At 37.5% G+C, this 144,179-nt stretch overlaps 3 protein-coding genes and 1 pseudogene across 5 annotated transcripts; 1 reads left to right on the top strand and 3 right to left on the bottom strand.

Moving 5' to 3' along the window:
- Positions 1 to 40,702: 40,702 nt before the first annotated feature.
- LOC143572232 (uncharacterized) lies at positions 40,703 to 95,786 on the bottom strand (annotated as a pseudogene). Its single transcript, XR_013142228.1, has 10 exons — positions 95,203 to 95,786; positions 93,952 to 95,060; positions 93,564 to 93,857; positions 92,605 to 93,479; positions 91,743 to 92,494; positions 87,172 to 87,673; positions 85,345 to 85,433; positions 41,842 to 42,854; positions 41,453 to 41,746; positions 40,703 to 41,368 (listed from the first exon to the last, which is right to left on the bottom strand). The product of XR_013142228.1 is annotated as an uncharacterized LOC143572232 (transcript).
- On the bottom strand, positions 85,633 to 87,090 carry LOC143572227 (uncharacterized). The gene is made up of 2 exons (XM_077057444.1): positions 86,716 to 87,090; positions 85,633 to 86,631 (listed from the first exon to the last, which is right to left on the bottom strand). The coding sequence occupies exons 1-2, from the start codon at positions 87,088 to 87,090 to the stop codon at positions 85,633 to 85,635; spliced, it is 1,374 nt and encodes a 457-aa protein (XP_076913559.1).
- A 1,452-nt stretch (positions 95,787 to 97,238) lies between the features above and the next one.
- On the bottom strand, positions 97,239 to 102,264 carry LOC143572226 (haloacid dehalogenase-like hydrolase domain-containing protein Sgpp). The gene is made up of 5 exons (XM_077057443.1): positions 102,125 to 102,264; positions 101,156 to 101,270; positions 100,924 to 101,078; positions 97,677 to 97,938; positions 97,239 to 97,583 (listed from the first exon to the last, which is right to left on the bottom strand). Exons 1-5 carry the CDS (start codon positions 102,247 to 102,249, stop codon positions 97,404 to 97,406), a joined length of 837 nt encoding a protein of 278 aa, XP_076913558.1. The 5' UTR covers positions 102,250 to 102,264; the 3' UTR covers positions 97,239 to 97,403.
- A 25,533-nt stretch (positions 102,265 to 127,797) lies between these two features.
- Positions 127,798 to 131,877, top strand: LOC143572224 (UMP-CMP kinase 3-like). 2 transcript variants are annotated; one of them, XM_077057441.1, is made up of 10 exons: positions 127,798 to 127,937; positions 129,201 to 129,258; positions 129,965 to 130,019; positions 130,124 to 130,241; positions 130,336 to 130,492; positions 131,004 to 131,084; positions 131,180 to 131,287; positions 131,376 to 131,447; positions 131,523 to 131,574; positions 131,662 to 131,877. In XM_077057441.1, exons 2-9 carry the CDS (start codon positions 129,232 to 129,234, stop codon positions 131,532 to 131,534), a joined length of 630 nt encoding a protein of 209 aa, XP_076913556.1. In that variant the 5' UTR covers positions 127,798 to 127,937; positions 129,201 to 129,231; the 3' UTR covers positions 131,535 to 131,574; positions 131,662 to 131,877. The 2 variants fall into 2 exon arrangements, with proteins under 2 accessions (XP_076913556.1, XP_076913557.1); XM_077057442.1 differs by lacking the exon at positions 127,798 to 127,937 and adding an exon at positions 128,915 to 129,141.
- Positions 131,878 to 144,179: the final 12,302 nt, after the last annotated feature.

The following is a 144,179-nucleotide window of genomic DNA, read 5'->3' as shown; positions in this document are numbered from 1 at the left end:
CTCCACCTGCACCTTTCGATGCATTGGGATCATCGTCTCGATCGTTGCTCTTTTTTGTCCTCAGCTCGTCACCCTTACAGCTCATCTCCCCCTGAGATGCCAAGAACTGTTTCAAGGCATCAATTATTTTACCACGCTCGATCAGGAGGGACGACTGAATCTGATTCTCCGCAACTAGGCGCTGAATAGCATGAGTCTGGATAAGATTTACTCTTGATTGTTCTGGCACGACCCTTTCAAGCGCTGCTATTCTTTCCGAGTCGGATAAGGTTGCATCGAAATCAAACCTCAGATGTGATATGTATTGAGCGTACGGAGGAGGGATTCTCAATGTAACCGGCACCTCAGAAACAGGTGGAAACGTAACCGCAGGTGGTATCGTAACCGACAACCCTGCAGTAGCAACAACTGTCGACTCAACAAACCTTGCTACGACCTCCGATGGAGTAAGAGTTGGAGGTGGCAAGGACACAATCTCCGGAGCCGAGAGCTGGAATGTAGTGGGTGGTATGCCAAACGAAGATGAGGTAGTCACCACGGGAACATCCGTGGCACTTGGCCCTGTAACTGGCAATGGTGTAGGGACTATAGTCATACCAGACAGTGCGGGTGGAGTGAAACGAACCACCCTTGAGCTCTCACCAGCTCCCGAACCTGCACCTGCCCTTTCCCTTCTCGATCTACGGACCAACTGATGTAAATCTTCCTCAAAGTCCGAATCACTGTCATCATTGTCTCTCTTCCTCTTCCCATGAATCCTTTCTTGTGTAACTAAAATTTGTCTAGCTTCAGCCACATCATCATCTGAAGAATCAGAATCAGCCTCCGTCGTAGCTGCCATAGCAACATTCACACTAGTAACCCGGGCTACCGAGACCTGTACCTCCTCCTCAGGGTCAACACGATCCATATCAAAAAATCCTTGACCGCCAAACGCAGCTTCAAGGTCTACATTTTCCTCCGGTGCCACAACAGGAGCAGCAGGTAAAGGTTGTTGTACCTCAGGTGGTGGTTGAGGTGCTCCAGCCAGTTGTGGTGCCGGATCTCGAAACTCATCCCCACGAGCTGGAACATACTCTGGGTTGATCAAGTACCCAAATAATGGAGTATGTCGAGGACGGAGCTCAGGCTTGCTTCTTGCACTCGAGGATCTACACTGAGCGAAGATTCGCTTGCTTACACTCTCCACATATCTAATCGGGCGGCGCTGAGGTAACGTGGGAGCAACATGATTCAAGATCATTTGAAGGAATCTTGGATACATCAGAAATCTCTCACGCGCCACCGCTCGTCTTTGACGGTCTATCTCGTAGAACACCATCTGACTAAAGCTATAAAGCTTATTGTAAGTCAGTGATGTCATTTCCGACTGCATGGTCGCACCCATTGCATCTGTACCAGCCTTTCTCCCTGACATACACACGATCATCACGTGCATAAGAAATCGCCATTGGTCTAACAAGAATCCCTTTCGTCTTTGAGTATCTCCCAATGGACCAGAATATCCCATTCTCAGAAAGGCACCATCTCTGAATGGAGCCACGAAGTCTGTAGGATCGTCCATCGTTTCATCCCCAAACTGCAAAGCCACCCTGATCTGTTCAGACGAGAACTGTATTATCTGATTGTTAACCGTTGCACGCATAACCGGGGGCTCGACTCGACAGTCATATTCCACTGTCTGCCAGAAATCTTCTATGTTTGGCAAAGAGATAGGCAGTGTTGTAGTAATAGCGTGTAAGATACGCGAGCGGATAAGAAACGTGATGATTTCGCGGAAATCATCAACACCGCTCGCATCCGGGTCCAGAGTAATGTACATGTTATGCCCCGAGAAAAACTGCCGATTGTTCTCTCCTCCTTCGTCACCTCCAGCATCACCTGCTCCAGCTACAGCTGCCATTTCTGCAACAAAAACAGTCTAAGTTAGAGAATCGTCAAGTCAAATCACAAGTTCGCCTACTACCATGAGCGAAGTTATGATTTATCCAGTAAAGGCGAAGTTAGGGGTGGGGCGAAGTTGGGAACAACTTCGCTTTAACTTTAAGTTCACCTGATAACAGTTAATATAAAAAATTAAAAGGGCCAGGCGAAGTTAATGATAACTTCGCCTAACCACAACTTCGCCTCATATACTGTTACATAATTAAATATCAGGCGAAGTTAAATCTTAGGCGAAGTTAAGGATAACTTCGCCTAAACTGTAACTTCGTCTGAATATGAATCGGCAACAGTTTAGACGTTCAAACGAAGTGATTTTGGTCAATTTGGAGATTGCGGACTCAACCAAACATGTTTTGATGGAGATCAACACAATCAAGTTGAATACGACTATGTTAAAACAAGTTTGAAAAGCGGGTGTTGGATGTTTGAAAGAACGGGGTCACGAATCGGGTCGAAACGACCTTTGATTAACGCCATTGTCAGTGATTATACGATTTGATGACACTACACACCTTTAAATCGGATTAGAAACTGAGAAAAACAACAAGATGTGATCGAGATATAACTTCGCTTAGGGTTAACTGATAATAAGTTCGCCGGGTTTTGAAAAATAATACTGAGCTTTGACCAAAAATTTCTTTATATAGGGTCAAGGTTATACAGGCGAAGTTAGGGTTAACTTCGCCTGTCCCATAACTTCGCCTCTTTTCTCAACTTCGCTCAATATGAAACTTTACCAAACAGACCCTTATAAATTGAGCATTATGCCATTAACTTTTAAAACTTCCTTTAAAGAGTTAACTGATCCGATAAAGAACCAAGTAACCAGGTATAAAATCATACAACTACATAAGTAGAATAAATTTTAAAAATAAAGTACACGGGATCAAATTTCAGTCTAGTCGGGGACCAACATGTTTTAGAAAAGTTCCGAACAGGAATCATACTAATTAAGTGACTGTCATATAGATCCATGTTCAGCTGTATTATGACATGAATAAACAGGTTGTAAGCAGGTAAATAACTTAAAATGGTTTTCATCGCTTCTGTGATACGGGTTAGGTTCAATTTAGCTCAAAATATAAATGGGCAACACATCAGAGATTATGATGTCTCCTATCTATTCTCAAAGCGTATTTGGCTTTCCCCAAGTCACCCCGAGTTGACCTCGACCCGTAGTGTCTAATTAAATTGTAAGTACACGTCGATCTGTAGAGTCTTCTTCCCGTTCTCTTTCTTGCATCTTGATTAAGAAGTATTAACATTATAAGCTCTAGAATGTCTTAGTAACACATAATAATTTTTTTTTTTTTAATAATAAGATTTACACAGCTTCAAGTAAACTACTACAAGTCCCGAATTTGGATCACTACAGTTTCTTGACACACCATCTTCTCGGGAATCAGAACACTCACGGGCTCGTGTATGACTGGGTAATCGCTTTTCTGCCTATCATTCGGAAAGATATATATGGAGACATGCACAACTCTTAAGGAGTTTCCACGTAAAATCGAGGAGATTTAGTTAGTATCACTTCTACTTTTACGCACTAAAAAGCTACCATGACATACAATGACTGTTCTAAAGTCTTTTAAGCCTAATAACTTCACTAGTTAAGCACACAGAATCAGTTTGTCTATCACTTTCCAGGGTTGGATCAATTTTCTTTTAAACATAGTAAAGAAACTTCTTACGAAGTAGTAGACTTGAAAAATTATTTCATCTACCTAAAAAAAAATTTCAACTTCTATCGTCCCGATCAAGTCGAAGTCTTCAGGTAAACGGGTATCCTGAAGATCCAATGGATCAGCTGGACCGACCACATACGAGTATGTGTCCTTCTAACTAAGTATGAACGACTAATTTTCAGCGAAAGAATAAAAACACATAATAAACCGCCCCGGTCACTTTCAGTCATCTGGTTAATGGCTATCCTCATACTCTACAGGTAGAAATAAGGACCAAACATATCCGAAGATATGTCATTCAAACTGAAGCAACCGACATAATTCTAAGCGATAGTGACGGTTTTTTTTTTTTTACAAGTAAAAAACGAAAAACACGGTTACTCGGGATTGATCATCCCATTTAGCTCAACAAGGTTTTGAAAACGAGTTTTGTCAAACGCTTTAGTAAACAAATCAGCGAAATTATCTAACGAATCAACCTTTTCGAGCACAATCAATTTCTTCTCAGCACAATCCCGTATAAAATGATGACGGATGTCAATGTGTTTAGTTTTGCTATGCTTTACGGGATTGTTAGTTACTGAGATAGCAGCAGTGTTATCTATGCAAATAGGAGTATGAGTGAAATTCAGACCGTAATCGCGCAATTGCTGTTGTATCCAAAGAACCTGGGAGCAGCAGTTCGATGCTGCCATGTATTCTGCTTCACAGGTAGAAATGGTGACTGAGGTCTGCTTCTTGCACTGCCAGGACACTAATCTGCCTCCAAGAAACTGACATCCACCTGTTGTTGACTTCCGATTCTGATTGCATCCTCCATAATCAGAATCCGTGTAGGCGACTAACTCCAAGTCTCCTCCTTTCGTGTACCACAACCCTAGCTTAGGCTTGCCTTTGAGATATCGCAATATCCTCTTCACACCCTTCATGTGAGATTCCTTTGGGTTTGCCTGAAAGCGAGCACAAAGACAAACTGCAAACATATTATCAGGTCTAGATGCAGTTAAGTACATTAAAGAACCTATGATTGCCCGATATTGGGTGGGGTCCACGTCTGCATCACTGTCTGAATCAGCACCCAGTTTATGGTTGACGCAAACTGGAGTATCAAATGGAGTGCTGTCCTCCATCTTGTTCCGTGACTCCTCATCTCTCTTTCTAGCCAAACATTTATTGTATCAAATCACACAGATTCGTTCTTGAATCACACAAATTCGTTAGCACCACGACAACATTAACCTTGTCAGGACACAAATCCCCTTCTTTTCTTCATTTTTTCTTCATTTGCTTTACAACTTCATATCTCACTCACACAGGTGAGAATTCTTCTCGATTCACCCAGAACCATTTTCAGGCTTTGATTTTGCCTCCTCTTCATAGTCAAGTTCTTCCTCAATCACACAGATATTTTTTTATATGGATATGCCGATACTATCACGCCTTGATCACACATATATCTTTTGCCTTACTAAATCACATGTCTTCTTCTTCGCTCGAACTTGCTAACATTGATCACGTAGATCTTCTTCCTTACTTTTTTGTAACTGAACCACACAGGTACAACATCAGTCTTCACCACCTAGATTTCTTTTTTAATTACACATACACTTCCCTTTTTTTTTCTCTTCTCAATTGATTCACATAGAACCTTTGCATGTATCATACAAAACTCTTTCTTGTTGATCGACTTCACACCGATCATTGAATCACAGAGATTCTTTCTTCTTTTGTTCACTTAGAACTTGTTCACACAAAACATATCTTCCCTTGATATCCTTTTCTCAATCATTCACATAGCACATGTTCACTAAGAACTCTTCTTCGTACAGCTCACACAGAACCCTTACGCAATCACTCCAATCGTCTTCTTTCTTGTCACTTCCGGTTCACTCAGAACCGTGTTCGGTTCACACGGAAGTTCTCTTTTCTCGTCTTTGTCTCTATCAGGATCATTCTATGATCACACTGATCATTTGTTTCTTCCTCTATGGTTCACACAGAACCTTATCTTCGTTCTTTATGTTGACAGTAATCACCGCCACAAAAACCCACTTCTCTTCTGCCGAGTACTACTTTATCTTCTCTTTCTTTCTACTATTCAACAATGATCTCTATTTCTGTTTGCAACCTTGCAGTTCATAAGGACTGCTCCCTCTTCTTCAAAAGTTGACTCTCAAACCAGCCCTAGTTTCTCAACAATGCGCTTTGATACCAAATGTTGGTTCAAGCCACAAATACACACTATCAGATAACACGGAATATCTTATACCAATTGTAGGTTCAGTCAATGAGCTCTGATACCAATTGTAGGTTCCCGGCCGGATCTACACGGAATATCTCATTCTACGTAGGTGCGGAATCCCTACGTAAGACGATACGAGCGTAGAAGACGATACACGTTAAACACAATCAAACACACGTTACAATAAACAAAGAACACGTTGTATTGCAACTAGAAACACGTGATACACCGATCACTGATTACACGAATTCTAAACAACTTATGCAAACAAGCCGTAACCTATCCGTATTTATCATACGACAACTTCGCCTAACATGTTTAGGCGAAGTTGTCACTAACTTCGCTTGTTCAACAAGTTCGCCCATATCAGGCGAACTTGTGAGACAGCTTCGCTTAAATCCAAATACAAAACATACTAACTCGATTACAGACACTATATACTGAACTACTGACATCATGTACCAACACAATTTCTCTTCAATTATTGCAGCGTTTGCATACCTGGGATTAGGTTTCCGCACTCGACCAGATTTGAGGGTTTCTAGATGCTGCTGTTCAGATTTGGTTTCAGCTCCGGACTCGATTACCGGATCTAGTTCGACTGTTTCATCTGTTTCATCTTCGGTATGTTCAAACATATTTAATTTGACTCGGTTAGCTTCAAGTTCTTCCTTTATCAAATCAGTATCCGGAAGAGATTCTTGATTTATAGACCACCAAGAGGATCTTTTATCGAACACTACGTGTCGTGAAACATAACATCTACCGTTGTTCAGGTCACAACATTTCCAACCCTTTCGCTGCGAGTCGTATCCAACAAATATGCAGCGTACAGCTTTTTTCTCGATTTTATATCTTAAATGACCTGTCACGAAGACATAACAAACACATCCAAAAGTTTTAAAATAACTTACACTTGGTTTAGCTTTAAACAGTAGCTCATAAGGCGTCACATAATCCAACCCTTGTTGCGGTAGTCGGTTAATTATGTAAGCTGCTGTTTGAGGGCCACAGGATCGATTATAATAATACGTAAATAACAATAGTTATAATAAACGAATCTTGTATTATTGATTTGTATTGAAAACGGATGATTACAATGATGGTGGCCGGAGGTATTTATACCCACCGACGGTTATCCCGGCAAAGGTCGCGACGGTTCGTACATATGACGCAACCTTTCGTTTATTTTCTAACTAATTACAATAATATACATCAACTATTAACTAATTACACTTCGTACCCTAACTATGGTAACTAAACATTCTAACAGAGTTTATCTATTACTTAATAAACTAACGAAATACTTAACAAAACTTTAACGAGATCGATGATTAACCAACAATCACCCCCTTAATCTCGATCTTCAACACGGCTTGCTTTGTCTTCATAGTAGTGTAGTTAAACTATGTATGAGATGAGCTTCCGGATCTTCTTTTTCTTTGTTTTTCCACTTTGGGCATTCATATGCGAAGTGACCATATTCATTACATTCATAGCACTTGAGATCACTTTTGTCTTTGTATCCGCGACTCGCATTTCCACGTCTTCTTTCTTCTTTGAAAGGTTCTTTTCCTTGATCTTTGTCTTGGCTTCTATTACCACGACCTTTTCCATGACGCCAATTCTTAGGATGATTACTAGCCATCAAAAGCTTTCTTTCGTTATCGTCTTCTGGTTCATCTTGACTTTTAAGGCGTTCTTCAAAAGCTATTATTCTTCCTACTGCTTCTTCAAATGGCATTTTGTCAATTTCCAAATATTGCTCGATAGATGCCACGTTTGGTAGAAATTTCTTTGGAACTGAATTGAGCAATTTCCTTACAATTATCTTATCCTTGAGATTGGAACCAAAACTTTTAAATTTGGCTCTAATGCTTCCCAATTTTCCAGAGAAATTACTCACGGTTTCATTTTCTCTCATCTTTAACTTTTCTAACTCGCTCCTTAATGTTTGTAGACGTGCTTTCTGAACTAGATCCGCTCTTAGGTGTCGAACTTTTATCGCCTCCCACACTTCTTTTGTTGTCGGGTGTTGTGCCACTTGCATCAAAATATCTTCTGGCAACGTTTGTAGGATTATTGTCTTGGTCGTATATTCCTTCTTTTCATCAACTTCTTCTTCTGAGCTTACCTCTTAGACCATAAGCCTTCAAGATTGTCTCCATCAATAATGCCCATATCGTATAGTTTGACTCAGTCAATTTTGGACATTGAAGAGATATATTCCCTTGCTCACGAGTTTTTGTTGATCCGCTTGATGAATCTTCTTTGCTAGACATATTTTCTTACTTCTTACTCGACTAACCACACAGGTTTTTACTCTTACCACACAGGATTTGTACCACACAGGATTTATTTGCCACACGGGTCTTATTGCCACACAGGACTTCGATTGCCACACAGGTCTTACTCTTGCTCTACGAATCACGAAGGTTCGGAGCCCACTTGTTCTCAACGAATCACGAAGGTTCGAAGTCTTGCTATTCGAATGACACAGGTTCGAATTGTTTATTCAAGTTTTTTTTTTATTTTCCAAAATCAAATTCTTGAATTTATTTACTTCCAAATATAATTGATTTTTAAAACAATTACTTTTTTTTTGCTTTCAAAATTATTATTAAAATAAAGACCTTGTTTATAATTATTATAACAAACAATTATGGTCAATATGACACCGTCTCCAAAAACCAACTTCCCAGCCGTTCCTTTTTCCGACTAACTCCAACACGCTACGTTTCGATTTAATCGGTTTTTCCTTGTAATCGGAACTTCGCCAATCGATTCTTCCAATCTGCAGGTATGTTCTTTCTCTTTTGTTCTTACCACCGATTAGGGTTCCGAATTTTGGGGGTTTTCTTAGAGCCTCGCTCTGATACCAATTGAGGGCCACGGGATCGAATAATCGAACAATAATACGTAAATAACAATAATTATAATAAACGAATCTTTTATTATTGATTTGTATTGAAAAACAGATGATTACAATGATGGTGGCCTGAGGTATTTATACCCACCGACGGTTATTCCGGCAAAGGTCGCGACGGTTCGTACATACGACGCAACCTTTCGTTTATTTTCTAACTAATTACAATAATATACATCAACTATTAACTGATTACACTTTGTACCCTAACTATACTAACCAAACATTCTAACAGAGTTTATCTATTCCTTAGTAAACTAACGAAATATTTAACGAAACTTTAACGAGATCGATGATTAACCAACACCGTTGCCATTGACTCGGCCTAAAACCGACCCGGTACATTCTTGTCGTGAGACATACTTCTACACACTTCAGCCAAATGACGATTTTTACGCTCCGACACGCCGTTCTGTTGCGGGGTTTCTGAACACGTTAATTGCCGACCTATGTTGCAGTCTTTGAGATACTTATCGAACTCGTTCGAAGTATATTCAACCCCGTTATCGGACCGCAACATCTTGATTTTTAACTCGGTAACTATTTCGGCTTGTTTTTTGAATTCTTTAAATTTAATTAAAGCTTCATCTTTAGTCTTCATAAACGCCACCCACACATACCGTGAGTAGTCATCAATAAAGGTAATCATAAACACCATCCCGCCTAACGACTTTTGTTTTACCGGTCCAAAGACGTCCGTGTGGACTAACTGGCGAAGATGCCAAAGGTCAGAGTAGATTACGGGTTTTGTGAACATACGCGGCTTCAGCAGACAACACATAAGCCGTATCCTTCCTCTTACCTTGAAGAATCGGGACCCATTTTGTTTCAAACTTTTCGAATACCTTAACATCGTTCGGTCCGAATAAAACGTATTTTCCCGTCTCGGTTAACTGGGGAACCGACATGAGATTTTTCTTCATCCCGGGAACATGATAAACACTTTCGAGAGTCATCCCATCTTCTCTTCCACCGGCCGGAAACACGACGTTTCCTAAGCTCGAAATTTTGTGTTTAGAGTTATCAGCTAGCACCCCAACTCGGTTGCCATTATACTCCCGTGTACCCGATAGCTTTGTTTTGTCACCGGCTAGGTGATTTGAGCAGCCCGAGTCCACAATCCAGTCATCCAATCTATTCGCCTTTGTTTCTATTGAAACAGTAAGTGCTTGTACTTCATTTTGGACACTTTCTTCTTCATGGACAACATGCGCCTCGACATCGCATGTTGTTTCTTCCGTCTCTACAGAATTTCCTTCGTCTTGTTTTGGTGCTCGGCAATCTTTCGCCATGTGCCCTTTTCGGTTGCAATTGTGGCACGGATATGGGAACTTTTTGAACCCTTTATTCGGCCATTATAGTCCGAATTCCCTTCTTTGTCGTGATTCTTTTTCTTCTCCCATTTACCTTGTTTGCTTTTATCCTTACTCCACTTGCTATTGTTTTGCTTGAAGCGGTTTTGTCGAGGTTTCTCTTTTGACTTCTCGACATACAAAGCATTGGTATCGCTCTTGATTGACGTTCCCGCCAGTTGCTTGGCCAAAGCCTCTTGTCCAGCCAACAAGTTTTCGAACTCGATCAGAGTAGGTTGGTTTTCCCAACCTTGTATGGCAGCTACGAAACTTCTATACTCCGGTCGAAGACCGTGTATTATTATTCGTTTCATTCGACCCTCGTTGATTCTTGATTGGGCATCAAGATCTCCGATCTCCCGACATAGATTCTTAATCTTTCGAAAGTACTGGGCTATTGGTAAATCTCCTTGAGGCGTTGACATCAATTCCCCTTCAAGGAGTTGGAGACGTACATCATTCTTCTTTGAGAATAAGGCCGTAAGAGTATCCCACGCTTGTTTCGGCGAATCGAGATCTTGAATGTGATCAAGGATCTATTCTTCAACAGAGGTTTTGATATAAAACATGGCGCGTCCGGCCTTTACCTGCCACTTTCCGACTGCGCCGTTTATATCATTCGCCGGTTACCTTGTCTCGATACCATTCACGACTTGCCATAGATCCTGGCCTTGTAAATATGACTTGATACAAGTTACCCAGGTCTTGTAGTTCGTTTGGTTCAACTTCTTGATCCCACCGATGACTTGAAACTCAGCCATGTTGTCTGGTTCTTTGTCTTTAAACTGCTGATCGGATTCTGGCTTCCTTCGATCACGCACTATTCACTTCCCCAAGAATCGTTCGATGCTTTGATACCAGTTATTAACCTGGATATCACGAGACACACCGAAACACACGATCTTTGAACGTGACTCGTTCAACTCTTTCTTATTAATTAGATTAAAAAAACAGCACATAAACAAAAGGAAAATAAACCCTATTATAGGAATCTTGCCATGCAAGGCATTCTAAACTTATTCTATTGCGGAAAACAAATTTGAACTAAAAACAAACTCAAACATAAATTAATCTGGTTAACCAAATTTTCCTTTTAGCCCTCAATCTTTATAGCCTTTAATGATCTCCTCCTAAACCACCCCTTGAGACCAAACCGTACCACCCTCGAGTTCTATAACTTAGTCGGATTCATAGTCGGTGTTGGATATATTTTCACACACACCACTTTCTATCTAAGCGTGATGACATTATAGAACTCTCCACCTTTAATTCCCGGTCAAATTCCATTGGTCTTCCTATTCTCAAAGAGATTATTATCTTTGCAATGTCGCATATGACCCAGAAGCTAAAGATTGAATTCTCGGGTGCTAGGCGAACAAGACGTGGTGGATTTGATTCATCGTAGTTTAGATCCCGTCATCTCGAGCACCTCTTTTTGAGCATTGACTTTGAACTCAACGTAAGTCCTCATTTGATATGGGAATTTCCAGCGCTGACCACTTTGAGTGTTACCCATACTACATTCACATTGAATGCTCCTTATGATGAGGCTAATAAGTCTATTGATTTGTTTTCCCAGTTTCCAAATTTGAAAACTCTTACCTTGGATGATTGTTACTTATGTAATATTGATGCCTTCATCATTAAGTCAACTGAGTTAGAGACTCTTTCTTTAATAAATGTTCATAACATTAGTTGTAAGTTTGTGGTCACAACACCCAAGCTCTCATCTTTCACCTACAATGGCATGCCCGAGTTCTCATTATCTGCAAAAGATCTTGTTTCAATAAAATCAGTGAATTCTCAGACAGTCTATTATCATAGACATGTTCGAGACAAACCAGAGTTTACTGAGATGATGATCGAAACCTTTGAGCAACTCTCCAAGGCAAAGTCTCTTACTTCAAACTTAGACACCTTGAAGGTTCTTTCTTTGTTCCCAGATGTGCGTGAAAGACAAAATTGCCCTTTTATGAGTCTGCAGAGTTTAACTTTGCTTTCACGCCAGTTACCTCTATCAATTATTTCAAGTGCAGCTCTCCAGAGTTAAAGCTTCGTATTGAATTTCATCATTTATCTGCAGCATGAAGAAATCATTGTGTTCTTACTGGTAAGCTGATCAGTCTATATGTATTTACTTATTCTGGTTAAATATTTTTTGAGCTATTATTAAACTTACAAATGCTATTGTCACCTGCTATGAGTAAGCATCTTTTATCGTTTGTGAAGATTTTTGTCGTATGTCTTCTCCTAGAGTTAGTTCTCGAATACCTTCAGAGGTGAGGTTAGCTTAAAGTATTGGAGACTATAGTATTATAGTATTTAAGGTTTATTAGTATCGGGCCCATGAGCCTGATTAATCTCTATATATTGTCATTTCTATTTACAAGTTGAAATATTTTGATATGGCATCCTATACTTTTTTGTATATGTTTTCTAAAATGCACACAATGCCACATATTAGAGTTTTAGTGAATTTTATTCAAAATATTTCCCTTGGAAGTATACTGATTTCTTCACTATTAAATTAGATGCCTTTGGTTTATTTCATAGGCATTTTGTTTGAGGGTGCACAAGCAGTTGGAATGGGACAGGGGAGGCTTACAAGGTGCTTGCTGTTGCAGAATTGTACAACAAGGCAAATGAAATTTTAGGATTGGCACAATAATATTTTTGGTTAATAATATGGTTATATGAATATATTTCGCATCAAGTAATGAAATATTTGTAGGTTTGTGAGGATTTTCATATCGTGGCATATCGAAAATTATTCAAAGGGAGTTTTTGTTAGTGATGCAAATCAGTTTCATTTGTTCAAGAATGGATCTTGTAGCTGTGGTGAAGAAGTTGAATTGTAGCCACTGCTGACATACACACAAAAGATCAATGGTGTGATCTCTGTCATAGAATTTGTTTGTTAGTTATTTACTAAACAAATAAACAGGGTTCTGTTTGATTAATTTGTATCTCTGCATTCATGACTGATTATTTTGATTCTTTTTACTCAGAGCTATATTATTCGTTATTTACATAGATTTTTTTGCCGTTACATCGCTTGATTCCTTTTAATAGCTAATTACATTGGAGGTGTATACACAATTGAATTTTTTCTTTCTTCTTCATTTGATTAAAAACTTGACTTCACTGTGATCTTACCTCTCTGAAATTTGATCTTCTGTCCATTACATCATAATCATTCACAGGAGTTCTGAGTTTTAGTTCAAGGAGTTATGAGTACAATAATACTTGCAGATTTAGTCAAGTAAAAACTAACGATCCTCGTATATTTAATGATGTATTGACCGCTTAGTGGCGTATTGAGTATCGACCGAATAGAACATTTCCGACGGTATCCGTATTTGTCCAAGTTCAATGAACCTAGAGCTACAAGCGCAAGCATATAAACCGCTAATCGTCAATACAAAGCCCCAAAATCACAACACTAGGGCTTATACAGATTTGGGGCTCCAATTCAATTCCTTTATCCAACACAAAGGTACACACACTCCAAATCGCTTCCTTTCAATTCCTTTATCGCCACTTCTTTTGGTGAACAAAGAATTCCGTTAGGATCCGTCCACTTGTCCCTAACAATGGATTTTCCAGCTCTAACCACTTTGAACATAAACCATGCTAACTTCATATTGAATGGCGATAGTAAGTCTAATGATTTTTGTTCCCAGTTTCCCAATCTAAAAACTCTTGCCTTGGATGGTTGTTGGTTATTTTTTGACACTTTCATCATCAAGTCTAGTAAGTTAGAGACTCTGTCCTTTATAAATCTTCATCATATATCATGTAAGTTTGTGGTCTCAGCACCAAAGCTCTTATAAAATATATACACCATTTAACTGAATGACTATAATGAAAGTTGTAGTTTGGGCTTTGTGAAATGGGCACCTAACTGAATGTGGAAAAGCATTGGTAATTTAGAGAAGGTCACCTCAATATGAATATAAAAGAAGAGATTAAAAATCAAACTGGGTAAAGGCGATAAAACACAGTTTTGGTTGGACTCGTGGGCTTGTGAGCAACCTTAAAAATTGTCGTTCCCGACTTTACTCTCTTTAGAAACCAAAAAAGATGTGCTAATCTGTGACATGTATATTCAGTCGAACGAGGAGATATTTTGGGCGTGGGTATGGAAAAGTCAACCAAGGGTCAGTCGCGAGGTTCGGGAACTGCATAATTGTGTGGATTTGAGATGGGAGATCGATAATAACAATAACGAGAATTCGGTGGTTAATTTTCAATATTGGCAGAGATGGTTTTGCAGGTTAAGGTGAATTGTTTTATTTGGAAGCTAATGTTGGATCGTATGCCTACAAAAATGGTGCTACTTGTAAGAGGTATGATGTTGGAGATATCAGGTGTGTGGTATGCGGGTATTCCTGGGAAGCTCACAGCATTTGATGGTGAATTGTGAACGAGCTAAATTGGTTTGGACTTTGGTCTGTGCGTGGGTTAAACAACCTTGCAATGTAAGCTTTAATCCATTACAATATATTTTGGAGTTTCTGGTTAGGCAAAAAATTATCAAGAAGAAGAGTGAAGCTGTTCAGGCAATTATGGGGGTGTGATGTTGGTTGATTTGGAAGATGAATAACGGTATTTCAATAGCGATTTGAAGCTCCAACGGATGAAACGGGTTCCAGTGATTATAACCCCATGGGATTTTCTTGTTAGAATTCTCGCAAAAACCATGTGACTTTATTCCACCTATTTTGGTTCGATTACATTTGTATTTCAACTAATATCGTATCTAGGTTTAATTAGGTGATTTTGCTAACTTCTTCGTGTGATTTGGATTGTGATACATGCGTTCTGGAATATATGTTCCATTGTGAAGATCGGATGGTCAGTTTTAAGTGAGTTGGATCCGAATATCATTTCTATTGTATTTGTATATTATTTCTGCCATGTTTTGAACATTATTTGAATATCATCATGTCCAGGGCTGTCCCCGAGAACCCTAAAAATATGTCAGGGCTGGGACGAGTAGTAAAATGGGCCTCTTTTATTTCTTATATCAATAAGTCCTTTACTTGTGATATCAACAACAATAAAAAAACAAGGAAACGTTTTAAAACTGGATCATTTTTCAACACTTAACATCTTCATACGATGACAAATGTTGCTATAAACATGTCTAGAAAATGATATAAAAAATATATAAAGTGATAATCGCAAGTATTAAATATAGGGCTTAATTTTCATTCTACTGTAAACAAGGAATAAACATCAAAATTCATTATACAATAAAATAAATGAAAAAAAACAATCAATAAAAAAACATATTAGTAAAGTGTATAAAGGCTACTACATTTTGTGATTCAGTTTTTAGACAAAATGCGGTAAATTGGAAATAACATAAAATTAGTTTGACATATTAAGCCAAATTATTAAAATAAGCCCGTAGTATCTCTAGTTATTTAACTTTATCTTCTTCCTTAGATCTAGGAAGAGCACGCCGACCAAGAGCACGCCGACCAAGAGCACAAGGTAAGAGTTGATGGCTAAAACTCTATTACTATTGCTTCTTCTCGCCTCTTGACTCTAATAACTCTTTACAATGATATTATATATGAACAAACTCTTATATATATATATATTTATATATATACACACTATATTAAAATGCATATATTAAGGACATATTGGTGATTTAACAGAAAAACTCTTAAATTTAAGAGATACAACTTATTTAAGCATGATGTACAAGTGTTTTTAGCACCTTTAGCTTTTAAAGTTAAAACACGCTAACTCTAATCCACATTCAAAATTCAAATATGAATCTCACGCCTACATACAAACGTGAGAGCTCTCAGAAACCCTAAATAGCATTTGGCCCTAAAATCGACGTTTAGGTACCAGCAATGCACTTGGCTTAGAATCGTTAGCCTAGGGTTCTGATTAGACTTCCTTCTAGAAATATGTTTTTGGGTTCTGATCAGACTTCCTTCTAGAAATATGTTTTTGGGTTTTTTTTTTGTTTCGATTTTAATGTACAATTATTATTCTTTTGAGTGCCAATTGATGGTTAACAGCCTCAAATGATTCAATCTCCTGACACAATTTCGTATTTAAATCAAGTAGACGCTGAAGCTACTGATGTTGATAAGATTCTCATTGCCTCTTGGATATAGTGTTGACCAGCTTTCCATGGGTAGTTCTAAATCACATCACTGTTAGGGTTTTAAATTTCTTATCTGAATTTTTGGCCAACTATGTCATCAGTTTCATCTATAAAGAAAGTACACAAAATTGATTATTTGTTAGATATACAATATGTACAACATGTTCTTTAGTAAATTATAAAACCACATATGCACTTAGTAAAACCATCCGTAGTGGTGTCTAGTTTTCGCCGGGGAACACCCCAGCGTTATGGGTTGGCTTTGTTGGTTGGCCGTTTTGTACAAAATGTTTAATGAGCACAAACTTTTAAACACTCTCACCATTTGAATTTGACCGTTTAAAAACGGTCATATTACCGTTTTTTAAACCAATTTTTTTATATATAATAATCATCTTCATCCTCAATCAAAACTTACCAAATTTATAAACATTTCTTTCTTAAACTCTATATTTCCTCACACCAAATTCCTTATAAAACATAATCAATGAATTCTTCCACTTCTATGTATAACCAATTTTTTGGGCCCGACAGACAAGCCGAAGACGACGTGGAGGAAGAGGCGGTTACGAGTGCGATTGTGCTCGCGAAACTTATATGAATTCTATTAGCTCTCCTCCACCCTCTTGTCAAAAAGAACATATATCGAACGAGGCCGTATCGAAGCCAATGGCGGTTGATGGCGGATTCAACGACTCGCCGAGATACAAGAACCCGAAGACTTTTAGGTGTCGCTTTCGGATGTCGAAAAATTTGTTTATGCGCATCACCAATGATTTGGAGCGTGAGCTTGATTACTTTAAGAATGACGTTAGGATTCACAGCTATTCAGGAGGTTACGTCATCCATACGCGTGCTCGCCTACGGAAACATGTCCGACCTCAACGTCGAGTATTTAAAGATGGCCGATAAAACAACTCGGGACACCTTGGAGTATTTTGGTGAAACAAGTTTATAACGTTACCAACTTGTTGCAGATTAACTACCAGATTTTTAGCCGAGTTTTCACCACTTTTAGACCAATTCCTTTTAGACCAATTCCAACCTTGTTTCTCATTAAAAATAACATCTCGAGAAACATGAATTTGATGTCTAACTGGATCGTACATCCGGTATGCCTTTGTCGTAGGTTCGGTACCGAGATAAACCATAGGAGTACTTCGGTCGTCAAGCTTTTTAACCGAAGTAGTTGGAGGTGATTTCACATAACCAACACACCCGAAAACACGTAAATGATCAAGATTGGGTTTTACACCTTTATAGGCTTCATAGGGAGTCTTCTCCGGTAGTGATTTCGTCGGTACTCGGTTAAGAATATAAATAGCATGTCTCGCCGCTTCTCCCCAAAACCGTTTTGGAACTTTTGTGACGTGGAGCATGCTTCTAATTGTGTCAATCACGGTTCGATTTCTCCGCTCCACCACACCATTTTGTTGGATTTGTATGGGGCGGAATAATGTCATGTGATTCCTTCACTTATGCAAAATTTTGAGAACTCACAAGACGTGAATTCACCTCTGTTGTCAGTTCGAAAAATTCCAATTTTGTACCCACTTTCACCTTCAACCAAACTTTTATATTTTTTGAAATAATCAAAAGCTTCGTCTTTTGATTTTAACAAAAATCCCCATATGAAACTCGTATGATCATCAACAATAAGAAAAATAAATTTCTTATTCGACGGTGTACTCGGTGAAATTGGACCACATAAATCGCCATGAATCAAATCAAGTGGTTTCTTGGCTCGAAAACGTGTTTGATCGGGAAACGGTTTCCGAGTTTGCTTACCTACTAAACAACTATCACACGGATTAGTATAAGCAATAAACGAAGGAACACCACGTACCATATCCTTGGTTGTTAGAAGTTTCATTAACTCGAAATTCAAATGGCCTAAATTCATGTGCCATAACCAATCTTCAATGTTTGATAATAAACATACCGGTGTTCCAACCCGAAGCCGCAACTTATACAACCGATTCCTTGATCTAACCGACTTCATTATTACCTTTCTCGATTTATCAAGCACTAAAAGTTGGTCATCTTCCATAATCACCTTGCACCCGTTTTCGGTTGCTTGTCCCAAGCTTCAAATATTGCTCGTTAAACTTAGGATAAAATAAACATTAGCGATTACCCTTTCAACACTATCATCACAAATAGTGGTTATCGAGCATTTCCCCTTTATGTCCACACACGAACTATCACCGAAACGAACCTGTCCAGCAACCGTTTCATCTAGATCAGAAAAGTAAGATTTTGTACCCGTCATATGATTGCACGCCCCATTATCGAGGTACCAAACACCATCCTCCTTCGGTTCTGACTCTTACCGCTTCATATGCACGTTTTCTTCGTTCAAGAAAACTTCTTCATTAATACTTATCTTCATTAAAACTTCCTTCGTTGTTTGTCCGTTTGCTTCGGTTAGGTTTAATTCGGGTCGTTTTGCTCCGACTCGTTTTCCTCTTCGTTCCAGGCATACCGAAGTGAAGAGACCCATCTCGTCACACCGAAAACATTGAACGGCAGAATAATCCCTTTTCATACCCGAATCACCTTCTTTGTTCCGGTTGTATTTGCCTTTCGATTTGTCATGGGATTGCTCTTGATGTAGTTTTCCTTTCCCTTTTCCCACCCTTGGAGTTGCTCGGAGAGGAAGATTTATTAAACAAGAGCTTACCATGTTTATCATCCATATCATCGACACTTTTCACATGGTCCTCATAGGCTTTTAATCTACCAACCGCTTCTTCATACTTTATGGTTTTCAAGTCAATAACTTGTTCTAATGAGGCAACAACGTTTATAAAGCGCTTAGGCATGCTTGTAAAAAACTTTCTTACTAGCCTTTGTTCATCGAGTGCAGAACTGAGTGAAGCGAACTTTGAGGCTATACCGGATAGTCTCCCGGAAAAGTCATCAATAGTATGGTGTCCTTCATCCTCATGGTTTCAAATTCAGTAATTAAGGTATGTAGGCGAGCCTCCTTAACCCTCTCTTCGCCAACATAACGGGTCTTGATCGCATTCCAAATTTCCCAAGCGGTTTCGTATTGGCCAACTTGTTGGATTTGTTCTTCCGGAATGGATTGAAACAAATATGCAATGGCAGCACTGTTCTTCTTTTCATCTACTTCAGCTACTGATCTCGGCTCAACAACATCCCACAAATCCTGGCTTCGAAACACAGCTTTGATTCGACACGTGGTGTAGTTGTTCTTCGTGAGCATCGGATACAGCAAAGGAATTGAAGAACCACTCGTACGGTTTGAAGAATCACCCATAGCTCCTCTTCTTCTCTGGCGGATATAGGTTTTTAGGGTTCTTGAATCGATCTTAGAAACAAAAGAATCGACGAAGAAACTTGAAGGTTGCGCTAGTTTTTTTAAAAGCAAAGAAGAAGCTACGATGATGATTTAAAAAGAAAACCTTTGATGGGATGGAGACTCTGGTCTTGAAACAGAACAACAATTGTTGTTTTATAATAAGTCTTCCAACCAACTAAGAAAACAATCGTTGGGTCTTCAACAACAAAAACAATTCCTTTAATAAATTAGAAAGTAGTTATCCATAATACTAAATTATTGTTTTTGACTTTGTGTTTAAATCAACCACCGCCACTAAATTGTTGCGTCAGGTCTCCAACAACAAAAGAATATTTGATGTTTTAATAAGAGGAGTCTTCAACCAGCAAAATTAAAGAAACGAACTCATGTTTTAAACCAAGCTCTGATACCAATTAAAGTTTGGTAACCAGAATCGAAAACACCAAACGAAATTAGATCATAAGCTCGATCCTTGAAACTTTCATTAGCTCGTAAAATTACAATAAATAATGATATAACCTATGAGCTCGGGTATATATACTAGTTTAAACATGAAAACTCAATTAGACTAGAATACAAATTTCTTATCATACTTAAATACTAATTAGTAAAAACATATTTAAACAATTAATTAAATTACTTGTAGCCCAAGTAATGTGCTCGACTTGGTCTCTAAGATACCGATCCACCATAGGCTCGATGGACCGGACCAAACCAAATTATGGCTAACACTATGTTTTTTAGTCAAATGTTATGATGTTTACAAAGTAAGCATTTCAACTAGGGGTGGAGTCTAAACTAATAGAACGATTTCATAGAACAATTGCTTATGTTCTTATATCTGACTAATGTATAAATTTTATTTTCCAGGTCTCTTAATATTTTGACACCAGACATGAAGCCGTACTGTGGACAAGAACTCAAGAAGATAGTGATGTTCCCATGCTTTGGAATATTATTCATGGATTCTTAGCTTGCTTAACTTTATTACAGTATGTTATTTTCTTTTAACACAGTGAATTCTATCTTTCTTTGTTGTTTTGTCTATCTTATCTTGTTTTTGTTTTAGAAAATGCTACGTTTGTTACTTGTGGAAGGTTTTTTTTGCTTTGTTATTATTATTATCTACAAATATTTTTTTTTTCAGAAACGCTATGTTTTTTAATCGTGTAAGAGTTTCTGCCACCGTCGTTAAATTTTTAAGAGTAAACTGCGGTTTTTGTCATTGTGATTTGTCCAAATCTATGGTTTTATTCTAGTAGTTTCAAATCTGTGATTTCATTTCACTTGCAGTTAAACCCAACCTCGCTAACTCTGATCATTAAACTCATCAGCGTGCCCTTCACGTGAGGGAAATTTTGTCCTTTTCTTACCCAAATACACCTCATCCCCTCACGCGAGGGGGCTTGCGAATTAGAGTTGTGGTTTATTTGGGTAGACAAAGGAAAAAACTGCCACTCATGTGAGGGGCACGCTGGTGAGTTTAACAACCATACTTGAACGAGTTAGTGCGGTCGGTGTTTAATTGCAAACTACATGGACGAAAACCGTAGGTTTAAAACTATTGGACTAAAACCATAGATTTTTACAAAACTACATGGACGAAAACCGCAGTTTACTCAATTTTTAATACAACTACACTACTACACATGACATTATTAGCGACAAAAAAATACATTAAGTGAATTTGCCAAGATTCAGTAGGAACGGTTTTGTGAACCACGTACATAGACTCGTATACGAAAAAACAACCCAACCCCCTCCCCTATCTTATGAAACATATTCCAGTAAGTCCATCCTCGCAATCAAGAACCGAACACCATCACGACCTTTTGTCTCCGTAAATCTACAAAAACTCATTACGTACTTATTACATGGCATTCCCTCGTTGGTCCATTTCTCTTAATAATTATAGAGGTAGGGTACCAAAAAGACCCAAATACCCTTAAGTACCACCCGCGGGTCATTAAGGAACCTCTCATGTATCACCCGCGGGACATTCGGATCACCCGCATATCCTGGGAAAGGAAGAACATCCTCGAAACACGTGCGGAAGCATCCTGGCACCCTCAGAGATCATCCGCAGGACGGGACATCTGTCCGCCAAAATGATCAGAAGGCAATGCCAACATGACAGCTGTCAACAACTAACTACACTCTAGAAGAACGTTCACGAGTATTTCTTGAGGAGTACGTGACTTGCCCACCAATGGAAGAAGGACACCTGGCTAGTTTGTTATAACCGTGCACATGGCCATAGTGCAATTCGTCCTATCATTAGGTGACGCGTGTCCAGGCTGTTATACCCATGCACATGGGACGTATAGCTCAACCTATCATAAGAGGACACGCGTCCAGACAGTTATCAAGATCTTCTAGAAGAGGACAGCTGGCCGGTCACCTTCCTACATCCTTCGGCTATAAATACCTTGTCAACCTGCATGAGGTATTCATTCACTCACCGGTATTCTAACTCACATATACTCTGACTACTCTTAGTCTGTTTACTTCAGTACTTCTCTCTTTACGAATGTTACTGATTGTCACGGCGGAGGGTGGTTACAGGAAGACCCCATCTTGTCCTTCATGTGACGAGACTCACGGTGTCTGTTTTTCAGGTTCTAGTCATTGGACTTTGGGAAGTTGTGCTCATACTGTGCTTGTAGTTATCGTATTTTACCCTGTAGACTCATTGGATCCAGGACCCATACCAGGGGAGTGGATCCGTGTTTCTTCATTGGCGCCATCCGTTTTGGTGTTAGAACTGCACAATTTTTTCTTCGTTGGTTTTTTGGTTCATTTAAAGTATGAGTAAACTTCCTGAGGGGCCGACGGGAACTCTTGTACAAACACCACGTGTTGATAATACTAAAATACCTGAAGGTTTTGCTTCCAGTATTTTTGCACGTGGCTTAGCTTCGGGTTCACGTGCCACCGGTGCAACGCCAGAAGGTCGTACCCTTGAACGTATTGTTGCACCAGCCGGACCAACTCCCACCGATTTGGGACGTGTTACGGGTCCGGAGGGTTCCAATTTGGCAGGTCAAGGACAAATTACGAGAGAGACTCGCCGTACTAGATCCGTTCTGGATCTAGAAGATGATTCCGGAGATTTTGAACTAGCGAGATCTCATCGTCATGAGTCCAGATCTTGAGGACTGTTGTCTCCGGACGAATGGCTCCGCGTGCAATAAGAAAGTTTGGTGGCTGAATATGAACACAGGGTACGTAATGAACTTTATCATTCCCATGCTTTGACTTACGAAGAGTCTCCTCAGAGATCTCTTTCTCCTCCTCCAATGGTGAGAGAAAGTCAAATTCGTTATAGCCAACAAACTGACCAAGAGTTCATTGAACCACGAAGGCTACGCCCTCGTCCTCGCATAGACATGCGGATGCCTTCCTATTTGTACGGATATGACAGTTATGACTCAACCTATCGCCCGGAAGATAGCTTCTATACGGGTAATAGCAGGATGAGTTTAAGGGCAAGAAGCAGTCATCCGCGTGATGTCGTTCGTCATACCGAGTATCACAGCGATGCTGAGGAAGACTTCACCAAGCCATACCGTCCGCCAGCCTTTGCCAAGAAATCGAAATTTATAGCTAGCATTGCGACAGCACCCTTTTCTGTCAATGCTAAAATACCTACAACGGTGGGTAGATACAATGGCATACTAATCCTAGTGATCATCTGCAGAACTTTGTGGCGGTAGGCGGAGTGAGTGGATGGACGTTCCCTTATTGGTGATATATGTTCGCATTAACACTAACAGGGGCAGCGAGGGAATGGTTCGAAAAACTCCCTGATGGTCAAATTTCTAGTTGGGATGATGTGGTGAAGAAGTTCTCACAACAGTTCAGCCAATAGAAGAAGCATACGCGTGACCAATCAGAAAAATTCTGGATGTTATCCGCCGGGATAATGAGTCCATAGAAGATTTCATCACCAGGTTCAATGACGAAAGCCTGAACATTGGCGGGATAAGCAGCGACATGCTCCGCAGTGCTTTTTGCAAAAACGTCAAGTGTGACGAATTGATCCGCACACTCACTGGCCGGGATGGAATGCCAAAAGAGTGGGATGATCTTATGACCGCAGCAAAGTTATTTTCCAATACTGAAAAAACATTGGGGAACAACAGTTCAAGACAAAAATTCAAAGTTGAGTTTCAAACTTCACGACCTAATAAACAGGCAAAGGGGCCAATCTGGTCAAGACTTCAGCCAAATACAGAGGCATCAAAGACATTATATGCAAAAATGAAAAAAAGTACCATAAAGATTATAACTTTAAAAGGCATCATGTATTATCTTAACGTGACAGAAAAATAGGTCTGAATTTGTTAAACGGGTCATACAGGATTGACAGAACTCAGAAGTATTAAACACCAACATGTGCGATTAATTAAATGTCTCATTTCCTCAAACGCAAACATGGACATGCTTATAAACGTGTTACACAACACGGCCCTTTTAGCACGATTAATATTAAATTAGACTTGACTAAAAACAAATATTTATGACCGTTGGTTGTAATTTACGGTTAATATATCTGTTAAATTCCAACATGAAACTTAATAAGGTTTTACTGAAAGTAATAAGTTTTAATTCAAATAAATTACTTAGTTTCATTGCACTTAAACATCAGCATTAAATATGGAAGGCAAACATGCAACATATTGTGCCGCTACGTGGATCATAAACGGGTTACGGGACCTATCTCTTTAACTTGGGTTTACTTTTCAAAGCCATAATAAGGTCACGAAGCCCACAAGAAACACTCAAACATTATCCTCAAAATTAAGTACAAATAATCCAAGCAATATAATTTCCACGAAACCTACAATCAGCCACTAGGATCATAAATGGGACCCATCTCTTTAACTTGGGTATACTTTTCAAAGCCATAACATGGTCACGAAACCTACAGGCAACAACTTCGATCCTTGATGGACCATCTTTCTTTGATTATTTTGGGATTACTTTTCAAAGTCTTCTACATAAATTTTGTATCTCATTAACAAACAAAAATCAACGAAACTAAATCTAGCACAAAACTAACACTTAAACAATTAATATTGAATTCATGAGGCATATATGGCATATATTTTATCAGGGCCTTATCACGGTCGGCTCAACCATTTTGGAGAGCAAAGTACATATTGTTGGGTTCCAACGGTGGTCCGAGACAAAAAACGTTAAACTATTTGAACCCGTTTTAGTTAATAATTTTGTTTCGATAATTATTAATCAATATTAATATATATGTATAAACGAACAATAAAACGCAGCGGATATTAACGAGTATACGAACCAAAAACGGAAACCCGAACCCGGATCCGATTACAACAATACGAGTACTAATAAACGAGCTAATAAATCAACCATAGATAAAGGTATTCGATATACCTCGGTTACAAGAACCGGGAAGACTCCGAAGGTTAACGAGAAAAGCTAGAACGACACAATCAACAACCGATGATAAATCCGGCGGCGGCGGCGTTGTGCGGCGGCGGCGGCGGATAATAATCTTCAGATCCGGCAACTTTAATGGACAGCAGAAGGCAGCAAATAACAACAGCAAGCAGCAGCAGCTTTAGTTCACCGAAAGGAGCTCGCCGGAAAAACGAGGCTCGCCGGAGAAGACGAACCAGGTCGCCGGAAAAACGAGTTGGGGGTTTTCGACAGCACCGGAGCTTGTTTAGGACTATGGTGGTGTTCGAGGTGACCAAAGGATGCTTGATGGTGGCTGTGTGATGTTTTGTGGTGGCCGGAATGTTCCCCGGAAAATCGGGAGTCACCGGAAAAACGTGAATGGCTTGCGGTGAGGTACTGGACGTCGCCGGAAGTTCGTATAGTGTAGTGGTGGTGTTTCCGGTGGCCGATGAGTAGAGGGAGGGTGTTTGTGACTGGCGGCGGTTTTCCGGTGGCCGGAAAACGGCGCCGGAAAATATGATAATGGAGGCTAGGGTTTTTTCTTGTTAGGATTAGGATAGATTATTATGTGTATATAGTATACTATATATAGATAATACTTTAGGGTTTAATCCATTAATCCATTTGGGCTTAAAGCCCAATTACAAGTTTAAAGCCTAATCCATTGTCCAATCCATCTATATAAATGTGTCGGGCCCAATTAACATTTAAGTAGGCCTTTTGTCTCGTTACCCCCGATGTAACTCAGTCTGGGTCAAATTCGGGTCGGTCGCGTTGACTTGACCCGAAACGTCCATAAAATCCAACAGTCTCCCACTTGGACGTATTTGGGTCAAGTATCACAACGATGACAGCCAGAGGTGTTCTAGAACATTCCCAACCAATGCCGGATGGCAGTTACGCAACAGCGGTTGACATGATCAAAGAATATCCCTCGGTAAACGAAAGTTCTAATATGTATCTCAGGTCTAAGGATACTAAATGAGAATACTATTATCAAAACATCTTATGATCAAGATCCATGAAGATGATTTGATGCGAGTTACATCCAACGTCATTCATAATGAGGTCTGTGAGTTTGGAAGTCAACTACTTGAGTCCAAAGTCAGAATAGTCTTAATTCAGAATCGCTCCCACGAGTTTGACCGACTACGGATAATTTAGAATACAATGTTCATGGATTAAACGTATTAAAATGAACACAGTTGTATCATTCAACGTTTGCATATAACCATTAAATCAAAAGTGAACAGAAAAGTACAACTGATAAAACGTTCATACATCCAAATACTAAATCAAAATAAATCACTAGCAAGTCTAAGCCCGATAGCATCTCTATGCAGATCATGCTTGTCCTGAGTCATTGGCTTAGTGAACGGGTCGGCTAGATTTTGATCTGTGTCTACTTTGCTTATCACGATGTCACCTCGTTCCAATATTTCCCGAATAAGATGGAACTTCCTTAGAATGTGCTTGGTTCTGTGATGAGACCTTGGCTCTTTGGCTTGAGCAATAGCACCTGTGTTATCACAGAATATCTCGATTGGTTTGTGAATACTCGGAACCACATCGAGATCGGTGATGAACTTCTTCATCCAAGCAGCCTCCTTAGCAGCATCAGATGCGGCTATATATTCGGATTCGGTGGTAGAATCCGCTACTACACTCTGCTTGGAGTTCTTCCAATAAATAGCTCCTCCATTGAGAGTGAAAACGAAACCCGACTGTGAGCGAGAATCATCTCGGTCAGTCTGGAAGCTAGCATCAGTGTAAAACTTTACAGTGAGCTCCTCTTCCACTCCCTCAAACACCAAGAACATGTCTTTGGTCCTATTCAAGTACCTTAGAATGTTCTTCACAGCAGTCTAATGGGCAATGCTAGGACTCTGTTGAAAATGACTGGTCATGCTTAAGGCATACGAGACGTCAGGTCTAGTACATAACATAGCATACATGATAGAGCCAACCGCAGAAGCATATGGAATTGCTTGCATACGTTTAGATTCAATGTCCGTTGCCGGAGATTGCGATTTGCTCAACATGGTTCCCTTAGTCATTGGAACAGCTTCTTTCTTGGAGTTTTCCATTGAGAAGCGTGCCATTACTTTGTCTATGTAAGTGCTTTGACTAAGCCCTAGAATCCGCTTAGATCTATCTCTATAGATCTTTATTCCCAGAATATAAGCGGCTTCTCCAAGATCTTTCATTGCAAAACAAGATTCCAACCATAGCTTAACTTGTTTAAGCATAGGAATGTCGTTTCCAATGATCAGTATATCATCCACATACAAGATGAGGAATGATATAGTGCTCCCACTAGCCTTTCTGTAAACACAAGGTTCATCTTCGTTTTTGACAAAACCAAACTCTTTGATTTTCTCGTTAAAGTGAAGATTCCAGCTTCGAGATGCCTGCTTAAGTCCATAAATGGACTTGTTCAATTTGCAAACCTTATTAGGATATTTTGGATCGACAAAACCTTCAGGCTGAACCATATAGACATCTTCAGAAAGATGTCCATTAAGGAAAGCGGTTTTGACATCCATTTGCCATATCTCATAATCATAGTATGCAGCAATGGCAAGCAATATCCTAATTGACTTAGTCATAGCAACGGGTGAAAAAGTTTCATCATAGTCAACACCTTGAGTTTGAGTTAAACCTTTCGCGACTAGCCGTGCTTTGTAGGTTTGCACATTTCCATGCATGTCGGTTTTCTTCTTGAAAATCCATTTGCTCCCTACTGCCCGACAATCGCGGGTAGCTCAACCAAGTTCCAAACTTGGTTATCATGCATGGACTGCATCTCAGTATTCATGGCATCTTGCCATTTCTTGGATTCCGGATCCAAGATAGCAGACTTGTAGTTAGTAGGCTCGTCCCCAGACTCGGCTACTAATAAGACTTCGGCACCATCTAGATGACATAAGTATCTAGAATTTGGTATGGGAGTTCTACTACTTCTGCGAACGCTTGTGTTCACGTCTGATGTATCAGCAACAGCAACCTGTTGATCAGACTCTCCAACTACCTCAGCGGTTGATTGTGGTTCTTGAATTTCTTCAAGATCGACAATGTCACTTCTAATTCCTTGACTAAGAAATTCTTCTTCAAGGAAGTAGCCTTTCCTCCTGACATAAATCGTATTTGTATCAGGATGAAAGAAGTAATAACCGCTCTTGTAATAGTATCCGACGAAAATAACCTTTTCGCCGCGGGGATCAAGCTTGTCATCGGACTCACTTGTGATATAAGCATCACGTCCCCATACTCTAAGATAAGACAATTTGGGTTTCTTTCCCTTATGCCATATCTCATATGGTGTTTTGTCTATCTTCTTAGTTGGAGCTAGATTGACAATGCGGGCGGCGGTCATAAGGGCGTAACCCCAAAAGGAGTGAGGCAAGTTAGTTCTACACATCATCGATCGAACCATGTTTAGCAAAGTTCGATTTCTCCTCTCGCTCACGCCATTAATTTGGGGTGTGCCAGGTGGAGTGAGCTGTGAAACAATTCCATGCTCTTTTAGATGAGTGATGAACTCTGTACTGAGATACTCTCCACCTCGATCTGATCGAAGTATCTTAATGGTTTTATCAAGTTGTTTTTCCACTTCGCTTTGAAACTCTTTGAACTTTTCAAAAGTTTCGTGCTTGTGTTTCATAAGATACACATAAGCGTATCGAATATAATCGTCGATAAAAGAAACGAAGTATCTTTCATGGTTTCTAGTCATGGTTCTGAAAGGTCCACATACATCAGTATGTATGAGTCCTAACAGATCACTTGCTCGTTCACTTTTATTAGTGAAGGAGTCTTTGGCGAGTTTGCCAGCTAAGCAAGATTCACAAGTGTTAAAAGAGTTCGGTCCTGTGTATTCAAGAATACCTTCGGATTGGAGCCTTTTAACTCTTGTCTTGCTTATGTGGCCAAGTCGGCAATGCCATAGAAAAGTATCATTGACACTAGTCTTGATACGTTTTGAAAGATGATATACGTTATTGTCAGGTTGAACATCAATCTCATAAATACCATTTCGAGGTTTAGCCTCAAAATAAAAGATATCATTTAAGTAAGCAGAAATAGCCATGCCATTAAGAACATACTTAAATCCTTGCTCAAATAACAACGAAACTGAAATGATGTTTCTGGTCAAGCCAGGAGCATACAAACAATTATTTAAAGGAAAAACTAGGCCAGATGGACAAGTAAAATGAAATACTCCAGTTGCCAGAATTGGTACTCTCTTCCCATCTCCAACGATGAGTTCCATGCTGCCTTTATTCAGTTTCCTCCACTTCTCAGGCTCCTGCAAGACATTAACGATGTGGTAACCACATCCGGTATCAAATACCCATGTGTTGCTAGAGACAGTGAAAAGTTCAATAACGTATATGGAAATACCTCCAGAAGAGCCTTCACCATTGGCTCTCTTCTTTCTGATCTCAGCAAGTTGCTCGGGGCAGTTTCTCATCCAGTGCCCCATTTGGTTGCATTTGAAGCACTTGCGCTCCTCAAAGGGTGGCGGCTTTTTCTTTGCAACCACCTTGTTAGTGTTGGTGGCAACCTGGGCAGCAACAGTAGCTTTCTTCTTGCCTTTTCCCTTAAAACCCCGATTCTTTGGTTTTGGCTTATTGACACCAACAGATCGAATCATCAGAACTTGATTGGTCCTAGAAGGAATGTTCATCTCAGCCGTCTTGAGCATGTTATGAAGCTCCGGCACTGTCTTCACCCAACCATTCATGTTGAAATTCATTACGAACTGGTCGTATGAGTTGGGAAGAGAGTTGAGAATGAAATCCGATGCCATCTCATCGGGCATGGGATAATCAAGTTTCTTGAGCTGATCGATGTGCCCCTTCATCTTTAGAACATGAGCACTGTCGGGAGACCCCTCTACCATCTTGCAACTGATGAGTTGTTTCATGGTGTCGAAACGTTCTTGATGGGCATGTTCCATGCCCTTGAGTTGCTCAAGCATCTCATAGGCACCAAAGTCTTCCAAGCCTTTAGCAAGCTCAGAAGTCATGGTGGCTAGCATAATACAGGAGACCTCAGCCGAGTCATCCTTATGCTTGTCAAGAACTTTTCGTGCAGCGGCTGTGTTGTTTTCAGGCTCGGTTGGAACAGGTCCATCGAGAACATACAGGCGCTTTGCCATGGTTAGAACAAGTCTTAAGTTGCGGTGCCATTCGATGAAGTTGGTACCATTCAGTTTATCCTTCTCAAGGATAGTCTTAAGGGCGTAGGGTGAAATTTCGTTTGACGACATCTGATTAATTAAGCAAAAGTAAATTTAATTAGTATTTTCGACGTTGTAGTCCTATTATTAATGACCCAATAACATTAATTAATTAGGAGTATGAGAATCTGGCTTCCAGTTATTAAAGGCAGCAGTAGCACACAACATTAATAAGTGGTTAGGCAGACTGACAACAATTACCAATTGTGAATAGAGCACAACTCTCGGTTATGAGGCCTATAGAGACAACGATTGTCTGTATAGATACGTTTAGCCTCATCTTTGCCCATTTTAAGTCTCCAGACAGCTTTAGCACGTAACAGGAGAGTAAAATAATAGTTGTCCTAGTATCGTGACGTGTGAAAGGGCCGGATGTGTCAACGAAGCGTTTTCACCTTGATGGGATAGGCTAGAAAACAAGTGCGGTGCTGTAGCTCCAAACACTCGAAATTTCGCAGTATGCCTCAAGTGTGACTTGTAGTAGGATTGGCATAAACTATTGGTTTTAAATTGGGATTAATTTTAAAATTTACCAAATAGAGTAAAAGTCAAATTTTACTGTATTTATTATCGGGACAAATAGATGAACCCTTTCATCTCTCAGGACACTTAGTTTTAGATAACCTATTAAAAACTAAGTTTGTCGCGATATGACTAACCAATTTTAAGTTAAAATAACTTATTAGTTTTGGAAATCAAAACGATTTTAATTTGCAAAACAAAATCGGTTAAAAAATGTTTATTTTCCAATTTATTTGGTATTAGGTCGGTGATATTATAATCCTATTATAAACAATCCAAGCAACCACAAATAGCACATAACAATAATATGTAAATCCTTATGGCCAAAAGGTGATCGGTCTCGCTAGAGCCAATTAGGGAGACCGATCGGGACAAGGGGTTCACAACACAAACAACCACAAGGATGGACTTCTCCGTGCATCCCGTCGTCTTGTCCGAACTCCCACTAACTCCAAGATGTCCATGAGCTCGTCCTCGGTTATCTTCGCGTCTTCTTAATTACAAATTTATAAACTAACAATAATATGTCATATTACAAATTTGAACCATCTTTATGGCCAAAAAGAAAACCGAAAATTAAATAATAACCTTTTTACAACTTTTGAACCAACCGTATGGCCAAAACAAGCTCAAACACCAAACACAACCAATCAATCACATAGGTCGGGGCCGGATTTACATATTCACAATAAACGAATTTCGGGTCGTTTTGACTTGGTCAAATAAAATAAACAAAACTTTGACCAATCCAAAATCACCCGAAAATAATTCTAGATCTATAAACTTTAAACGATTTAAAGTTTAAGATGTAGATCCGGTTTTAAACGAACCGGGATCGACTCGTACGTTGTAACCGCGGCTCTGATACCACTGTTGGGTTCCAACGGTGGTCCGAGACAAAAAACGGTTAAACTATTTGAACCCGTTTTAGTTAATAATTTCGTTTCGATAATTATTAATCAATATTAATATATATGTATAAACGAACAATAAAACGCAGCGGATATTAACGAGTATACGAACCATAAACGGAAACCCAAACCCGGATCCGATTACAACAATACGAGTACTAATAAACGAGCTAATAAATCAACCATAGATAAAGGTATTCGATATACCTCGGTTACAAGAACCGGGAAGACACCGAAGGTTAACGAGAAAAGCTAGAACGACACAATCAACAGAAGCTTTAGTTCACCGAAAGGAGCTGGGGGTTTTCGACAGCACCGGAGCTTGTTTAGGACTATGGTGGTGTTCGAGGTGACCAAAGGATGCTTGATGGTGGCTGTGTGATGTTTTGTGGTGGCCGGAATGTTCGCCGGAAAATCGGGAGTCACCGGAAAAACGTGAATGGCTTGCGGTGAGGTACTGGACGTCGCCGGAAGTTCGTATAGTGTAGTGGTGGTGTTTCCGGTGGCCGATGAGTAGAGGGAGGGTGTTTGTGACTGGCGGCGGTTTTCCGGTGGCCGGAAAACGGCGCCGGAAAATATGATAATGGAGGCTAGGGTTTTTTCTTGTTAGGATTAGGATAGATTATTATGTATATATAGTATACTATATATAGATAATACTTTAAGGTTTAATCCATTAATCCATTTGGGCTTAAAGCCCAATTACAAGTTTAAAGCCTAATCCATTGTCCAATCCATCTATATAAATGCGTCGGGCCCAATTAACATTTAAGTAGGCCTTTTGTCTCGTTACCCCCGGTGTAACTCAGTCCGGGTCAAATTCGGGTCGGTCGCGTTGACTTGACCCGAAACGTCCATAAAATCCAACACATATCCAGCCCCTTTTCCAATTTTATTGGTTCGTGCTTTTGATTTCTTGTGAAGGATCTAACTTGTTGCAAAATTACTTATAAGCAAATTGGCATTAGCTATCGGCTTTATATGTTATTTTTTTGTTACAGCCGTAGGGGCTTCTTAAAACATCAAGATATTGATCACAGATCCCTTATTCAAATGAGCAGATTTGTTGCAGCTCAAACAAACTGTTTACAGTTTACAAAAATAAATCGTTTTGTTTACAAAATGCACGAAGATGTTCAAGCCGAAAAAACCATTCTGGTGACTTGGGTTAAAGTTGTATTGTTTTGTTAAAGATGTTTGTAATTCGTACGTTAGAGACTAAATAATATTTTTCTAATTTTCTTATTTATTTAAGAATCTAATTATATTATCCAATATACTTAAAAATATTTGTATTTAATAAAATGTGCATGTATAAGAAAATATATATTTTTTTCATTATGATCACCAGAGAAATCAAGTTATCACAACTAAACTAACTAAATATGATCTCATTTTCCACAATTAGATGTATAATCTTTTTTTAAAAAGTAGATATATATTAGTGAAAAATCAAATGGGATGTAGCCCATCAATATCAAGGTGTTGAAAACTTGAAATAGTCTCTTTCAAGTTTTGAGAGTTCTAGTTCTGTTGTGAGAAAACTGTATAGATCTAGTAGTAGATTTAAGGGTGTATTTTGCCGTTTAAATAAATATATATATTAGTTAAAAGTAGTTTATATATATAAACTATCATTATTTAAATAAATGTAATGTGTTGCCTAAGTTAATTAGTTCAAATAATGTATTGTTTGAGAAGATTTGGTGTGAGAGCCGGTTGGTCCTAAACGAGAGCTGTCTAGAGCATATTGGGTCTTATTAGACTAGATTGTGTACGGGTGACAGGGTGTGTAAGATTTATAGATTTTGGATATGGGTTCTCTTATTTACTCTATTTTATTTCCTATAGTTAAAGAGTGAGTTTTGATTCTGTTTAGTTTCCCCTGGATAGTAAATACCGAGTTTATGGTATTGCGTTGTTTATACGTTAAAGGGTCTTTATGTTTTCTTGGGATAGTAAATAAAGTTTGGTCTATTTTAAAAGCTAGTTTTGTGGTAGTGCATTTTTTATAAATCTAAAAAACGGATTTGGTTATTCATGTTTCCTTCATCATCTTCCACCCTATAATATACAAAAAAATCATATTTTTTAAACATATCTCTCATTTTTTTGAATTGAAATAAAAAGTCCCGCATCCCATCCACCATACCCGCCCCCTCTCTCTCTAACTTTTTTTTTTATTATTGTTCTCGTTTTTTTGTTTTTTGTTTCTTTTTTGTTCGGTTTCATTTTTTTTAGTTTCGTTTTGATTGATTTTTTTGATTTCGATTGATTTGGTTCGGTTTTGGCTTTCCGTTTCATTTTCGTCGATTTTTTGGTTCCGGTTCGATTTCTCAGAGGTTTTTTGTAAATGGAACGAAGACAACAGATAAAACATTTTAGTCTTTATACTTTTTTTTGTTTATGATTTATATTTTGAATTATAAATTTTTTTATTATTATTTTTGAATATATTTTTGAGGGTTTTTGATCATATATAACACAATAGCCTCGGAAAAAAAGTCAAACAAAATAATAAAAAATCATAACTCAAATATAAATTAAAAACAAAAAATTTAAAATGACTAAAATGTTTACGCCGTTGTCCTCGTTCCATAAAAAAACCCGAAACCCGGGCCCGAACCAAACCAAACCAAACCAAAACAATCATTTTTTTAATTGACCCAACCCAACTCATTTACCACCTCTCGTAATAACCTTAAGTCTTAACAGGTGACCGATGATGTCACAGTTTCCCAATTTCCCGAACCAAAGAACCAACTCGTTGTAAATTTGACGGTACCACTCTTTCCGCATATACATTACTTGTGATCTCCAGCCAACGACATCTTAAATAATAATTAGCATCCCGTCAAGGTCTGCAATCAAATCAAACATTTTTCTTACTTTAAACTAGCATAACCAATAACCTTTCTGATATGTCAGTGTCGTACCATACAGCATGGTTATTAAGCACCTCCATTGTTTCTTCGTATTTGTGAGACTAAAAACTGCCATTGCATATAAATTATATGCATGACACAAATACCTGCTATTTCAACTATTCAATTTACCGTCCACACTCATATATAAGTAATAAAAGATCTAGAAGCAACCCACGCAACACACATTAACTTGCACATGAAAACACGTATTGAAACGGTTTGCTGTTTTGAGAGATGATTGAATTGAGTACATACCTCAAATGCAAACGTGTGATTTAGGGAAATTTTATGTGCATTTAGAGCCTCTAGGTATTCTTCAGCTTTATGTGTATTCATAATATCTCTTTATGTTCTCATGTAATTATCCATATACAATAAAGTTACACATAATAATATCAGTTTCAAAATTTAAAAAACAAGAGTAAGACAACTATAAGGTGGAAGAAGGGTATTTTGGTCGTACGGAATTTGATTAATAACACTGAAGAACTTATAAAATGAGCCAATAAGAAAAGAAAACCCAAATTGACTTAGGGCTAACACTAGTCAACTTTAATGTGAAAGTTCTTATGCTTCACTTTAGAAATGAAATAATTGAATTGCTTTATATTATTATTATTATTCTTCTGCAGTTGTGCTGTAATGGAATTTAACAAAGACAATAGCAATGTATGTAGATGTTGTTTGCTTTAGACACACGCACAAGCAACTTAGTTTATATGAAGCAATAGTGTAACTTTTATCGTATGTATAAGTACAGCAGCACTGCACTCAAATCACACAATAGTATTACATCAGTAGTTGATATCTGAGTTAATTTAAAGCGTTATGAGATCAGCAACATCAGAAGCACAAACAACATGTTACATATTCGTCTGTTTACATAAAAAAATTTAAAACCCGTCCCCCCTGCACTAGTAAGAAAATTTAGATAACTTTGATTAATTAGTAGAGTACTTGTATCCATTGTGTTAATTTCAATTCATGATGACCGTCAAAGTCAAAATTCCGTTAACTAATGTTTGACTATTTTTTAATCATAGTTTACTTTTTCCCATATTTGACCAATTTTCAATCAGCTTTGACATTTGGAAGAACTTGTTTTTCATTATCATTCGGCCTGGAAATACAGCCGGCAGCACCATGCTCTTAGGACTGCTATTTACTTGGTACATAATAATACTGCAACTGGGAAATTTTTGAAATTCATGGTTTGGTTGAATTTTTTGCTAAGAGTAGCACCTTAATGAAGCCATTGCATTAATGGAAGACTAAGTATCTAAAAGATCATGGTAAGTCAGAACCATTTGAAAGGTTTTTGACAAAAGGGGTATTTTGGTCATTATGGAACAGATGAAAAAGAGAAGAAAGCTGGTGATACAAACCCGTCTTAAGCTGAAGGGTCCAAGGAAGATAAATGGTTGAGGACAATGAACGGTCTACGTAACAACAATATTTATTAATAAAATTGTGTCTATATAAGCGTTCAGGTTTTAATTTATGGATATCGATGTTTATTTTTATGAATTTACTTGGTTAAAATCCTCGAATGGAGATCTAATCCTTCTCAAATTGGATTAATTGGAGAATAGCCCATCTCGAATCTGGCCAACTATCCTGTAATTGATCAGTAATTGTGGGTTGAGTGAAACACGAAGGATATATAGGGTCAGGGGAGCACTGCTATTTAGTAGTTCCAGTCCAGTGGGAAAAAATGGTAATTAAATAAAATAGATACGGGTTAATCGGATGCCTTTGTACTCGGTTATGTGGGCCGAGACTAAGAAGTAAGAACTATTGTGATCATAGGGCCTGGAGCTACAATTCTGAGAGTGGTAGTACATATTTTGGTCAGGTCCGGATTGATTCATGGCATTTTGACACTAGTGGGGCTCAACAGGGGTGCATCACTTATCGTCTTATTGGTTTTTCTGCACTTAGGCCTTATACATGCAGTTAAATGGATACGTAAGTGTTGTTGCCAAATTTTTTTGGATTTTAGAGTTGTGATTTTGATTAGTAATGAAAATAGTCATAAAACGTATGTCATTAGGTTTGGTTTCTTCGAACATCTTGTTTAGTTTCTTTTTGTTGTTAGTTGGCGCTTTACTTGGGGAAATGTCCCATGAAAGTTTCTAACCTTTACTCTTTGACTCATTGTAATTGTTTTTAAAATTTATAAAATCTTTACCAGGCTCTGTTCTCCTTTAATTATCAAAAATAATAAATAATCAAATTTCAGGTATTCTGATTTAATCGAATTGACTTATTGAAAAATCATTGAATTGTTTCATGGCACCTGCTGAAGCTTCTGCAGATGGCAAAGTAGCTTGTTTATTATTGCTTGTTTGTTTCCAATGTGTTATATTATTCAACAAGTGTTTGTATTTCAGGCGCATTTCGTCCTAAAAGAACTCGCGGGGAAGTCAACTGGAGAAACCGAGGTCTAACTCTTTCACTATTATTAAGTACTTTATTAGTACTGAATTTGTAAGTAGCATTAAATTATAATAAAAACAGGAATGAAGGCGGTTTCCTACTATGCAAACCACTCTGCCCGCTGGTTGCTGCGGGTGAAGCATTGGAAACGTTTCGTGACGAGAGTAAAAAGACAGTTGTTAGATTAGTAGAAATGGGGCACACTCCTTAACCTGAAGACTCACCTGGTCCAGACCCATTAGTTGACCGATATGCAGAAGCATATTTTAGAAGGATCAGGTCAATCTGTCATCTTCCAAAATTTGAAATTCAGTACCAAAATATAGAACAGAACAGCTTCAAGAATGAACAAATCGTTCTTTTCTTCTCTGTAGCCTATCGTTGTGGTTTAATTATTTATTTAAGTTCAGTCTATACTAACTCAAATACAGAGTTAGGATTAAAGATTCTTGGAGTCTTCAATCTGAGTTGGTGTTGGACACGTTTAACAGTGCATACCTGACCAAACCAAAAGGAGGCTGAAAAATTGGAACTAGAGTGCAATCGGGTTTCCGTTGATTAGCTGGTTAGAATCAGTGAGCATTTAGCTCAGAATCTTTAAGTCTTTTTAAGTTACTTTTTTAGTTTAGTTTTCTAGAAAGCAAGCGAATAATGGTCAAAATGTTTAAACATGTGTAAGTTGGAAAGCTGTAAGTTAACTTATAACGTGTTCACAAGTTTAAAATGGAACAGAATTAGTATGTATATATAAAAAGGAGGTGATTCTGATCTCGTTAGTCCCTGGAGATTTTAGAGAGTGTATGGACATGATCGGCACACTTAGAAAACACAGAACGTGTTCATGTGTCGACAGTTGACCTTTGGTCAAACTATTGAATTCTTGATCGAAGAGTTCACATGTAGTAACAGTCACTACATCCATCATGTATATGAGCAACTTAACAGCAACACATCACCAGTTTATTACATCAATCCAAAGAACGGATTGACATCATTGACCAGCAGTTGATAAGTGATCACTGATCAGGACACACCAGACGCACCAGTTGAAATAGGAATATAAAGATAATGTGCTCAATTCAATATTTGTTGACTTTCAAAGTCAACATTTTGTGTATTAATAAATAATTATTGCACCAGCTATATTTGTGTTCATAATATATTTTTTGTTCTCTAACGAACTTTGAATAATTTACCAACCAGCCCCTGAATTTTATTAACTACATTAAACAAGATGTTTAACACGGAGTTAACCTTTGCATCATATCCAAAAACAGGTTTGCTTAACATGATGAATAAAATGCATACTAACAAATTAAGTATCTTCTTAAATTCATCAGGCCACTTTATATCAAACTCAATTCAGTCAAATAACACATTTGATCAGTTACGTACTGTTTAATCATAATTACTCATAACAATTTTGACAACAGCTACATGTGCAATCGGTTTTCGGTTGGTGCATGACCAATTTTGAGTTTTTAGTCAAGTTTGAATTTTTTGTCAAAGTTGACTTTCTTAGGGTCAGATCTGAGTATTTAAAATATTTGACTATTTTTTTCCACATTTGACCAATTCTGAATCAGCTTTGACTTTAGGAAAAACTTGTTTTTCATTATCATTCTGGCCCGGAAATACAGCTGGCAGCACCATGCTCTTAGGACTGCTATTTACTTGATACATGATACTGCAGTTGAGTAGCTGAGTGGTACTAATCCTCATAGTCACCTTATTGAAGTCATTGCATTAATGGAAGTATCTACAAGATCATGAGGTGATTTATGATGGCAAAAGCTATTTAGGTGGAGTTCCAAACTTCTATTGACTTTATTTTGTATTATAGGATGGTTTATGGTAAGTTCAGATGCCTCTGAAAGGTTTTTGTCAAAAAGGGTATTTTGGTCATTATGGATCAGATGAAAAAGAGAAGAAAGCTGGTCAAAACTGGCACTCCTATTTGGTTTGACTTTTTGGGGTGAACTGTGACTTCTGAAGGTAATACGAAAGTCAACAGAACGTGCATATCGGAATTGGTCAACAGGACTGCTATTTGCTTGGTACATGATACTGCAGCTGGGAAATGTTTGAAGTTCATGTGATATGCTTTGGAGTTACAATTCTAAGTGGGCCTAAAGTGGTCCAGACCTGTTAGTTAACTGAAGTGGACAAAATGGGGCCCATTCCTTCACCTCAAGACCGCAGAAACCCACCTGTTAGTTGACCGCATAAGCACCTGCTCCAGACCCGTTATTTGACCGATATGCAGAAGCACATTTTAGAAGGATTGGGTCAAACATGTCATCTTATATTTTGTATGGTATCGGATACACTTAGGAGCATGAATGCTTGATTCCCAAAGCGGTTGTTTATTGTTAAGTTGCTTCTACACGCAAATAGTAAGGAGGGAAGTAACTGTAGTCAAAGTCAATTAAACTTGCAATGTTTGACTAATGAAGTCAACTAATTCTAATGTGTAAAACTTTATAAGTAAACATTATTATACATTAAGTTATTTATTCAAACAAAAAAGAAAATACAATGTTTCATTCATCTATACAAAAAAACATATATCAACTTGCAAGAAGATTAATTAATACTAATGTTCAACAACAATCATATAACAGAAAAGTTTTGAAAACCGTAGACCTGTTGTCTCTTAGCATATGAGCAAATACTTTCTTCATTACCGTGGACCGTCCACTGTTTCATTGCATTGGTGTAGATAATAGATCCTAGAGTAGAAAAGAAAAACATAGACTGATAAAATCAGTGATTACAGCAAAAAAATTCAAAGGTTAAGTCATTTAAGTTATTCATACAGTTATTCTTTTAGTTTAGTTAGAATAAGAGAAACAAATATCTTCCAGAAATGTTTAAACAAGCACAAGCTAGAAATAAGTAACAATATAATGTTTGTAGTTAGATTGAATTCAAAGAAAACCACGGAAGTTTGACTTTCCATAATGGTCAAACTGTGTTCACAAGTTTAAATAGAACAGAAGTTTTATGTATAAACGACAAACAAGCTTTGAAAACACGTAGAGATGGTTTAATTTTAAGTATATGACAGTTGACCTTTAGTTAAAATTATGAGAACAGCAACATCAGAAGAAGCACAGGTAACATGTTAAAAATAAGTAAATAAAGATAACTTTGATCAGTTAGTACAGTACTTGCATGAATCCGAAGAAATCGTTCCAAAACCTAAATAACCGAAAATACCAAACCAAAATAATCGAACCGAACCGAACTAATAGATTTTTAGTTTTTATTTTAAAATTTAAGTAATTTATAATAGTTTAATATATATATTTAACCCAAATATTTTAGCCTAATGTATAATAATTAATTAAAAATTAACTAATTTACTTTTAAATAACAAAAAAACTAAGTACCAAATTCACTAAATGAAACCCAAAAAGCAAGACAGCTGCAATAAAAAATAATAAAATAACTTATGAAAAACTCATAAAATATCATGAATGAATGCCAAAAAGAAGCAGAGTAATTATCAACTGGTGTGTGTATTGGAGTAATTTGTGAAGAAACATACCAGTTGAGTTGATTGGGTAGGCACACGATGAAGAGGTGAAGAGAAGCAGACTATATGGTTCTCTGTGATTTGGTTCGTCTGGATTCTGATTCTGATTCCGATTCGTATTCGCTATTACAGTATTTAAGAATTAGGGTTTTCAGACGTTTCAACATACAAATGCTATTAGGGAGATGTTGAACTCTTGTATTGGTTAAATCTAGGTATTCTAAACATTCCAATTGGCCAAGGTCCTCTGGCAGTTCCTCTATGCCAGTGTAAGAAAGGTTAAGAGTTGTCAAATGTTGTAGACTACAAATGCTTCCTGGAAGACTCTTAAGTCTTCTGCAAAAAGAGAGATATAGAGAGACAAGGTTATGAAGATTTCCAATTGATGAGGGTATTTCTGATATATCTCTATTATATGAAAGATTCAGTCGTAGCAAACGATTGTTGGAGTGGCCTGTGAATATACCAGGGAATTCCCTTAGATCTAATCCCCTTGCATTTAGAACCTCAAGTGATTCCATCTCCTCATTAAAAATTTCAGACCTCAAATTGCAGCAGAAATGTAAGTTTAGGTAGACAAGGCTTTTTAGACATCCCCCGCCCACGTCAAGTTTTACCAAATCTTTACAGTTATAAAGATTTAACCTCTCGAGTTTGGGAGTCAGCCCAAGGTCAAGGCTCCTCAAGTTTGAATAACTCAAGTCAAGGAATTTGAGCTTCTTCATAACCTATCACAAGATGAAAAGAGAACAAAATAAGGTAAACATATATCAGTAGTATAACATTCAAATTTCACCAACCAACCATATTACCTTTCCCTCTTCCCAAAGATGTTCGATTTTGCTTCTAGGCATTTCAAGTGCAACAAGATTATTTGCTTCAAACGTTTTGGGTAAACACCAGTGGGGGTAGTTGTACCAACATAGATATCGTAGCGAGTTTGGAAACTGTAGGCGAGCTTCATCAATATTCTCACAGTCATCTAAATAATACCAGGACAATTTGGAGTTCACAATTAGGCATCTAAGTTTCTTCATGTTTCCAAGACCTTCTAAAAAAATAGTAGGGGTAATTCTTAGATATACACATCTTGCTGCTCCACTACCCTGCAATTCAAGAACAATGATCGTAAAACTTGAGTTATGATTAATGAAAATTTTGTGAGTTTCATCTCCACCTTACATATAAAGTGGAGTCTTACCGAGTTATTAGCCAAGACACGCTCGATTTCCTCCTGAACCCATAATCGGCTATATCTACAGGGCTCATCTGGATGCTCACGACGTACAATATTCATCCCCATTTCTACTAGATGGTCATGCATTTGTATATATGAACCATAAATATTTTTATCTACAGTTATTAGAGATTTTTGCTCAAGAACTCTTAAGCCATTTATAGCATGAACACCACAGCTTTCAAGCATTCTTATTGCCTTGTCTTCGTTCCAGTATCTAAGGAAGCATGCCACATCTAGGAATATTTCCTTGCAATCATCTTCCAGGCTTTCATAGCTTATTTCCAATATTTTCAGAGTTTCCTTCAATGGAATTGTTTTGAGTCTTGCTAGTGCATCTATCCATTGAGGCTTGCCTTTTCCACAAAGAGATGAACCCAGAACTTTGATTGTCAAGGGTAGACCAGCAGCATAACGTATAACTTCGAGCGATTGTTTTTCATACTCGTGAGCTGAAATATCATTCCTAAATGCGTGCCTACGGAATAGGCAAATCGCTTCCTTATTCGATAACAAATTGGCATCATGGATCCACTTCACTCTATCACAGTTCAGCACCTGCGCATCTCTGGTTGTAATTATAATTCTACTTCCTGGCTTGAACCAATTAAGATCACCTGCTAATGCGTCAAGTTGATCTGCATGATCCACATCATCGAGAACAACCATAACTTTTTTACCACACAACTTCTTTCTCATTAAGTTTCTCCCTTCATGAACACCACTAACACTAATGCTCTCCTTTAAGACATCTTTAAGGACTTGTTTTTGCAGCTTCTTCAAACCAGACTGAGAGGTTTTTTCCCTCACGTTCTCAACAAAGCTTTTGCCATCAAAATTAATGGACAATTTATCAAATATAGCACGTGCCAAAGTTGTTTTCCCTGCACCTCCCATGCCCTTGATGCCTATCATGCGAACATCACTTAAACCAATCTCTAAATAATGATCCAGAGCTTGCATCCTTTGTTCCATGCCTATCAAATTCTTATCAACAGTAATATCATTGAGTTTTAACTGAAGTGAAACCTCCTCAACAATTAATTTTATGACTTTAGCTTCATCCCTGTAGATCGCAGAAGAAAATTTAATTAATTAAGTTGCACAAGAAGCCATGCAAATAAATATTTTTTTAGGTCTATACTGCACTATTTGTAAAGCGAGTGTGCATATTTCATGTTTTAATGTTCATCTTGCAACAAGACTTAATTATACTTTTATAATTTGACAATAGAACATGAGACGTTGAAGGAATTTACCCATCAGCGGTCTTCCTCAAATCCCAACCAGACAAATTGGCTGCTTGTTTAAGAGCCTCTCTCCACTCTCTAACCTCTGATTCATTCTTGTTCGTATGCATGGCAAAGGCTTCTCCAACTGATCCAGCTTGTTTTCGGACTTCAGAGGGATCCACATAGTAGAACACGGGAAAAGCAGTATGCTCGTTCGTCTTATGACACTCCATGATCTCCAGAAGCTCGTTTAAGCACCATGATGAAGTTGCGTAGTTTTTGGAAAAAACAATAATGTAGACTCTCGAGTCTCTAATTGCTTGTAAAAGCTCATCACTGATCTTTTTTCCTTTCTCGAGTCTCTCGTCGTCTTTGAACGTGTTAATACCTTGGTGCTCAAGAGCAGCATAAAGATGACCGACAAAGGTCTTGCGAGTGTCTTCACCACGGAAGCTCAAAAACACGTCGAACGGGTAGCTCTTGTTTGGAAGGTATGAACTTGAAGAAGCCATTGAAAGTATGCTAATGCTTGACAGATTATAAAAGATCAAATCTGTTTTGATGAAATTTTCTCCAGATGGTTGCAAAGAAAATATGATGTAAGGAATGTTTTGATTGCAAAGAAAATATGATGAGCTTGAGCAAAGATGTGAACACAAGGAGATATTAAAGTCAATAATCCAAGCAATGTAATTTCCACGAAAGCCGTAGGCAGCAACTTGGATCATAAATACATGGGACCTATCTATTTAATTTTGGTTTACTTTTGAAAGCCACACAAGAAACCGACAAGCAACAACTTGGGTCCTAAATGGGCCATATCTCTTTGGTTATTTTGTGTTTACTTTTCAAAGTCTTCTAATTCTATGATGTAATGAGTTTTGTATCCATTGTATTTCATACATCCACCATGTTTGCACCCTGCCTAGCTGATAGAAATCAATGTCATGATAAATGAAAATGTTAAAACATAAAATTCATTTACATTTAATCAATTCATGAATACAACTATTATAATAAATACAACTATTATAATTATCAATCTTCTTAAATTGTTCGTGTATTTATAGACAAATAGATAATCTATGAAGAGTCGAGACGACACAAAAGTTTAATTATTTGATTCACAATCTTAATAAAGTAACTAAAAAATTCACTTAGGAGCATGATTCCCAAAGCGGTTGTTTATTGTCAAGTTGCTTCTACACGCAAATAGTAAGGACGGAGGTAACTGTAGTCAAAGTCAATTAAACTTGCAATGTTTGACTAATGAAAGTCAACTAATTCTAATGTGTAAAACTTTATAAGTAAACATTATTGTACATTAAGTTGTTTGTTAAAACAAAAAAGAAAACATAGTGTTTCGTTCATCTATACAAAACATATATCAACTTACAAGAAGATTCATTAATACTAATGTTCAACAAAAATTATATAACACGAAAGTTTTGTAAGCCGCAGACCTATTGTCTCTTAGCATATGAGCAAGCACCTTCTTCATTTCCGTGGCCTGTCCACTGTTTCTTTGCATTGGTGTAGATAACAGCTCCTAGAACATAAAAGAAAAACATAGACGGATAAGTAATAATATAATTTTTGTCATTAGATTAAATTAAAAGAAAATCACAATAGTTTGACTTTCCAAAATGGTTAAACTTTGTTCACAAGTTTAAATAGAAGAGAAGTATTATGTATAAAAGAAGGTGATTGTTATGAGAATTTTAGAGAGTATATGCACGACAAACAAGCTTTAGAAACACATAGAGATGGTTTAATTTTCAGAGTATATGACAGTTGACCTTTGATCAACATTATAAGATCCGCAACATCAGAAGCGTGCAAGTCGCATGTTACACATTCAGATTGATTGCATAATTATTTACCAGCCTGTCCCTACCAGTTAAAAATAAGTAAACAAAGATAACTTTGGTTTTTGTTCCAGTTTTAGTCCAAAACCGAACTGTACCGGCCCATGCACACCCCTAGAACTATCCAATGTGCTAATTCAATACAAGATGGCCATCAAAGTCAAAATTCTGATGTATAATGTTTACACATGATAATGATAATAATAAAAATAATAATAATAATAATAATATCAGTTTCAAATAATAAACACTAGTTTATTGATTACGAATCGGAAGAAACAAACAGAAACGAAAACGATACAGAATTGAAATCAAATTGAAGGAACAAATCTATGACTAATTACAAGCCTTGACATACCCAACGGCTTATTGTCAGACTCTTAACAAACTAATTTTCCAAGGTTGCAACTTGACCCCTTGAAGTTATATAGAATGTACATCTGCAGCTTAAATCTTTAATTGCTCGTTAAAACAACTCTGAAGAACTTACCAAATAGCCCCTGAACATTATTATTAACTTCATAAAACAAGAAGTTTTTTTTAACATGGATTTAACCTAAGCATCATATCCAACATGTTTGCTTAACATGATGAATAAAATACATATTTAACACCAAAATTACATAAACACAAAATTTCTAACTTATTAAATTAACAAAGTAAGAACCTTCTTAAATTCACTTTCATTATAATTAGATTTTTTTTTACTATTTTACCCCTTATGTATTTAGCTAGTGTTACACATAAATGTTTACAAGGCCAATTTTGACAACTTTTAATAGTTAGTAGTTGAAGGGTAATTCTGTAATAGTGATAACTATAGGGACTGTTTGTGACATTTTGATAGTTAGACTGTTAGATCGTTAGTTGTTGTATAATAATTGAATCTGTTAATGAATACCTTAGGGCTTAGACTTAACTTATTTAGGTCACATACCATAATGGTATTTCCCTTACATATATTATTATTATTATAATTATTATTAGTTTTTATATAGTTGTTAAACTGTGATCTTATTATTAATATTATTATTAGTAGTAGTTTTTATATAACTGTTAAACTTTGATTTCCTTTATTTTGCTTCATACACATGTACTTAGAGCCGAGGGTCTCTCTAGAAGCCACCTCTTTATTCCTTTGGATAGAGGTACGGTGTGCCTACATCCCACCCTCCCCAGACCCTACTTATAGCTTTGCTGTCGGTGGGACTTTACTGGGTATGATTGATTGATTGATTGATATGTTAATGAGATAATCAGCTATGAGATTGATGAATTTTCCCTCTGTTCTTCTTTTTTGATTTTGATTAGCTATCAATGGCATCAAAGCTTTCCGGTCCTCTCGGAAACGCTTTCCGGTGACAATTCTGATAATTTTTGTTCAATCCGCTTCAATTCTTTCTTCTTTTCGATTCAATTTCCCAGAAATTGATCATCTGTCGCTCAATTTCTATCCAAATTTTTTCCAAAACTCTGAAATTAACCACTTGTTCAGTTCATTTCTTGTCCAATTTCGTTTCAAATCCTTGAAAATTGACATCAATTGGTCAATTCTGTCTTAAAAGAATATAATACGACAAATACTCGTAATCAAGAATCCACTAAAATCCAGGAGATCGAAACCAGACTCAATATTCATGATGCAACTCTTCACAATTTGCAATCCATGGTTGAGAAGAATTCATCACAACTGGCTGAGATTCTAAAACTAGTGCAAGCTAGCATTAATGGCAGCCAAAGTACAAGTCGTCAACATACAAATCAAGAACAATTTCAATATACTAATGGAGAAATTCACGGTAATGAAGAGAGTGAATGAGGTTATTACAGAAACAATAACCGCCTAACTAAGCTAAAATTCCCGAAGTTTAATGGTGAGAATTTGGAAGGGTGGCTGTGTAAAGTAGATCAATACTTTGATGTAGATGAAACCCCTGAGAGACTCAAGATCCGATTTGTTGTTATCAATCTTGAAGGCCCTGCACTTCAGTGGCATCAATCTTTTGTAAGATCCAGGGGAGGAACCATTAGAGGGTGTTGTGGCAAGATTATGTAAGATCTTTAACCACCAGATTTGCTGATCCGCTAAAGCATGATGCTATAGGGGCTCTAGTTGCACTAAAACAAACTGGGAGCCTACAAGAACTGTGCCAAGTATTCGATCTGTGGTTGACAAGAGTTTCTTTGCCTAAAGACTATACTGTTAGTCTATTCTTGAGAGCTGTGAAGCCTGAAATAGGGTATCCGGTAAGACTCCTTCGACCCAAAGACTTACCTGAGGCATACTATTGGCTAGACTGCAAGATGAATCAAATCAAGCTATGCATCCTCATGTTTCTCAGAATAATGGTAGATTTTTAAAACCATCTGCTAATACCTTTAATAGTGCATCAAAAGGATTTCAGACTCCTAGTACTAATAAAGTATCATTGTTACCTACACCTAGTGCTCCTAATAAGAATTACAAGAGGTTGTCACCTAAAGAATATGAAGAAAAAAGATCTAAAGGTGAATGTTTTGGATGTAATGAAAAATTTACTCATGGGCATGTGTGTAAATCTAAGCAGATGTTTGTTATAGAACTAAGTGAAACTGACAATATGGATGATGATTTAGAAGAGAGTATATCAGCCCAACCCTAGTAATGACCCTCAGATTTCCTTGAATGCTATTATGGGTGTGTCCTCATATTCTACTATGAGGGTAAAAGGGTTAATTGGTACAAAAACATTACACATCTTGATAGATTCAGGCTCTACCAACAATTTTTTAGACTTGAATCTGGCACTTAAACTTAAATGTCCTGTTGTTCAAGTCCCTTCCTTGAACATTACTATTGCTGATGGTAACAAAATGTGTTGTACCCAATTGTGTGAGAATTTTAGATGGGTGATGCAGAGTAACTGGTTTAGAGCTGACATGATGTTAATACCATTAACCAGTTATAACATGGTGTTGGGAGTTCAATGGTTACAGACACTGAACGATATCGTGTGGAATTTTAAAGATTTGGTCATGAAATTCAAAGTGGGAGACTTAATGTTTGAATTAAAGGCTGTTGATTCTAATTCTCTAACGAGATGTTCTCCTAAGAAGCTACAAGGGTTACTCAATCAACCTGCTAGCTTATCTAGTGCACAATTATCCAGTCTTCAAACAGACAACAGTAGCAATTTCCAACACGTTGCTACTATTTCTGAGGTAAATGACCATCCTGCCCTTCTGTCATTATTAAAGAAATATGAAGATGTTTTTGCTTCTCCAACTACTCTTCCTCCCAAAAGGGCATTCGATCATAAAATCACCCTTAAAGAGGAAAACACTACAATCAATCTTAAAGCCTATAGATACCCTGCAATTCAGAAAGATGTGATTGAGACCCTAACTAAAGAGTTACTAGATTCCGGGGTGGTAGCCATAGTGCTTTTGCCTCACCAGTGATTTTAGTAAATAAAAAAGATGGTTCTTGGAGGTTCTGTGTGGATTATAGGAGGTTAAATGATGAGACTGTGAAGAACAGATATCCAATTCCACTTATTGAGGAAGTGTTGGATGAGTTGGGACAAGCATCTGTATTTTCTAAGTTAGATCTACGGGTTGGTTACCATCAAATAAGAATGGCAGACGAAGACATCCATAAAACTGCATTCCGAACACATCAGGGCCTGTTTGAGTTTGTGGTAGTGCCATTCGGGCTTACCAACGCCCCTGCAACCTTCCAAGCACTTATGAACGACACTTTCAAGTCTACTATGAGGAAATTCACTCTGGTATTTTTTGATGACATTCTAGTGTATAGTCCTAATATGCAAACTCATCTTATTCATTTGGAAGAAGTCCTAAATCTGCTCAGAACTCATTCTCTATTTGCTAAAAGATCCAAATGTTCGTTTGGGGGGGTCTCATGTGGAATATTTGGGCTACATTATATCAGCTAAAGGTGTGGCCACTAATCCAACAAAGATCATAGCAGTTCAACAGTGGCCTTGCCCTCAAAGTTTGAAGCAACTCAGAGGTTTTTTAGGCCTTGCAGGCTATTATCGAAGATTCATAAGATCTTTTGGAGTCCTAGCTAAGCCACTTACTGATCTGCTAAAAAAAGATTCTTTTCAGTGGACTGGAGCAGCTCAATATTCATTTGATCAACTCAAAAATGCTCTAACTACTGCACCAGTCCTGGCATTACCTAACTTTGACAAAGAGTTTGTGGTGGAAACTGATGCCTCATCCAAAGGACTAGGAGCTGTATTAATGCAAGAGAATCATCTCATTGCATATATCAGCAAAGACTAAACAGGTATTAATGTCTGTTTATGAGAAAGAACTTCTAGCTATTCTAAGGGCAGTTAAGCAATGGCATCATAATTTAAAAAAATGTGGTTGAGAATGAGTATATAGAGATTTCTCAATTAAAGTGGAATTTTTATTTTATCCTAATCCTATTCGTATAAGTATCTTCTTAAATTTATCAGGCCACTTCACTTCCTGTTGACTTTACTTGTCAAATTCTAGTTGTTTTACTAACGTGCCCCTAATGTATTTTTAGCTAGAAGGATAGTAGTTTATGTTTAGTTAGTTAGAGCATCCACAATGGGGTGTGGAACCCGAAGTTTGGATGATGTGGATGACTTCAAAAAAGAGAGATACCAACTTTTCTTGTTGTGGGCTACAGTTTGCTTCACAAAGTTTGTGACTACAAACTTCATCCAAACATCATAGATGACAAAAAGTGGGGGGCCACACTCTCAACCACACACATATATATAACATGTATATATTATTATTATTTTAATATTATGTGATGAGTTTGTGAAGATTTGTTGTTGTAGAATAAAGTAAGGTTTTTGAGAAAAATTTGAAATCTGATATGGCACTAATGTGGTGGTTTGTTGTTGTAGATGCTCTTAATCTTATTTATACATTGGGCTTGTAATTCATTTTTGATAATCAATAAAATCATTAAAACCTTTCCCAAATCAAACTTCCCTCATCAATAGGCTTGACCAAGTAAACTCTTCAATTACTAATAAATTTATAGGATACTTTTTTAAGAATGTTTATAGTTTGTAATATGATTAGAGACTAGATAATATTCGTGAATTTTATTATATGAAAAAGTTAAAACTCAAACTACAAAAATCTAATATACTTAAATTAGTAATTGATAAAATGTGTACGTAACGAACATCTAATTTGGTGAGCTTAAAAATAAAAATTGGGTTGTATAGAGAAAAATGCGGGCCGGCGAAAAACAAGTGAACCTGGTTTCATTAGATATGATATCTTGCATAAAGAAATCGTAGAATGTATAATAGATGATAACAAGTAACCTTACTTCAAAATTTGATATTAGCCACGAAATCACCAAAAGGTGTGATTTTGAATCCTTTTTTGGCGATTGGCTGAACTGGAGAAACGCAAATGCCAACTACGACAAGTGCAGAATCGTATCACTTGGGAAAAAGAAGGCAAGGGGTGTTTTGGTCAACTTTTGCTAATACATTTACATTTAATTCTGTACTATAACAAAATAGATTGTGAACGGTATAAAATGGAACATAATTTATGTGTATATGGAGGATCCACAAGCTTTGAAACCACATAAGTATGGCTTAAGTTTAAGGGTTACAATAAGCTATTTGAAAGTAACATGTTACACACTTAGATTTTATTACCAGTTAAACAAGAGATCATACAAAATAAAGCATCTAAATTAGTGCAGAAACACAAACAGATTCTGATATCTGATTGTTTAAATTAACCAATTGCATCCCTCATTGTTTTGTTATACATACAAATGAAACCCTAGGAATCGTACCCAGGTGGAACGAAATTATCTCAAAACAACACAGCTGCAATAATAAAATAATTTCTGAAAACTCAAAACAATATCAGGAATCAATGCCAAAGAGAAGCAGGGTAATTATCAGTTGACTGGCTAGGCACTTGATGAAGAGCTGAAGAGAAGTAGTCCATATGAATATCTATATGGTTCTCTGTGATTTGGTTCGTCTGGTTTCTGTTTCTGATTCTGATTCGGTAACATTTGTTTTCAAATTGGATCTCTCGATTTTCAAACTTTTCAACAAAGAAATGCTACGTGGAAGATGAGTAATGCCGGTATTCTCAATACTTAATAATTGTAAACATTCTATATTACCCAGTTCGTCAGGTAATTTCTCAAGCCTTCTACAACCATCAAGAATCAACACTTTGAGACGTTTCAACTTACAGATGCTACTAGGATTTTCTCTTAAATTAGAGCAAACTTGTAGATCTAATGTCTCCAAAGATTCTAATTCTCCAACATCCTCAGATAATTTCTCAAGACCAGAACACCACGAAAAACATAGGGTTTTTAGACGTTTCAACATACAAATGCCACTAGGGAGATGTTTAACATTTGTTAGCATTAAATTTAGGAGTTCTAAACATTTCAATTTTCCAAGGTCATCCGGCAATTCCTCTATGCCAGTGTCATAAAGTTCAAGAGCTCTCAGATGTTGTAGACTAAAAAGGCTTCCTGGAAGACACTCAATTCCAGAGCAATGAACGAGATCTAGATAGACAAGCATATGAAGATTTCCAATTGATGAGGGTATTTCTTTTATATCTTCATTATCGGAAAGATGAAGCTCTAGCAACTATTGCTGGAGTGCCCTGTAATTATATATTCGGGGAATTCCCTCAGATTTAGCCCACTTATATGAAGAACCTCAAGTGATTCCAACCGCTCGATAAAAGATATAGATTCCAAATTGCAGCACCAACCTAAGTTTAAGTAGACAAGGCTTTTTAGACATCCACCGTCCACGTGAAGTTCTACCAACTCATAACAATTTTCAAGATTTAACCTCTCGAGAATGGGCGTTAGCCCAAGGTCAAGGCTCCTCAACTTTGTTTGACTCAAGTCAAGGAATTTGAGCTTCTTCATAACCTATTATAAGATGAATAGAGAACAAAAAATACAGTAAACATATGTTATTGTGATAACCGGCTAATAGATGTACATATATTTCATTCTAACATTAATGAAAAACCAATCAACCATATTACTTTTCCCCTTCCCAAAGTTGTTCGATTTTGCTTGTAGACATTTCAAGTGCAACGAGATTATTTGCTTCAAACGTTTTGGGTAAACACCAGTGGGGGTATTTGTACCAATATAAATATCGTAACGAATTTAGAAAGTACCGGCTGGCTTCGTCAATCTTCACACGGTCATGAGGAGAATTGTTCTTTCTATGGTTCACAATAAGGCATCTAAGTTTCTTCATGTTTCCGATACCTTGCAAAAAAACATGACCAGGAGTGATCTCAAGATCTATACATCTTGTTGCCTCACTACTCTGTAATTCAAGAAGAATGATCATAAAATTTGTATTATGACGGATGAAAAAATTATGAGTTTCATTTCCACCTTTAAGATAATATGGATTCTTACCGAGTTATCGTACAAGACATGTTCGATTTCGTCTTGAACCCATAATCGGCTATGTTTGTTTGGCTCATCAAGATGCTCATGGCGTACGATATTCATGCCCATATCTACTAGATGGTCATGCATTTTTATAATACTTTCATCAAATTCATTTTTTAAAGTTATTAGAGATTTTTGCTCAAGAACTCTTAAAGCACTTTTAGCATAAAATCCAGAGCTTTCAAGCATTCTTATCGCATCGTCTTTCTTCCAATCTTTAAGTATACATGCCACATCTAGGAATATTTCCTTGCAGTCATCCTCTAGGCTTTCATAGCTTAGCTCTAATATTTTAAGAGTTTCCTTCAACGGAATTGTTTTGAGTCTCTCCAGTGCATCTGCCCATTCACTAACATCTTTACCACATAGATCTGAACCCAAAACTTTGATTGTTAAGGGAAGGCCAACAGCATAATTTACGACTTCTTGTGAGTGTCTTTCAAATTTTTTAGTTGGTTTATCTTTCCCAAATGCATGCCTATTAAAGAGGTGCATTACTTCCTTCTTTGATAAAAGATTGACATCACGTATCCATTTCACTCTGTGTGCTTCAAGCACGTGTCCATCTCTAGTTGTAATTATAATTCTACTTCCTGGCTCGAACCAAGTAGTATCGCCAGCTAATACCTCAAGCTGGTTGAAGGGGTATGCACCCGCCTTAACATCGAGCGGGGCGGGTCAACCCACAAGATATAGACAAGAGGCTTGAAATCAGGATGTCATGAAGACACAAAGCCAAAACCTATGCGCAAGCGCATGAAACATCTGCGCGTGGCGCATATCACATATGCTCACGCATATCACATATGCTCACGCATATCACATATGCTCACGCATCACATATGCTCACGCATATCACATATGCTCACGCATCACATATGCTCACGCATATCACATCTGCGCATGAAACATCTGCGCGTGGCGCATATCACATACGCACATAACCAACCACGTCCTTATCCAAATCAGGATAAGGACAACCATGATTGTACTCATCAGACAACCTTCCAGAAGGTATCTTTTAAGGAATAAAGAATGTGCTGATGTTGACAACTGCCAATGAAGGGTGGACAACTCAGCAAAGCCCATGTGCCACCACGTGATGGCACATGGGTCAGGTGAAATACCATGCGGCCAAAGAACAACTTGATTCCGGTGACCTCTGCATGGCCTTTCCACAAGTGGGCAATCGATGTTGTGGGTCCCTTACCACAAGCGCCAGGGCAAGTAAAGTTTCTGGTAGTGGCAGTAGACTATTTCACAAAATGGGTTGAAGCCAAGCCACTGGCAAAAATCACAGCCGAGGCAATGAAGCAATTTATTTGGAGCCACATCGTATGCCGTTTTGGCCTGCCCATGGAAATCGTGAGCGACAATGGCAAACAATTCACTGACAGGAAGATATCCAGTTGGCTTAAGGAATTGCACATCAATCAGGTCTTCACTTCAGTATACCACCCTCAAGGGAATGGCCAAGTGGAACGCGCGAACCAAAGCTTGCTGAATGGGCTGAAGAAAAGGTTGGAGGGAGAGTCCCATGCATGGGTCGAGGAGTTACCTAATGTCCTGTGGGCGCACTGGACATTAAGCAAAACCAGTAATGGCGAGTCCCCGTTCAGCCTAACCTATGGAACGGAAGCTATGATTCCAGTAGAGATTGGATGCCCATCCTATAGAGTGCTCATGATGAGTAAGACAGATAACGAGCAAGAAAGGAGGTTGGATCTCAATTTGCTTGAGGGACGCAGAGAGGCGGCTATCATCAGTGAAGCCAAATACAAGAAAAAGCTAGAAAAATACTACAATCAGCGCGTGCAAGAATGCCACTTCAAGAAAAATGATTTTGTCCTTCGGAACAATGAAGCTAGTCACGCAATACCCCCGGGAAAGATGTCTCCCAACTGGGAGGGACCTTATCAAGTCTCGGAAGAATTGGGAAAAGGCGCATACGCTTTAAAAGATTTAAATGGAAAGAAGATCCCGCGCACATGGAACGCAGCACAACTTAGAAAATGTTTCATGTAAAAGTTGTCAAGTTTGTAATCAAGGCTTTTTAAGCCATTATGAATAATGATACGCGCTATTTTTTCTTAATATGCGTTCTATTACCATTTGCATACATGTTTCACACTTCCCTTTATTAATTTTGAGCAATATGACAACATTGTATTGACATCAAACTAAAAATAAAACGAAGTAAAACATACATGCGCGAGCTTCAAGCTCAGACGCGTTAACGAGTTTTAACTCTAAAACGTCAGGGCCTTAGCCCAATAATATGAGCCTTAGCTCAGGGCCTTAGCCCAATAATATGAGCCTTAGCTCAAATTACTCATAGCATCCATCCTACGTATTGCGCAGCTGGACCATAAAAGTACCTAAGCACAACTAAGGCAAAGCACATGCCAAAGCATAGTTGTTAAGGTCTCAGGTCGGGGCCGCGCATGGGATTATAATGGATATAGGCTGAGTAACACATACTGACACGTAAAGGCAAAGAAACTCATTCATAATTCCCTATAATGAATGCACGATAACGTCGCGCAAAAGAGGAATGATGAAATGCCAAGGCACGTGTCAGCATATTCAGAATATCGCAAAATAACTTGAAATATTACAACTGTTAAGGATTAGGTAAAAATAATTTCTTTACAACCTTGTTCAAGTTTCAATGTGTAAGCATACCTTATATTCAACAAGCACACACATGCAATATAAAGAGATGAAATGGGAATGCGCAAGATGCGAATAAGGGAAAAACAAAATTTCATTCCGAAACATAGAAGTTTACAACTTTACAAATGATGAGGTAAAAAACTACAAAAAAAAAAACAAGAAGGGCTTTTTAAGTCTCTATGTCAATATCAGCCTCTTCATCTTCCTCATCATTATTTCCTCCCTCAGCATCTGGCGCAGCCCGCTCCTCGTCATCTCCAAACTTACCATAATCAAGCTTTTCGTCTTGAATATAGTCGTCTTCTGTCATGATAGCGTCAGGAGTAGGTCCTTTGGCCACGCCAAAGCCGCTGGCAGAGGTAGCGTTGCCTGCGCCATCATCACTGCCACCAGTCCCTTCACATTCATCAAGTAATTTCTTTAAAGCGCCAAGATCGGGCTGGTCAGCAAGCGCGGCTACCTGTAAGTCACAAGGAACAGTATAAGTACAAAAGATTATAAAAATAAGTCAAGTAAACTCATTAAGGTTAAAATACCTGCTCAAGGATGGGAATGGGAGTATTCAAGTACTTCTCCCCCACCTCAGCCATGTCAGCGCAGACAGTGTCGAGCTGATAAGGGTAGTCGGATGGATTCTTCTTTAGCATGCCATATTCATAACCATCCTTAAACCCCTCAGCCCGACCCACCAAGCGCGACGCTGCATTACAATCCATCACAAGGGTCTGAAACTCGTCTGAGTATTTCATGGCATAAGCGCAACGAGTCACACCCTGTGAAATTAGCCATTGACGGTCCTGCACGAGGGAAGAAACAGACGTCTCAACAGCAGGGATTTGAGAGTTTAACAACTCAACAGTTTCCTTGGCTTGTTTTAGCTCTTCTTTGTCAGACGCTGCTGCCGCCAAGGCTTCATTCTTTTCCGCTAGCGCAGCATCGAGCTCTTTCTTCAGGCGCGCAACCTCACTCTCCAATAAAGATTTTTCAGTATTAACCTGCGCAATAGTTTGGTCGCGCGCCTCCACTACCAACTCTAAGTCACCCGCTTGACGCGCGTACTTGGCCGCATCCGCCTCTGCCACTTGCAGTTTCTCCCGCGCAGCTTGCAGCTCAAGCCCGCGCTTCACAAAAGCAGCGTTGGAACTTGCCCGGTTCTCGCTAAGTTCTGCTTGGAGTTTCTCAGCTTTCTCTCGGGCATCAGAAAGATTCCAAGCAGAAATCTTAGCCTTTTGCTTAGCCTCCGCAAGGGCATCACGTACCTTTATATAATCATTGCGAAGCTCTTGGGAGGCAGCAAAGAACGCAGACCCAGCAAAAAGGTGGTCATTAAGCAAGTCCATGCGAGCGCGGTCCTCTTGGAACCTCCTTTCAGCTGGAGGAACAGAGTGAGCCCAAAAGTCTTCACATACGCCCAAGGATTGGAATGAGCTCTCTTCAGTGATACTCCAGCTCGGGCGGTATATGTGATTGGCTCCCTACAAACACAAAGCAACGCAAAGAAACGTTTTAGTTATCTAAACACTAATTTGGAAGTCTGCACAGCGGAGCAAAATAAACTTATACCTGCGGAGAACCGGCAGAAAGGTTAGCGCCAGCTGATGGGCTCCTGCCTGCCCCATGAGAAGAAGGCTGCGCCACGAAATCTCGTGGCGCTATAGGGCTTACGCGGCCACCATCAGAATCTTCAAAATTAACCTCCTCATCATCCTCTATAACAGGTCTCTTCTCCTGCGACTTGGAAGAATAAAAAATAGTCTCACGAGGAGGGCTGCGCGCAGGAGGAGGTGAGGGAGGTCTTGACGCTGTTAGATCAGCGCGAAAAATAGTCTCCTGCTCTTTAGTGATCCCAATGAGAGGAGATTCAGTACTTGTTGGAGCAGGAGCAGAACTAACGGCTCCAGCGCTAGCAGTGCCACCAGCAGCTTGTGTGCCAGATATAATTCCTATGAAAAAACCAACAAGGAGAAATGATTCATGACTTGAACTAAAGGAAAAAATCAGACAATCAAAGCGCAATAAATACCTTGGCGCACCGCAGTCCGCGAATTAAGCATCGCCATGAAGTCCATTTTCCCCCTTTTTGAGGGCAAAACAGAGGACTTCAAAACAACCTTCGGCGTAGCCTTGGCACCTTGCTGCACCTGAGGTTGAGCCACCAACGTTGCCGGCTCTACAAACATTTGAGTAAACAAAGCTTCATTAATAACTCTATCGGAATCACGCTCATAAAACCACAAAATATAAACAAAGTATACCTGTTGGAGAAGACGAAACAGCAGGCGCAGCACCGCTTCCCTTGTCCGCCGCGCGCAGAGATGAGGTGGCAGCACCATACCTCGTGTGGACTGGAGGACTGCCCACACCTTAAGGCAAAGAAGACGAGGATAACTTGGAAGTAAAACCCTTGGTTTTCTCAAGTCCCTTCACTTGAGTAGGAGGAAGATTCTGGGCAACAGAGGCATCATCTTTTTTCTGTTTTTTACTGGCCCCTGCGCCAGTTTTGCCTTTAGCCTTGCGCTTGAGTTTTTGCGCTTCAGCTCCTTCCTCCTCCCCTTCCTCTTCCACAAGCTCCAACTCATAATTAGCGAGCGCATCTACAATACGTGCAACAGAAATGTTAAAACCAAATTTGGTATTCTAAGGGCCTAAACATAAATATAAGGGCTTACCAGGCGCATCGCTGTCAAAGCAAAATTCTAAGTCGACAGGGATGAACATATCATCGAAGCGATCAGGAAAAGCAACTTCCCCAGCGGTCAGTGCGACAGAGCCACCTTCTGTATGCTCGTCATAGGCGGTGTGGACGTATTCCTTGCTTTCTGCATAAAAAAAGACAAGTGATATCAGCAAAACGAATTATACTCGCGCAAAATTAATGCAATGAACAAACAACCCACCTGAGCCATCAACATGGATGACAGGCTCAGTCTAGCTGTCAGTCCACCTCTTGCTCATACCAACCCCCACCAGCGCTTCCTCGCAAATATTCTTGGCGGGGGATGGTTCAGCAGTTAATTTTTTAACCCACGCGCCAGATGGATTCTTAAGGACATTGTCATCCGCGGGCGCAGAAGTGATCGCGCGCATAGTCATGCGGATTGGAATCACACCAACCTTGATATAAAAGAATTTTTCAGCCCAGTCATGAAGGCTTTTGAAGGAAACAGTGCAGCACATAACCTTCTGACTGCGCGGTGTGAATGAGAACCAAGAATCTTGGATTTTCGGCTTATAAAAATATTGAAAGCGCCGAGGGGTGGGCTCCTCGCCCTGAGCTTTGCACATGAACTCAAAATAAGTCATGCGCACTAATCCACAGGGATGTACTTGAGATATATGAATCCCGTAAAATTGGAGGAGCGCACCTATAAACCTCGTCATCGGAAGACGAAGATTACAATGGGAGAAAAAGTGAGAATATAAAGAGATATAGCCGGCGGGAGGATCCGCCGCCGTTTGCCCGGCTGCCGGGAGCAGACAACCATACTCACGGAGAAAACCCTGAGAAGCAATGAGAATATCAAGCTCATGTTGTTTCAACTTGCAGGGAATCTCATCCCATCTCTTCACCGTTTTATTCTTTCCCCCCTCCTCCGACGAGGCCTCGGCAACCCTAGTACCCTTGCCGGTTTTCTTTAAAGTAGACATAACCACAGATTTTACACGGCTTTTACTAGGGGAAATTGTGGTGTCTGGGTTATCAGACATACAATTGCGAATCGAACAATATGGTTACTTTAAACACGGAATTCAGGGACAAAGACGAAAGCTCTTAATCGGAAAGTAAATGATAGGCAAAAAACTCTGAAAATGAAAGTGGAGATGAAGAAAAAACCGTTCAAAAGGTTTGGTTTTATAGGCCCAGGAGAGAGAGAGAGAAAAAAAAAGTAATAATCAGATCTACGCTCACGCGCCCCCACTCGCGGGCGTAGGTCCACATAAGCGCAACACGTGTTCCTGACACTGTATGAGGAGACGTGAAAGGCCACTGTAGCACCTCGAGCACACGAAAGGTCTGACACATAACGTCTCCATCTCTGATGCATGTCAATACCAACCAACCACGTGCATTGACGATTCGTTTTAACCAAAGGGATGGAATTTCGCGCTACGCGCGTACAAGAAAAGAAAATGAAAAAACAAGCCCTATTGAAAAGGCAAACTATTAAGTCTAATATCTATCTTACCTCGCTCGCGCGAGACAAGACACACATTAGACTTGGGGGGCTTGAAGGGGTATGCACCCGCCTTAACATCGAGCGGGGCGGGTCAACCTACAAGATATAGACAAGAGGCTTGAAATCAGGATGTCATGAAGACACAAAGCCAAAACCTATGCGCAAGCGCATGAAACATCTGCGCGTGGCGCATATCACATATGCTCACGCATATCACATATGCTCACGCATCACATATGCTCACGCATATCACATATGCTCACGCATATCACATATGCCCACGCATCACATATGCTCACGCATATCACATCTGCGCATGAAACATCTGCGCGTGGCGCATATCACATACGCACACAACCAACCACGTCCTTATCCAAATCAGGATAAGGACAACCATGATTGTACTCATCAGACAACCTTCCAGAAGGTATCTTTTAAGGAATAAAGAATGTGCTGATGTTGACAGCTGCCAATGAAGGGTGGACAACTCAGCAAAGCCCATGTGCCACCACGTGATGGCACATGGGTCAGGTGAAATACCTTGGTTAGAGAATAATCAATGAAAAAGCACCAGGTGTCCTAAGTACACGTGGCGCGAAGCAATAGGAGGAGGCCAAAAAGGCCCTAATTGGGTCTGAGCCCAATCATTGGAAACCCTAATACTATAAATACCACACCACCTCCACAGTTGGAGCCAAGCAAGAAAATATATGCTCAGTCCTTTACTCATTTTCACATCCTGATTATCTTCTCCTACAATATCTGATTCTCACACCGGAGGGTTACCCCAAAGAGGACCCCTCTGTCCCTTTCTGAGGGGTAAGCTCACGGTGCTGTTCGTTTTGTAGGTGGAAGAACTCGTATCTCGGAAAACCATCAGTGATGTAGCACACTCATACCCGAGGAACGTCGATCGTATACAAGTAAGTCGATCCACGTGTAGGTTCCCTGGACGGATCACACGAGATATCTCGGTCTACTCAGGTGCGGAATCCCTGCGTAGATCGTTACGAGCGTAGAAAGCAAACCAAACAAACACACACGAATAAACTGAAACACGTTATATATTAATAACTGAACTCACGTGATATGAATCACTGATACAGACTCTCGTCCTCACGTTACAATGAACTCGAACCACTGACACGAACTTAAATGTCACACCCTCAAAATCCACTAACGGAGTTTTACCGTCAGAGGGTGTGAACTGGCAGGATCGGAATCATTAGTTATAACCAAACCAAAGAAAAACGTTTAAATGAAAGTAAGTGCGGAAGCGTAAAACCTTAATTCAAAAGTTGCGTCACGCAGGACGACTTAAAACCAAATGTAACTGTTAAAATTAAGTTTGCAGAATAAAAGTGTTTTCATTAATGCATGCTCCTAAACCGCGCGCCCGCCTCGGCTACCTGAGAATAACATACTAAAAGTGTCAACACAAGGTTGGTGAGTTCACAAGTAAAATAAGATAAATCGTTTAGCGTTTTGCGTAACCTCGTTACGACGTTTAAATGTTGCGTAACCCCGTTACGACGTTTGAGTGTGTAACCACGTTACAGCGTTTGAGTGTGTAACCACGTTACAGCGTTTAAGTGTGTAACCACGTTACAGCGTTTAAGTGTTTTGCATTACCAGATAGTGTTATGTCAAATTATATATCGATAGGTAGCTAATCTATACAACAAGTATCGCTAAGTGGTTCGCGACCGAAGCTGACTGTTTATCAAGTGCCCGTCACAAGGTCCTCCAGACCATGGTAAGTGTTAGCCAAAATTTACACCCACTCAACCTCCAGTTGAGCTTAGCGTCGGGTGGGGTTTGTCAAACCCAGTAGTACTACTCAACAGTGACTCGCTATTCCAAATATTAACCGGTCCGATGTGTGGGACTTCAAATGTTACGTTTGCCGCTTAGCCTTTACAAGTGATATATAATTTATAACAAAATCTTTCATATGCGTTTATCTCAGAAAATATGTTTATCGGAGTATGTTATCTCCCCCAAGTGAAAAACGTTTGAAAACAGTTCAAAGAGCGGGGTAAGTGAAACTCACTGTTTGCGAAGAATATCCGATCTAGATCACCGAGTGATGCGCGTCGTAGAAAACTCTCTAGCGTTCTAAAATAACAAAGAGATTTTCTAAGTATCGGAATGTTTAACGAGTCTCTAGACTCGGCACATAATACCTATGCACGTAACATGTTTCGTGTTTCGTTTGTGAATCGTGTGTGACTTAGACAAGTAAAATTGTGATACGATACATGAGTGAGCAATTACTTTCGTGTCACGTATTAATAACATACTTATTAGCAATTATTCCCGTAGGGGCATTTTGGTCAACAAACAAAGACTAACTAACCATTATTCCCCATAAGGGCAATTTGGTCAATTCATGGCAATCAACTAGCAACTATTCCCCGCAAGGGTATTTTGGTCAAAATACAACAATTATATAAAAACTATCATATTTCATGCATTCCTATACAACTCAGCAGCTAGTTTCGTTATGACAGAATTTCTACTTGAAAGATTGCACTAGTTTACCGATTATAACGTCTCAATTAATTCACCAAAAATTACCACAGGAGCATACATATCTTAGGTTTCCAGAACATCTTTTATCTTATTTTTATTCCATATAGATTGTTCATAATGATCAAAACATTACAGCTAACTTATATCAGTCAGATTCATGCACATCAGAATGTTATTTGCAATTCCCGTTAAACAAAAAATCCAATAAATGCAAGACCACTTGGGTTTGGTTCCTAACTCAGTGAGTCAACCTCCAGAAGTGGAACCAACCCAATTGGTCTCGTAGTTCATGAGATATAACATTTACAACATAACCTAACAGCAGGTCTAACAGCTCAGCTTTGCATCACGTTTTTGTAAAATCATAAAAGTATACTTCCACTTATCCAAAAATTACGAATTTATACTTCATAGAAACTAGACTCAACCTAGTTTACTGCAGTACCCACAATCTCAATCAATTTTCACGTTTACACTTCGTTACAGTCAGTTAAACATCGTATATACGTTCTGTCCAGAATCTGTTCACATCAAAACTCATCATAATAACAATCTATGAACTATCATGCATCCATATAACCCTCTAGACACTATAACTACTATCCATGCATATCAATCACACCATACATACAAGATTAGGGTTTGTGTTTTAATTCAAATCAAGAACAACAATCAATCATGTATCAATATCAATCTAGTTATCAATCTATTATCCAACTAACAAGAATCATAACAATCACATACATACAAGATCGGCCGATTTAGGGTTTTCACACAACCCATCAAACATCAAAATTAAACAACAAAGAGGTAAGAGATGATCAAGTATACCTTCCTAGCACCTAGTTCTTAGATTAATCTCTTGATTTGATGTGTATATGTGTGTGATGGTGGACGGCAGCCGTGGGTCAAGAGAGGGAGAGAGAGCCGATCGGTGGTGTTGTAGGTTTAGAATAATAGGTTAGGGTTTGTTTATTAGTGATATATTTATAAACAAACAAGTTACACTCTAGTCCTTCTACTTTCAAGTGTTGTTTTTCTAGAACATTCTATCCTAACTTGCACATAATCATGACAATAATATAACACATAATCCTAACACATAGTTATCACATCATTAGTGTTTTAGTGTGCTTCGTTTATTCCTCAATCGTTTGCGTTTCGGTGCAAATCCCGAAAGACTACTACACATGTAGTAAGTGTTAAGCGTCATTTAAACCCTAGTTTAAATGTAATGAAGTATGCGTTATAGATTCAACGATCTTAAAGTTTGAATTAACGGAGTTGAGTTAACGAGGTTAACCTGAAATTGACGATTGTCACATTAAACGACTAACTCAAACCAAGCCGTAAGCTGGTATATAAATACACGACAACTTCGCCAGATATGTTCAGGCGAAGTTGTCCATAACTTCACTTGTTCAACAAGTTCGCCTAGGCGAACTTGTTAACAACTTCGCTTAAACAAAAACATAAATAACATTACAGACTCGATTACAGACACTAGACTATGAACTACTGACATTTATGCACCAACAGACTCCCCCTTGGCAGTAGCTTCATATCTTGATCTTTAAGCACTTGTCTTGTAATCTTCACGCATGCACTCCTTCTCTAACACATACCGTGACTACTCGCTGATACTTCCTCGCTTCGTCTTTCCAAGCAGGAATATAGAATATCTTCTTTTCATTCAACACTTGCAGATCAGCTTTCGATAAGTTAACAAGATGCATCGGATCATACACCCTCAGCACTTCTTGTTCGTCTTCGTCTTCCATCACGGCTTCAGCAGTCTGGCAATCAACATACCACCATTTAAGATTCTTCAACACATCTTGAGGCATAATCTTCATTGGAACCTCCTTAATGCATCGAATTGGTTTGTACTTCATTACCATCCATGGCTTGCCATCTGCTCTCATTCCCCTTTCTTTATCTTCCACTAGCTTTCCCTTCTGTGGCTTTAATAACTCAAACTTCTTCTCTTTTATGCTTTCTTTCCATACGATCTTCCCAATAACCCTTGCCATGTTGTCATCGCTTCTATTGATCAGCCCCAATCTAGCCAAATCCTTCACCTCACATTCAGGCAATGTATTGAGAGATCTCAACGTTCTTTTAAAATACTGAATCCCATCAAAACGTTTCACCACAAACAACTTTATCTGTTCATCATATAGCCAACAAATAATTCCTTTCTTCGACTCAGCATAGCCTTTGATATTATAACTCTTCTTGAACATGGTTGGAACAGCAGGCTTCTTAGTTTTAATAAACCAATGAGCACAGCCTTCCTTCCACCTAGGCTGCTCCTCCCACTCAGTCTCATCATTTTCCATCTCAGTACCCATATCGGCTTTCTCAACATCTGGGATCTCGTGTTCAACATTTTCTTCAATTATTTCACCTTCTTCAATCTCATCTTCAATCACAATCTGTGCTCCAATCTTCTCAATCTCCTCAATAGGCAGCACATCATCATCAAACATCACATCATCCTCTAGCATATCATCATCCAATTCTTTCAACGCATCGATCACATCATCATCATCATCAACCATCACCACCTCATCACTACCAACTGCACCCGCAGACTCCCCCTGAGCTGTGGAAGTCCCAAGAGCTTGAGTAGTTCTTGGCAACTCACCACCTGCACCTTTCGGTGCATTGGGATCATCGTCTCTATCAAAACGCTTCTTCGTCCTTAACTCGTCGCCTCTACAGCCTGTCTCCCCCTGAGATGCCAAGAACTCCTTCATAGCATCTATAATTCGCCCATGTTCAACCAGGAGGGACGACTGTAGTTGATTCTCTGCTACAAGGCGCTGAATAGCCTGGGTCTGGATAAAGTTTATCCTCGATTGCTCTGCCACGACCCGTTCAAGTGCAGCTATTCTCTCCGAGTCTGAGAGGGTTGCATCGAAATCAAACCTCATGTTAGATGTATCTTGAGTATACTCAGCAGGGATCTCGAATGTAACCGGGACATCAGAAGCAGTTGTGGACGTAACCGCAGGTGGTATCGTGACCGACAACCCTGCAGTTGCAACTACGGTAGACTCTACAAATTGTGCCACCACCTCTGAAGGAGTAAGCGTTGGAGACTAAAACACATGGTATTAAGGCAGTCCGGACGATCAGTTTGCTCATGAACACGTAAAACAAGTTTTGAAATCGGGTATAGGTTTCGAACGTCCGAGGTCGTTAACCGGGTGTCGAAACAACCTAGGATTAACAACATCGAACATCGAGTATAAGATATAGAACCCAAACACACCTTGAATACTGATTGAAATCGGAAACAGATAAACGTATGAAAAACGGATTAAGTTCGCTGTGATAATCGAGGATAAGTTCGCTGATATTTCAAATAATGAACTGATGACCTTTGAAAATCCTTATATAGGGGCGAAGTTATACAGGCGAAGTTACGGTTAACTTCGCCTAGGCGAAGTTATTCACAAGTTCGCCTGTTTAACAACATCGCCTATATTTACAAAATCAACCCTTATAATTTGAACATTTTGCAATTAACTTTTTATACTTCCCTTTAAGAATTAAATAACACGATCAAGTCCAAGTAACCAGATACAAAATTATAAAACTAACTAAGTACAAGAAACTTTTAAAAAATAAAGTATAAGGGATCAAATTTCAGTCTCGATAGGGACTACTACGTTTTAGAAAAGATCCGAACAGGAATCATACTAATTACGTGACTGTCACATAGATCCGTGTTTAGCTGTATTATGACATATAGAGACAGGGTGTAAGCAGGTAATATACTTAAGATGGTTTTCATCGTTTCTGTGATACGAGTTAGGTTCAATTAAGTCTCAAAATTTAAGTGGGCAACAACTCAGAGATTATGATGCCTCCTATCTATTCTCAAAGCGTATTTGGCTTTCCCCAAGTCACCCCGAATTGACTTCGACCCTTAGTGTCTGATTAAGTTTGTAATTACTCTTCATCTCCTTCCCGTTCTCTTTCTTACTCCATGATTAAGAAGTCTTGATATGTTAAACTCTAGAATGTTTCAATAACTCATAAGTTTTTTTTTTTTTTATGATAAACATTTACATAGACTTCAGAGTAGTAACCAACTGCAAGTCCCGAATCTGGATCACTGCAGTTTCTTGAAACGCTATCTTCACGGGAATCAGAACACTTACGGGCTCGTGTATGACTGGGTAATCCCTTTTCTGCCTATCATTCGGAAAGATATATATGAAGACATGCAAAACTCGTAAGGAGTTTCCACGTAAAATCAAGTAGTTTTAGTTTGTATCATATCTACTTTTACGCACCATAAAAAGTTACCATGACATACAATGACTGTCCTAAAGCCTTTTAAGCCTAATAACTTCACTAGTTAAGCACACAGAATCAGTATATCTATCATTTTCCAAGGTTAGATCAATTTTCTGTTAAACATAGCAAACGAACTTCTTACGAAGTAGCAGACTTGAAAAATAATTTCATTTCCCTTAAAAAAAATTTAACTTTAATCGCCCCGACCAAAACAAAGTCTTTAGGTAAACGGCTATCCCGAAGATCCAATGGATCAGCTGGACCGACCACATACTAGTATGTGTCCTTCTAACTAATTAATATGATCGACTAATTTTAAGCGAAAGAATGAAAACTCATCATAAACCGCCCCGGTCACTTTCAGTCATCTGGTTAATGGCTATCCTCAAAATCTACAAGTAGAAAATGAGGACCAAAACATATCCGAAGACAAGTCCTTCAAACTGAGGTAACCGACATATTTTAAGCGATAGTGACGTTTTTTTTTTTTTTAAATATAACATGAAAAGCATGGTTACTCGGGATTGATCATCCCATTCAGCTCGATAAGGTTTTGAAATCTTGTTTTGTCAAACGCTTTAGTATAAAGATCAGCGAAATTATCAAGCGTATCCACCTTTTCAAGCACAATCAGTTTCTTCTCAGCACAATCCCGTATAAAATGATGACGTATGTCAATATGTTTAGTTTTACTATGCTTCACGGGATTGTTAGTTACTGAGATAGCAGCTGTGTTATCAATGCAAATAGGTGTAAGTAAGAAATTCAGTCCATAGTCGCGCAACTATTGTTGAATCCAAAGAACCTGGGAGCAGCAGTTGGATGCTGCCATGTATTCTGCTTCACAGGTTGAAATTGCGACTGAAGTCTGCTTCTTGCATTGCCACGACACCAATCTGCCACCAAGAAACTGACATCCTCCAGTTGTTGACTTCCGACTCTGATTGCACCCTCCATAATCAGAATCTGTGTAAGCGACTAGCTCCAAGTCTCCTCCTCTCGGGTACCACAACCCCAGCTTCGGTTTGCCCTTGAGATACCGCAAGATCCTCTTCACACCCTTCATGTGAGATTCCTTTGGGTTTGCCTGAAAACGAGCACAAAGACAAACAGCAAACATTATATCAGGCCTAGAAGCAGTTAAGTACATTAAAGAACCTATAATAGCCCGATACTGAGTTGGGTCCACATCTGCATCACCGTCTGACTCAGCACCCAATTTGTGATTGACGCAGATTGGAGTGTCGAATGGAGTGCTGTCCTCCATCTTGAAGCGTTTGAGCACATCATGGACATACTTGGTCTGATGAATGAACATCCCATCCTTCTTCTGATCAACCTGCAATCCTAAAAAGAAAGTTAGCTCACCCATAGCACTCATTTCAAACCTCTTTTTCATGACGGCCTCAAAATCTTGACACATGGAGACTCTTGATGCAGCAAAGATAATGTCATCCACGTAGACTTGCACCAGCAGGAAGTCGCTTCCATCTCTCTTGAAGAACAACGTGCTATCTATCTTCCCTCTTTCAAACCCATTTTCAAGCAAGTAATCTGATAAAGTTGAATACCAGGCACGAGGTGCCTGATGTAGTCCATACAATGCCTTGCTTAACTTGTACACGTGATCAGGAAAGTCTGGGTCAGGAAAACCCGGAGGTTGCTCAACATACACTACCTCATCAACTTTCCCATTCAGAAACGCACTCTTCACATCCAACTGAAATACCTTCATCTTCTTATAAGCAGCGAACGCCAAAAACAATCTAATGGCTTCCAACCTTGCGACAGGAGCGAACACTTCATTATAATCAATCCCCTCTTGTTGATTAAAACCTTTAACGACTAGCCTCGCCTTGTTTCTTATGATAATCCCTTTCTCATCTCTCTTGCACTTAAACACCCATTTTGTGCCTATCGCATGCACATTTTTCGGTTTTTCAACCAAATCCCATACTTCCATTTTCTTGAACTGAGCCAACTCTTCTTGCATGGCTTCGACCCACGAGCTGTCCTTTAAAGCCATTTGATAATTCTTCGGCTCAATCTGGCTGATAAAGCAGGTGTACAAGCATTCGTTGATTATCCCTGTCTCCTTGATGCTTGTGTAAACACAGGTGTGCTCATTCAAGCTACGTCTTGTTTGTACACCGGAGGACACATCACCAATCACATTCTCCAAAGGGTGATCTTTATGAATTCTTGTGGTCGGAACAGAACCGACATGCAAATTGTCTTCCAAGTTAGAAGAGAGCTCGTCAATGGTTGTTTCATGCTGAGAGTGAAATGGATTGAAAAATTCTTCTTCAGTCGAGGCAGCAGGGGTATCGACAGCATTTGATGAGGAAGGTTGACATTTATCGATCAGCTGTCTTTGTAATAGGTTTTCTTCCTCATCAAGGATCATCTTCGTAGCAACTCTCTCTTCTTCTTCAGCAATATCCAAATACGGTATGTTAAAAGACTTAAAAAGTTTAACATAGTCGAAAAACTCAGCAGGTCCGTTGCTCGGTTTTGGCGGTTGGTAACTTGTGATATCGGTGTTACACACCACCTCAACCTTGCTGGTCGATGTATTGAAGACACGTCTGTTGGGAGTCCCAACAACATAACCGACTAAGATTCCTTCATCGGCTACTTCACCAAATTTAGAATTTGTCTTCAAAATCGAACAAGGGGACCCGAATGGTTCAAGACCACTCAAGTTGGGCTTTCTCCCATGCATAAGCTCATAACTCGTTTTACCAAGTCTTTTAAAAGTTAAGACTCTATTCAGAACATAACAGGCTGTAGCAACAGCTTCAGCCCAAAACACCACAGGAAGCTTCGAATCAGCCAGCATAGTTATGGCTCCTTCAATTAATGTTCTATTCTTCCTTTCAGCCACTCCATTCTGTTGCGGTGTATATGGAGCGCTGTATTGGTGTTCAATCCCTCTCTGAAGGCAGAAGATCTCCATCTCAAAATTCTTGAACTCCGTTCCATTGTCACTCCTGATGAACTTAACCCTTTTATCCATAACGTTCTCAACTTTGGTAATCAAATTCTTCACCATCTGAGCCGTTTCGTCTTTTGATTTCAGGAAATATACCCACGAATATCGTGAGTAGTCATCAGTGATCACCAAGCAATAAGAAGTTCCTCCTAGACTTTTTGCATTCACGGGACCGAAGAGATCCATGTGAAGCAACTCCAGAGTACTGGCAATTGAATTGACTTTCTTGGTGAGATGGGATTTCTTGTGCTGCTTTCCCTTCTTGCACGCTATACATTTATCTTCAAAATTGAAATTCTTCAAGGGAACGCCCAGCACAAGTCCATTCCTGACAATGTGGTTCATCTTCCGAAGATGAATGTGCCCCATTCTCCTATGCCACAATTCGGACTCTGATTCACTCGCTTTTGTCATAAGGCATGATTCTGCCGTGGCCATTTCAGTTGATCTCATATCCATAATATATGTATTTCTTTCACGTGGAGCCTTCATCACAATCCACTCCTCTGGTATCTGAAAACCAGGTTTCAACACAATCGCCTCATTCTTTGTAAAATGAACGGTGTACTCCTTATCACAGATCTGCGACACACTCAGCAGATTGTGCTTCAATTCTTCTACAAAGTTAACTTTCTCCAATGTCATCTTTCCGTTCGACACCGTTCCCATTCCTGTAATTTTGCCACCACTTTCACCGGCAAAGCTCACTCTCCCTCCTTGAACAGGTTTCAAATCGTGTAACAAGTATTTGTTACCCGTCATATGCCGGGAACAGCCGCTATCTACAACCCAAAGATTGTTGGCAGCCCTGTTCAACTGTTCCTGCACAATAAAGCAAAATATTAGAATTTAGGGACCCAAGACCAATTGGTCTTGGATCTATACATCCCAAACTTTGGCTTTCCAAAGTTAGTATCTCGAAAATTCCTGTAAGTCCTATTAGGAATCCTTCTTGAAGATTGATTGTGAGGCCTACCAAACCTTTGTGAATTGAAAGAATTATAGCTTGTGGTTTGGTTATTTGTAGTGTAAAACTGAGATTTGTTTCTATGAAAACCTGAATTAGTCACATTTTTGAATTTTAAATGGTTTTCATTTTTAGCAGCATGATAGTAACTATTAGGCTTATTCTCAGTTTTAGTAGGCCTTACACCTCTGAATCGCTGCTTCAGAGGGCAATCTGCAACTAGGTGCCCTATTTGATTACACCTAAAACAACACCTATGTTCAACCTTCTTATCAACCGGTGTTTTAGATGTCGAGGCTTTAATACCGCCCGTTCGTCTCACATATGGTGGGACGTACGGGTTTAGTGGAGTACTCTTTTTATTCGTTTTATCTTTTTCTCCACTCTTGGGTAACACAACCTCCTCTTTTGCCTTACCAGACTCGAATGACTTATCCGAATCCGATGAGACTGGACTTGAATCAGAAATTTTAACACTTGAAGTAGGCAAACTTGTTTCGCCTCCACTAACATTTGGTTCTTTACAAGTTACTTTAACTGGTACTGTCTGAGCAACCTCAAAATCAACAGATTTCTGAACACTAGGGTTAAAAGTGTAATTGTGATTGTACGGTGGTGGAACCTCATGATAACCGATTCCTCCCCTCTTGACAGAGGAACCTTGATCACTAACAAGGTGATCAAGAATAGCAGAGGAATTTCTGAACTGCTCCAGTTTTCGATTCAGTTCCACCACTTTCACCTGGTGGTCAGCAATCTGTTTTTCTCTCTCAGCAATTAGTTTGGTCTTTTCTTCCAAAACTTCATAGCTTAAATCAATCACTTCAATTTTTTCAGCAAGTTTTGTTTTTAGACTTTTAACATCTTTTTCACAAGCTTTTATTTTAATTTTATAATTATTTTCTCTTGATTTAATAAAGTGATGATCTTCTTTTAAGGTTTTAAATTCAGCATCCAACCTAACATACTGATCCGTTATGGTTGCTAGTTGCTCAGACAAGTTCTCACATTTTGAACAATTTGGTTTAGAACATACCTCGGAGAGCTGATCTTTAACATCTGCCATGAAAGCTTTTTCTTCTCCGGTAACCTTCTCACTTTCTTCAGTTTCAACCTTCGCCAAATTTGCCTGCTCAAAAGTTTCTTTAGACAGCAGGTTCCAGTTGTATTCACCATCTTCTCTGGACATCATCGCACTATAATCTTTAGAACCTCCACTTTGCTGTGTAGACCTGCCCTGACTTCGTTCTACACGCTCATTCCTGCATTCCTTTGCAAAGTGACCGTTTTGTTGACAATTGTAGCATCTCACCTTTGCCTTGTCAAACCCCGGCTTTCCACCGACAAACTTCCTCCCGGTCTTCCACATAAACCTTTTTACTCTTCTCACGATCATGGCCATTTGCCATTGTAAATCCATTTCTTCCATATCGTCAGCATCAATCTGATCGTAATCTTCATCCAACATAGCTGGATCAACAATCTTCCCTTGAATGTAGTTCTCATAGGAAGCAATGAAAGAAGCGTAGAGACCAAACTGCTCTTCAGCAGACTTGACACTCATAGGCATCTTGGAGTAGTTGTTGCTGGGAGAACTTGGAGAGCAACTACTCTTGCTTACCTGGGGTTGAGAACCACTCGATCCAACTGCTACATAGCAAACATCCCCATTTGTGTTAACTGACACATGCCCCTCATGTGATGAGTTGGGGCATGACTCTCCCTTTGTGTAGTAGGCAGCAGATTCAGTCTTCGATCCTGAGCTAGTGTTGACTTTAGCTCCATACATACCTGGATCTTGAACCTGATCCATAGGTGTCTCTTTTCTGACCATGTTAAGCTCAAAGGTTCTGAGCTTGTTGACTGCCGTTTCAAGATCATATGTGGGAAAGTCCTTGTCTTCCCTCATCAGCACAGTGTACATCTCCCATTTTGGTGGGTGAGCATCTAGAAGCTTCTCAACTATTTCTTCTTCTCGGTAGGAAATTGAATAGTTGCTCAATTCAGTCATCAGATGGTAATATCGAGTGATAATATCATCTAAGGATTCATTCTTCAAATACTTGAAGACTGAGAACTGGGTTTTGAGCAATTTTATCTTTGAAGCACGGATTCCTACATTCCCTTCAAATCTGTTCTCAAGAGCTTCCCAAAGCTCTCTTGCTGACGTGTACTTTCTAAATGTATGAAGGATCTCTTGAGGAAGAGCCATAGTAATAGCAGCATGAGCCTTGCTCTCGGCCTCATACATCTTTTTCTCTTCTTCTTCCATTTTACTATACTTTTTAATTTGATCACGACCTTCATACTCCATAACTGGTGGAATATAACCATCCTGGATGCATACCCACATCTTCGCATCCTGGTATTTGACGTATTGTATGAACCGATCCTTCCATGCAACGAAATCGGTTCCCTTCAGCAATCTTGGGGCCTTGGTAGCTGACCCTGCTTCAACTTCCATCTTCACTAACTCAGAGATGTTGATCGACGACATCTTTCCCGAAAAGTAAGAAACCTGAAAAATTAAGAAATATATATATATATATATATATATATATATATATATATATATATATATTAAAGTACTGTAGGCGAAGTTACGGATAACTTCGCTTGAAGTAGGCGAAGTTGTAGAGAACTTCGCTGAAGAACTTCGCTGATAACACTGCTGATTAACTTCGCTGATTCTTAACTTCGCTTGAGGTAAGCGAACTTAAGAGGTATGCGAAGTTGTAGAGAACTTCGCTTGAGTTAGGCGAACTTGAGAAGGTAGGCGAAGTTGTGGATAACTTCGCTTAACCTTATATCTTCGCCGAAACCCTACGCACAGTGACGGCAACTTCGCCTGATGAACACGGAAGATTTGCAGATCTGTAAATCGGATTTTAACGAGGTTTTTGACGGTGTAAAGGCTTTAACACGATGGTAGGAGGTAAGAATGATCAAAAACACAGAAAACACGTCCCGCGAATAGTCGAAACGGGACGATTTCTACACCCGCGTGAATATCCCGAACCACACAATCGAGCAAAAGCTCTGATACCAATTGTAGGTTCCCTGGACGGATCACACGAGATATCTCGGTCTACTCAGGTGCGGAATCCCTGCGTAGATCGTTACGAGTGTAGAAAGCAAACCAAACAAACACACACGAATAAACCGAAACACGTTATATATTAATAACTGAACTCACGTGATATGAATCACTGATACAGACTCTCGTCCTCACGTTACAATGAACTCGAACCACTGACACGAACTTAAACGACTAACTCAAACCAAGCCGTAAGCTGGTATATAAATACACGACAACTTCGCTTGTTCAACAAGTTCGCCTAGGCGAACTTGTTAACAACTTCGCTTAAACAAAAACATAAATAACATTACAGACTCGATTACAGACACTAGACTATGAACTACTGACATTTATGCACCAACACCACGCTTCTTCACTGGTCTTTATGATCCACATCATCGAGAACAACAATAACTTATTTACCACGCAACGTCTTTTTCATCAACATTTTCCCTTCATGAACATCACTTACAGTAATGTCTTTATTCTTCAATACATCTCTAAGGTTTGTTTTTGCAACTTCTTCAAAACGGACCGCAAAGCTTTTTCCCTCACATTTTCAACAAAGCTTCGCCCTTCGAACTTAATTGCGATTTTATCAAAAATAGCTCGAGCCAAGGTTGTCTTCCCGGAACCTCCCATTCCCTTGATCCCTATCATGCGTACATCATTTAGACCAATCTCTAAACATGAATTAAGATCTTGCATCCTTTCTTCCATGCCTACAAAGTTTACATCAAGGTTCATATCAATGGGACGCAACTCAAGTGAAACCTTCTCAATAATTAATTTTATGACTTTAGCTTCATGCCAGTAGAGCAAAGAAGATTTACTTATTAGGTTGGTTAATAAACACATGAACAGTCAGTTTTCAGGTCTGTAGCACACAAAATTGTAAAACTGGTGTAACATATTTCATATTTCAACAAGACTCAAATTTACTTTATAATTTGATGATAAAACACGAGATGCCATAGTATAGAGATATAATGATGGAATTACCCATCAGCAGTGTTTTTCAAGTCCCATCCAGATAAATTGGCAGCACCTTTAAGAGCCTCACTCCATTTTGTGACCTCTGATTCATTATTATTTTTAAGTTTGGCAAAGGCTTCTCCAACTGATCCAGTTTGTTTACGGACTTCTGAAGGATCCACATCGTAGAACACGGGGAAAGCAGTTTGCTTGTACGTCTTATGACACTCCATGATCTTCAGAAGCTCATTTAAGCACCATGATGAAGATGCGTAGCTTTTGGAAAATACAATAATGTAGACTTTCGAGTCTTCAATGGCCTGTAAGAGCTCATCATTGATCCTTTTTCCTTTCTCAAGTTTCTCGTCATCCTTGAACGTGCAAATACCCCATTAATCAAGAGCAGCATAAAGATGATCAATAAAGGTCTTGCGAGTGTCTTCGCCACCGAATGAACTTGAAGAAGCCATTAAAGGTATGTTTGGGAGATCCTGATAATCCTAGCTTTTTTTTAGAATAAACAAAATTCAAGAGATGGTTGCAAACAAAGTAGGATGAAATGAATGTTTAAACAAAAGAAGGGGACTAAAGTTGGGCAAGATGTGAACCAGGAGCTATTAAAAGTCAATATAATGTCGACAAAACTTTGAAGAATTAAATTATCTTATTCTCTACAAAAATATATTTTTATTACAAAATGATTATTGCTTTAGGAAGTTTTTATACTTTTGAGACCTATAAAATGTAAAAACAAGATAATATTGTTGTTGTTTTGATTTACGTTGAGTATATCTTTTCACTCCACACAGAAAATCAGTAAAAAATTTTCTTGGAAAATTGAGTACAAATAATCCAAGTAATGAAATTAAATAGCAATTTAATTTCCTGAAAAGCCACAGGCAACAAGTTGGATCCTAAAGGGACCCTCCGGCTTTAATTTTATGGTGGGTTTATTTTTTTAAGTCACAAGGTCCCCTTTTGTGATATAATTAGACGGAAATCACCGATTGAATGATAATGTAATTTGTATGTTATATTAATGTTAGGGCATGAATTTTATACTGAGGATCCTTAATCCTTAATTATCTTATGGATAGATTATTCTTGAGATGTGTAACAGGTTATAAAGGATCAATGATCCTCGGTATTATTTGTTTACTAATGATTACGTTTAGTATGGTGATGTGTTAGACAGGTATAACAATTTTAAGGCGTGCTTGCATCAATTATCCTCATGGAGTATTCTCTAGCTGGAGTATGAATCCAGGATCCTTAATGAACATAGCTAGTGATGGATGATTTTGTGTGAAGATTGATGTTTAAATGTCAACAACGGCTCTTAGACTTGTTCTTCCACTTATTTCGCTACTGGACTTCTATGGCACGTGGTCAAAGTAATGGAGCGGCTAGTGGAGGACTTGCGGATTATTAGGAGTTATTGTTCAATCGATAAAAATGAAACAAAAAACCAACACCGAACGAAACTGAAAATATCGATCAAAACGAAACTAAAAAACTAAAACCGACCAAAATGAAACAAAAAAACCGAAATCGAACAAAAAGAAAGCAACTTACAGAAACCAAGACTCTCAACCCGTTCCGATCCGGAACCTGTCACATTTCCTTCGGACACAACGCATCTTGACCAATTTCTTTAAATTTATCGACCCATTTTGACAAAAAAAAAAGAATGTAGAATTTCAAGTGACTCATTTTAACTCATTTAGGAAAAATATTTTACCCAAACCAACGCATATAACTTTCAAAACAACCTAACTTACCAATTTAATATGCTTTGGGTCAAGATTGTGACCTCCAAGTTAGTAAGTTAGATGCATTAAATTTTATAGAGAAAACTTGTATTTTAGTAACATGTGTGTTTAAAGCATATCTAATCTAGTGGTCTTGCACCTTTTTTAATATTAATGGGTAGCAATGACAGAAACAGGGTCGGCCTAACATAACCGGGAAAGATAGACGTCATCTCCGATCACATCATACGATAAACATCAATTATATATATTATATAATAATAATACATCATGAGAAGAAGAAATCTTACTCGAGATTTTGATAATGGAATGGAGGTGATATAATATTGCAAGTGCATAAACAAAAGTGAAGGGGTTAGGTAGAACTGTTCACAGGTTGGTTGGTCAACTTTTGATAAACATGTAATAATAATTTTTCATTTGTTTTTAACCGACAAATAAACCCCGCTATTCTAGCCTCTAGGTGACCCAATAACAAATGACATCATCATATAGTTATGATCGCAAACTGCTAAACTGCACCGGTAGCCCATGGCCCTTGCCCACATCTCATGTTCTGAAGAAACTCATCAACAGAAGATCCATTGCGATAAAACTCGGTTGAGAACGGATTCAGACTTGAGACCTTGCGGCCTTCGGTCCTAATCTTCACTTTCCTTTCAATGCAAGTTCAGCTAAAGCTCGTGGACTAATATATTTTTTTATTTAATTATAACATTTAGTTCTATCAGTTTTAATTCCAAAATCAATTTAACTCTTATAAATTATGTCTTTTAACTCGCTAATATCTTAGTTTCATTTTTAATTTTACTTCCTTTCTCAACCTTACAGTTTAATGATTTTATCGGTTATTACACATATTGTTAAGTATACACTTTTCTAGTGTTTTAAAATAAAAGCATTCCGTGTAATAAAACTACATAAAAGCATATATTCCATGGAACCACATGCATCAACTTGGACATGGGCCCACGCTTTATTTTGGATGTATAAAGTTTTCTTTATAAATAATATTACATTAACTAATGGTGGGTATCATTTAATTAATGTTTTGAAGTTTTGTAATAATGGTAGGTAATGTTTTGCAGTTTTTGTAATGAAATATTACTATATTAATAGTGGATATTGTTTATGTTTTGTAATGACGTCTTATTATAATACTGTATCTATTTGTTTTATACATTGTGTGCGTGTTTAAGAATATTAAGGTAGCGTTTGATAGGCGGGAATGAGATGGGGAATGAAATGAGAGTATTTACAGCCATTTCATATATTTTTCCTCATTTTTTTAGCTAAAGAAACATCATTCCATAAATTTATCTATCATATTTAAAAATTCTTTCACATTTTATTCCTTATTCATATCCATAAATTATTTTTTATTAATTTTTTTTCTCTTTTGTGTTGTTATATATGATGATTGTGAGATAGTTGATATATTATATGGTATGGATCACTTTAGTGAGACCATATAGTTAGGTTTTTACTTTTGATGTCATATAACTCATTCATATAACAGGGAATGGATTGGATAGGTGATTTTGATGGTTTTCTCAAAATTTACTCAAAATTATATAGGTTTGACAACTTTAGAGAATAGACTGAATGCTCTGAGTCATTGCGAAGGAATGAAAAAATTGGTGTTTGGTTGGCTGATAAACGTGGGTTAGAAAAAGATATTAATGTTTTCGGTCACACGTGTTACTGCTATTCACATAAACAAAATGGCTTTTAAGAAAAACCAATAACTTTTACAAACGTGTAACAATTGCATAACAAGGAACCTTACATCTATATGTTGAAGGAGTATTACAGATAAACTTGAAAAAACTTGTTTAATATTCTAGTAAAACCATATATTGAATTGTTTGTTTATTTATATTGTATGCCACTATGTGTACCTACCAAAACCCACACCGTGGGTTGGAATCCAGGCAGCTGTGTGATTTCAAGTGTTAACCCACTTTGCCACTTGTCGTGTTCTTGATGGCCACCTTGTCCTGGATTTACAATTTTAGCGCTTGATCTTGGAGCGTTTGTAACAGCAGCCCGTTTCCGCCAAGATCTTCAAACCCCCCCCCCCCCCCCCCCATTTGCATACATCATTCAAGCCGCTTATAGGTTCCAATTGTTTGGCTGCCAATCTATTTATTTATACACAAGAGTTAAAAGTTGAATTATAAGGTTAAATTGACTTGAATGATTTCAAATCTCCGCTAAATTAAACGCTTTCATGATATTTGACGTAACAAGAACTAGGGGTGTGCGTCAGGTCGAAACCTGACCCAAACCCGAGTTTTCCAGAAAACCGTCAAGAGGACCAGACCATCAAAGAGTGGGCTGCAGGTCTGGGTTTTGTCGGGTCGGGCATTTATATATTGGATTTAACTGGGGCTTGACCCCTATGCTGGTCATTAAAATTTGAATATTAAAAATGGCACCAACTAATAACTTGACCACTGATGACTTTCACATCAAAATGTGACAACCGGCATCATATCCAACAACATGTTTGCTTAACATGATGAATAAAATACATATTTAACACCATAGTTCGGATAGAAATCACATGACTAATAATTAAAAATCACATAAACACAAAATCTCTAACTTATTAAATTAACAAAGTAAGCATCTTCTATAATTCACTTCCTGTTGATTTCACTTTAGTCAAATACTGGTTGTTTTACTATTTTACCCCTAATGTATTTATCTAGCTAGAAAGTTTGTTTAGTTTGTTAATCTTGTTTGTATATCGGGGCTTGTTATTCATTTTGAGAATCAATACATTATTAAAATAGTTATAAGTTTATAGAATTAAGTACTTATTGTTTAATATATTATGTTATAGTTAATAGTTTATTAGTTGGCGTTTTTTTTTTTGTAAGGGTATTTATTCAATAAAGTACCTTCTTTTGTTTTTTTATCACAGCAAACTTGCAATTCAATTTCTTCTGCATATTTAGGATAACACATTTTCAGAGTGTGTAACAGTTGACTTCTGTAATAGTCAATCCTTGTTCACAAGTTTATGAAACAGAATTTATATGTTTAAAAGGAGGATATTTAGATCTCATTAGTCCCTGGAGATTTTAGAGAGTATATGGATGATGACCAAACAGTGTGGTTAACTATTAAGGGTTACATGTTCATGTATTGACGGTTAACCTTTGGTCAAACTTTGAAGTCTTGATGGACTCGTTTACGGACTCAGATGTACTAACAGCCAGCAAATAAAAGCAACTTAACAGTATTACATCAGTCAGCAAACTTTGTAAGTAAACATTATTATACATTAAGTTGTCTATTCAAACGAAAAAGAAAACATAGCGTTTCGTTCATTTATCCAAAACATATATCAACTTACAAGAAGATTCATTAATACAACAGAAAAGTTTTAGAAGCCGTAGACCTGTTGTCTCTTAGCATATGAGTAAGCACCTTATTCATTTCCGTGGACTGTCGGACTGTCCACTGTTTCGTTGCATTGGTGTACATAATAGATACTAGCACAAAAAATAAAAGCATAGACGTTTAAAATCTATAATCTCAAGATCATTGTCAAGTCATTTAAGTTATTCATCCCTTTATATTTTTAGTTGAGTTAGAATAAGAGAAACAAATATCTTCCAGAAATGTTTAAACATGCGCCAGCTAGAAATAAGTATGATATAATGTTTGTAATAAGATTAAATTCAAAGAAAATCACAGTTACTAACGGTTTGGGTGAAACTCTGAGTCAGGCGGTTAGTAACGGCTTTTAATTATCGAATACTAAAACCGAACTGTTAGAACTTTAAAATTGAACCAAACTGAACAGTTACTAACGGTTTGGGTTTGGTTTCATGGTTTTGATCAACAATGGAAATAATTTGGTTTACATTTATGCCTATGGTATTACCGATTAAACCATGGCACTTCTTAGTTGGTTACTAACGATGAACATTCTTTATTTGTCGAATTACTGCCATTAAAACTACCGTGTTTCTCATCAAATATTATTAATCGTAAACCTAATTGTATAGGTGCACCATAATCAAAATATTACCATCATAACCGAACCAATTGAGCCACCATGATTGATGTATAATCTTTTGTTCCAAAAAGTGTGGTTCCGGGCACGCAAACCGGCCCACGTCACGGTGTATAATATTTTGGATACCGATTTATGGTTCGATTATGGTTATATATGTGTATAAATAATCCCCTTAACAAAAAATGTGTATAAGTAATTTAAGACCGTTCTTTGTGGGCGTCAAAGAAGAAGGCAAAGGGGCGGAAACCCCTTGTGACACCTTTTGAGGGGATTTCAGATGGGTAGCAAGGGTTGTGGCGGTGTGGCTAAGCCGAGCAACATAGGTGATGACATAGGTGATTTGTAGTGGGGCCTTTCCAACTTTTCACTCTCTCTCTCTCTCTCTCACACACACACATATATATATAATGTGACAGTAAATGTGCTTTAGACCACAACGAGGCGTTATGATGATGACTTCGAAGCCCCGTTTCCTATGTGACGATGACGTGGAGGGGCGACGAAACCCCTCCACAAAGAACGGTCTAACTAACTGAACCAATACTAAAATAAATCTTTATGTTTTTTGTTTTTATAAATAACACTCCTTTAAAAACCACTTTTGTGAATAAAACATAAGAGGCTTCTTATGAAACAACAATAAAATGTATTGATAATAAATGGCTGATAATAATATCTTATTTCATCATTTGATAAATTAGTTTGTGACAACTAATATTTGTTCAAATAAAAAACTCATACATACACAACCTACCTACACGTTACGTTAGTATAAGTTTATAGAATTGACTTATTGAAAAATCATTGAATTGTTTCATGGCACCTGCTGAAGCTTCTGCAGATGGCAAAGTAGCTTGTTTATTATTGCTTGTTTGTTTCCAATGTGTTATATTATTCAACAAGTGTTTGTATTTCAGGCGCATTTCGTCCTAAAAGAACTCGCGGGGAAGTCAACTGGAGAAACCGAGGTCTAACTCTTTCACTATTATTAAGTACTTTATTAGTACTGAATTTGTAAGTAGCATTAAATTATAATAAAAACAGGAATGAAGGCGGTTTCCTACTATGCAAACCACTCTGCCCGCTGGTTGCTGCGGGTGAAGCATTGGAAACGTTTCGTGACGAGAGTAAAAAGACAGTTGTTAGATTAGTAGAAATGGGGCACACTCCTTAACCTGAAGACTCACCTGGTCCAGACCCATTAGTTGACCGATATGCAGAAGCATATTTTAGAAGGATCAGGTCAATCTGTCATCTTCCAAAATTTGAAATTCAGTACCAAAATATAGAACAGAACAGCTTCAAGAATGAACAAATCGTTTCTTTCTTCTCTGTAGCCTATCGTTGTGGTTTAATTATTTATTTAAGTTCAGTCTCGGGTTTCTTAGCCTGTCAACCAACCGAAAACTGATTGCACTATATATTTAAAACCGACGCCAAAATTGAATAAATGTTTGTCGGGTCAGTTTCTTGGGCCGAACCCGGATGTTGTTCGCTCCTAATGAGAACACTAGTACCGTAAAAATTATAAATTTAATAGTATTTAGCATGTTTTGCCACTGAACTAATATGTCAAAGAACATATCTTTTTGGCTTTTACAAATTTGACCTATAAGATTGAACTTACTAGCATTTACTTAAATAATGACATGAATACAAATATTGGAACAACAAATTTAATGGTTAGATAGTCAGTACACATTGTGCATGTTAAACTTTGAGCGGGTTAATCAAGAACACGAACACGAAGATTTGATCAACACACGATCGACTCTTTTATTAAGAAAACGACAAACTAGAAAAACTTAATAATTACTAACACATTGAGCCTATGGTATATATATACCCACGATTCCTAATTCTATACTAACTCAAATACAGAATTTGAATCCAAATACAGTTAGGATTAAAGATTCTTGGAGTCTTCAATCTGAGTTGGTGTTGGACACGTTTAACAGTGCATACCTGACCAAACCAAAAGGAGGCTGAAAAATTGGAACTAGAGTGCAATCGGGTTTCCGTTGATTAGCTGGTTAGAATCAGTGAGCATTTAGCTCAGAATCTTTAAGTCTTTTTAAGTTACTTTTTTAGTTTAGTTTTCTAGAAAGACAAGCGAATAATGGTCAAAATGTTTAAACATGTGTAAGTTGGAAAGCTGTAAGTTAACTTATAACGTGTTCACAAGTTTAAAATGGAACAGAATTAGTATGTATATATAAAAAGGAGGTGATTCTGATCTCGTTAGTCCCTGGAGATTTTAGAGAGTGTATGGACATGATCGGCACACTTAGAAAACACAGAACGTGTTCATGTGTCGACAGTTGACCTTTGGTCAAACTATTGAATTCTTGATCGAAGAGTTCACATGTAGTAACAGTCACTACATCCATCATGTATATGAGCAACTTAACAGCAACACATCACCAGTTTATTACATCAATCCAAATAACGGATTGACATCATTGACCAGCAGTTGATAAGTGATCACTGATCAGGACACACCAGACGCACCAGTTGAAATAGGAATATAAAGATAATGTGCACAATTCAATATTTGTTGACTTTCAAAGTCAACATTTTGTGTTTTAATAAATAATTATTGCACCAGCTATATTTGTGTTCATAATATATTTTTTGTTCTCTAACGAACTTTGAATAATTTACCAACCAGCCCCTGAATTTTATTAACTACATTAAACAAGATGTTTAACACGGAGTTAACCTTTGCATCATATCCAAAAACAGGTTTGCTTAACATGATGAATAAAATGCATACTAACAAATTAAGTATCTTCTTAAATTCATCAGGCCACTTTATATCAAACTCAATTCAGTCAAATAACACATTTGATCAGTTACGTACTGTTTAATCATAATTACTCATAACAATTTTGACAACAGCTACATGTGCAATCGGTTTTCGGTTGGTGCATGACCAATTTTGAGTTTTTAGTCAAGTTTGAATTTTTTGTCAAAGTTGACTTTCTTAGGGTCAGATCTGAGTATTTAAAATATTTGACTATTTTTTTCCACATTTGACCAATTCTGAATCAGCTTTGACTTTAGGAAAAACTTGTTTTTCATTATCATTCTGGCCCGGAAATACAGCTGGCAGCACCATGCTCTTAGGACTGCTATTTACTTGATACATGATACTGCAGTTGAGTAGCTGAGTGGTACTAATCCTCATAGTCACCTTATTGAAGTCATTGCATTAATGGAAGTATCTACAAGATCATGAGGTGATTTATGATGGCAAAAGCTATTTAGGTGGAGTTCCAAACTTCTATTGACTTTATTTTGTATTATAGGATGGTTTATGGTAAGTTCAGATGCCTCTGAAAGGTTTTTGTCAAAAAGGGTATTTTGGTCATTATGGATCAGATGAAAAAGAGAAGAAAGCTGGTCAAAACTGGCACTCCTATTTGGTTTGACTTTTTGGGGTGAACTGTGACTTCTGAAGGTAATACGAAAGTCAACAGAACGTGCATATCGGAATTGGTCAACAGGACTGCTATTTGCTTGGTACATGATACTGCAGCTGGGAAATGTTTGAAGTTCATGTGATATGCTTTGGAGTTACAATTCTAAGTGGGCCTAAAGTGGTCCAGACCTGTTAGTTAACTGAAGTGGACAAAATGGGGCCCATTCCTTCACCTCAAGACCGCAGAAACCCACCTGTTAGCTGACCGCATAAGCACCTGCTCCAGACCCGTTATTTGACCGATATGCAGAAGCACATTTTAGAAGGATTGGGTCAAACATGTCATCTTATATTTTGTATGGTATCGGATACACTTAGGAGCATGAATGCTTGATTCCCAAAGCGGTTGTTTATTGTTAAGTTGCTTCTACACGCAAATAGTAAGGAGGGAAGTAACTGTAGTCAAAGTCAGTTAAACTTGCAATGTTTGACTAATGAAGTCAACTAATTCTAATGTGTAAAACTTTATAAGTAAGCATTATTATACATTAAGTTATTTATTCAAACAAAAAAGAAAATACAATGTTTCATTCATCTATACAAAAAAACATATATCAACTTGCAAGAAGATTAATTAATACTAATGTTCAACAACAATCATATAACAGAAAAGTTTTGAAAACCGTAGACCTGTTGTCTCTTAGCATATGAGCAAATACCTTCTTCATTACCGTGGACCGTCCACTGTTTCATTGCATTGGTGTAGATAATAGATCCTAGAGTAGAAAAGAAAAACATAGACTGATAAAATCAGTGATTACAGCAAAAAAATTCGAAGGTTAAGTCATTTAAGTTATTCATACAGTTATTCTTTTAGTTTAGTTAGAATAAGAGAAACAAATATCTTCCAGAAATGTTTAAACAAGCACAAGCTAGAAATAAGTAACAATATAATGTTTGTAGTTAGATTGAATTCAAAGAAAACCACGGAAGTTTGACTTTCCATAATGGTCAAACTGTGTTCACAAGTTTAAATAGAACAGAAGTTTTATGTATAAACGACAAACAAGCTTTGAAAACACGTAGAGATGGTTTAATTTTAAGTATATGACAGTTGACCTTTAGTTAAAATTATGAGATCAGCAACATCAGAAGAAGCACAGGTAACATGTTAAAAATAAGTAAATAAAGATAACTTTGATCAGTTAGTACAGTACTTGCATGAATCCGAAGAAATCGTTCCAAAACCTAAATAACCGAAAAGACCAAACCAAAATAATCGAACCGAACCAAACTAATAGATTTTTAGTTTTTATTTTAAAATTTAAGTAATTTATAATAGTTTAATATATATATTTAACCCAAATATTTTAGCCTAACGTATAATAATTAATTAAAAATTAACTAATTTACTTTTAAATAACAAAAAAACTAAGTACCAAATTCACTAAACAAAAACCGAACTGAACCCAAACCAATAACCGAAACCAATTGGTTTTTTGAAAATCTTCGGTTTAGCCCGAAACCAAATGAATCGAACCGACCCAAACACACCCTCTAGTATCCAATGAGCTAATTTCAATACAAAATCTTGACTAATAAGGTCAAGCATCTTGATTTCTAACTTCTAAACTAATACATGATAATACCCAACTACTAACGAAAGATAAATTAATTGTTTCATTTAATGAATTGCATCCCCCATTGCTTTGTTTGTATGCATAAAAATGAAACCCAAAAAGCAAGACAGCTGCAATAAAAAATAATAAAATAACTTATGAAAAACTCATAAAATATCATGAATGAATGCCAGAAAGAAGCAGAGTAATTATCAACTGGTGTGTGTATTGGAGTAATTTGTGAAGAAACATACCAGTTGAGTTGAGTTGATTGGGTAGGCACACGATGAAGAGGTGAAGAGAAGCAGACTATATGCCTACTAAATCTTCATCAACGCCCATAATAATGGATCGTAACTCGAGTGAAATCCGCTCAACAATTAATTTGATAACTTTTGCTTCATGTCTGCAGATTAAAGAAGAAAATTTTGTTAGCTTGCTGATCAAGAACCTTATATATAACTAATTTCCAGGTCCACAACAAAAAAAAAAAAAAAAAGGTTTTTGAATTAGCTTGCTAAAAACCAATACAAACAGTTACTTTCCACATGTTAGAATTAACGGGAAAATAACATAAGTATACGAGAGAGAGAGAGATCAATTCGCTACCTTCGTCGTAACATAAGTAACTGGATCTCTCGACTTCCAGACCATTTAGAAGTTTCAACAAAGAAATGCTCAGTGGAAATGCTCAGTGGAAGATGAGTTATGCCTGTATCCCTAATATCTAATAATTTTAAACATTCTAAATTACCCATTTCCTCAGGCAATTTCTTAATCCTCTTACAACCTTCAAGATCCAACTTCCAGAGACGTTTCAACTTACAGATGCTGCTTGGAATTTCTCTTAAATTAGAGCAATTTCGTAGATTCAACTCTTTGAGACGTTTTAATTTACAGATGCTGCTTGGAATTTCTCTTAAATTGGAGCAATCTTCTAGATGTAATACCTCCAAAGATTCTAATTCACCAACATCCTCAGGTAATTTCTCAAGACTATAACAGAATTTAAGAATTAGGGTTTCCAGACGTTTCAACATACAAATGCTACTAGGGAGATGTTTAACTTCTGTAAGAGATAAATCAAGGTATTCTAAACATTCCAATTGCCCAAGGTCCTCTGGCAGTTCCTCTATGCCAGTGTATCCAAGGTTAAGAGTTGTCAAATGTTGTAGACTACAAATGCTTCCTGGAAGACTCTTAAGTCTATAGCAATGAGAGAGATGTAGAGAGACAAGGTTATGAAGATTTCCAATTGATGAGGGTATTTCTGATATATCTTCATTACCTGAAAGATTCAGCTCTAGCAAATGATCGTTGGAGTGCCCTGTGACTATACAACCAGGGAATTCCCTTAGATCTAATCCACTTACATTAAGAAACTCAAGTGATTCCATCTCCTCATTAAAAATTTCAGACCTCAAATTGCTGCACCAACCTAAGTTTAAGTAGACAAGGCTTTTTAGACATCCCCCGCCAACGTCAAGTTTTACCAAATCACAACATTCTTCAAGATTTAACCTCTCGAGTTTGGGAGTCAGCCCAAGGTCAAGGCTCCTCAACATTGAATAACTCAGGTCAAGGAATTTGAGCTTCTTCATAACCTATCACAAGATGAAAAGAGAACAAAATAAGGTAAACATATATCAGTAGTATAACATTCAAATTTCACCAACCAACCATATTACCTTTCCCCCTTCCCAAAGCTTTTTGATTTTACTAAAACGCATTTCAAGTGAAACAAGATTATTTGCTTCAAACGTTTTGGGTAAACACCAGTGGGGGTAGTTGTACCAATACAGATATCGTAACGAATTTGGAAACTGTAGGCGAGCTTCTTCAATTTCCACTGGTGTATTGGAAATTGTACCAATACTGTAATCATAATAACTCTTGAACGAGTTGTAGTTCACAATAAGGCATCTAAGTTTCTTCATGTTTCCAAGACCTTCTAAAAAAATACCAGGGGTAATTCTTAGAGCTATACATTTTGTTGCTTCATTGACCTGTAATTCAAGAGCAATGATCATAAAAGTTGTGTAAAGCGAGTGTGCATATTTCATGTTTTAATGTTCATCTTGCAACAAGACTTAATTATACTTTTATAATTTGACAATAGAACATGAGACGTTGAAGGAATTTACCCATCAGCGGTCTTCCTCAAATCCCAACCAGACAAATTGGCTGCTTCTTCAAGAGCCTCCCTCCACTCTCTAACCTCTGACTCATTCTTGTTCGTATGCATGGCAAAGGCTTCTCCAACTGATCCGGTTTGTTTTCGGACTTCAGAGGGATCCACATCGTAGAACACGGGAAAAGCAGTATGCTCGTTCGTCTTATGACACCGCATGATCTCCAGAAGCTCGTTTAAGCACCATGATGAAGTTGCGTAGTTTTTGGAAAAAACAATAATGTAGAATCTCGAGTCTCTAATTGCTTGTAAAAGCTCATCACTGATCTTTTTTCCTTTCTCGAGTCTCTCGTCGTCTTTGAACGTGTTAATACCTTGGTGCTCAAGAGCAGCATAAAGATGACCGACAAAGGTCTTGCGAGTGTCTTCACCACGGAAGCTCAAAAACACGTCGAACGGGTAGCTCTTGTTTGGAAGGTATGAACTTGAAGAAGCCATTGAAAGTATGCTAATGCCTGACAGATTATAAAAGATCAAATCTGTTTTGATGAAATTTTCTCCAGATGGTTGCAAAGAAAATATGATGTAAGGAATGTTTTGATTGCAAAGAAAATATGATGAGCTTGAGCAAAGATGTGAACACAAGGAGATTATTTTGTGTTTACTTTTCAAAGTCTTCTAATTCTATGATGTAATGAGTTTTGTATCCATTGTATTTCATACATCCAAGCAATGTATGAAAATATGATGAGCTTGAGCAAAGATGTGAACACAAGGAGATATTAAAGTCAATAATCCAAGCAATGTAATTTCCACGAGGAATGTAACAGCCCTATCTCTTTCTTTATTTTGGGTTTACTTTTCAAAAAGTCTCCTTTTATGATATTAGACACAGAGGAATGTAATCGAGTTTTGGAATGGTTGGATCTATACATGTACAAGCTAGTCGGGTTTAAACCCAAACCGGTTCGGGTTGGTCAAAGAATGGTTAAAACCAGTTTGGGATAAAATCAGTTTTCATATTTTCTTTAAACACAAACTTAATAAAGTAACTAAAAAATTCACCTATTTCTAACTCATATATGATACATGAGAACAAGAAATCTTACTTTAGCAGCGAAAACACCAAAAGACAGTGAATCTGGATATACGGTCGGCCAAGGTGGGAGATACAAATCAATATAATGTACGTATATTAATAGTTTTTTTTTAATTATATTTAATACAAATAATCCAAGTAATGAAAATTAATAATAACCTGCCCGGCCAACAACTTGGATTAATATAATAATTTATTAATGACCGTGTCCCTTATTATTGGGTTTGGTTTTCAAAGTCACAAGCTCTTGCTCTTCTATATAATATTAATGGTGGCTATCGTTAAGGCTATTTAGGTTAGACCAAATGCAATGTTTTAGTTTTGGAATATTGTTTAGAAACATTAAATAATATATATTATATATCGTGTTTGTTTAACATGACGAATAAAAAACATATTTTATTAATTTTGCAATGGTTAGATGGCATCTCTGACTCATTATATGAACAAATTAAATATCTTCTTAAATTTGAACGCAATTCACTTTCTACGGGGAGAGGTTTGACTGAGTAAATTATTATTAGTTACATTTTAAATTTATAGTGTAAGTTCTTTATTAGTGGGTATTATCGCAGTCGGGTCAAGTCTAGGGGTGAGCATGATTCGATTCGGTTATGGGGTGAAACCTAAACCGAAACCGAAGCTATCGGTTATTTTAGAATACCAACCGATCTGTTTTTGGTTATCTGGTTATTCGGTTATTTTCGGTTTTTTATTGTGAGTAGACATTAAAAAAAATATCAAAAAATAGAGTACCTCATATATATTGAATTCAAAATACAAAAATAGGGACGTGTTACGTGGAACCCAAGAAATACAAAGTTGTTTGAGTAATAAAGTTTAAAATTCAACAAAGTTTTTAATCAAAAAAACACTAAATGTTTGGCCCGAATATTCGTTCATTATCTTATTAATCTTCAAAGTTTAGAAACAATCTTTAGCATATTCATCATCGTCAATGGTAGATTCTTTTGGTGTTTTGTTTCCGGTCATAACATCTTAAAAAGTTCACATAGAAAACATAGGTTCGATTAATCAGTCCGGTTCGGTTTTTTTAAAATGGATAACCGAACCTAAACCCAAAAATCAGTTTTTTCGAATAACTAAAAAATTAACCGTCAGTTAATGCTTCGGTTCGGTTTTTCGGTTATTCGGTTTCGGTTCGATTAATTCGATTTTCTACCCTTAGGCTCAACCATTTTGGACAGTGAAATAAATATCCAGCCCCTTTTCCGATTTTCTTGGTCTGAGTTTTTGTAAAGGGGCTAACTTGTTGAAAAGTACTTAATAAATTATTGACATTTTGCCATAAACCTCACTTGAGGCCTAGTGGTATGTCAATTTTATGGATTATACAATGGTGAATTTGAACAAGGCCTCGCGAGGTTGTTAATTTAAATCCTGAGTTCGCCAGAGCTTTAGTCCATCGTGCGTTACACCAGAGAATTTTGCTCTTGTAACGACACAACGACTGTTAAGTGGTATCCTATGGTATTTTAATTCCAAGAGTCAGTACAAGTTCTTTTATTTAGTCTATTATAATTCCTATAGTTAAAAGAGTCGGGTCTTGAAAGTTTCCCTTGGGTAGTAAAATACCAAGTTTATTGTATTGCGTTGGGTCGTTTTGATTTCCTAGGATAGTAAAGTTTGGTACGCCTTGTTCTTGAGTTTTTTAACCAAGGGAAGAAAAGGGAAGAAGAGGAAATGATAAGAAAGGGAAGAGAAAGAAAATTTTTTAATTAGGTGTGTTCTTGATTTGGAAGGAAATTGGAGGAAATGAAAGGATAACTTATTGGGAAAAAACTTATCCTTAGTAATCATCCCAATTTTGGGAGGATAACTTATTGAAAAAATACATCAATTTAATCCCTCCTAACTCCTCATATCCCTTTCCTTTCCATCCTAAAAAAAACTCAAGAACACTCATTTTTTAACTATCCTTAGTTTTCCTTTCATTTCCCTCCTTTAACTATCCTACTTCTGAGGTAGTGCATTTTTTATATTATATATATAAATAAAAAGGAAAGTTTGCTACCATAAAAAGTTTTGAAAGTTATTATTTTAGTCTTTTATATAATTACTTTCAATCATATCTTAATTTGCTTATTTGTTTCAATGATTTTGGTTAACTTTTTTAACTCTCTTAATCAAGTTTGCTCAAGTTCAAGTCTCTATGATAACAACTTGATTTTATATTTGTTGGTAGTTACCTCAATGTGTGTTGTGATATGTTTTTTAATAGTTTTTTTGTCATGTACATTTTATTTCCTTTTTTTTTTTGGTTTAAATATATATGATAATCTAACAAAATTATTTCCCTAGGTTTGATTCTCATACCCGTAACGAACCTAATAGATACTAATGGAATTTGCGTCGACTCGCGACCGTTACACCCGGGTTTTTGTTTAAAATATGTTATCTTGACGGAACTATTTTTTGTGTTTAGTTCTGAACCGTAACAAATATATCCGATACTGAAGAAGTTCGCATTGACTCGCGCAGCAACGACCGTGTTTTACTGACATAATAAACGTTGTTTTAAATATATATATTTTTTGTATTATATGCCATATTCTGGGTGTACTAATTTGTGTTCTGTGTTTAATGTATGTACCAGTACGAACCTAACTGATAACAACCGAATGTGTGTCTGCCACCGCAATGCAGCAGGTTGCCACTAAGTTAATATAAAGAAAGGGCTTTCGTCATTCACGTCTCATTCATTATCTTTCACACTATAATTTATATCGAAAAAAATCAATCTTTTTTAAATTTAACTCTATGTTAAAAAAATAATAATTATCAACTCATAATTCTATTGATTGATTAGAAACTGATTACAAGAAGGTTTATATATGCTCTACTAGTTACAATAAACCACCTCTAACTTATGACAATTAACATTATGCTTAACATTCCCCCGCAAGTTGAGGGCGGATAACGACCTGCAACATTGACCTTAAGAATTTAAATCTTTGAGTTGATAACAGCTTCGTAAATATGTTAGCAATTTGATCTTCTGTTTTAATAAATTGAACCTTCAAATTTCCTTGACTGACTTGCTCACGAACGAAATAAAAATCTACCTCCACGTGTTTAGTTCTAGCGTGAAATACAGGATTCACTGAAAGATAAGTGGCTCCCAGATTGTCACACCAAAGAGTGGGTTTATTCATCTTTACTCCCAGTTCTTGTAAAAGTGATTTTAGTCAGATTAGTTCCGCAACTGTATCAGCAATGGCTTTGTATTCGGATTCAGTAGACGACCTCGAGACAGTTTTCTGCTTACGCGCTGACCATGATACTAAGTTGGAACTTAAGAAGATAGCATAGCCCCCGGTGGATTGGCGGTCGATCGGGCAACCAGCCTAGTCATAATCCGAATACGCGCTAATAGGTACTACGCGTCCATCCCAATATGAATCTGCAAAAGCATGAGGTTGATGTGGAGTTCGATCGGAACTGAAGACCTAAGTTAGACGTACTCATGAGGTAACGAATGATGCGTTTAACAGCCGTCCAATGGGACTCGTGAGGTTCATGCATGAATTGACACACCCAATTTACTGCGAAGGAGCTGTCTGGCCGAGATAACGTTGCATGGTCCACACAATGCCGATAGCGAGTGGGATCGGACATCAGGGGGTCATTGGTTTTGATCGCCTCGGCCTTTATATTTGCAGGGGTTGCTAGCGGTTTTGACTCTTTTAAACCGACACGTTCAATCAAATCTTGAATATACTTCCGTTGAGAGAGTATAAGCCCGGAAGAAGTGTGAAGCACCTCAATGCCAAGAAAATATGTGAGACGTCCCATGTCAGTGAGAGACACTTGTTGGCCAAGAGACGCGATGATGCGGTAAACAACTGTCGGGTTGCTGCCGGTTATGATGATGTCGTCCACGTAGACAAGAAAATAAACAGTGGCTCCCGAGTTTTTAAGAATAAACAATGATGGATTTGTTTTGGAACCTCGAAAACTGAGATTCTGTAAGACTGTTGAGAGTTTTGTGAACCAAGCCCTGGTCGACTGTTTCAATCCATAAAGAGATTTGTGTAACCGGCAAACATGATTTGGATATTTAGGATCCTCAAAATCCCGTGGTTGGCGCATGTAAACTTTTTCGTGTAGATCCCCGTGCAAAAAAGCATTTTGCACATCAAGTTGTTTGAGTAACCAATTGTCTGAGACGGCAAGTGAGAGAACTGTGCGGATGGTGGCCGGTTTGACCACAGGGCTAAACGTCTCATAATAGTCAATGCCAGCTTGTTGTAAAAAACCCTTGGCAACCAGGCGAGCTTTGTGACGAGTAAGGTTACCATGCTGATCAGTCTTCAACATGTAAACCCATTTGAAATCAATGACTTTATCAAAGAAAAGCTGTGTGGAAGATGAGTTATGCATGTGCCCTCGATCTCTAATGATTTTAAACATTCTAAATTATCCATTTCCTCAGGCAATTTCTTAATCCTCTTACAACCTCCAAGATCCAACTTCCTGAGACGTTTCAATTTACAGATGCTGCTTGGAATTTCTCTTAAATTGGAGCAATATCGTAGATGTAATACCTCCAAAGATTCTAATTCACCAACATCCTCAGGTAATTTCTCAACACTATCACAGCCATAAAGACATAGGGTTTTCAGACGTTTCAACATACAAATGCTATTAGGGAGATGTTTAACTTCTGTATTGGTTAAATCTAGGTATTCTAAACATTCCAATTGGCCAAGGTCCTCTGGCAACTCCTCTATGTTAGTGGATGCAAGGTCAAGAGTTGTCAAATGTTGTAGACTACAAATGCTTCCTGGAAGACTCTTAAGACTATAGCAATCAGAGAGATATAGAGAGACAAGGTTATGAAGATTTCCAATTGATGAGGGTATTGCTGATATATCTCCATTCCATGAAAGATTCAGCTCTAGCAAACGATTGTTGGAGTGCCCTGTGACTATACAACCAGGGAATTCCCTTAGATCTAATCCACTTACATTAAGAAACTCAAGTGATTCCAACTCCTCATTAAAAATTTCAGACTTCAAATTTCTGCATAAATATAAGTTTAGGTAGACAAGGCTTTTTAGACATCCCCCGCCCACGTCAAGTTTTACCAAATCTTCACAGTTATAAAGATTTAACCTCTCGAGTTTGGGAGTCAGCCCAAGGTCAAGGCTCCTCAACTTTGATTCACTCAAATCAAGGAATTTGAGATTCTTCATAACCTATCACAAGATGAAAAGAGAACAAAATAAGGTAAACATGTATCAGTAGTATAACATTCAAGATTCACCAACCAACCATATTACCTTTCCCTCTTCCCAAAGATGTTCGATTTTGCTTTCAGACATTTCAAGTGCAACAAGACTATTGGTTTCAAACATTTTGGGTAAACAATAATAAGGGTATTTTTCCCAACATAGATAACGTAGCGAGTTTGGAAACTGTAGGCGAGCTTCATCAATCTTCTCACAGTCATCTAAATAATACCTAAACGATTTGTAGTTCACAATAAGGGATCTAAGTTTCTTAATGTTTCCAAGACCTTCTAAAACAATACCAGGAGTGATTCTTAGATGTATACATTTTGTTGCTTCATTGACCTGTAATTCAAGAACAATGATCATAAAAGTTGTGTTATGGCAGATGAAAACATTATGTGGTTCATCTCCACCTTCAGATAAAAAGGATTCTTACCAAATTATCAGCCATGACTTGTTTGATTTCCTCCTAAACCCATAAGCGGCTGTGTTTGTTGGGCTCATCCGGATGTTCACGACGCACAATATTCTTGGCCATTTCTACTAAGTGGTCATGCATGTTTATAATGTTTCTACCAAAAGTGTCTTTTGAAGTCGCTATTAGAGATTTTTGCTCGAGAACTTTTAAACCTCGTTTAGCAAAAAATCCAGAGATTTCAAGTATTTTTATTACTTCGTCTTTCTCCCAACCTCGGAGGAAGCATGCCACATCTAGGAATATTTCCTTGTAATCATCCTCTAGGTTTTTATAACTTAGCTCCAATATTCTAAGAGTTTCCTGCAACGGAATTGCTTTGAGTCTCTTTAGTGCATCTTCCCATTCGCTATCATCTTTACCAGAAAAATCTGAACCCAAAACTTTAATTGTTAAAGGAAGACCAGAAGCATAACTTACAACTTCCTGTGAATGCCTTATAAACTCTTTAGTTGGTTTATCTTTCCCAAATGCATGCCAGTTGAAGAGGCGAATTGCTTCCTCCTTCGATAAAAGAGTGACATCACGTATCCATTTCACTCTATGCGCTGCGAGCACTTGACTATCTCTAGTTGTAATTATAATTCTACTTCCTGGCTTGAACCAAGAAGTATCACCGGCTAACATCTCAAGCTGGTCTTTATGATCCACATCATCGAGAACAACAAGAACTTTTTTACCACGCAACTTCTTTATCATTAAGTTTTTACCTTCATGAACACCAGATACACTAATGCCTTTATCCTTTAATACATCACTAAGGACTTGTTCTTGCAACTTCTCCAATCCTAACTTTGAGGCTTTTTCCCTCACGTTCTCAACAAAAAGCTTTTACCATCAAAATTAATTGATATTTTATCAAAAATAGACCGAGCCAAAGTTGTCTTCCCGGCACCTCCCATGCCCTTAATCCCTATCATGTGTACATCATTTGAACCAAGTTCCAAACACGAATCAAGACTTGCATCCTTTTTTCCATGCCTACTAAACTTTCATCAAGGTTTGTATTAATGGGACGTAACTCTAGTGAAACCTTCTCGATAATTAATTCTATGACTTTAGCTTCAACCCTGTAGATCATAGAAGGATATTCAATTAACTTGCATATGAAGCCAGGCGAATAATTATTTTTCAGGTCTATAATGCACTAATTGTAAAGCAATTGTGCATATTTCATGTTTTAATAGAACATCAGATATTGAAGGAATTTACCCATCGGCGGTCTTCCTCAAATCCCAACCAGACAAATTGGCTGCTTGTTTAAGAGCCTCTCTCCACTCTCCAACTTCTGACTCATTCTTATCCATATGTATGGCAAGGGCTTCTCCAACTGATCCAGTTTGTTTTCGGACTTCAGAGGGATCCACATCATAGAACAAGGGAAAAGCAGTATGCTCGTTCGTCTTATGACACCGCATAATCTCCAGAAGCTCGTTTAAACACCATGATGAAGAAGCATAGCGTTTGGAAAAAACAATAATGTAAACTCTAGAGTCTTTAATTGCTTGCAAGAGCTCATCATTGATCTTTTTTCCTTTCTCAAGTCTCTCGTCGTCCTTGAACGTGTGTATACCTTGTTGCTCAAGAGCAGCATAAAGATGACCAACAAAGGTCTTGCGCGTGTCTTCACCACAGAAGCTCAAAAACACATCGAACTGATAGCTCTTGTTTGGAAGGTATGCACTTGAAGAAGCCATTGAAAGTATGCTAATGTTTGACAAATTTTAAAAGATCAAATCTTTTTTGAAGAATTTTTCACCAGATGGTTGCAAAGAAAATATGATAAGGTTGGGCAAGATGTGAACCACGCACAAGGAGATATTAAATCACATCACTTGAATAAAAACAAATAATTATGGTTATTATTTTTAATTTATGGTTATTATATCTTTTATTATATCTTTTAAGTTCCCACATGAAACTTAAGGTCTTAGTGAAAGCAGTTTTGTAAAAGTCGCTGATCACTAGTCGGGCGGTGGGGCGTGGACCCGCGATAAATCGAGATTAATCGGATTGGACTTTGATGTATAATTTTTTATTTTATATATACACAAATATTTTTATATGTAATTTTTAGTTTATATATACAAATATACATTTTGGCCGAAAATTGACCGGAATCTCCACAGAAACCGCTGATTTTGGCCGGAACTTCACCAAAAAATGCCAACTAGGTCCAATTAATCGCGATTTTGGCCGGATTTGACCATTAACCGATTAATTTGCCGACTAGCCAATAATTAATATGGGGACTAACTAGCGATTAATCTGGGATTAATCGACGCCTAGTCGGGATTTTGGCAACACTAACTGAAAGTAATAAACTTTAATTCAAATAAAACACTTAGTTTCATTGCACTTACACATCATTATTACACATATGAAAGCCAGACGCGCAACAAGTTATGCTGATACTTGGATCATAAACAGGTTACAGAGCCTATCTCTTTAACTTGGGTTTACTTTTCAAAGCCAAAATAAGATCATGAAAATTGCAGACAACACTTAAACATCATCCTCAAAATTTAGTACAAATAATCCAAGCAATATAATTTCCACGAAAGCCATAGGCAGCAACTTGGATCATAAACGGGACCCATCTCTTTAATTTAGGTTTACTTTTGAAAGCCACACAAGAAACCGACAAGCAACAACTTGGATCCTAAATGGGCCATATCTCTTTGATTATTTTGTGTTTACTTTTCAAAGTCTTTTAATTCTATGATATAATGAGTTTTGTATCCATTGTATTTCATACACCCACCGAGCTGATAGAAATCAATGTCATGATATATGAAAAAGTTAAAACATAAATTCATTTACATTAAATCGATTTATGAATACAGCTATTATAATTATCAATCTTCTTAAATTCTCCGTGTGTTTATAGAAAAATAGATAATCTATGAAGGGGCGAGACGACACAAAAGTTTAATTATTTGATTCTAAATCGTTCTATTAATAATGAGTGTTTACATCGCTATTTATAGTTTTCGAAAGGGTGAAAACCCTTTGGTGAAGCGACGTGTGTTGTTTGGGGAATCAACCACCCAAACTTAGGTCCACACTAAACAATACATTTTGATGCTAATTACACAATAATGCCTTAATTTCTATTAATTACATAATAGTTGGAAAAAAACTAAATTATCAATTCCAACAATTTATAAATACTCTTTATGGTATATTTATATTACCTTTAAGATAACTAACAAATTATCAATTAAAAGGCAAATTCACACCCCCTTACTTATTGTTCTTAATCACATGTATATATTTTTCAAGGAAAAAAAAGCATATGTATGAAATATTATCAGAAATAACACAATTTAGTGAAAGAAATGGTTATTCTATATGAAGAACCAACTAATCTACAAATGTTTAACACGCTTTGTTGTCATAAGCTAGTTGGATCAAATAGGCAACTTTTGTTGTATCATCTCTTGTAGATTTTCCCATAATTTAGGGTTGTTATAATCCTTGATAACGAGCGATGCACCTGCATCTAGTAGCATTTGTTCAGGGTTTCTAGTAGTCATACCAACAGCCACCATCCTGGCTCCATTAGCTGCTTTTATTCCAGAAACAGAATCCTAGGCAACACACAAAAAATATCACATGAAAACGCATGGCATACATGTTGAAACAGTTGGCTATTTTGAGAGATGATTAATTCGAGTTCATACCTCAAACACAAACGTGTGATTTGGGGAAACTTTAAGTGCATTTAGAGCCTTGAGGGACGGATCAGGAAAAGGTTTTGGTCTTGCACATTCTTCAGCTAAAACTATCACTTCAAAGAAATCTTGTAGTTTAAGCATTGAAATCAGCAACTCATCATTTGATCTAAGAGCGTTTGTAACCGCAGCCCGTTTCAGGCCAAGATCTTCTACCCATTTGCATATGTTGTTTAAGCCGCTTATAGGTTCCAACTGTTCAGCTGCCAATCTGTTTATTTACAGGCTGGAGTTAAAATAAAAGTCGCATTTTAAGGTCAAAATGACTCGAATAACTTTAAAAGGCATCATGTATTACCTTAATGTGACAGAAAAACATGTAAGAATTTGTTAAACGGGACAGACACGATTGACACAAGTGTTAAACACCAACACGCACGATTAATTAAATGTGTCATTTCCTCAAACACAAGCATGGACATGTTTATAAACGTGTTACACAACACGGCCCTTTTAACACAATTAATATTACATATTGAGTAACACGAGTTACTCAGAACTTTATGTCAAAGAGCATATCTTTTTTTAGTTTTGACTTTTTAAGGGCAAACTTACTAGCTTTTACTTGAATAATGACACAAACAGCTAGAGCTATAGACGAGCAGAGACGAACGTGAGCTACTCGCAATCAAACTAATAAAAAAATCGAAATGAGCCGAGCCCAAGCATCTAATAAAAGCTCGTTTAGTTATCGAGCCATAGCTCGAGCCTTGTATGGGAAGATCGTTTAGGTTTGTCGAGCCTTAACAGGCCTAGTATAGTTTTGAGTTGACTTTTTTGAACTTCTATGTATTTATTTCACACTGCAGAGCCGAGCTTTAATTTAAGGCCTCGTTACCGGTAGCCCTACTTTCGTGTTGGATTTACTCACAAACGCATTTCTATATATCAGAGTTAATTAAAACATTCGCGAAACATTAAAAACATTCAAACCATTACATTCTATAACCATAATTCTTGTCTTATCGAGCATTCAAATTATTTAAACATAAAACTTTGTCTTTTGAAATAACATAACATTTCTCGAGATGCCAGCTTCTCCAAGATCATGCCATGTGCTTCCCCTCATGCAAGCTGCCTCATTCTACTCACCTGCGTGCATACTAAAAGTCAGCTACGTTGAGTGAGTTCTAGTTAATCATACAACATACAATTTGTTCTCATACTTGCACACGTGCCCAAAGGGGTGTACATTAATCATACTTACTCTTCATATATAAATATCCATCCTATTTAAAGAGTTTTTCGCCCTATAACCTCGGGTCTGCCACCCTTAAAGAGTCTCTCGCCCTATAACCTCACAGATATTATTAGGGTCTGCCACCCTTTACCGTCAATTCCTTCATACCATACCATCCTTCCTGTTTATATATTTTACATACTTTCTTTCATACTCATTTTCTATAACATACATACTTCATACATACAACATATATATATAAACAACCACATCATCTAACTATCCCCTGAAAGTTCATGCAATATCCGAAGATCGTTCATGTACTGTCAAGCATTATTCCATAGAATTCACATATATCATAAATAGACGTACACTTACCACTTAAGGTAAGTGTATTAACTAATCACATTGAGTATGCACACAGCCCCGAAAACATAACAAGGAATGGGGCTAGAAACTCACCTGAATGCGGTTACGTTCACCGTTAATGATAATCCCTTTCTTCATTTGTGCACGGCTGACTGTATAATAATTACACATATCAATTAACTATCACTACTCATATCATCTTTCTAGTCTTAGCTATTACCCCCAACGAACGGGGGTCCGGGGGCAGCGCCCCTGGCAGCGGGGTTCTAGGGGCGGCAGCCCCTAACAGGGTCCAAGGGGCAGAGCCCCTGGCTGGGGTCGAGCTGTCTTAACACATTTTTCACTATGATTTTAATTCACTTCTCAGCGAACTTAACTTTTGACGAACTTAATATTAAGCGAATTTAACTTGGCGAAGTTAACCCTAAGCGAACATATGCCAAGCGAAGTTGTCACTAGGCGAAGTTATAACCAGCAACATAGTATCTGGCGAACTTAACTAGCAGCGAACTTAGCCAACAGCAAAATTGATCATAAGCGGACTTATACACCCAACGAACTTATATACTCGGCGAAGTTCATACAGCAGCGAACTTATAACCAGCGAAGTTATACAGCAAGCTCGCTGCTGTCGAAGTTCGTTTCAGCAATACAAAACACGCGTTTTGCGACCCTTGTTCGCTTATTATGGTTCGGCCTTAGCTCCAACCGTTCCCTAGTCCGATTGCGGCTTAAGGTTGACCCGAACGAATCGCAAAGTTTAATCTTTTTAAGCTAAAACGTTCCAACTAGGTTCAAGGGTTCATTTAATCGAGCCACTTCCATTTTCGGGTTCATTTCATTCATGTTTATTATCAAGTTTGCAACTTTGTGTCTCATTTATACTCGATCTATTCTAGACTCAAGTTTCAAGGCTAAACGTCTATAAAAACGTAAACTTTAAGATTGAAACGTACCTTTTCGTGTTTGTATGGCTTAGTTATGGACTCTAGATCTTGTATATATCTTGTGTATAACGAGGATCTATCAAGAATCAACGTTTGTTTGGCTCGGATCTTACCCGTCTCTCACGGCCGTATATATGTATGGTGTAGGTGCGTGTTTTTGAGTGTGTAGATATTAGGATGAAAAGAAATGAGGATTTAGGGTTTTAGGGTGGTTTAAGAGGATATTTATATCCCTTAAAGCCCATGGACCTAAGGCCCATTCCCTTTAATCCATCTTATTTAGTCCAAGTCCATGATCTTTATTAATACTAATTAATTATTTAGGCCCAATAACTAAACGCGTCTTTCTTTTATTAAATACGGAAATTTTAGGATGTTACATTTAAACTCGTTAAGGTTTTCTCAATAACACAAATAATTATAAATATGTATTAAATTAATTAAAAATAATAATAAACGAGTTGCGCACGAGCCGGGCTCGAGCTTGAAAAAATGAAAATGAGCTGAGCTTTTGCTCTCGTAAGTCAAAACGAGCTGAGCTCAAGCCTAGTTGATCTCGCACCCCTACAAATTACCTTCTAAAAAAGCTTTTTAGCCATATGCTTGATTCATATGGATTCTAAACTTAGAAAATAATGTTTGACCTTAAAAGTCAAAGCAGGTGATAGACTAGTGCACTTGACATAATGATACAAATTACCTTCTAAACAAAGCTTCCTTTTCAACCATGAACTTCATTGCCTTTTCAAACTCCCAATCAGGAAGAAGAACAGTACAAAGCTCTTCATTATGCTTCCTGCTAATGTTATTTATGAAGAACTCCTCATCTATAGGTGACCCATTGTTAAAGCCGATCTATAAAAATGAAAATCAATTGCTCTCTAAGTATGTTTTAGTAAGATTCAAAATGATAAAACGGTTAAAGAAAGTACCTCTTGGAGCATATCACGGAAGGCGTGGTAATGGAGAGGATCCGAATCACAAAGAGTTCCATCAATGTCGAAAAGGATTGCTTCAAGAGGAGCAATGGAAGATAATGAAGCATTGCTGCATTAACAAAGTTGACTAATTGAAGGTCAAACGGACTGATTTCAAACTTTGAATTATATGAATATTTGTATTCTTTGATAAATAAACAGACCACCACATAAATGATTATAGCAAAGACTACAGACATGTGCACTTAAGGTGCCAAATTTGCAAGCAAATAAAAATTAATTGCCCCCCTCAAATGCAATAAGATTTGACAATAATAATTTACCAATCACATTTAGTAATCCTATAAAAATAAAACCTTAAAAGTGGAACCACAATCGGTATGCTAGGCTAAGCGCGTACTGGAGCCAGGTTACATGCGTTATGTGGTGTTGAGTGCTCGTTTTCTGGCCTCAATACGTATAACCGGCTCCACAGGCGTAACCGGCACTGAAACCGACATTTAAACACGCGTAACCGGTGTCAACACCAGAAGCAAAGCTGAAATGTACAAGAATTTCAAAAACAAAATTTTAAACACGCGTAACCCAAAACCCATTCTGATCCGAACCCATTCTAACCCGTCTCGGTCAGAACCAAACTAACCCTTTTTTGAATTGAGCCATTCCGACATGTGACCCGAACCCGCCCAACAGTCCTAACTGTATATATATAACAAAGACTACATATATATGCATTCTAGGTGCCAAATAATATTTGATAACTAATGATAATATAGGGATCCGATCATTTCATTTAACTAAAGTTTATACATATGAACATGAATTTGTGGAAACACTCAAAGAACAAACACAATAATGAATTTGTGGAAACACTTAACAGTGTCACGAATGAATTCAAAGAACACACACAATCATGTATTTGTGAAGAAACATATTATATTATATTATATTATATATACCTACCTGTTAATTGGGTAGGAGGTTGATGAAGCGGGTGTAGTCGTTGATGGGAAATGTGGTTTTAAGCGTAAAAAAGGATTGTTATTATTAATGGGGAAGAGATGAATACAAGTAGCGAGCATTGACATTTGTGTGTAGGCAGCGTTACTCTGCCTTCAACCAGACTTTTTGGATCTCTGTTTGCCACAGGATTTGGTGAGTGGAGGAAACATAACATAAAATAGCTCCTGACAGGGAGCGATTGCAGCCAACCATGTTACTACTTGGATTATTATACCTTGTTGGATCTTATGATTCTCTTTTCATTTAAATCTCATTTGGGTCACACCACAATTTCAAGTTAAATCTAATTTTTATCGTGAAAAGTGTATAAATAACTATACTAATTATTAACTTTTGAACTAAAATTATTATTAACTTTTTTTTTTTGGTTCAATTTTTTTTTTAAATTTTATTAACATTTAACACCAACCAAACTACATCTGGATAATGGGTAAGCGAGCAACAAGCTGCGCCGTTATCCCCTTTTGGATCGCAAAGGCTATTCTACTAAATATAAATCCTTGGTTCCTCGGGCTTTGCGAGTCACTAAGGACCACCTTCTGCACCCGTTCCAAGAAGCGAACCGCCTCGAGAGCTAGAGATCCAAATGTGTCGAAGGCAAATGGAATGAACACATGCTGATTCTCCAAACACGCTGCCTCATGCTTAGCAACCTTCCTAGATTCCGCCCTCAAAACCGCCTGTCTCGGAAAATTTATTACGTGTGCATTAGTAGGTTGCTATGACACAACAAATGCACACTAATAGACATTGATGAATGAGATATCGATGTGTGATTGTGTGTATTTGAAAGAAAATACTATAGTGGTGTATCCCACATTGGTGGGATGAAAAACTTGTGCCTTGTTTTTCCTCTATAAATAGAAAGGTAAACTAAGTTGCAAGATACACCAAACCTTACACACAACACAAGCATTGTTGCAAGGTTTTTCCAACTTCTTCTTCTTCTTCTACATTTCTGGTTTCTTTTAATCAAACATTTTTCAGGTTTACGGTTAACTCCGGCAGTACTACTGCTCCGGCTGTTGTACCCTGGGAAACAACGAGTTCTCTTGGGAGACTCGAAATATTGTTTTAAGGGTCCCGTGTTCAACACGATCCTCAGCCAAACCGTTTACTATTTTTTTCCGTATTGTATTTGGTTTATTTCTTTGATTCTGTATTGTATTTCAGATTCTTGTATTGTATTGTATGAGTAATAAAACTGTTTGTTAATTTTCTATTTATTTACTTAATTCACGAATTCGGTTCATAGAATATGTCCACATGTCACTAGATGATATAGGTTGTAATGTTGTATATTATGCACACGAATCTTGCTACAAGACGAATGGCTATTGTTGACTGTTGAAGCACCACGTATTACACTCTTTAACATCCATCACGAATCTAATATGTGAAAGCAACGTAAATTTGAATCAAAGATAAATCAAATTCGGTGGAAACGTACCAATCCTTTGGTCAATTGGTTCGTACAAAATATTACTTTTAAAACCAGACCGGATATTAAATCTGGTTTTAAAAAATTGGGTGAGAGTAATAAATAAATTAAAGGTAAAAGTTTATGAATTTAATTTAGAACAAATATTTTTATATTATGGTGTGGATTTGCATTGTTAGCAAGTTAAGAGTTTGAAATAAACAAAAGGTGAAAGTTGAAGTGGTAACTTTACAAAAAATAAAATTTTGGAATAAAAATGCACAAATAAATATAAAATTTGAAAATCCGGTAAAACCATCGATCCATTTTGGTTGAACAGAGCGACTCATAAGAAGATGACTCAAATATATTCAATCAGATTGATAGTTTAGGCTATTCGAGTCCCGTCAAGGCCTAAGAACATCGATAAAAAAGAATATCGATCGATACAAATACACTTTAGTCATTTATAAATATCATACCATAACTAAAATGATCTTAAGGTGTTTTATATGCTGGTAACACGCTATACAAGAGTAACTCAACCTAACCTAGAGTCTGAAGCAAAAGTTTAATTTCAATCATTTCATTAAAAATAATTCTAATTTCAAGCATTTCACTATTTCAGGTTAATCCATATAGTGGCAAACTGGTAATAATAATAAAATAAACAAACAATCTATTGTTTTGCATATTTGTATAGACTGCTTAATACCAATGAGTTTTGTTATAAGTGGGATTATATTTGATACATTTTTTTGTGTGTTTTTTTCCCTATAAGAGACACCATACTATGAACCCTTTTTTTATGACAATTTTATTTTTGGCTCTTGATGTTTTAAAAATGTAATTTAAAAAAAAGTTATTCTGATTGTACAGTTTGGGCCAAAACAGTCGGCAAATATATAGTTGCTGTTATAAAAATTATATTTTGAACTTTTTTATACAGTTTGGTTCTATAAATATTAATGAATTACCCTTGAAAAATTAGATAGAATATTAACAATATGGTTTATAAGCTTTCTTAGTTTAATCTAGCTAAAGGTACATTATTGATCTAGGCATCCGGCATATTTTTTTTATCATATGTTATCTAAGCTTTCTCTTAACAGAACTCATTCGAGATTATAAAATAATAATACTAATATAATAATTACTATGATTATAAGTTTTTTTATTTGAAACTTTAAGTACAGGTTTTTTAGTTAATGAGTCATACTCTACCCGATTAAAAAACTACAAAGAATGTAACGTCTCTAGAAAAAAATGGAATTTGATACCGACACGTATATATTCGTTCTTTTGTAGATTTAATTAGTTGTCTATTCGGTATAAAAATATGTGGTCGTGAGAGTGTTTGGATGTTAGTTTGTTACAGGGTGTTCTTCGGGTTCGTTTCTCAGGTTTCGGGTTTTTCGGTCGGGTTGTCGGATTTCAAAGTTTTAAATCTTAACCCGAAACCCAACCTAAATCTCTCATGGGTTTTTCGGATTCGGGTTTTTCGGGTTGGGTTAATCGGGTTTCAAGTATCATATAATAAAAAAAAACACTTCAATGCTAAAATTAATTCTTCTTTGCTCGTAATGCATATAATTAAATAATAAACCGACATAACTTAATAAAACAATTCAAAAGAAGAATAAAACTAAGTAACTAACTCGAACCATAATCTTCTTCAATCGGACGTGCTTTGGTTGTTCGTTTAAGGTTGCTATTAGTAATAAACGATAAACATAAATTAACAATAAACAATCGATCCATAATAGTTTGAATGACAACAATCGATTAGGGTCAGATTATGATAACTTTAGTGGTTAAAACTAAGCCTATTATACCTACAAATATATTTAATTTCAAAATTAAAAGTTTATTCAGGCTTTTCAGGTTGACCCGAAACTTAAAAATCAAACCCGAAAACCAACTCGAATTACTTCGGTTCGGGTTAGTCTTTTTCGGGTTCGGGATTTTCAGTTCGGGTAAGGGTTTTTTCGGGTTGGGTTTCGGGTTTCGAGTAAAAGTGTAGTTTGTTATAATTTAACTTTTATAAATATTCGTCACTAAATAAATAAAAGAGTAAACTGAAGTTTTCGTCCATGTGGTTTGTTCAAATATGTAGTTTTAGTCCAATAGTTTCAAATTTGCGATTTTCGTCCATGTGGTTTCATTTCACTTGCAATTAAACCCGAATTTATTAACCTCGTTAAGTCTAGTCGTTAAACCAATCAACATGGTCCTTACATGATGGGCAATTTTGTCCTTTTTCACCCCAAATAAACTTCAGTCCTAATTCACAAGCCCTCTGACGCGAGGGGCTGGGGTGTATTTTTTTTAGGGGGGGGGGGAGAGGACAAAATTGTCTCTCACGTGAAGGGTAAGTTGATGTTTTAATGACCAGATTTAACGATATTAGCAAATTCGGGTTTAATTGCAAGTAAATGAAACCACATTGACGAAAATCACAAATTTGAAACTATTAGACTAAACTACATATTTGAACAAACCACATTGATAAAAACCGTAATTTACTCATAAATAAATAATGCATTTTCTATTTCAACTCTCAAGCTCTTTTATCAACATTTTACTCCATATAAAATTGTGTCTCTCATGAAACCTGAACATTTGAAATGATAAAAAAATTTATTAAGATCATGATACCGTCAGATCAAATATAAAAGCTGTTGTATTTTTATTTTATAAAAGGCTTTTAGATGAGTGTTCACGGACGTTAGTCTTTGGTGAGGGTTTTCCCCGGATCGAAAGACGAGTGTATCCTGATATGATAAATTTATCTAATAGCTCATTTGAATGACTCGTTGGCCGCTGAAAAAATAACCCTTGTTATTTGTAATTTTATTAAATGTTTAAATTATTGAAAATTCAAAAGCACTCTACTTGATTCATCTTTCTTGAAAACGACTCCAACCACCACATGCCAAACACCTACACTCAAAGTGATATCTATTTGACCCTTAAATCCTACTCCACCATTTCCATCACCCTCCTAAATGTGAATTAATTAAACTATAATATTTCAAATTATATTGTAACAATAATATTCTTTTCATGTATTTTTCCTAAATAAATGAAACATATGTCAATTCACTTCATAAATACTAGCAAATTTTTGGATGGTACCACGATGTCATAATAGAATACTTATCATGACAAACACAAACACAAACACAAACACAAACACCATATGTGATATGTGTTGGAAAATTTATTACGTGTGCATTAGTAGGTTGTTATGACACAACAAATGCACACTAATAGACATTGATGAATGAGATATCGATGTGTGATTGTGTGTATTTGAAAGAAAATACTATAGTGGTGTATCCCACATTGGTGGGATGAAAAACTTGTGCCTTGTTTTTCCTCTATAAATAGAAAGGTAAACTAAGTTGCAAGATACACCAAACCTTACACACAACACAAGCATTGTTGCAAGGTTTTTCCAACTTCTTCTTCTTCTACATTTCTGGTTTCTTTTAATCAAACATTTTTCAGGTTTACGGTTAACTCCGGCAGTACTACTGCTCCGGCTGTTGTACCCTGGGAAACAACGAGTTCTCTTGGGAGACTCGAAATATTGTTTTAAGGGTCCCGTGTTCAACACGATCCTCAGCCAAACCGTTTACTATTTTTTTCCGTATTGTATTTGGTTTATTTCTTTGATTCTGTATTGTATTTCAGATTCTTGTATTGTATTGTATGAGTAATAAAACTGTTTGTTAATTTTCTATTTATTTACTTAATTCACGAATTCGGTTCATAGAATATGTCCACATGTCACTAGATGATATAGGTTGTAATGTTGTATATTATGCACACGAATCTTGCTACAAGACGAATGGCTATTGTTGACTGTTGAAGCACCACGTATTACACTCTTTAACATCCATCACGAATCTAATATGTGAAAGCAACGTAAATTTGAATCAAAGATAAATCAAATTCGGTGGAAACGTACCAATCCTTTGGTCAATTGGTTCGTACAAAATATTACTTTTAAAACCAGACCGGATATTAAATCTGGTTTTAAAAAATTGGGTGAGAGTAATAAATAAATTAAAGGTAAAAGTTTATGAATTTAATTTAGAACAAATATTTTTATATTATGGTGTGGATTTGCATTGTTAGCAAGTTAAGAGTTTGAAATAAACAAAAGGTGAAAGTTGAAGTGGTAACTTTACAAAAAATAAAATTTTGGAATAAAAATGCACAAATAAATATAAAATTTGAAAATCCGGTAAAACCATCGATCCATTTTGGTTGAACAGAGCGACTCATAAGAAGATGACTCAAATATATTCAATCAGATTGATAGTTTAGGCTATTCGAGTCCCGTCAAGGCCTAAGAACATCGATAAAAAAGAATATCGATCGATACAAATACACTTTAGTCATTTATAAATATCATACCATAACTAAAATGATCTTAAGGTGTTTTATATGCTGGTAACACGCTATACAAGAGTAACTCAACCTAACCTAGAGTCTGAAGCAAAAGTTTAATTTCAATCATTTCATTAAAAATAATTCTAATTTCAAGCATTTCACTATTTCAGGTTAATCCATATAGTGGCAAACTGGTAATAATAATAAAATAAACAAACAATCTATTGTTTTGCATATTTGTATAGACTGCTTAATACCAATGAGTTTTATTACAACTTGTACTGAATGGGAAGTGAAACTTTAGGCAGGAGGTCGCAAGTTCGAATCCGATTTTTATAAGGTTTTATCGCATTGGGCCTTTGGGGTTTTCTTCAAAAGAGGAGATGACGGGCATGAGCTATCCAACGTTGTCTGTAATCGTGGGCGTATAAAGTCACATTTTTCCATTGGGTTACCCGTTACTCCATGTAGCCAGACTTTTATCCATTGCTTATTCCAAAAAAGAAGCGACAACTTTATTTCGAACGGTGACTTTCATAGTGGTTGAATATTCAGCCACAACTCTCGGAGAGAGTCCCAACCGCCCCACTCAGGCCAAGACTATGTTGTCTTAACCGGGCCCACGCTTGGCATCCGAGTTTGGCTAGGCGTTCCACGAGAAAATTTCGAGACCCCTGCCACTTGACAGGAGTTGTCCGCCCACAAGAGCAAGCTCTCTGGGAAGGGACACTCTAATAGAAAACTTGTGTCGCCATCAAGATTCGAACTTGAGAGGCCAACCGGCATCAAACTCTTACCCATCATTTAGCTGGCCACTTAAGCTAGCCCAAGTGGTTGAAGCGACAACTTAATAAATTTTATAAAAATAAATTATAAATTTTTATGGTTGTTAACACGAGAAGCAAGTTTGATTTTGTTTTTCAGAGTTACAAATGTCTAATCCTACCCACTTCTAAATTACAACAAAAGTTCCACTTGATTGAGACTGAACCAAGACTCTCATCTTAAACCATCTATAATGGGGTATTATAGTTGTGTATAAAGCCCCCACACCATAACCCAATGCATTATTTGAAAATTATCCAAAATAAGCGGAAAATTATCTAAAATATCAAAAAATTATCCAAAATTAATAAATAATATTTATTATTATTTAAAACTATTTTGGATAGTTCGGATATCCGAACTAACCGAAAATTTTCAAAACCACTATTCAATACCGAAATTTCGGATATCCGAGATTCGAATATCTGAAATTTTGGATATCTAAATTTTCGGAGAATTCGGATTTTCAGATTTTCGGATGTGGATTCGAATTTTTTTTAACACCCCCTATTTAAGAGAGATTAACCATTACGTATGGTCTAAGAGGCTTACTCCTATACCATATGGGCTAGTTTCACAGTGATGAGAAACAAGTTTGATAAAAAGAAGACATAATTACAAGTATTGTCCTTTATGTTTATATTAAATTTCATTATTATCCTTTATCTTTAAATTGGCATAATCTGTAGTTAATATAGCTAAATGTTACACGTTTTGTCATTTGACCCTAACACTGTTAATATTTCCCCATAAATCTAGTCATGTGCAAGATATACACGAGGGTAGTTTTGTAATTCTTCACATTTGTAAAAGACATAATATTTGTCACACTCCGACTTAGGGTCTAGAAGTGTGACCAATAGTTGATACATGTTTAATAAATATATTAGAGTTGCGTGTTATTTTAGCAGAAGACTTTATTTATAATAGGGATATTGGTTTTTAATATTCCCAACTTTCACCAATTGGTTAATACCACTCCCAACTTTCTATTTGTTATATGTCATTCTCAACTTTCACCCTATTTGTTTTTGTCACTCTTTCGTTAACAGATAACTAACGTCGTTAGCGAAGATGCTGACATGACATTTTTTTAATTACGTGGCAAGCTTATGTGTAACTCTTTTTAAAATTCTAAATTCCAAAAATCCAACAACTAGCCATATTCTACGGTTCTACCCCACTCTCACCCTAATAAACAACCACACCACCACCAGCTCTACGATTTGAACTACCGCCACCAACTAAACGACCTCCACCTGAACCACCGCCACCATCTATTTATTTTCACCATCTCTCTTGATACACTATCTAGGTTTGAGGAACGGTGTGTGCGGTGGGAGCAAGCAGTGAAATGGACATGGAATAGGGTTTTTGTAACATCACGTAAATTTCGGGCCAAAAAATGTAAAGTTCCCAAAGTCAAGGGACCAGTTTTGCCAAATTCCAAACTCAAGGGGCTAAAATGAAAATTCTTAATTTCCTGACCCATCGCGCTACGCGATGGATCAGAAGAGAGCCCCATCGCGGTACGCGATGGGGTGACTGACATAACGTGACACGTGTGCCACGCGGCACACGGTGGCAACGTCTGCCGCCACGTGGCAACACGTCCGCCACGTATCGTCACGTGGCAGGTCTACACATTGACTCAGCAAGCCTACATCGCGGTACGCGATGGGCTTGCCAAAGGACCCATCGCGTATCGCGATGTGGTCCAATTTAAATAAGAGGGCTACGGGATTTCATTTCTCACATCCCAAAACACACACATTACTCTCTCTCTAAACCTCGTAAAGCGTGCCATCGATCCACCTCGATAAACGTGCCCCAAAACCTCGATAACGTGCTATTCCCCCGACGATATTCCAAGCAAGGAGGTGTTGTCCCAACGTCCCGACGATCATCTCGAAGTGCGTGCCATGAAGTGTTGGTGCCTCGAGAAGCGTGTCAAAGTGAAAGTGTTGATCAAAGTGAGCGTTGAAAAGCAAGCGGCGTCGAAGTGTTGCCCAAGTGTCTAGGGTATTTCTAAGCCAAACAAGGTAGGCATGATGCCCGACCAAAATAATAATAAAATATTATAAAGGTTTAATACCCCAAGTCGAAGTTATTCTCGATAAACGAAGAAACATATAACAAAGAAAATAAAGAAAAATGAAAACATATATGTGAAGAGTATATATATGAATATGATTAATCTTTGTTATAAAATATATTATTTAAGAATAATGAGTATTCTTAAATAAAAAAAGAAAAGAATACGTTTCTTCAAAAAGAAGAAACGTCGGGTTTTATGAATAAACTAAAGGTTTATAAATTACTATTAAACTTAAAGTTTTTAAAGTAAAAAGAGATTATGAACTAAAGGTTCATCGAGATAAATAAGACTAAAGGTCTTAAGCCGAATTGTGTATCCGACTAACAAAAGTTATACTCGTACTATAGGTACGAGATAGCAAGAGAAGAACCCACGGACGGTGTTGGAAACCGATCCCTATCGAAAGGTGAATACGCCCCACTTTAACAAACTTTTTTTCAAACAAAACAAACGTGTTATGTGTAAAACTTTACATGAGGCTACGTGTCTCTAAAAACATTGTAAATAAGAGTATGAGCCTAGCCCTCAGGCTGTAGTATAAGTTTGTCTGGATCCTTACAAATGTGGTATGCGGTGGGCACATCGCACCACGCCTGGTCACGACCTCCAGCCAGGATGGGCCGAACCAAAGTATGTTCGAGTGAGAATGACCTTGTGTATATTTATGGTACCTAAGTACGTCGAAACGCTGCGGTGTTTTGCTGAGGTGACCTAGTGTAGAGACTCGAGTTTATGATGATTGTTTAACTTGATTATTCCTAAGCCAAGATGGGCCGAGGCTTACGTGGTCTCGAGGGGTAATTAAGTAAAGAAAATATTTTTGCGTCAGCATATCCACCAGCATTCGTTGCTGACGTATTTTATAACATTTTGCAGGTAATCAAGACTAGAGCTTGAAGGACGAAGAGCTCAAGAATCCGATGGCTCGGATAATTTTGTTTAAATATTAAAATATGATGTTTTTGTTAAACTTATAAACAAGTAAATACTAAACGAGACTCTCGTCTCGTTTTTTGTAATGTAAATATTTTATCTTTAAATCCACACGTTTATTAAAGTCTTCCGCATTAAACCGCAACTCTGATTTATTTACAAATGTGGTACCAACTATGGTTCACACTTCTAGGCCTAAAATGGGGGTGTGACAGGTTGGTATTAGAGCCATCGATCTTAGCGAATTGAGTATCATAAAACAATACCCAAGTTTCGATCCAAGCATAGGAAATATTTACTTGTTTATTTGAATAGGGATAAGATTGGTTGGTAACCCTTTCTTTCCCTCTCCACAATCTATACCACCCAAAGATGTCATACAAAGAATTAATGAAGTATTATGATAATGAAGCAAGAAGAGCAAGGAAGTACTATAAGTTTCCAAAGGACATCATGATTAAGGATTACTTCGAGTCATTTTTCAATTCCAACGAAGGACCTAGCCAACATCCCAACATCGAATCAAGTCCCATTTACCAGGTGGACAACACTCCACACCAAGTGTACCAAGCCCCGAGACACTCAAGTTATCATCCAACAAATCCACCAATGTATCAACCATACGAGGTCCCGACATATTATCATTCCGAAATTCCGACTTATCAACCAATGGAGCACACTTACCACCAAATCCTCACCCGTCGTATACTTTCCTCTCCAATATACCAATCAAGGAGGAACCAAAGTCTTCTTCATCCAACTGGATGCAATGCCACTCTGATCAACGAAGGTGGCATATCGGCACTTCAACAATGGATTCTACCAATTTCCACATCAACAAGGAAGGGCCATCTCATAAGCCCAAGATGAGGGTGACTATGCCATACGAGAAGATCCATGTGCCTGCAATGACCGAATAAGAACCGGAAGAGGAACAAGAGGAGGAATCGGAAAAGGAACCTGATGAGGAAACAGATCCTGAGGAAGAGGAATTTCCCGACAATTCAAATGAAGAAATGACACCGGTGGAAGAGCCATACTCTCAACAAACACCAAGTTATGGTTCTGTTGACCCTTACATGCAACTTCTTCAAGAGCTCAAGGGTAAAGCATCGTCAAGCTTCCCACCATACACTGGCAAGATTCCCTCAGTTGAAGAACAAGTAAAAGAGATACGAGAGCATAATGAGGCTGCTGACACTTTCTTCAACTACCAATCTGATGTGACTGCTTCCGCGTATCCAGATCCGAGGAATCACTTTGATGTGGTGATGATGGGGTACCGTGATCCACCACCGCGTTACGGCTATCCCGATGACATTCCACAGTCACAGGAGGAACATCTGGATCGAGCTTTACACGAGACTGATGATTTGAGAAAGAAGATTGCGGTTGATGGGAAAAAGAAGAAGAAGATGGGAGAAACACTTCTTCGCAAGTGCAACAAACTAACAAAAGTTGTGAAGAAGTACATGAAGGATTAAGAAGAGGTTGATGGCATGTTTCAAGTGATGAAGTTTATGTGTCTAAAATAGTTATGTGTTATATGTAACATATGATATAATAAGGATAGGGACTTATATATCGCATAAACGATATATAAGAATGTTGTAATGATATATATCATTTTGTGATATATATATATATGTGAAATAAATAAAGTGTATGTTTAATAAAGAAAACATGTTAAAATTTCAGATATAAAAGATAAAAAGAAAATATTAAAAGAAAAGAATGTCTAGACAAAGTGATAACCGAGAGGCCTCCCGAAAGGAAGCCGAAAGACGTGAAGCGAAAGGGAAAGTTCCCGAAAAAGAACGAGAGGAACCGATTCCCAATAAGTACATGAATCAAATACAACAAATGATTAGGAAAGCTGTTAGGGAAGAACCTGAAAATAGATCCCAAACTAGACAAACAAAACATTCTCAATATGAAAATCCTTCTCGAAAGTCTGTCTCTAAACCTCGATCTAGACCCTCCCGTATGGATGAAAGCACGCATGAATCAAATGTCGATGGAGGCGTGAGACAAGAATGTAAGAAACTCAAAATCAGTGGTTGTTCATTCAAAGACTTTAAGTACTATGGACCAAAGGAGTTTCACGGTGACAAGGGAGCCATCAATACCGTAAGGTGGCTTGAAGAGATGGAGACGATTGTGATTACGAGCAAGTGTTCAGAAGAAGAAAAGATTCAAGATTCTGCCTTGATGTTCAAAGGCGAAGTGCTAGAGTGGTGGAACACACTAATCATGAGTAGAGGAATGGAGGTAATGTATAGTCTAACTTGGAGCGAGTTCAAGGAATTGTTGATGTCGAAGTTATGTCCGAAGCACGAGACGGACCAAATTCAAACCAAGTTCCTAGCTCACAAGGTTGTTGGAACAAACCTTCGTGAGTACAACACGAAATTCCACGAATATTGTCGTTTAGTTCCCCAGCTGGTTACCCCGAAATCCAGCAAAGTTACATGTTATATTTGGGGACTGCCACGAGAGATTCGTGACATGGTGAGGTCACACTTGCCACTGTTGGTGCATGTTTTGTAACAGATGATCTTTTGTGTTTGTTAGAATTGAGAGCAACGGTCAAAGGGGAGTCTGTTGGTGCATTTTGTGACCGTCGCTATGCAATTCTGACCAGCGGAGACGCCATAGGCGAAGTTATAACAACTTCGCCTACAGGCCCAAGCCCAAGCCAGTGAAGTTGGTTATCTATATATATGTGTGTCTTGTTTAGGGTTTAGTAATCCAGAAAGTTAGAGTTTTTGTGTTTTAGTTCAATTGTCTAGAGAGAAACAAAGAGGTAGATTCGTGTGGGACGGCCCGAGGTAGAGCTCACCTCGGGTCGGTCGTGTCTTTGTTTTGTTCGGTTAGTGACGTGTTATGGTTATTATATAAAGTATCTGCAGATTCGTTTATCCCATTCGTGTGTTTGTTCGTGTGTTTGTTTATGTGTAATCGTGTTCTTCGTCTTCTACACCAATAAATGAGTCTAGGAGGATTCCGCACTCCTAGACATCGTGCGGATCTCGTATCAATCAGCGACGCCCCGGGGGGACTTACAAGTGGTATCAGAGCCTTAGGCTCTTATTCTATGGTTCGAGATCTGCGTTTTGGTGTTTCTGGCACGTTTCTGATGTGTTTTTGGCCGAACAGCCGCCGTAGGCGAAGTTATTGGGTTCAGGCGAAGTTGTCACTAAAATTTTAGGGTTTTGGCGAAGTTGACTTTTTAGGCGAAGTTAATGATGGGCGAAGTTAATGAGGGGCGAAGTTGACTTTCAGGCGAAGTTTTTTTTTTTAAAAAAAAAAAAAAAAAGTCTCGAGCACACTTTGTTATTTATTCGAGCAGACTCTTTTTCGAGCATACTTTGTTTTTCCATGAACAATTATGTTTGTGAAGAGAAAACTCAAGTTTGTGTCGAGCACACCCTTGCTCCCGAGCACACTTTTGCTCCCGAGCATGCTTGGTGTTAAGTGAAGAAAATGAAAAATCACAAGTACTCCCGAGCACACCCTTGCTCCCGAGCACACTCTTGCTCCCGAGCATGTTTGGTGGAAAATGAAAAAGTACTAAGTAATCCGAGCACACTTTTGTTTCCGAGCACTAAGTAATCCGAGCACACTTGTAATTTCGAGCACACTTTGTGCTAGTTGAAAATTGAAAAATCACAAGTGTTTTGATTTCTGGGTACACTTTGTGCTAGGAAAGTGCTTCCGGGTACACTTTATGCTAGGAAAGTGCTTCCGGGTACACTTTTTGCTAGTGTTAAAATTGAAATATCACAAGTATTCCCGAGCACACTTAGTGATAGTAAGTACTTCCAAGCACACTTCTGCTCCCGAGCACACTTTATACTTAGTGAAAAATTTGAAAAAAATCACAAGTGTTTTGCTTTCCGAGTACACTTTGATTTCCGAGTACACTCTGATTTCCGAGTACACTTTGCTTTCCGAGTACACTTTGATTTCCGAGTACGTTTTGCTTTCCGAGTACACTTTGCTTCCGAGCACAATGTGTTTTTCCGAGTACATTTCTTCCGAGCACACTTTGTTCTTCCGAGTACGCTTTGTGATAAAAAAAAAATTGTTTGGAGTTTTCGTCCGTATGGCCAGGTGTACACGATTATTGTGAGACTGAAAGTGTTATTCCGACAACGAGTGAAACTTGGTATCTCTTGGTCTTACGTGTGAACAAATACGGGTCAACTCTGGATATGGAGTTGAAGTTGTGAATGGGATATTGATTGAAACTGGATATTGACACATATTTGGGTGTTTGTTAGCAAAGAAATTGTTGTTGTTCGAGGTTGACCAACTGAAGAAAGTCAAATCGAACTGAAGTTTTTCGTCATTACTGGATTGCGGTCAGAGCATATTATTTATGTTATTTTCAAGGAGTTCGAGAATTGGATCCTGTTACGATTTTGAAACAAGTTGGATTTAATCAGGAATTAACTTGTTTATGTTCTTGATTGTTATCCATGGAGATTGAAGATGCTTCAGATTAATTAATGGTCATGTGTGTTAGATTCTGTCAAGGTGGTTTTGTGATGAAATTGATCACTTGATGTTGAGTAGTTGAAGATTGAACCTTATCTTACTATACAATTCTGACGTGTTTGGTGAAGTTGTGGAGGGAGCCCAACTTCACGTGTTGGTGAAGTTAAAAGAACTTCACATGATTGGTTGAGATGATCAATTAGGCACAGGGATGCATGCATGTCAAAGACCTCGATCGATATAGTCGGAGGAGCTTACACTGAAGGGGAGATCTGATATGGAAGACGCCGGGGGATTGGTAGATTTGTGAAGCTACAAGACAGTTTCAGACACGGCTGGTTGAAGACAGGATGGATGTTGCATGTATATGTGAAGTTCAAGTTTGAAGATCACAATGCAATCGAGTCCTACAAGAAGAAGCAAACAAAAGATCATCAGTTAGGAGGGAGTCTGTTGGTGCATGTTTTGTAATAGATGATCTTTTGTGTTTGTTAGAATTGAGAACAACGGTCAAAGGGGAGTCTGTTGGTGCATTTTGTGACCGTCGCTATGCAATTCTGACCAATGGAGACGCCATAGGCGAAGTTATAACAACTTCGCCTACAGGCCCAAGCCCAAGCCCAAGCCCGTGAAGTTGTTTATCTATATATATATGTGTGTCTTGTTTAGGGTTTAGTAATCCAGAAAGTTAGAGTTTTTGTGTTTTAGTTCAATTGTCTAGAGAGAAACAGAGAGGTAGATTCGTGTGGGACGGCCCGAGGTAGAGCTCACCTCGGGTCGGCCGTGTCTTTGTTTTTTTCGGTTAGTGACGTGTTATGGTTATTATATAAAGTATCTGAAGATTCGTTTATCCCATTCGTGTGTTTGTTCGTGTGTTTGTTTATGTGTAATCGTGTTCTTCGTCTTCTACACCAATAAACGAGTCTAGGAGGATTCCGCACTCCTAGACATCGTGCGGATCTCGTATCAATCAGCGACGCCCCGGGGGGATTTACAGCCACAAACCGCTGACTCCGCGATGGAGTTGGCTGGGTACTTGATGAGCGGAATGATCCACAATAAAGAGGAGGATAAGAAGGTCGTAACAACACACAGATCGAGGAAAGGAGGAGACACCCGATTCAAGGGTAAAGGAGTCGATCAACGACGATCTGGCTTTAACCCCGGCATCCCACAATGCAAAATTTGCAAGAAATACCATAGGGGTAAATGCCATTTGACTCCACGACTCTGTGAATCATGTCACAAACCCGGCCACACCACGGCCGATTATTGGAAAAAGAAGTTGATCTGCTATAAATGTAAGGAGATGGGGCATCTTAGCTTTGAGTGTCCCAAGAATAAGCCCTCGACTGGTGGTGCGGGTGGTAGCGGTCAAAAGAGCGAGCCCAAGAAGGGCAATGCAAGAGTCTTCATCCTTGATACCAAGAAAGCGGCCGACACACCGGAAACCATTACCGGTACATTCCTTTTTAACAACGCCTATGCCAGAGTCTTGTTTGATTCAGGAGCTAATTTAAGTTTTATAGATTATAAATTTTGTAGTCTATTAAACGAACCTTTAATCAAACTTAATAAAACTCTAAGCATCGAGACCGCTAATGGCGAAATCATTAAAATCTCCGAAGCTCTAGAAAACGGAAAAATCTTATTAGCCGGTTACGTTTTACCTATTCAATTGCTACCAATGACTCTTGCTGGTTTTGATGTTGTATTGGGTATGGATTGGTTATCCGACAACCATGCTCGTATCCTTTGCAATACCAAGACCGTTGAACTTCGAGCCGCGGATAAACGTATCATACGATTGAAGGGGATAAAGATGCTGGCCAAGTTAGCCTAATCTCCATGATAAAGGCTAACAAATGTTTGAATCAATGATGCTTAGCATTCATAGCCTACGTCACCGAAGAATCTAAACCCAAAGAACTCAAAGAAGTTCCTGTTGTTTCCAACTATGCCGATGTCTTTCCCGATGAACTTCCTGGCATTCCTCCCGATCGTGAAGTAGAGTTTAGGATTGATCTTATTCCTGGTACTACTCCAATCGCCAAGGCTCCATATCGCCTCGCGCCAACCGAGATGAAATAACTGAAGAAACAATTGGACGAACTTCTCGAGAAGGGATTTATACGACCAAGTTCATCACCATGGGGAGCGCCGATACTATTCGTCAAGAAGAAGGATGGATCTATGCGGATGTGCATCGACTACCGAGCTCTCAACAAAGTTACAATCAAGAATCGTTATCCACTTCCGCATATCGATGACATATTCGATCAACTTCAAGGTGCTAGCTTCTTTTCAAAAATCGATCTTCGTTCCTGCTATCACCAACTTAAAGTTCAATCTGAAGACATTCCGAAAACCGCCTTCCGAACGAGGTAAGGCCATTATGAGTTAACCGTCATGCCATTCGGACTTACTAATGCGCCAGCAGCGTTTATGGACATGATGAACCGTATCTGTAAGCCTTACTTAGATAAATTCGTAATCGTTTTCATCGACGACATACTTATTTATTCCAAGTCCAAGGCTGATCATGAAGTCCATATTCGAACCTTACTTGAAATTCTTGGGACCGAGAGATTGTACGCTAAGTTCTCGAAATGCGAGTTCTGTTTGCACAGAGTGCAATTTCTTGATCACATCATTAATGTTAACGGAATTCAAGTGGATCCCGCTAAGATTGAAGCTATCTCTAAGTGGGAGATCCCAAAGTCGCCAACCGAGATTCGAAGTTTCTTGGGATTGGCTGGCTACTATCGAAGGTTTATTGAAAACTTCTCTCGAATCGCTGTTCCCTTAACTTCTTTGACTCGTAAAAACATCAAATATGAATGGGGAACAAAGCAACAAGAGGCGTTCGATATACTTAAACAAAAGCTTACCCAAGCTCCTATACTGGCTTTGCCAGAAGGTATTGAAGATTTCGTTGTCTTTTGCAATGCGTCAGATTCTGGCGTGGGATGTGTACTAATGCAACGCAAGAAGGTTATCGCTTACGCCTCTCGTCAACTCAAGGTGCACGAAAAGAACTATACAACTCACGATCTAGAGTTAGGCGCCATAATCTTTGCACTTAAGATATTGAGGCACTATCTCTATGGAGTAAGATTTGTCGTGTACACCGATCACAAAAGCTTAAAACACATCTTCGACCAAAAAGAACTTAATATGCACCAACGACGCTGGATGGAAGCTCTAAACGACTATGATTGCGAAATCGTCTATCACGAAGGAAAGGCCAACGTTGTGGCTGATGCCTTAAGTCGTAAAGAGCATGAAAAGCCAAAAAGAGTCCGAGCGTTAAGGCTAGAACTTCAAATCGATCTTATTGACCAAATCAAATCCGCGCAAACTCAAGCGATCAACGAAAATCAAATTTCCGACGAAAAATGTAACGGCACCGTTGACTAGCTAGTCAAAGGTGACGATGGTATTCTTAGAATGGGAAACAGGATTTGGGTACCAATCGTTGGAAACTTGCATGAAAAGATTATGAACGAAGCCCATAAGTCCAAGTACATGATGCACCCCGGTAGTGACAAAATGTATCAAAACCTTAAGTCAAACTACTGGTGGAATGGGATGAAAAAGGACATCGTTTCGCATGTTGCGAAATGTATTATTTGTTTGAAAGTCAAGGCTGAACACCAAAGGCCTTCGGGACTGCTTCAGCAACCCGAACTTCCTGTATGGAAGTGGGAGTTAATTACTATGGATTTCATTACCAAACTCCCGGAAACGACTCGACAACATAATGCAATATGGGTGATTGTGGACCGTTTAACAAAGTCCGCACATTTCATACCTATTAATGAGTCATACTCAATGGATAGATTAGCGCGTATTTATGTAAACAACATCGTTGCTTTGCATGGAGTACCACTATCTATAATATTCGATCGAGACAGCCGTTTCACGTCTCACTTTTTGAAAAGCTTCCAACAAGCACTCGGCACAAAGCTAAACCTTAGCACCGCCTATCATCCACAAACCGATGGGCAAAGCGAAAGGACAAGCCAAATGTTGGAACACATGCTCCGAGCTTGTGTAATAGACTTAGGTGGAGGTTGGGATGACCACTTACCCCTAATGAAATTTTCATATAACAATAGTTATCACATGAGCATTCAAACCACACCATTCGAGGCGTTATATGGTTGAAAATGTAGGACACCCGTATGCTGGTCTGAAACCGGAGATAATCAATTATCTGGATCCGAAATAGTCCAAGAAACCACCGACAAAGTTATTCAAATACGCGAACGACTTAAGACAACACGTGATCGTCAAAAGAGTTACGCCGATGTCCGTCGTAAGTCGTTAGAGTTTAATGTTGGTGACAAAGTACTTTTGAAAGTATCTCCACGGAAAGGCGTAGTCCGCTTCGGCAAGAAATGCAAGTTAAGTCCTCGATTCGTTGGACCATTCGAGGTACTTGAACGAATTGGTACTGTTGCATACCGTTTGCGACTACCCGAGGAAATTCAAGGGATACACGACGTATTCCATATTTCAAACTTACGAAAGTGTCTAGCCGACGAATCTCTTTCGATGCCATTAAAAGACGTAGAAATTAACGAGAACTTGAAATTTGTAGAACGTCCAATTCAAATCGAAGATTCGAAATTAAAGAAACTTAAAAGACGAACCTTGAAAATCGTGAAAGTAAAATGGGATTTTCGAAGAGGACCCGAGTACACATGGGAACTCGAGTCCGAAATGAAAAAGAAATACCCTCATTTATTTTCGTAAGCAATCTCGAGGACGAGATTTATTTCAAGGTGGGGAGGATGTAACATCATGTAAATTTCGGGCCAAAAAATGTCAAGTTTCCAAACTCAAGGGACCAATTTTGCCAAATTCTAAACTCAAGGGGCTAAAATGAAAATTCTGAATCTCCTGACCCATCGCGCTACGCGATGGGTCTGAAGAGAGCCTCATCGCGGTACGCGATGGGGTGACTGACACAAAGTGACACGTGTGCCACGTGGCACACGGTGGCAACGTCTGCCGCCACGTGGCAACACGCCTGCCACGTGTCGCCATGTGGCAGGTCTACACATTGACTCAGCATGCCTACATCGCGGTACACGATGGACTTACCAAGGGACCCATCGCGTATCGCGATGGGGTCCAATTTTGGCTATAAATAGAAGGGCTACGGGATTTCATTTCTCACAACCCAAAACACACACATTACTCTCTCACTACTCTCTCTCTCTCTAAACCTCGTAAAGCGTGCCATCGATCCACCTCGATAAACGTGCCCCGAAACCTTGATAAACGTGCTATTCCACCGATATTCCAAGCAAGAAGGAGGTGCTATCCCAACGTCCCGACGATCATCTCGAAGTGCGTGCCGTGAAGTGTTGGTGCCTCGAGAAGCGTGTCAAAGTGAAAGTGTTGATCAAAGTGAGCGTTGAAAAGCAAGCGGCGTCGAAGTGTTGCCCAAGTGTCTAGGGTATTTCTAAGCCAAACAAGGTAGGCATGATGCCCGACCAAAATAATAATAAAATATTATAAAGGTTTAATACCCCAAGTCGAAGTTATTCTCGATAAACGAAGAAACATATAACAAAGAAAATAAAGAAAAATGAAAACATATATGTGAAGAGTATATATATGAATATGATTAATCTTTGTTATAAAATATATTATTTAGGAATAATGAGTATTCTTAAATAAAAAAAGAAAAGAATACGTTTCTTCAAGAAGAAGAAACGTCAGGTTTTATGAATAAACTAAAGGTTTATAAATTACTATTAAAACTAAAGGTTTTAAAGTAAAAAGAGATTATGAACTAAAGGTTCATCGAGATAAATAAGACTAAAGGTCTTAAGCCGGATCGTGAATCCGACTAACAAAAGTTATACTCGTACTATAGGTGCGAGATAGCAAGAGAAGAACTCACGGACGGTGTTGGAAACCGATCTCTATCGAAAGGTGAATACGCCCCACTTTAACAAACTTTTTTTCAAACAAAACAAACGTGTTATGTGTAAAACTTTACATGAGGCTACGTGTCTCTAAAAACATTGTAAATAAGAGTATGAGCCTAGCCCTCAGGCTGTAGTATACGTTTGTCTGGATCCTTACAAATGTGGTATGCAGTGGGCACATCACACCACGCCTGGTCACGACCTCCAGCCACGATGGGCCGAACCAAAGTATGTTCGAGTGAGAATGACCTTCTGTATATTTATGGTACCTAAGTACGTCGAAACGCTGCGGTGTTTTGCTGATGTGACTTAGTGTAGAGACTCGAGTTTATGATGATTGTTTAACTTGATTATTCCTAAGTCAAGATGGGCCGAGGCTTATGTGGTCTCGAGGGGTAATTAAGTAAAGAAAATATTTTTGCGTCAGCATATTCACCAGCATTCGTTGCTGACGTATTTTATAACATTTTGCAGGTAATCAAGACCAGAGCTTGAAGGACGAAGAGCTCAAGAACCCGATGGCTCAGAAAATTTTGTTTAAGTATTAAAATATGATGTTTTTGTTAAACTTATAAACAAGTAAATACTAAACGAGACTCTCGTCTCGTCTTTTGTAATGTAAATATTTTATCTTTAAATCCACACGTTTATTAAAGTCTTCCGCATTAAACCGCAACTCTGATTTATTTACAAATGTGGTATCAACTATGGTTCACACTCCTAGGCCTAAAATGGGGGTGTGACAGTTTTAAAAGGAATAGGTTAGTGAGGCAAATCATCGTCATTGTCGACATCCACAAAGATACGCAACTTGAACCGCCCCTTTTACCTTGTTGCTCTTTATCTTTATTCTCCTTCCCCATGTTTTCCAACCACCACATAATTTGTAGAGATTCGGATTTGTTCTTCATTCAGGAAATTAGGGTTTGATTTGGGATTTGGGAAATTGGGGTTGTAATAGATGGTGGCTATGGTGAAGTAAAGTGGGTAATTGCGGTGGTAGTTGGAGCTGCGAAATCAGGCCCAAGAACACTAGTTCAGGTGAGTTGATGCGATGGTGAATGGCCAGGTGTAAGTATGGAGATAACATGGGAAAGACGATTGCAGAATTTAGCCTTTTTGCATGAGTGTAGACGGTGGTGCTGCGACGGTAGTTTTACTTGTGGTGGTTGAAGGCAAGGGGTGGGTGGGTGGTGGGGGTGGAGATTGAGGTGGATAGGTGGGTGGTGGTGGTTTTTAGGGTCTTATGGATCTGGAAGAAGAAAAGGTGATTATAAAAATGTATGTTCCATGTGGGTTTGCTAACCCAATTATAAAAATGTCCATGTCAGCAAGAAAAATGCCATGTCACTAAGATTAATGACACGTCAGCAAAAAAACAAACGGAGTTAGGGTCCGTTAAGTTCGGGAGTGCCATAAACAAATACAGTGAAAGTTGGGAGTGGTATCAACCAACACGTGAAAATTGAGAGTATTAAAAACCAATATCCTTTTATAATAATATATTTATTTATTTTGAAAACTTCTCGGGTAACAAATACCAAAGTATTTGATTTACAAACCATGCTTGATCTTGTTTGAAATATTTTAATAATTAAAACTGAGTCATCTTCATAAAGTGGGCATTTAACTTCGAGAGTGACTTTAAATCTTTGCTACATGTGCTAAATCTGTTTCCCTGAAATGTGGGGAAATACGTTAGCGATATGCTGGTGAATCGTTGACTCTAAAAACATCTAATAGACCTTTATTTGAAAAAATAGTTTTCTGTACAAGCTCAGCATAAACGTCTCTTCTTTCTGGGATTTGTACCACTTGCCATACACACACAATCAAGATTATCCGGGAATCGATGCCCATTGGAGAACTTGGTTATGAGTTATGACTGCTAGTCTGTGGCCACGTAGCCTTGCATGATAGACTAAAAAAATATGTTTGGATACATGCCATGTGCACTCAGTCTGAGTTGCTTTTAGTTTATATCTTGTATATTATGGATCACGTAATCGCTTAAATCTTTTTATGTTAGAGATCTTGTAATCTCATATAAACATTTGATTGGCTTGTTAAGATAAACAACCTGTTTATCTTAATGACTGATTGTAAAAAGTTTAATGTATTCACGTTATATAAAAAGATTGAACGTATTCACATGTGACTGTTTATTCTGAATGATATGGTGATCTCATTTGTAAATCTTTGTGAATAATTGATAATTAACCTATAATAAAATAGGTTTATATAAATATACAATTCGTCTCTTGATTCGGCTACGGACCTTTATTCTGGTTTTGATAGCTTTAAGCCTTGATTGATCATTTCATTGATTGGAATATTAGGCTTGTAGTCTTTCTGTTTATTTACCAATCACGTGTTAAGTTTCTTTTTCATGAAGAAACATCTATGATAGGTTTCTTTTTCAAGAAGAAACATAATTTGTCTATAACATTTGTTTATAAATTCTTATGTTTCTTACTTATGAAGAAACAATATTTTAACTATACCCCATGTGTACAAAACTTTTACGTTTCTTAATTGTGAAGAAACATTTCAACTATGCAATGTGTATGTAAAAGCTTATGTTTCTTATCATGAAGAAACAATAATTTAACTATATTCTTATGTATGAAAAATTCTATATTTCTTAATTATAAAGAAACATTATTTTAACTATAACCCTCGTATTTAAAATTTGATCAAGGTCTAGGGTTATACCCCCGGCTAGGGTTTAAGCCATGATATAATAATAATAATATAATACCTTAGGCAGAATCCTTACCTTACACTGTATTTGAGTTTATACGCCCAAGCTTGTACGAGCAACATTTCTACTCTATGTCGCGAACGGGGCTTAAACTACAAGAACTTCGGGGCCTGGCACGCACTAAATTTGATGAGTCATCACCGGTTTGCCACGTGGCTCCACTTGTTCTGACACGTGTCCACACGTGTCACGTGGCATGATGATTACTTCGCTTAGCGCGAAGTAATCATGCGTTGTTTCTTTGCGTAGCGCGAAGCCTTCGAATCCTTAGTTTTATCTCAACTCCTTCGTGTAGCGTGAAGGGCTACTCCTTTGTCCATCACGCAGCGCGAATGATACCAAATTTTAAAATTTACTCTTTTGATCCCTCTACTTCCCAAAAACATTAAGGGGGCCCTTAAGCGGCTCACGGCTGCAAAGTACGCCATCAAAGCCCCACATTGATCCCATCGCCCGAGCCTGTGAGCGTTAGGTGCTTCGCACCATCTGCTAGGACCACATGGTGCATCTTGGCATATAAAAATATTATTATGGAAACTATTTTCCCTATAAGAGCTTCCAAGTTTTATAATCTTTCCATGTAGGAGGAAATTCTCTTTCCTATTTATACCCATGTAAAATGCTTCAATTTTTTTCCTTCTTTACATATGGGATGAATTTCCTTATGAGATACTTTTATTTCCTTATCTAATTTCCTATTACTCATCTTGAGAAAATTTTTTATCCTTCAATTTTAATAAATTATCAAAGTTGGATCGAAATTTTGAGGATGTTACAATATCTTTTTTCCCTTTCACCATCTTCACAAAACCCTAGCCTACCACTATCATCCATTACCACCATGCCCACCCACACCGTAACGCTATGTTCCTGAGTTCAGCTTAAGGAAGGAAAGGAAAGGAAAGGGGTGGAAAGAAAATGAAAGGAAAAGGAAGGAAAGGATAAAAAGTGGGTTCGCGAGTTTCATTTAAAGAAAGAAAAGAAAGGAAATTAATGGAAAGTGGAGGCTTTTGTAGTGTAAATTCTTTCTTTCCTTCTTTCCATTTTGGAAGGAATTTGATGAATGAAAAGAAAAGAAAAATGGATGAAAGGAAAGAAAAATGAAAAGAATAGAAAAGAAAGGAAATGAATGAAAATGTTTTCCTTTTCTTCGTCAAGTGAGCTCGAAAACACAGCGTAAAGAATATTATCACATCCTAAAATTCAAAAACCCTAACAAGAGCATAACTCTAGCAAAACAAACACAATGGCTAATGTTGTGAAGATGGTGAAAGCCCGAAAGAGGAAGATGTTATATTTTATAAATAGATAAATTTATAAAATTACCCTCATATATCTCATATTCAATAGAAAAAATTAATTAGGTTATGGTAAAAAAAAAAACAAAACTTGTATGACATTTAAAAAAATTAAGTAAAAATCATGTCAATTAGGCCTGGCATAACGTGTATACCCGTACACGATAAGACACAAACACGAAATGTATATACCTGTACATAACACGAAAACTTATTGTGTACCTGTAACCCAAACACGGACACGAACCTGCTACTACCTGGTATACACGATAATACACGATAATAGTTGTTTAGAAACAAATATTTGACAACCTAGCGGCGGAGAGAAATATGACCGGCGACGGGTGATGGCCGGAGAGAGATATAGGCGTCGACAGGAGGAAGGTCGGCGATGGGTGATGGCCGGAGAGAGATATGGCCGGTGACTGTAAGAAGGCCGACGATGGTGGGATGGATGATGAGAGGCGAGTAGGCGAGGATTGTGGTTTGGTTTGTAAGAATGATTTGAATGAATTTAAGGTTAGAGATGATATAATATAACTATAATGTGTGTGTGTGTGTGTATATGTATTTAATTTTAAAAATAACCATGTATTAACAGGTAAACATGTATTATACCTGTTTAGACACGAAAATTAACAGGTAATTTCGTGTGTACCTGTTTAGTACACGAAAAATGTTAAGGCCTTTGTAGGGGTATGGTACTAAACCCGGTTTTACGACCCTAAATTTATTATGTTTGGCTTATTTTATTATATGGACTAATACAATGTTATTGGGCTGAGGGGGTTTTGTGGAGGTAACCCTAACTGGGCTAGGCCCATTAGGGTACCATGATGGTGGCCATGAGGCTCCCTATATAAGGAGGTCTCCACCTCCTTATTAGGGGCTGGTCATTCTCAATAAGAGCCACCACCATATTTTTGTGTCTGTGAATAAGAGATCCTCGAGATTTCTTAGCGGTCACCTCCACACCCCCAAAAAGCCATTGCAGATCCCAAGCAGCCGGAGAAGAAGATCAAGACGTGGTTCATTCATCTCGAAATCCGTGGAAACATCGTCGTGGATCAGGTCAGATTCATCTCATGCTTCGACAGCCTTACCTGTTACCTGTTAAGTGTTGTGTATTCATGTCTCGTGTATAAATTGTCAGCCCTAATGTCAATTTTAAAAATAAAAAACAATAAGTAAATTTTAATACAAACAAAAACTATAATATTATAATTTATAATCTTTTCTAAAAATAATCTATGTGGCACACCCCACACTGGAAAGAAAAAACCATGTCTCAATATTTAATTTAATAATAATAAATTTGGGAAATTCCTATTACACAAATAGATTTTTATAGAAACCGAATACGCGTATTCTTTCTTCTTAGAAACGTATATATTACACCTTCAAAATAATAATAATAATAATAACAACAATAATAATATTGAACCAATCCAAGTGAACCATATATAAACACCAGTTGAAACCGACACGTTCAAACGCAATTCGCTCAGATCTTTCGTTCGTTCCTTCAATTCTCCACGCGTTTTATTTCTATTCATTTCGGTGAGCTTTCATCTTAATAATAATAATAATAATATTCATGGGTTTCATTCACCAGATCTTATTAATCAACTTATTCTCAATTTTCTTGAAATATGATGCTTTCATTACTTGATCTAATGTTTTCAATAACCTGTTGTTTTTAGTTTAGATTGTTTTGTACTTGTAAGGAGTTTGAATAAGATCTGGTTGGTTTATGTAGAACAAGACAATGATTATTATTATTATAATTTATTATTATGTTATTAGATCTGGATATGATACATTGTTATTCATAAGTAGATCTGGTTTGATATGATATACAAGTTCTAAGCCTGTTTATTATATCTCTTATTATTATTCTGATTTTAGCTTAAAGGAGTAAAGGGTAGCTCTGTTTTTAAATATTTAGTTAGATTTAATGGTTTAGTTTTGAAAATTGCACATGTAAAAATCTCGTCTTTACGCGTAAAAAAAATCATTTTTGCACAAGTATTTTTGAGCTTTTGTATATAAACACGAGTAGAAGGCGTTCTAATAAAAAAACACATTTTTGTTAAAAAGAAGTTATTTTACTTTTATTAACTGCTTTTTATTATTATTTTTTATTTAATTTGCTTTTTACATGCTTTTATATGTTATAGCTCCGAAAAAGATTATGTAAAAATGAGTCTTTTATATGTAAAAGTGATGTTTTTAATCAATTTGTTACATGTAAAAACATGGTTTCCCACAATTTATTATTATTATTTTATTTTTATTTTTTTTGTGATTTCTCATTAATTCACCCCTGCACTCTGTTACTAGATTTTAGATCTACTTGAACTTCTAATAGTCATTCTTCTGCTTCATTTTAATGCTGTTTGTGATGTAAGTATAATAGTCATTCTTCTGCTTTATTTTATTGCTGTTTCAATTTCTGATCCAAATTATATATATATATTCACTGATATGCATAATATTTCGGTCTGCAAATATATTTTAATTACTTAATGTAAATCTTAATGATTATGAAGAGCAAGAGAGATAAGTTAGAAACAGATTCTTCAGAATCAATCACCATACTGCATCTATTTGGTTTGTTACTTGTTTATTATGCCTTTTAGGACCATTTGTATTTTTTTGTTGTCATTTTGTAGTTGTTTTCGGGCTAAAGGTTCTGTATGATTATTTAAAGTCCAAATGTGTGTACACTCCTTTCTTCTGTTGTTAAGGGGATGCATACTAGGTAGATTAAATTATATACTTGTTTATTGCTTTGACTACAAGGTTTTTGGTTGATTGCAGAATTTATTTATACTAACTGTAGTGTGAACTCATGGGGACTGTTGAAGCTGCCAACAAGGTTGTTATATGCTCTGTTTTTTTTTTTACCAATTTATATTTGTTTATCATCAGAATTATATGCATGTATGGGTATAAAGTTTTACACAATTTTGCACACTTAAGAATCACTACTGCCATTAGTCTAACAATTTTCAAGTAAAGGTGGCATATTTTACACATTTACTTGTGAATGTGTAAATTCCGGTTATTTATTTTTATCTCAAATTGATCAATCGGATAACGGAAAAATAATATGAAGAATCCCTTGCCCGAAGTGTATTTTGAGCGTCTAAAATTCTTTTATTCGAAGAGTTGACTATTACTGAATTCTTATTTTGTAAGTACATCTGAAACACCAGAATGTTCATATAAAAAATGGACAGTTTACTAGATCCACCCCCCCCAAAAAAAAACCCATTTTGACCCGTTACCAAACCCACGTGATCCGCTCTTTAGATATGTGTTGTCAGGCTTTAAGGTGTGAAACTTAGCATCATACTCTTGTTTAGACATGCAAATACCCGTTAACTTGTTTTGGCCACATCAGTTAATAACCGAACCAGTTATTGGTCACCATAGTTAAAAACGGTTATTACAATAACCAGTATTAACATGTCTAAAAGACCGATTTCGGTTATCCAGTTCCTAACCAACGGGTTTCTCAACAACTGGTTATTAGGACGGGTTGTTTATTTACAAAAATCTTTATGCATTTTTGTTTGCAGCAAACGATTGGAAAAACTCTTGATCAAAAGAAGCCGAAGGTTGTATTTGTTTTAGGTAAGAACTTTGGTTTCATCGTGTCTTTCCACTGCTTTTTCTATAATATATGTTTTGTTTTTAGTTTTCTTTTTAAAGTTTCTCATAATTTGAAAACTGAGCAGGAGGCCCGGGCAGTGGAAAGGGTACACAATGTGCAAACATTGTAGAGCATTTTGGCTACACTCATCTTAGTGCTGGAGATCTTCTTCGTGCAGAAATAAAATCTGGCTCTGAAAACGGGTAAAGTTTTTTTTTTTTTTTTTTTTTGTAATAAAATAAATCATAATGCTTGGTTATTGTCTATCGACATTAAGTTGTTTATAACATTTTGTAGGACCATGATTCAGAGTATGATCAAGGAGGGAAAAATTGTTCCTTCAGAAGTAACAATCAAGCTCCTTGAAAAAGCAATTTTGGAAAATGAAAACGACAAATTTTTAATCGATGGATTCCCACGTAATGAGGAAAACCGTGCAGCTTTTGAGGCAGTTGTGAGTTTTACATTTTGTAACCTTGTAAATCGAACCTAAAGAACACGGACGCATCATGTTTGTTTGTTTATCTTTAAATGAACAAACATTCGGACATGAACACTTAACAAAACAGAGTTTTTTTTCGTGTTCGCTTATGTTCATTTGTTAACAGTATAAATAAACGAATGAACAGAACTGAACATAGATGAACGAATATAACAAACGTGTTGGGCCTAAAAAGTTATTTAAACTAAACTAAGTTGTGATGGGCCAATAATATTAAATGAATATGCTAACGAATGAACGGTTCTCGAACGTAAACTAACGAACTTAAATGAGGAACATGCATACAAATAGCTGTTCATGAACATAAATGAACGAAGAAGTCATGGGTTTATGTTTGTCTAACGAACTTCCTGCAGTTCATTTATAAATAAACATGAACGTTTCGTTTAAAGGCCTAACATATATTTTTTTAGTAAAGTCTTCAACAAAATTAATATTTTAACGTAAATTTGATGATATGCAGACAGGAATTGTTCCAGAGTTTGTTCTTTTCTTTGATTGTCCCGAGGAAGAGATGGAGAAACGACTATTGGGTCGCAATCAGGTTGGAACTTGGTCGTGTTTTTATAAACTTAGTTTAGTTTTTTTAAATAATATTTTATATAATTATTTGATTTTCTTTTGGTATGAACTATGAAGGGTAGAGAAGATGATAATATCGACACAATTAGGAAGCGTTTTAAAGTTTTTCTGGACTCCAGTCTTCCGGTTATTGAATATTACAACTCTAAGGGGAAGGTTCGAAAGGTATGCAATAATAATATTATTTTTATTATTGTTTGAAGTTAATGTTAAAACGTCAATGTTTTAAACAAGCCGCAAAATTCGCTCTCAGATTAATGCTGCTAAACCCGTTGGAGAAGTTTTTGAAGCAGTCAAAGCTCTTTTCACCCCAGTGGAAGACAAGGTACAAATTTTATTAACCATGCCAAATTCCTAAAATGCCCTTTACTGATTCAACATGGTTTTTATGGTGTTGCAGGCTGCAGCCTAGGTGTTGCTGTGTTACATCTTTGATATCGATTTCAACCGAGGTTGGTTTTAGCAGCTTGGTTTTAAATATATATTTGACACTTGAATGGTCTTATAATAATCTATTTGTTTTATAATAATTGTTGCAGTTTGGTGCTGGGACGAGAAGTTTGGTCGATTATATGTATTGTTACGTTTTTGAAGGTTACTTGATTATTATTATTATCATGGTGTGGAATAGGTTAGAAAGGTATTTTGTCATTGTTTCTACCATTTAAACAGTATACCACGTTGTTTAAGTGTGACATATACTCGTATTATTTTGGATTGAAATGCTAGTAATAAAATATATCTAATTGTTGTTACTTTGTGCCTGTGTAATGTATGGTTAATTTTGTACGTCTCTACACTTGTCTCCAACTTCGGGAGTTTGGGGTGACCAAAAGGTATCTTGCTTCTATCCTTTTGTCATTATATGTAACAACGGTAATTTTGTTTCATGGCAGCACATCTGGTACATTGGTCGCGTTGAAACGGGTTGGGGCCGAAATGAGTTTTAAGTAGAAAAAAAAGGGTTATTTTAAAAATATGTTAGTTTGGTTTTGATTAAAACATGTCCTGTGCGAAATGGTTGCGTCTTAAAAAGTTTCGTTTGTTTATCCGATATATTTACTATTATGATGGCAAACGGTGGTGGTAGATATGGTGGTGGCGGTTTTTGTATAATTTTAGTGCCTCTAAATTAGTCGTTTGGTATAAATTTATTAGACCAAACAAACATCTTAGTAAGCTTTGTAACCCATAGTAATAAGTTTTTGATGTGCGACTCTATTGTTTTACGTGTCTTGGAAGTTAATCTGTTTATAAGTTACAAATTACAAATATCGAAAATGTAATCGTGTATAGCATAAAATGAGGCTTCTATGCATATAAAGTTACGATGTAAGCGAGCTTTACAAACTGTCAAAAATGACTCAAATTATTTTGTCAAATGTAAATAGTATATCTCCAAAAAGCATTATATAAAAAAATAGATTATAACAATCATATTGGATCATATTAATAAAACTAATTTAACCATGACTTATTTGTCTATATGCCACCTCTAGTAAAAGCTTGTATATATTCATAATCCGAACTTTATTATTTGAAAAAACGTAAAAGCAAATAGGTGAATATCTCCAAACTTGATATAAAAATATCATGAATATTCATAGAATCATAGTCATCTTTTCATTGTAGCAACTTAAAAGTAACTTCATCATTATGTTACTTATTCAAAACAACTTATTTTGCTTAACAGTTTCGATGTTATATTAATACTCTCGAAATTGTTTATCCGCTTTAATAAAACACGAAGTACGCACATTGTCACAAATACTTAAATCTCTTATTTTTAATCTCAACCCATGAATACAATCTGAAACAGTACAAATAACAAAATCAATCACTAACACATAGATTTACAAACAACCGTATACATTGAGAACTACAGAACTGGGGAATCAACATAGTGATGAAACCTTAAAACAAATGAAAACAAAGAAGAGGGTTCCGGCAGACAAGACGAGGAGTCACGATGATGATATAGAAATTAGAATGATCTCACTTGAACGTGCGAAATTCTTCCATATACACGAAAGACTTAACGACACGTCTTGAGCTCAATCGCATACATCAGCCCAGCCTAACTTCAAGTCTTTAGCCCATGCTTAAACAACTAGCCAGCCCAAACCTAACATTCTCATTTCTCAATATCACATGAAACACAAGAAACACAAAACATGTTAATCATTAGTTTACACAAAAAAATACACGTTTGTTATTGAATTGAAACATACACAAATTTTTAACACATATATATAGTTTAAACAAAACACCCCTTAGTCTTTGTAACACATATTTATGGTCATATAATATTGCTATCTACTTCCGGACTCTCCTCAATCTAGTGTATACTTAGATCGGAAAAACTGCTAATTAAATTGAGATGAGCAACAAGGCGTAATGAGTTCATTCACCGAATAAGGTCAAACAAATACTCAAATGTTAATATGGTTTTGAACCTACACACAAAGATAAATAGGTTTGTAATTTACATCAAAGGATACAAACACAAAACTTGTTAAGCTATTCTAGACTTGTTAAATCTTATACATGGTTAATGTAATAATGTTAGAAACTTTATATCCATAAGTACATTCAAAAGGATGTATGAAAGAGGGTAAATGTGTAAAGATAATTCTCGGGAGTGGGTGTAATATAGGTGAAAAAATGTACCCTTTGGCAGGTAACCGGTAGGTGACATATATACGCCTCAGTCACGGGTAAACTAGTGTACTAGACCACCAAACTCACCATGCTTATTCATGGACCACATGTATGCTCGTATAGTCTATAAAAAATATATATTTTTAGGTTAAAATGTCATACCTAATAGTTGAATAGATAAATAGAAAATCACATATTGACATACGAATAATATTATAATATGAAAATTCTTTGAGTAGCAAAATTAAACAAGGATTAACAAAAAAAATACCAGTCGAATTTTACGTATGATGCAACTGGAACTGATTTTTGATCGGTATCAGTATGGTTTGTTGCGGTACCAATTCGGTAGTGGCAGTCAGAAGAAAAACTAATAGAAAAAACCAAGGAAGTATAGCTGTGATATGCCCAAAAGGACATCGATACGTATTTTACGTCAATTGAAAACCATAGAAACAAAAATGGTGATGATATGCCCAAAAGAATACAAACATGTGTTACATCGATCAAATACGTGTTTACATCTATTTTTAGTGTTTTTTTCTCTCAACACCCGATATAATTTTTTTTATTAAAAATGGAGTTAACGAAACAAAGTATTAAAGACTTCCACACATTTTTTCTGATATACCATATTGTAAATAACTAGCTATACGCATACAAAATTCTTGACGCATCGCACAAGCCCATTATTTACACAATTTGCAATCAATATGTTTTGATATTTGATAGTAAATCTTTTATTATTCCATAAACCTTTTATTGCATTTTAAACCCACAAGTTTACCCACACTTGTTGCGTGTAAAACACAAACCGATCGGTAAATACCCCTACGTTAGGAAAAAATAGAACTCGATCACAAGCGTCAGCTAAATGGAATGGCATAAGTTATTCTCACACCATATGAGCCTTTACGGCTCATATAAGGGCTATATGATTCGTATAGGAGCAAAATTTTGCCCTTTTGTGTTAGATAGTGTCAAGTGTTTGAAGCTTATACGGCTCGTATAGGGGCTATACGAACCGTATAGACTGAAAAAGTTGTCATACGTATATTAATTAGTCATGTGAGGGCTATACGACTCATATATCCCCTATACGAACCGTATAGAGTTGTTAACACACCATGAGGTGGTGTTTGAATATAACGACCCAATGGAATTCGTCATCCGTGCACGTCACATGAAAGTGCCATCTCTCTATATTTACCTAACTAGGTCATTTATTTTAATACATGCTTTGTCTTAGTCAAAATGTTTTACCATGTCTTGGTTTAGTTTGGTTGGTTGATGAATGGTAAATTCTAGGTTGTAGCTGTTGTAGCATCATCGATGGTAGTTGGGGTGGTTTTTATATCATATATGCATACATCATCTTAGGATTAAGAAAGTTGTAATAATTTAACAAATACGTATATAATCCTCCGTTGCCTTTTATGATGTTCCTTGTTCAACAACTATCATCTGTGTAACTAACTATCGATGATGCAACATTACTGAGCCTAAACAATATTCCTTTCGGTTGATGATGTTGATGCTAAAAGACATTAACGTCTGATGATGAAATAACATTAAAAGGTTGCTGATTTCTGTAACCTCATTTGGAGACATAGCAACAAATGAATACAAAATGCGAAGTGTAGACTCGAGAATCTGAGAGTAATTGTAAAAAATTTATCGATGTATTGTTGTTGTTGTTTTATTTATCGGACGTGTTTAAAACAATCAGAACAGAAGATGATGCATGTTATGTGGAAGATGTTAAGACCACTCCCATTGGCAAACATAAGAGAGGAAGGGGCACTCATAGGTACTACCCATTCACCGGCCAATCATATATCGTTATTTTATTTCTACCATAAAGTACCCACAAACTAAAAAATAAATGGAAACACCTACCCATAAGTACCCACTACCCTAAAATCTTTTTTGTAATATATGTCATTAACTGATTATTAACGGATATTTTAAATTCTTCAAAAGTCAAATAACCACACGGTAAACCTTTGCCACAAATTGTAATTTGGCAAATTATCCATATAGTTAGGGGTGGGTTTGCCATGTGGTAAACTATCCATGAACCTTACCCACACTAGTGCCCCGGCCCCTCTAATACTTGGTACAACTTCACGAACGGTTCTCCATAGCAAACTAGTTTCCAAACCAAATGCCAATTAATCATTGGTGTATATTATCTTTTCTTTTTCTGATTTTTTGTTTAAACAATTAATTTTTTATTTTTTTTATATATATTTATTAAGAAACATAGATATTACATCAACATAGCAGGTAGGCGGGCAACTAGCTGCGCCGCCACCCCTTTCTGAATTGCAAACCCTAACCTGCTAAAGACATACCCCTGCCCCTTTGGAGTCGACACATTGCTATGCACAACCCGTTGGACCCTGGTCAGGAAACAGATAGTTTCCGGTGCCAAGGAGCCAAAGGTATCAAAAGCCAGAGGGACAAAAACATGTTGGTTCTCTTCGCAGGCTTTAGCATGTTTCTCCACCTTCTTCGTTTCAGCCATTTTCATTGCTTGCCCAGCTACAACCCCATTATCCCTCAAACCAGCTAAAGGAGATACCCTGTGAGGTCAACACAAGTGTGTTTTCCCCCGGCCCAACCAAAGACGAGCAAATATGCCGGTCGTAGAGTGGATCTCCCTTAATTTGACACAAAAATTGAATTTTGTTTAATAACTTAAGTTATTTAATTTTCTAAAAGAAACTAAAACTACAGTCTTATTTAAAAAGTTTTTTACGAACATTTCGATACAAATTTTATAAAAAAACGAGTTTTTTTCAAAAATATGTATTTTTTATAATATGATATGGTATAATATTATTGCTTCATAGACTTATTATTTTAAAATTTTAATTTTTATTTATATTTAAAAATTTTAAACCATATTTATTTAGTAAAAAGTTTTGTTGAGTTGAGTTGTGAATGAGAGTGAAATATTAGGTTTTGTTGGGTTGTGTAGATGGAAGAAAAAGAAAGTATTTTTTTAATGTTAGTTTGGGTTAGGTTAGATTTTGAATGAGAATAGTATGATAATACATGCCACACATTACAAAAGATGATGCATTGGTTATGTGGAAGATGCTAATAATACCATGCCACACACTGAAACACATCTCATGTCAGGGCCATCCTGAAGAGTGTGTCGACCTAAAAGGGCCTTGTGCGAATAAAAAGTTGAAGGTCATAATATGATAATAATCTATATAATCAATAATAGAAAGCAGGGACTGACTTAACTAGTAACTAGGCTATCCTTCAATTTTTCGTTGGTAGTGCAAATTATTTTTTTATCTAATTGGTTTTCGTATTTCGTTACTCATGGAAAAATGTAACGTTACCCTTATTTGTTTAAAATCTAACCAAATTCAAAACTAAAATCAATTAAAGTTTGGAGTCAAGCCAAATTAAAGCCCAAATCCAATAAAATCATTTTAGTTGTTCCATTATGCTTAGGCATTTGGACCATGCCTGACATCAACATTCAACAAAACAAAGTTTCATTCAGTCATCGTCCACTCTCCACTGCCCTAACCCCCTGCCGCCTTCCTCCGGTCACCGGACCTCCACGTTGTAGCCGAGTTGCTGACGGTCGGTGTTCCCTCGGTCCCTCTTTCACGATTCGACTTTTACTTGTTCAGTTTAGGTATTATTCAAATTTTATCTAAAATTGTAATTGCTAATTTGTTTATATAAATTTTAATTTGGGTTTGTTTATCGGAAATTGAATATTTGAATGATTGATTATGGTGTTTGATATTTAGACATGTAAGTTAGATTTGATTACGAAATTAGGATTTAAATTTTGTTTCTTCTCAAATTAAAGAACTTGGAAGAAACAACAAAGTCTTATTAGCAATTTTTTTAAATAAAAATTCCTAAAATGATGATATTGGTCAAACAAGTTAAAGAAATTATTATATGACATGCGATAAAAAATTCGGTTCTTGTATGAAATATGATAAAAAAAATTCGTTAGAGTGATAATTATTTTCATAATTAGGCGGTGTGTAAAAAAACGTGGAACTTACATTACATTATGTGACTTGTTAAATGTGCATCGATCTCAAGTTGTTTTTTCTATTAGGATCAACTTTGACAAATCATTTTTCTAAATTGAAAAACAACCTCAAGTCACCCTTAGTTTTAAGGGTGTTCAAAAATTCGAAATCTGAAAAAGCCTGAAATCCGAACCAAAACCGAAACCCAAATAATCCTGTCTGATTCTTATTTGGATATTCGGATCAGATCAATTCGAATATCCGAATAACTAATTCAAATTCGAATCGGATTCAGATTTCCAAAAATTCTGGATAGTTTGGATTATTCAGACATCCGAATGTATAACATGTGTAGCCAAGTCCATTAACATTTACAATAACCTTATAACCATAAATTCATCATTCGTTCAATCAACCTAACACTCCATAGGCAAAAATGTCGCAACACTCCGTCGTTATACTCTCTAACACTAGGTAACTTTCTTGTTTTTGTAGTATTTTATTTTTATTTTCCATTTTTGTATGTTTATTTAATAAACTTAAGTCTAAGTTTGTATATGATTATTTCAGATTATCTGAATCCGATCCGAACCCATCAGAATTCAATTTGGATCGGATAGGAATGTCCCTAATTCGGATCGGATTTCGAATAAAGTTCTAAAATTTTCAAATCCTAACAATCTGAATTGAATAAACCTAATAACCCGTTATTTGATCCGATAAACACCCCTAATTAGATTAATGGATATTTGGCAGCTCAAAACAAGCCGTGGCTTTGACAAAAGAAAATAAAAACTTGGTTTTAACTTTTGTAGCCACCTTCCTTAGAAATTGAGTGAACCAAAGAAAACAATTTTTATTGACTCAAAATTATTTGAAAGCAAGACCATAAATAATAAGCCAAAGGCAAAGACCTATCCTAATTAGACTAAACTTCCACTAACTAGCTGATTATTCGAACAATTAATTCCAACATAGTTCGCCAACAAACAAAAAAAAACGCGTTTTCTGACCTTTTGACCAGCACATCTAATCAAATCACAACAGTAAAAAATAACCTTAAACCTTGTACCTTGTGAAGACAGAGTTTTCTGAATAAACTAATTCTCAACCAAAAAAGAGGTGTTATGAGATGTGCTTAGGCGTGCCGAGATCTCAGCCAAAAAAGAGGCACCTGTTAACTTTTTGACTGATCCAAGAGAGGGAAGATCTACACTGCGTCATGCGGACGTTCTTGTGTTTGGCTTGGCATGCGTGTGTCGACCTCACTGGGGTGTCCCCATTGGTGGAGCTGAGAAACAGTGGCTTCGTTCCGAGACAGACGGTTTTGACGGCGGAATCTAGGAAGGTTGCTAAGCATGAGGCAGCGTGTTTGGAGAATCAGCACGTGTTCATTCCATTTGCCTTCGACACATTTGGATCCCTAGCTACCGAGGCGGTTCGTTTTCGGAGCGGGTGTAGGAGGTGATCCACAGTGACTCGCAGAGCCCGAGGAACCAAAGATTTATATTTAGTATAATAGGTTTTGTGATCCAAAAGAGGATAACGACTGTAACATCCTACTTTTGATTATACTAATAAAATAAATGCCGTTTATTTTATATTGTGTCGTTTATCATTTTAGTTAACAAACTGTACACGGTTGGGCTTGGACTTTAGAAGATGGATAATAAGAAATGGAATGGGCCTTAGGTCCATGGGATTAAGGGAGTATAAATACCCTTAAACCCTAAATCTTTTCGTTTTTATCCATTCTCTACACCATAGCCTACATCTTGGAAAACACACACAAACACTATCCTATAACCCGAGCCGAGATTCGAAGGTGAAAAACCGATACCGTTGGTGCTAGATCGTCGTGAAGAACCTAAACAACGTCAAGGCTTAACCGTGCTCGTAGCTTGACTCGTTTAAGGTACGTTTATATTTAGAAATCGTTCATATAGGTTCGGTTTGATTTGGGAAATCAAAGATCTGTCTTGGTATGTTAAAAATGAATCTAACCAGACAAATATTACTGAAATGGATTAGCATTTGATATATTAATTGATAACCTAAAAGAACCCGTAACCTATAGGCCTAAATCGCACCCCTTAAACATTGATGTTTGGCCGATTTGATGGTCAGGTTTGTAGGCTCTTGGATTCCGAGTTGATTGATACCAAACTCGTGTGTTTTCGTTGAGATTTGAGGCTGAATTGCTAATCTGGTTCGTGTTGACTGTTGTTGTTCTTGACAATTTTGACTTTGACCCAAGAGTCAAAGTCTGGATAAGATTGAAGCAAGGTAACGAATCAACCAACCAATTCGTTAAGGCGAGATAACGAATCAGATTGCCAATTCATTACGCCTAAACAACGAATTAGTTCACCCCTTTCGTTATGCCCAAATAACGAACTAGACAGCGAACCACAATAACAAATCAGCTAGCGAATCTGATCAGGAAAGGTAACGAACTGACCTAACGAATCAGATGGTGATAAGATGACTAATCAGGTTAACGAATGGGGATTTATCAAAGGCAAACAAGGATAACGAATCAGAATGAAAAGTAACGAATTAGGCTTAATTCGTTAGGGCGAAGGAGATAGCGAATTAATTAATGATTTAAAATCCTAATGAAAAATGTGTTAAGACAGCTTAACCCCAGCCAGGGGCTCTGCCCCTTGGACCTCGCTAGGGGCTGCCGCCCCTAGAACCCCGCTGCCAGGGGCGCTGCCCCCGGACCCCCGTTCGTTGTGGGTTATATAAAGATAGAAATACGTTTGAGTAGTATTAGTAAATTGATACGTGTAAATATTATACAGTTAGCCATGCACAACTAAAGAAAGGGATTACGATTAACGGTGAACGTAACCGCATTCAGGTGAGTTTCTAGCCCCATTTCCTTGTTATGTTTTCGGGGCTGTGTGCATACTCGATGTGAATGTTAATACACATACCTGAATTGGTATGTGTATGTCTTAATGACAATTGTGATAGTTATGTATGTAAGCTTGACAGTACGTGAACGACCTTTGGGTATTGCACGTATTGTTAAGGCAAGTATAGTGTAATATGTATGATATGTGTATGTGAATAAGGAAGTATGTACGACTATGATATGTATGGTATTAAATGTATGGATATGATAATGAACGGTAAGGTAAGGTTAAAGGGTTGCATACCCTAATAATATATGCGAAGGATAAAGGGTTGCATACCCTAATAATATATGCGAAGGATAAAGGGTTGCATACCCTAATAATATATGCGAAGGATAAAGGGCTGCATACCCTAATAATATATGCGAAGGATAAAGGGCTGCATACCCTAATAATATATGCGAAGGTTAAAGGGTTGCACACCCTAATAATATATGCGAAGGTTAAAGGGTTGCATACCCTAATAATATATGCGAAGGTTATAGGGCCTAATGCTCTTTAAAACGTAAGGTATGGTTAGGCAAGTATGAAAGTATGAAGTATGTACGAAAGTATGTAGTTATGAATACATTTATGTGGTATGATTAACTAGAACTCACTCAGCGTAGCTGACTTTTAGTATGCACGCAGGTGAGTAGAATGAGACAGCTGGCTTGAGCGGGGACACATGGCAGAAGAATAAATAGTCTGGCATCTGAAGACTTAAGATGCTTTTAATTTATGTTTTGATTTGAAAGACAATATGTTCGTTAAAGACAAAGTTATGAATTTAGATGTAATGTTTATGAAAGTTTTAATATTCCGCGAATGTTTTAATTAACTCTGATATTTAGAACTGCGTTTATGAGTAAATCCAACGTCCGAATGTGAGGCACTGGTAACGGGGCCTTACAAGTTGGTATCAGAGCAAAGTTCGAGAGATTTAAGCATCCTATATGCTTAGACTCGGACAGAGAATGAGATTAAAGTAAGAAAAGAAAGAAGATGCCAGTTCGAGATAGCCATGTGTCACTCAAGCAAGCTCAGTAATGGTAAAGTGTATGATTAAATATGTATGTAAATGTTAGCTTAATTGCTAAAGAAAGAATAAGTGAATGTTAGGGATAGGATTAATTGATTGTTCGATTTGTTAACTGTTTAGAGTAGAACCAGCACAAATAGACTCATAAGAGGAAGTGTATAGGATACGGAAAGTAACGTGATCAGCTAATCACGGCTGGCCACTGTTATTACCTGTTAGCCTTACTATCCTTGTACTAAATAGTTCCTTTAGTGATGACGTTTGTGTTTTCCCTTTTAGAATACAATGGCTGGAACATAAGGAAATGTGGGAGCTGGAGGTCGCGCTGGACGCCGTGGCAGGCCTCGTCGAGTTCAACAACCTTCAGTGGAGACAGCTTCCAACACCAGAGATGAGGGGAGCGCAGCTGGAGGAGGTCCGATCAACAATGAAGGGGTTCAACTAGATCCCGCAATTCAAGCAGCTATTGTTCAAGATGTAGCCACTACTGTGAAGAATATTACTCCTGGAGGGTCTGCTGGAAGTCGGGAAAGAACTGCTGGAGGGGCAGGGGGTGATGGTGAGAGAAATGAGGAAGAAGAGAGGGAGGCCTCGAGTGGAGTTAGGTCTGTGAAAGCCGGTGACAGGAAACGAGGCCGAGGTGGGTGCAACTATAAGTCCTTCAAGGGATGTGACCCGCCGAAGCTGACTGGTTTGAGAGACACAGTCGCTACTCTCCAATGGATAACCGCTTTTGATAAAATTATCCGAATCAGCGAGTGTCGCCCTGACCAAGCTGTCGGTTACGCCACTCAATCGTTTGAATAGGAGGCGATGCATTGGCGGGAAAGTGTGGAGCAGAGGAAAACTCGGGAGGAGATTAAGGCCATGAAGTGGGAGGATCTAAAGGAAATGGTTATGAAGAAATTTTGTGCTGACGCCGAAGTTGAGAGGGCAGAGATGAAGTTCCTAAACTTGAAAGCTGGGACGATGACACATCGTAAGTATACCACCGAGTTCAACCGAATGTCTAGGTTGGTACCCGATATGGTCAACACTGAAGCTAAGAGAATTAAGTGCTATGTGAGGGGATTGCCACAGAAAGTCTGCACGCTAGTCAGGACAAGTAAACCTGCTACCTTTGACTCTGCTGTCGAGCTCGCAGAGATGGTTTATGCAGACCTGGCTGCGGATGATATTGTGGTGGAAGAAGAGAAGAAATATAAGAAGTGGGTCAATGTCAAACGACCCGGTACTCAGTTGTGGAACTCCAAGGATAAGAAGCAGAAAGTGTGGGAGAAGAGATCGTGCAAGACGTGTGGTAAAATACACGGTGGCGAGTGCAAGTGGGGTAAGGGATCAGATGTTTGTTTTAAGTGTGGAAAGGCGCATGGAGGAGAGTGCAGATCAGGATCAAACACCTGTTATATATGCGGAAAGGTGGGGCACTATGCTCATGAGTGCGGTGAGAAACCGGCATGTTTCCGGTGTGGTAAGACAGGCCACATGGCTAGAGAGTGTACCGAAGCTGGAGGAAACGGAAAGAAAGATGCTGAACCCTCAAGGCCAAAGACCAGAGCCTAGATGCTGACCCAAGAGCAAGCCAAGCAGATTCTAGATGTCGTCACAGGTACGTTTCTAGTAAACGGTATTTCCGTTTCAGTATTATTCGATTCAGGTGCGAACAAAAGTTTCGTAGCCACACCATTTAGTAAGTTAGCTAAAATGAAATGTTGTCGAGTGTCTGAAACTTTTATAGTAGAAACCGCTAGTGACACTTCGGTTAAAATAATGAGAATGGTTAAGGACTGTAAGATAGAGTTAGAGGGTCATGAGTTCCTTGTTACCTTGTATGTTATGACCTTAGGAGGGTTCGATGTGGTTTTGGGTATGGATTGGTTGTCTGAGTATATGGCTCAGATAGTGTGTAAGAGTAGGATAATAAGGTTAAAGTCTGTGGATGGTAGTGAGGTGACGGTTTATGGTAATAAGGAAAGTTCTGGGCTTAATGTCATTTCGATGATAAAAGCCGAAGGTTTATTACGACGTGGATGTGGTGCCTACCTGGCGTATGTTGTCAACGCTATGGCCGAGACCAAAGAAATGAAAGATGTTCCTATAGTGCGCGATTACCCAGAAGTATTCCCTGAGGATCTTCCGGGGTTGCCACCGGAGCGAGAAATAGAATTCCAAATAGATTTAGTACTAGGAGCCCAACCCGTCGCGAAAGCACCTTACCGTCTAGCGTCTTCCGAGATGAAAGAATTAATGTCCCAACTGCAAGAACTCCTCGACAAAGGTTTTATTAGACCAAGTGTTTCCCCGTGGGGCGCACCAGTGTTGTTCGTGAAGAAGAAGGATGGAAGTATGAGAATGTGCATAGACTATCGCGAGTTGAATAAGCTTACGGTAAAGAATAGATATCCTTTGCCAAGGATTGATGATCT

This window comes from Bidens hawaiensis, unplaced genomic scaffold (assembly GCF_021521415.1).
Source record: "Bidens hawaiensis isolate Kalapana, Puna unplaced genomic scaffold, B.hawaiensis_p1.1 tig00025779_1, whole genome shotgun sequence".
Taxonomy (NCBI): Eukaryota; Viridiplantae; Streptophyta; class Magnoliopsida; order Asterales; family Asteraceae; genus Bidens; species Bidens hawaiensis.
Note: the sequence above shows the minus strand (reverse complement) of the source record. Positions and strands in the feature narration are given on the sequence as shown.

Coding starts and splice junctions, on each gene's coding strand:
- LOC143572226 (XM_077057443.1), bottom strand. CDS start 102,249: ATGTCAATGCTCGCTACTTGTATTCATCTCTTCCCCATTAATAATAAC. Junction 101,079..101,155: donor TCCGTGATATGCTCCAAGAG/GTACTTTCTTTA, acceptor TCATTTTTATAG/ATCGGCTTTAACAATGGGTC. Junction 97,939..100,923: donor AAGGAAGCTTTGTTTAGAAG/GTAATTTGTATC, acceptor GTAAATAAACAG/ATTGGCAGCTGAACAGTTGG.
- LOC143572224 (XM_077057441.1), top strand. CDS start 129,232: ATGGGGACTGTTGAAGCTGCCAACAAG. Junction 129,259..129,964: donor CTGTTGAAGCTGCCAACAAG/GTTGTTATATGC, acceptor TTTTGTTTGCAG/CAAACGATTGGAAAAACTCT. Junction 131,288..131,375: donor CTAAGGGGAAGGTTCGAAAG/GTATGCAATAAT, acceptor ATTCGCTCTCAG/ATTAATGCTGCTAAACCCGT.
- LOC143572227 (XM_077057444.1), bottom strand. CDS start 87,090: ATGAAATATGCACACTCGCTTTACACAACTTTTATGATCATTGCTCTT. Junction 86,632..86,715: donor AGCTTTGGGAAGGGGGAAAG/GTAATATGGTTG, acceptor ATCTTGTGATAG/GTTATGAAGAAGCTCAAATT.